General features: G+C 44.0%; 5 protein-coding genes across 9 annotated transcripts in view; 4 read left to right on the forward strand and 1 right to left on the reverse strand.

The window, feature by feature from the left end:
• Nucleotides 1–1,087: 1,087 nt before the first annotated feature.
• LOC306917578 (uncharacterized protein) lies at nucleotides 1,088–3,484 on the forward strand (the record flags this gene model as incomplete). The annotated part of the gene is made up of 1 exon (XM_079495874.1): nucleotides 1,088–3,484. One exon carries the CDS (start codon nucleotides 1,088–1,090, stop codon nucleotides 3,482–3,484), a length of 2,397 nt encoding a protein of 798 aa, XP_079352000.1.
• Nucleotides 3,485–6,808: 3,324 nt separating this feature from the next.
• LOC306917537 (rho-related GTP-binding protein RhoE-like) lies at nucleotides 6,809–21,366 on the forward strand (the record flags this gene model as incomplete). The annotated part of the gene is made up of 5 exons (XM_079495819.1): nucleotides 6,809–7,087; nucleotides 7,499–7,586; nucleotides 16,180–16,289; nucleotides 20,208–20,342; nucleotides 21,109–21,366. Exons 1-5 carry the CDS (start codon nucleotides 6,929–6,931, stop codon nucleotides 21,364–21,366), a joined length of 750 nt encoding a protein of 249 aa, XP_079351945.1. The 5' UTR covers nucleotides 6,809–6,928.
• A 36,358-nt stretch (nucleotides 21,367–57,724) lies between these two features.
• Nucleotides 57,725–93,036, forward strand: LOC306917094 (cobalamin trafficking protein CblD-like). 5 transcript variants are annotated; one of them, XM_079495219.1, is made up of 8 exons: nucleotides 57,725–57,928; nucleotides 80,591–80,638; nucleotides 81,894–82,038; nucleotides 83,297–83,520; nucleotides 84,817–84,922; nucleotides 87,486–87,601; nucleotides 89,538–89,624; nucleotides 91,798–93,036. In XM_079495219.1, exons 2-8 carry the CDS (start codon nucleotides 80,627–80,629, stop codon nucleotides 92,014–92,016), a joined length of 909 nt encoding a protein of 302 aa, XP_079351345.1. In that variant the 5' UTR covers nucleotides 57,725–57,928; nucleotides 80,591–80,626; the 3' UTR covers nucleotides 92,017–93,036. The 5 variants fall into 5 exon arrangements, with proteins under 5 accessions (XP_079351345.1, XP_079351343.1, XP_079351347.1 ...); XM_079495217.1 differs by lacking the exon at nucleotides 57,725–57,928 and adding an exon at nucleotides 79,151–79,315; XM_079495221.1 differs by lacking the exon at nucleotides 57,725–57,928 and adding an exon at nucleotides 79,156–79,315 and having other exon boundaries at nucleotides 83,300–83,520.
• Nucleotides 93,037–96,974: 3,938 nt separating this feature from the next.
• Nucleotides 96,975–102,933, reverse strand: LOC306917579 (ly6/PLAUR domain-containing protein 6-like; the record flags this gene model as incomplete). The annotated part of the gene is made up of 4 exons (XM_079495875.1): nucleotides 96,975–97,169; nucleotides 99,174–99,304; nucleotides 100,287–100,385; nucleotides 102,816–102,933. The coding sequence occupies 4 exons, from the start codon at nucleotides 102,931–102,933 to the stop codon at nucleotides 96,975–96,977; spliced, it is 543 nt and encodes a 180-aa protein (XP_079352001.1).
• A 23,980-nt stretch (nucleotides 102,934–126,913) lies between these two features.
• Nucleotides 126,914–144,179, forward strand: part of LOC306917324 (voltage-gated delayed rectifier potassium channel KCNH8-like) — a 92,711-nt gene continuing 75,445 nt past the window's right edge. Inside the window, exons 1-2 of the mRNA XM_079495498.1 lie at nucleotides 126,914–127,011; nucleotides 128,174–128,413. Coding sequence (XP_079351624.1) covers nucleotides 126,990–127,011; nucleotides 128,174–128,413 — 262 coding nt within the window. The 5' untranslated portion in view covers nucleotides 126,914–126,989. The remainder of the gene's footprint in view (nucleotides 127,012–128,173; nucleotides 128,414–144,179) is intronic.

The raw sequence follows: 144,179 nt of genomic DNA on the forward strand, positions 1-144,179 counted from the left end.
CTCCTACAACTGGCTTTTGTGTGCATAAAAAAATGACCATGGTTGCTATGTTCAAAATAATTTCTGACGTAATTAAATCACACCCGGGTGAACTGGATGACCGTAGCAACCGTGGTCATTTTCTCTGCGCAGAAAAAGCCAGTTGTGAAATCACATCCGGGTGTGATTTCATTACGTCAGATCAGAGCTGATCAGGCTACATAATACCTTACCTTATTTCATTACGTCAGACATTACGTCAGACCACAGCTGATCATGCTATATAAAACCTTACACCACTCAGTTCACACGGGTGTGATTTTTTAATTCTACGGACCCACTTTTAATGGCATTTCTATCTCTGGAACCCCCAATTTATATTGTAAAATCAATGTTAATTTAACCCTGAGAGTGTACCCTGACAGGTCCATTTGGTTCCATTTGTACACTCTCAGAGTTACAGACCCATAAGGGTCCATTTGGTTCCTAGCTATCATTTAGCTGGGGACCCCCTGGACCCCTGGGGGTCCCCAGACCGCACTTTGGGAACCACTGATCTACAGGACTGTATCCTGTAAATTAATAAACCTTTTTATTGGTTCTGCAAATATACTTGCCAGATTCATATTGTCTTGATTGTGTAACACTGCACTTAGGCCTAATTGATACTTTGTTCTACAGCCGTTGCTTTTCCGAAAATGAGTTGTTTTATTTTCGGCAAGCAAGGTGGTTTTACAACAAAATATCAATAAGGCTTCACTGGACAGGCCCAACCCTTATGGGAATAATATTGTTTTATTGTCACAATCCACACACTGTGAAAACATCACTGCCGGCAATGTACACAATGGATCTACTGTATAGGGAAAGGAAAGCTTCACAACATTCTCCTCTAAGATTTCTAAATGTAATGTCATATTAGGCCTACATCAGCTTCTCTGATTGCCCAACCCATCGGCTTCTTGGATTGACCAAGCTTTGTGTGATGTTTCTGTCACTGTGCCGATATAAATGGTGCGCACATGCTCTATAACTCATTATTTTAACATCCTACTGTTCCTACTGTTGTGCGATGATGCTTTTCAATGAATCTGAAAGTGAAACTCAAATGGTGCGATGGACAGTGCATCTGCAAGGGGGACCAAAGAGAGCCTATCATGCTGCTGTAGCAGTCGGCCACAAGGTTTATTCCTTTGGAGGGTACTGGGAGAGCAGGGTTCAGATCGGTGTGCACGTCTTTAACACGGTGTCTTTGAAGTGGATGAAGTTGCCCCCGGTGACCCCCGGAAGACGAAAAAGTCCTCTTGAGGTTCCCTCCAGGCGCTGGGGCCACACAGCCGTGCTTATTGCAGATTTCATATGCATCTGGGGGGGTGGTAATGACATAAGGGAATGCTGCAATGTGCTTTACACATTTGATGTCGACACCCACAGGTGGTTCAAGCCCAAGGTTTATGGGACTGTTCCTGAGGCGAGACGGAACCACTCCGCCTGTGTCTTGGGGAAGGTCATGTATATCTTTGGAGGATGGAATGGAACGACAGCTACATACAGCTCCAATGACATCTACAAGATGGACACCACTACAATGGTCTGGGTTTTAATTAACACACATGGCACACGGCCACATCCTTCATTATATCACTCCGCCACCATCATCGGGACAAAGATGTTCGTATTTGGGGGCCAGGGGGAGGAGCTTGAGGACCAGGATGAGGCCAAGGACCAGGATGACGGTGAAGACGAGAACTACTACAACATCCTCAGAGTGTTTGACACAGAGACCAACTGCTGGCTGAGCACGCCTTCTGCACAGCTTCTTCCAGAAAAACGCTGTCGACAGTCGGCCTTTGCCTACAATGGAGAACTGTACATATTTGGTGGCGAAAACTACAACAGGACCTTCAACGATCTTTGGAAATTCAATGCCGGGACCTTTTCCTGGAAAGAGGTTAAACCCAAGGGGAAAGGCCCGTGTCCAATGATTAGCATGGGCTGTTGCACGGTTGGAGATCGCATCTTCGTCTTTGGAGGATACAGAGTAGATGATTTTGAAGATCTTGAAGAGGAAGAATCTTCATGTGATGAAGTTGAAGTCTTGTGTTGTTCATCTTCATCAGAAGAATGTTCATCTTTTTCGGATGAGGAGTATTCATCTTCATCGGGTGAAGAATGTCCATCTTCATCAGATGGAGATTCCTCATCTGACGAAGATGAATATGAAGAGGTGTCTGATGACCTGTACATCCTAGACTTCAATACTAGTCTTAAAACGTTATGCAAGCTGGCAGTTATCCAATTCAGCCTGAAGCAGTCGGGACTCCCACATGACATAACGTGGGAGCTGAGAGCCATGACTACCAACAAATCTGAATCTCGATCTGGAATGGTGCGCTGGACACACCATCTGGAAGGAGGACCAAAGAGAGCCCATCACGCTGTTGTGAGAGTGGGCCACACAGTATACTCCTTTGGAGGGCTTCCTTATGGGCGGCCCTATGAAATAGGTCACAAGATTGATGTGCATGTCTTTGACACAGTGTCTTTGCACTGGATGAAGTTGCTCCTCGTGACTCCCGCAAGAGGGGAAAGTCTCCTTGAGGTTCCCGACATGTGCTGGAATCACACAGCTGTGCTGATAGGTCACATAACCTACATCTGGGGTGGTGATACCGACATAAGGGTGTGCTGCAACGTGCTTTATGCATATGATGTCAACACCCACAGATGGGTCAAGCCCACGGTTTCTGGGACCGTTCCAGAGGCAAGGAGCAAACATTCAGCCTGTGTCTTGGGGAAGGTCATGTATATCTTTGGAGGATGGAACTGCCTGACAGCTACATACAGCTCCAATGACGTATATAAGTTGGACACCCTCACAATGGTCTGGTCTTTGATTATCTCGAGTGGCACTCCGGCACCTGCTACATTATATCACTCTGCCACCATCATCGGGACAAAGATGTTTGTATTTGGGGGCGAAGAGGACGAGGATGAGGACGAGGACCACTACCACAACATCAGAGTGTTTGATACACAGACCAACTTCTGGCTGAGCACGCCTCCTGCCCAGCTTCCTCCAGAACATCGCTGCCGTCATTCAGCCTTTGCCTACAATGGAGAGCTGTACATATTTGGTGGTGACAACTACAACCGGACCTTCAATGATCTTTGGAAATTCAATCCAGAGAGCCTTTCCTGGACGGAGGTTGAGCCCAAGGGAAAAGGCCCGTCCCCAACTTATAGTATGCGCTGTTGCATGGTGGGAAATCGTGTGGTCCTTTTTGGAGGATGCAGAGTGGATGTTGAAGTTGCTGAAGACGAAGATGAAGTTGTGATCACCGATTACCTGTACATCTTAGACTTAAGTCCCAGTCTGAAGATGTTATGTAAGCTAGCGGTTATTCAGTATGGTCTGGAGCAGTCAAGACTTCCAAATGACATCAAGTTGGAACTAACAGCCATGACTACGTCAACAGAACAAAACAGCCCACGTAAAAAGTGAATGAATAGCGATCCCACAGAAAAGATATGACAATGAGTTTTCCCCTTTTGTTCAGCTGGTAGTGATCAACCCAATAAAGTGATCCTTTACCTTTAAGATGGTGTGCGGGCTGTACCTCCTTAAGGTTAGTAACCCTGTTGATGTGCATGTATGTATGGTGCTGTGTGATTGTGTGTATTTTTTTGTCCTGCCCTGCATAGTGCAGGATATTGTATATAGGGTGTACTTATACTGTCGGTTACTATGGTTCATTATTGATGGTGTTTTTTTGTGATCTTATTTACCTTACAGTATACTTATTACTTGCGCAAGCAGAGCGCGCAAGTAATAGTTTTCGTCCATGTCGCCGTTTGATGCGTATGCGCCGTGCCAGCGTATGATGTAATGACTACTTGTGCTTGATATGGCAGTGGTGTCAGATTACATACATGTATACATACATGTATACATAGGGGCATTACCTTTAATCCTCCCGACACTAAAACATATCGTCATTACGTCATCATCGAAAACCAATTACACCCTGGCATTGGGTCCTTTAATCCACATCTTTATTACGTCATCATTGAGAGCTAGTTATACCAGTTATACCCTGACGTCATATGCTGCTACGATACATACGCATCAAACGGGGCGCAAAGTAACCACAGTATACCGCTAATCAATTTACAAATTACATATACATAGAGGCATTTCCTTTCCACCTTTCACCTTTCCTTTAATCCACCCGACACTGATCGACATATACGTCACCATCGAAAGCCGATTAATCCACATCTTTATTACGTCATCATTGAGAGCTAGTTATACCAGTTATACCCGACGTCATATGCTGCTACGATACATACGCATCAAACGGGGCGCAAAGTAACCACAGTATAACGCTAATCAATTTACAAATTACATATACATAGATGCATTTCCTTTAATCCAGCCGACACTGATCGACATATACGTCACCATCGGAAGACGTCTCTTACCATACTTAAACAATACTACTTTTTTACCTCCAAAAACTAGGTACATAGCAAATAGCTAAACCTAATAATTCAACGTTCTTTCACAGAGAAGCTGAGATTTGACCGTTTGTAGCGGTCGACAGTACTTGCGCGCTCTGCTTGCGCACTAGTAGGCCATGTATGGCCTACTTGTGTGCAACAAGCAAGTAGGCACTCGACAGAGTGCAGTTCTAGTTTACTCTGTATCTGCCTTGTCTGTTGTGCTGCCTCTGGCGACTGAATTCTAGCCTGGGTACACCCCTCCCCCCTCGCCAGAATGAAAGGTTGTCCAGCAGGGGGAGTGGGTTTACCCAGGCTAACTGAATTCCCCCGGGCCCCATGGCATCAATAATAAAGGTCTAACTCAATCAAGAAAGTAAACCAAAGAATATGATTTTTGGGTAGGATCTCCTCGTTGGTCAGCAGGAATGTACTGAGGACACATAGCTCATCCAATGTCATCGACTACAAACCTCTCAAAACAAACGCTAGGGTTGGATGGCTCAGGTTAGAGGACAGAGTACAGCAACTTGCAATTGCCCGTATGCAGACTGCGGCCATCTTGCCAGCCCATTCATCCAAACGTAACGAAAAGTCCTATCTGATTGTATTAGACTAAATAATTTAGTCACAAATTTCACTGCATTCCAGGGTGTTATAAGCCACAATGGGTATGTGAATCTAGATCATTGTACTATACTAGTTATTGTATAGTACAAAGTAAAACATTAATTTGTTTTAATGCAGGTTCGGAGTGTGTAAATATAAGCTCATTGGGCAAAACTGACTTTATCTCCCAGTGACCCAGTCAGTGAAAAGATAATGAAAGACCTATCTCTGTTTTTTTTGTATTGGAAAATGTAGCCTATTTATTCATTAACAACACAAAATGTTCTGTCATTTTGATGTAAATGCTGTCATGTCACTCAGCTGTTTTATTAGGGGTCAAGCACGAAGGGCGTAGAGTCCTTATTGTTATCGTAAGAATTCTGCGGTTTTAAAGATGGAGTGCCACAATTTTTGTATTTTTCCAGTTTTTCATGTGTCTATGAGGTGACAGTACTTCATTAGACACACTGGAGTTGTTTTTATGTGCAATGGTGTATTAACTTTGTATTTAGGGTTTCTTCCTAGAGGCTGAACCCTTGACAGTCAAACGGGCCAATGAAATAAACAGTAATATAGTGACACCACACTATCAGCCCCTCCCCTAACCCCCCCCCCCCCTTTATCATACAACTACAGCTGTGGGTGTGGCTTCAGTTCAGGTCACCACCCATCAGGCAAACCAGGCATACTTAATGAACTGGTGGGCGTGCCCATATAAAAACAACATTTTAACAAATACTGTACACTTTTTTGAAAAAATTATACCTCCTTATATAACAATAAGACCTGATGATCATGTTTTAGGGTGGAAAAAAATCACGGCACTCCATCTTTAACAATTTGGGCAGTTAAACCGTTTTCACGAAATTCGGCAATAATCTGGTAGACAGGTAGAGGGTTGTGAGGATGCCTCAGGAACTGAAGCTCACGCTCATTCATCAAAAGACCTTTAGATCTCTAGATCAGGGGTTCTCAACCCGTGGGTCGCGACCCCTCGGGGGGTCGCCAAATTATTTTGGGGGGTCCCCAAATTATTTTCCAAAAAAACAAAAAGAAAAAAAAGATTTTTTTTAAAATTTTATTTTCACGATTTTTCAAAAATAGCAGACCTACAAGCTCGTAGCGCGCCACTCGGTGGCGCGCTATGAGCTTGTAGATCTGCTATTTGCTAAATTATAACAATGCTTAAAACACCAACACCAATATTTGCACACAAACACGAAGCGCCCCTCACTTCACACGGTGTGATTCTTTTTTATTTATTACTTGTCAAATCATTTTTCCATGTTTTTTTTTCCAGTTATCTCAGAAATTGTACATGTTGATATTTTTATACATCCCTTGTCATCAGTGTTTCTCTTCTGGCTTGACCCCACCTTATAGCTGCTTGCAGCTATACTTATTATTATTATTATTATTATTATTATTATTATTTTTCTATTTTAAATATTAATGTTAAAATATCCATACAAAAATTATGTGAGGGCCCATTTGCAATATCCTCGCGTCCCACCAGGGGGCCCTGGGCCGGCCCACATGTTGGACATCACTGATGTAAACTCGAGTCTCGACTCTCGACTGTGGAGTGAGGGGAGTAGGGGAGGGACCACCAGATGAGAGCAAAGCGACAGCCATTGGCTATTATGAATGCCATTGCAATTTACCGGCTCACTCGCAGCCCAGTACAGCTGAGGAGCGGAGCAGCGCACATCTACAGTACAGTCACTTAGTTAGGACGTAGGAGTAGGCTACTATATACTACTGCGCGAAGGAGACATAATATTTGCGTTTTACTTCTTCCTCCTGCGGAACAGTGACTTGATCAAAAGTTCTATCAATGAAGGAAAGACGCTCTTGCCAGAAGCTGTCTCTGAAATCCGGCATGGATCCTACGCTGCTGCAGCAGAGCATCAAGTGCAAAATAGTGGTGGTCGGCGACAGTCGATGTGGAAAGACTGCGTTGCTTCACGTGTTCGCAAAGGACTGCTTTCCGGAGGTGAGTTTTGTGAGCTGCCATGTGCATGTCTGTCACTGTCTCTGTCTGCAATATACATTTATTAAACAGCCAAACCAATGACTACATCTGTACATCGTCATCATTAGCATGATCATCATCGTCATCATCATTATTACGACCACAAAAGGACAAAAATAAGCTCTCAAGCTTTGTGTTTTATTTATCCTTTTAGCAGGTATGTTTTGCATATGAACGTGGCCAATATTGGCCTACACATAAAGTTATTATTATGCAATAACCGCTCATTAATTTGTTTTCTGACTAAATACAATTTCAGGTTTACACAGGATTCTTTACTGTATAGTCTATTATTCGTTCACTGAAATGAAAGCTTTTGGCTAGCTATTTTACGCATCTAAATTAATAATCTATTTGAACTGTTTTGTGCAGACGTACGTCCCGACGGTGTTTGAAAACTACACGGCCAGCTTCGAAATTGACACGCAGAGAATTGAGCTCAGTTTGTGGGACACGTCAGGTAAACATCTTTTATCACTTTTCTGTGTCATTGCTGTGTCTGTGGCATATCTATCTATTTCATCTCAAACCTTTTCATTTCAACGACTCGCAATTGAATGTATTTGTCCACGGACACCCATCCGAAAATATTTGTTGTGGTAGACTAGAGAGTATAGAGATCCCGATACAACAATTGTGTTGTCAGAAATGTTTCAAAAGATATTCAAGACATTTCTTGGAACTTTGAAGCCTAAGATACAGTATGGGGTTATGGTTCCGTTGAACTGATTTGAGGCTATCAAGACATATTAACTAATTTAGCTGGGGACCCCACTTGGGGGCCATTCCATATTTTCTATCCCTTCTGTGTTACTGTATGTAGCCTACTATATGTACACTAGGTATGTATCTATCTGTATAGCCTATTCTGTGAAACAGCAAGGATGGAAGTGTCAGCTTGAGCCTTCTGCTCGCACAGGTCTGCAGCTATCGATTAAAGGCTTTTTTGGATCAGTCTAAATGAGCACTGGCATGTCCTCTGGACGGTTGGACCCTTGCCCCAATCCCCCAGTGACCCCCTTCTGAACATGTACAGCTTTCTGCCGCAGATTGGCTTTGCGTGAAACCAGATTACCACTAATATTGAGTTAAAGTGTGTTTTATGTCTCGGCGTATCTTAATTGATTCGCACTGGCTGACTGACACTAATGCATTAAGCTAACCCCTTCACATTTTATTTTCAGCCTTGCAAAAAAAAGAAAAAACTGAATGATTCTGTTTCCATCAGTAGTTGATTTAGGTAAAACGTTTTTTTGGTCTCCAGATGAGACAGCTCTGGTAAGGAGGCAGTCAAAGTCAAACCATAATAAAAAGCTTTAGAAGAAATTAAATAGATAATTAGAATAGAATAAATAAATCTGAAAGACAGGTCACAGATAAGTGGGACAGAAACATGTGAAGACCCTTGTATTGGAGGATCATGCTGTGCATTGCTTGCTCCTTGAGGTTTTGAAATAGTTGCTGTGACCAGCACGTGTACAGGCTCTTAAACTGCTTAGTGCATAGATTGTTTGTGGAACAGAGGGCTTTATGTTCAACACCCAAACCAGCTGCCGTCCCTTGTGCCGCACGCGCGCGTGTGTGTGTACGTGTGTGTACGTGTGTGTGTGCGTGTGTGTGTGTGTGTGTGCGTGTGTGCACGCTCTCCCACTGGCCCATCCATCAATGCCCAGACATTGAATAGCACAGCAGTCAGGCGTGAGTTAGGCGTATGTCGTGTGTGTGTGTGTGTGTGTGTGTGTGTGTGTGTGTGTGTGTGTGTGTGTGTGTGTGTGTGTGTGTGTGTGTGTGTGTGTGTGTGTGTGTGTGTGTGTGTGTGTGTGTGTGTGTGTGTGTGTGTGTGTGTGTGTGCGTGCGTGTGCGTGTGCATGTGTGAAGGGAGGGGACAGGCTGACAGCCAGCTGTTGTGAGTCTTTGGGCTCCAGATTCCATTCTCGTATCATGAGTGATGTTTGAAAAGATGTTCTCACACACATCTCACTACTTGGCATGCAGACTTGGCTACTTTTCACGCTATCAAACACAAAGAGAGATGGGTACAGGAAGACACTTAACCAGTACCACTGCAATTAACAAGCTCATCCACTGTGCACCTCATTGAAAAGGCCATCAGCTGCCAGTGACACATTGATTTTCCATGACCCCTACAAACTGAACTGCTTTGTTATGTCCTTGCACACATAACACCCCATTGTAATGTTCGGAAAGGTGTCTCGAGTCTAAGTCTAGATATCCTTTTGCTTGCACAACAGTAGAAGAAGCTTAAAAACTCCCCAAGAGCAACACAATTTTGCGAGGTAGCACAAATGTGGCTTTACAGTGCGTACGTGCAACCAACCAACAGACAAGTGTCAAAGCCACAATACATGGATCACATTTCAGTTGAATTGATTGATTTGGGTTGATTTTGGTTCGTGCACAATAGCAACAATAGCAACATAAAATGATAAAAAAAGACACACACACACACACACACAGCATATTTTCCATCTCCTCCACATACACTCATGCAGGGAAGACCTTCATATATACCCAGGAGGACAGGCCTGCATGCGGGGAATATTCATGCAGAAATGAGGTGCAGAAACAAACAAACGTTTCTTGTTGTTCCATGGATGCAGTACTGGGAGGGGGGTCTCTCTCTCTCTCCGTGAACCTAAAACAACAGGGGAATGTGTGGTGCCTCTCTGAGCCTGAGATACAGACAGACCCACTGACCTCATCCAGATCCTCATCCCCCATGCAGTCTCCCCCTCCCCTCCCAGGTTGACTGATTGATAGCTTTTTGTCTTGACTGGTCCCCCCCGGCCCTTCCTCTTTGAACTGGCACCTTTATCAGACATGCTACTGCCAATCGATCCGCCTGGTCCCGTGGCTGTCCCTCTAATGAGGTGGAGGGAGGGGTGGAGTAGGGTTAGGGTAGAGGCTTTTCATTGGGGGGTGGTAATAGTGGTAATGGTGGTGGTGCTTTGGAGATCGGGTGGGTGTGCCACGGGGGGCAATAGACAGGGACCACACATACAAGAACAGACACAGAGATAATGTAATGACATGCAAACACCTACACGCACTCACACATTGTGGTGGTCATGTATTTTGAGTGTCCTTATGAGCTGGAGTCCGTGTGTGTGTGTGTGTGTGTGTGTGTATGCGTGTGCGTGTGTGTGTGTGTGTGTGTGTGTGTGTGCGCGCACACGTGCGTGCCGTGTTTGTTGAGAAAGGGAGGGTGGTCATTTATGGGGTAATTCAGTTCATTAAGGTAAATGTCTGTGTCTGGCAGTTATATTGCCTGCCATTTGTCCTCTTGCGCTCTCTCTCTGTGTGTGTCGATCTCTCTCTATCTGTCTCTCTCTCCCTCTGCTGATATTGCTTCCTGGCCTCAGGGGCTGGTGACTTTGCCTTTGAAGCAGCTCAGTGCTGTCTCAAGGAAGTGCTCGATTCTGTTCTGTCCATCCATTTCTGTCTGTCTTTGCCTTTGACTGTGTGTGTGTGTGTGTGTGTGTGTGTGTGTGTGTGTGTGTGTGTGTGTGTGTGTGTGTGCGTGTGCGTGTGCGTGTGTGCACGCATGTTGTTTGTTGCCTATCTGTCTTCTGCCTGCATGACTCTGTAAAGGTGTGTGTTACTGACAACATAATTCAATAATTAAAAGTTACTAAAAGTACTACATTATTATTTAGTAAATAAAATGGCAATAATAAAGTGTGAAAGGGTGGAGAGGCTGTTTTGGTGTTAGAAGATCAATGCCCCCCCCCCCCTCCCCCCTCCAGCCCACCCAGTATGTGTTGATGTTTCCCTGAGCAAGACACTTTATTTCCCATATATCCACTTAATATAACCCCCAACTGCTCCACTTCGTATGCCAAGAAGAACGCGGGGCCTCGTTCACTTCCTTGCTTTCCGAGGCGGCTTGTTGTGTTGCACTCTGTGGGGCCGACTTGGAATGCTTTCATCGTAAGCAAGGAAATAATTCGTTTTGTTGTCACTTTTGGGTCAATTTATTAATGAATGTATTAAGTAGCCGTGTAATCAGCGGGATAATGAATGAATGGCTAGCTGGTCATTTTTGCTAAGTTAATCACGTGATTAAAGGGCAGGGGCTCAAGCCCCCTTTGAGATCTATGTGTGCACGTGCCTGCCCCCACCTGACTACACACACACACACACACACACACACACACACACACACACACACACACACACACATACATACATACATACATACATACATACATACATACATACATACATACATACATACATACATACATACATACATACATACATACATACATACATACATACATACATACATACATACATGCCTCTGCCTTGCATAGTCCCCAGTGAATAGGCAGGTTGCCCTTCACTGGTAACCTTACTTTGGATTTTAAATATATGAAGGTATTGTAGGCTGGGATTTTACAAAAAAGCCCCCCTTTTAAATACATACATACAGACATACAGACATACATACTTATAAGGTATGCCATCTGGTGGCTAATGAACCAAACACATTATCAGAAGTTGAAGCAGTTTTAGAGGACCCACTTTTAGGCCAGTGCAACAGAGCATGCTTTTGCCTTTTTTTAAAACCTTACCCATTTTAACCAAATACATACATACATACATACAGTGGCGGGAGGGGTGGGGTGGGCACCGTTCTGCCAGCCCATCAGCAGCCATTGTGGTTAGGGATCATATCTGTGCTGAGCGATTGGAGCCGCATGTCTAACATTCCTCCAACTGAAGGTTGCTGCCTCCCCTCCACAAAGACCTCCATTGTACACACCATGGCAGACATAGCACTCCAAAGGAGAAGTACGCATTTCCACTTAAAATACCTCGTTAGGCCTCCGGAGGAAATCAAATCACGCTGGAATCCACTGTAAGGTCACGCGTGTCAATTGTTTTTTACTCTTGAGAGTCTATTTGAACCCTCTCAGAATTGAATTTACACTCGTGAATTTCTCTTGTGTGCAAAGTTAGAACCAGTGAATCCAGTGGTACTGTTATTGCTGGTGTGTTAATTAATACATTGCTCCAGGTAAGGGGCCACAAGAAAGGTCCCTGTGCGGGCCGCATTTGGCCCACGGGCCGCCAGTTGAACATCCCTCCACAGTTTCACATAGCCAACACAAAATGTATGCTTCCCAATAATGGATAAATATCGGCTACTGGCATCGGTGAATGTCAAGTTTATTCGCCAATACCGATATAGAGGGTATGCGCATGCTTAAAGTGAATGGCACATCGAGTGGCAAATCGAGTGGCAAAGCAACATGCAAAGTGAGTTTAACATTGTTTAACGTTGTTTAATGCAATCAGATATGACTTTTCTGTTTGGATGCATGGGTTGTCAAGGCCAGAAAGCAGTCTTTTGCCACTCAGTAGGCATTCCTGCATAACTTCCGGGTTTGATGATGATGTCACACGCATACCCTCTATTGAATGATAATAACATGTGCTATTTTCACTATTAAAACAAATAAATTGTCGTCATCAAGGCAAAAGTTTGAAATAATCGCGTTGAAGTAATACCGGTTTGAAGTAATACCGCCCAGCCCTACTAGCCTGTCAAATGCAGCTGGGACTACCTCGGTTGTGTGTGAGAAAGAGAGAAGGAACAGGGTGGGTGTCTTCCTTCCTTCCAGATTTAGAACCCCCGTGGGGGAACAATCATAGGAGCTAATTAGGTGACAGTCAGCAGCTCGCTCTGTGTGTGTGTGCGTGCATGCGTGCGTGCGTGCGTGCGTGCGTGCGTGCGTGCGTGCGTGCGTGCGTACGTGCTCGAGCGCATGCATGCTTGTGCGTGTGCATAGCTTGTGTGCACATCCTAGGATTTCCTCTCATCCGTCCGCTCGGCAGTCCGTAAAGGGAAATGACCTCAAAGCAGCGTTGACACAGTGGCATCATGGCCTCACCCCAGCCCTAATGCTGTTACTGTGTCTAGACTGGAATTTAAAATGTCAAGATGGCTATTTTCAGGTCCTCTGGTTTTACTTATTTCCTAACTGTATTAATATGCACGAGTTCCTGTTGGGTCGGGTAAAGTTTCATTTTGTGCACTTTGAAAAGATGCCTGAATTTCAACTGTAGAGAGAACGTAATGAAGGAAGTGCTTTCGCCAGATTCGCTCTATTTGGTCAAAATCGGCATAATGGTGACATTACCGCCACCATCAGGACTGGGTATAATATACTATAGGATTGCCGTGTTAAAATGAGATATAGTGTGTATATCACAGATTTTTCTATTGGCATTAAAATGACGAATTAAACATTATGAATAGTGCAGGCAGAAGGCACAATGCACTGTTAATTAGGCTGGCCATAAGCCAGTTAAGTCCATTTTTAAAAGAGTCGGTGGACTGTGGTGCTCTCAGGTGAATGGGGAGAGAGTTCCATAGACATGGGGCTGTGTGGCAGAAGGCCCGGTCGCCCATGGTGCGGAGGTTGGTGTGGGGGACGGGGAGAAGATGGGTGTTGGAGGAGCGGAGGCTTCGGGTGGTGGGTTTAGGGGCGATGAGTTCTTTGAGGTAGGGGGGGGCATTTCCATGGATGCACTGGTATGTAAGTATAGGGAGATATGCCAGGGACCCCCATGAGAGAAGATTGTTATGGCTCTCGCAGTGATTCTCAACCCGTTTCATTTCAAGGACCCCAGTTTGACACGCATTAGTCTACGGACCCTCCATTTAATGGCATTTCTATCTCTGGGACCCCAATTTCTATTGTAAAAAATCAATGTTAATCTGAGATGACACTCTGAGAGTGTACAACGGGTCCATTTGGTTCCATTTGTACACTCTCAGAGTTACAGATCCATAAGGGTCCATTTGGTTCTAAACTATCATTTAGCTGGGGACCCCCTGGAACTATCTCAAGGGCCCCTGGGGGTCCGCAGACCCCACTTTGGGAACCACTGCTGTAGAGAGAACGTAATGACCGTCAACGTGACTTGGAGAATGTGGTGCAGAGACACAGCCATAAGACTTGCAGGGTTCATGGCAGCTCCGTGTATGGAAACCTTACGCACGTGGTACAAACAGCAGGCCCCCATGTGTGCAGTGCAGGAACTTGTTAAAATTGCCAAAGGTTTCTGCAAACATGCATAAAATTCCTTTCTATCCAACGCCCTCACAAGCTCATACAGTATGTTTTTTTATGTTATTGTTCCCAGGAGTCGGAGGCTATGAAAACCTTAAAACTTTGGGATGCGGTTTTGTGAGTGACGCTGAGACACAGCCAGTGAAAATAGGACTTAAATTCTTGTGGCTGATCTCATCTCTGCACTGTACTTCCCCTTGCTATGTCACCGATAGCACTTAAAATCAGGGCCTTTGGTTTGGTCAGTGTCATGTGTCACGTGCCACGGCCTCCACGGCAAAGCTAAGTCAATAGAAAATGACAGGATCGAGTAGAACACTAATCCCACTGAACCACATTTTCATCTGATAGCCCAACATAATTTTAGCTACAGTATGTTGACATTACAGATTTACAGTGTCAGTTGTCTTCAGGGATCAGCAGAGGAAAATGTATAATGTCAAAGGTCATTAAGACAGTCTTGTTTTACAGTGTCATGGATTGTTGTTTGTTTGATTATCTGTAAGGACAATTAAATCACCCCCACCCCACCCCAAATGGCTTTTTGGATTAGGAACACCAGATCTGTGTGCGTGCAGCCGTGCATGGCAGTGAACTGTTGTATTTGTGCATGTGCATGATAGTAGCTTCCTGCCATTTCTCTAGAATCTGTTGTGAACAGGATCTCCCATGGATTCCTCCAGTTACAAAGAAATCACACCGTGTGAGTGGTGCAACTCCCCTCTCCCCTAACCCTCCGCCCCCCCCCCCCCCACCCCCCCCCCCTCTCTCTCTCTCATTAGCAGTCAACAGTGCAGCACTATCTCTCTCTCTCTCTGTTTCTGGCACAACAGCGCCACTTTTGCCCCTACTGGTACTCATAGTCACATAGGTTAACAACACGGACATTGCTTCTCATCCATTGCCTTCTTCATCCATTGCCATGGATTGGTTGCACCACTCAAAAAGCTACATTCCCAAGATTCCTGGTGTGGGGTCAGAGTGCCGAATCCCCCGGCACCTGGCCAGAGTGGCCAAAATGGCCTTGACTCACCTTGACACTACGCCACACTCCCTTGTTCGAGAGCTCTCTCAGAGAGAGAGAGAGAGAGAGAGCAGTGTCCCTCACACATGGTCTCAATCCGTGGTGGAAGCCACTTCCTAGCTCCATTTTCCATGGAAGATTTTCCATGTTCTGGGTTCAGTTCAAACAAGGATTCTCGCCGTAGTCTGCAACATTTTTTCCACTGACTGTGTGGATCTACACTACGTAGTCTGATCTTCAGTGGGAGCTTACAGTATTGTCTGGTTTTTAGTCAACTTCAATTTACATTTCTGCAGTTCCTTGTATCAGTGCTGCTATGTTGATCATATTCACTCTTCAGCCATTTTGCTCTGTCATCATACTCGGGGTGGGGGTTGAGGGGGTGTAGGTGTGAGTCCTGTCCATCCATGTATTTTTACGGCTAATCCTGTGATGCTTGAGTACCGGTAGATTTGATGCTTTAGGCCTCCCAAGAGTTCAAGTCTGATTACTTTCCGGCCTCAAATTGAATCCTGACACAGCCTTGCACCTGTGTCTCCTTAACGCTGTCTGCACTGTGGTAATAAACCTTTCTAACGTAACAGCTTCAAAGGCCTCTGTAGTGCGTATAATATATGCCTCTGTAGTGTGGAATATATCCTTCAGTGGCTTAATGTTATTTCAGCTCACACGGTTTAGCTAAATCTAAATAATTGTATTTGGTCTGACTTTCTCATGGGAAGTGGAAATGCTGTTGTCATACTATGTAACTGCACTTGTCAGCCAGCTTTCACCTCGCTGATTTGAAACTCGAGTCTCTCCACCCTCTCTCTCTCTCTCTCTCTCTCTCTCTCTCTCTCTCTCTCTCTCTCTCTCTCTCTCTCTCTCTCTCTCTCGTCTGTATGTCTCTCCACTGGTTAAACGACTGTCTCGTGTCCCTTCAGGTTCTCCGTACTACGACAATGTGAGGCCTCTCTCCTACCCGGACTCCGACGCCGTCCTCATCTGTTTCGACATCAGCCGGCCGGAAACCCTCGATAGTGTCGTGAAAAAGGTTTGTTGTTGCCCGCCATTTGTTTGTTTGTTTATTCTCTCTCTATCTATCTCTCTCTCTCTCTCTGTCTGTCTGTCTCTCTGTCTTATTCAAATGAAATCTCATGTACCGGTAAATGAAGTGCATGTCTTTCAAAGCACCTTCCTGTTATCTGCTCCGGAAGGGTTAAAACAAAGTCCCAGTTGAAGTCCACTCCAGAGACTTTATAGCTGTGAGGTGCACTTGGGTGGTCAGCAGCATCTTGTGATATACAGTATGCGAAAAATGCATAGAAAACTGCATTTTGGCACAGTTATACCTAACCTATATCACACAATAACAACCTATAACAATACAAAAACAACAAACAGGTTTTGATCAGGAAGCCACCAAGGACCTGTCCTGGGCCCACGAGGAAAAGGCTGTGCCGTTGAGCAAGGAACAGTTGCCACAGAGGCACTGCAACCTTAACCTGACTCCGCCAGATGGGGCAGCAGAGAGTACACTGGGTTCCCCCCTCCTGCTCCCATCTGGGAACTCTCAGGCAGACTTGATGCTCCGGCCACCAAACGGCCTGGCCAATCAGCGGCAGCTAGAGGCGGGATCAAGGCATACACAGTGCTGCCTTGAGAGTTCCCAGATGGGAGCAGGAGGGGGGAACCCAGTGTACTCTCTGCTGCCCCATCTGGCGGAGTCAGGTTACTGCAACCTGTGGTTGTACAGAATGACTCTCAGGTGTGCATGTGTTGCATGATGCGTTGTGTGTGCAACGCAAAGCAGGAGTCTATGTATGTTGCTATACGGAAAGGAAAAAACTGTGAGCTTTTCCAGTTTAAAGACAGATTAAAAGGAAAACGCTGTCTGCAACAGAACAGGAAGGATCAATCGTGTAAGAGTCTTGCTCAAAACAATCGCTTCAATTATTGGACAGATTTCAGTCGTGGGAATGTCTAGACAATTAGACTTAAATGGTCTAGGCTTTCGTGTGTGTGTGTGTGTGTGTGTGTGTGTGTGTGTGTGTGTGTGTGTGTGTGTGTGTGTGTGTGTGTGTGTGTGTGTGTGTGTGGTTGTGCGCGCGTGCTACCAACCATGCAAGGTTTAGTAGTGGGTTTTTTATCGAGGTCCAACATCCAAAAAAGTGAACTCTATCCCCAACTGACCAGCCAGCCTGCCCACGGCCACATTAACCCCAGAGGATTTTCTCCCCAGTGAAATGCCATTGATCACAGAACACCTATTGTTTTCCGGGAGGGAGGAAGCCATGGGGATTACGTGCGTTTTTTCTTTCCAGGGCTCAAAGTGGCAGCGGCCCATGTGAGAGGGAGCAGGAAGTGGCTACTTTAACCTTGGTACTTAAAGGGCGGCCGAGGGGGAGCGGATAAAGATCTCTGCCTCACAAAGTGCTGCTTGTGGCGATGGAGGGATCTCGTATCGGTTGCGTCTTGACTCGTCCTGATTTACTACCCCATTGGCCTTCCTCAGGCTGGCACTGGATGGATCATCACTATGCATTCTTGCAAGCAGATCCTCGTGGGCGTTAGGTTACACTGCATGCTTCCACTACTACACTCCTCGCTGTCAGGGCGGCTGTGGCTCAGGAGGTAGAGCAGGTCGTCCAATGATCCATGGGTCGGCGGTTCGAATCCCGGCTCCTCCTGTCTACACACAGTCCTGTGTGTCGACACTGAACCCCAAATTGCTCCCGATGTGCTGGTTGGTACCTTGCATGGCTTCCGCCGCAATCGGTGTATGAATGAGTGTGTGAATGGGTGAATGTAATGCACAATCTATGTAAAGCGCCTTGGATAAAGGCGCTATATAAATGCACCATTTACCATTTACTCGCTAGAAAGGTTCTAGTTTCAATATGGAGCCATCTGGTTCAATAAAATACCTGGATCCTTTGTGAACAACAATATGAATTGGTCACATCATGTAGTTTTTTAGCCCTGCTAGTGGTGTCTGTCCGTCCATCAACCTACAGTAACTCTGTGGTTTTCAACCAGTGGTCCGGGGACCACCAGTGGTCCTTGACGGGGTTCCAGGTGGTCCACAGTTAAATGATGTTGATAACCAAATAGACCCTTATTAGATCTTTAACTCTTGAGAGCGTAAAATGAAAGCGAATGGACCCGTCAGGGTTAAACACCTGCATTAGACTACTTAATTTACAAGAAGTCTGCACAATTAGAGCATGTAAAATAATTCTTATTTTGATCAACGTTTGCCTGTTATCTCTCCTAATTGTGGACAAAATCTTATCCAACGACAACAAAATATTCCTTCGTTTTGGGTCTGCAATCAAATGGTGGTCCGTGGCTTAAATGCAGAATAAATAATGGGCCTTGATATGAAAAAGGTTGAAAAACACTGACTTAACTCTTTGGTCGCCAACAGTACAATCTCAAAATCTACTGGCTGTATAGAAATGGAATTACATGTTTACATTCATGCTCTGCAGACGATGACCCTTACTGATTTCGGTGACCCCATGGCCTTTCCTCTAGTGCCACCCTTAGGCGGCACTTCCACTTGCACACAAGATATCTCAAAATCTAATGGGAAGATTGATTGACTGACTGACCCTACTGACCCCACGGCCTTTCTTCTAATCAAGCGCAACCCCTTGTTTTCTGCTTTAAAGACACTTTGTAGGTTTTTGTACATGTATTTTTATTCACCTTAAAGCTTTTGCTGTTATTGTAAATGTGTTAATTAATTGTTAATTAATTAATTTGTTAATTATATATTCACTATATGAATGTATAATAATAATGCCCACCTACACACGCACAAACACAAATTTGAACACTAACAATACATTTTTTTTTATCATTTAGCCCCACAGTTTGTTGTGTCACTTGTACAAGTGAGGCTCTACACACCCTCCACCAACCTGGGGAGAGCAACGGACTTGAACTCATGCTTCCTTCATGCATGAGTGTCCAAGTTGCTCCTTTACACCTGACAGGGGGGAGTTTCCCTGGTTGGACGTAGCACGTGGAAGCCGTGGAAGGAACACGTTATTCCGACCAGTTCCTTTCCCCTCCATCAGGCGCCCCGGCTGGCCAGGGGGAGGCACTTTACTCTTTAAGCGATGCTGAACCTTGGGGTTGTATGGCATAGCTACTGTACAGTGACAAAATCCCACTTACTTGCCAGTTCAGGCAAGCAGAAAGTAAACTCACACAAACTCACAACTATTTTTGTTTTACTTGCCCCGGGCAATCGGGCAGCCATTAGTGTCAACCCCTGCGAGGTATGAGTGACACCCTCATAAATAAGCAAGTTGTGGTCCAGTGAGAGCTCTGCTGCACAGAGAGAATCAAAGCCAGCAGCTGCTCCCGGCTGGGGAGCTTGCAGGCAGGGAGGAGAAGGACAAACACTCAATGCTCATCTCTAGCACCTTGTCTGTAAACCAGTGGTTCCCAAACGTTTTCATGTCAAGGACCCCCAAATGGGCACTAATTAGCCCCATTCTCAACCATTTTAATTTCAAGTACCCTCAGTTTGACATGTATTAGTCTACGGACCCCCATTCAATAACATTTCTATCTTTGAGACCCCAATTTATATTGTAAAATCAATGTTAATTTAACATGTTAACATGTTAAAGTGAAATATAACTTTGAGATGGATTTGGGACTCAGCCTGATTGGGTTCATTTGGGATCTGCAGAGGTAGAGGAAAAGGAGCTCACAGCCTAGGGCTTCGGTACATTTCCCAGGTTTTGTGTCTGCGGTGTTTCCTCTGTAGCTGCAGAGGTGTTGGTCATAATATTTTCATAAATTGTGTACTTGTGTGGTGTGTGTGTGTGTGTGTAGCTACGTTAAAGTGCCTTTGAGCAAGGCACAGAGCTCATAAGCACATGCATTCTTAGCATGAATACTGTGCATTTCAGTGATTGAACTGACAGCGTATATGTTCTCTTCTCCTCAGTGGAAAGGAGAGATCCAGGAGTTCTGCCCCAACACCAAGATGCTGCTGGTGGGCTGTAAGTCGGACCTGCGAACTGACCTGAGTACACTGGTGGAGCTGTCCAACCACAGGCAGTCACCTGTCTCCTACGATCAGGTACACTGCTCTACAAGTAGCAGGCTATTTGTTTTACTTTCAGCTATTAACCCATTTAGGCCTGACCTCAACATTTAAAAAAAAATCTTCTAAATCCTCCAGTTTTCTGAAATAAATATTTTCACGATTTTTCAAAAATAGCAGACCTACAAGCTCGTAGCGCGCCACTCGGTGGTGCGCTACGAGCTTGTAGATCTGCTATTTTTCAATAGCTAAAGCATGACATAATGCTAACACCAAAAGGGGTTCCCGCCCAAAATGGGGTAATAATAATAATAATAATAACTCAATATTGTATGTCTTTGACCGAATAGATTATTTGTATTAATGTATGTATTCTTGTCTGATTCTGAAGTCAGCTGAACAGTCTCAAATGGGTTTTTTTAACCCATTATGGGATACATTGTTGTATGTCGGAACTAAAGCCTGTATACCCACCTTTAAAACCCAGCCTGTATACCCACCTTTTGAGAAAAGGTTTTTGGAAGGCGTTTTTAAACTCGGCCTCGTGACCAAAATGGGTTAAGTGGAGGATTTATAATGTTGCAATGCCGCCAATACAGTCATTACAGCATATCACTCATGAATGAGTTGACATTGTGTTCTAGTTTACGTCACCCTTGATTGATCCCTTAAGGAAGGGAAATCCCTACACCATGGTGACACAATTCAATCCCTCTCTTGCCCAAAACACTTGGCATTTACCGTTCAATGGTGACTAAATTTGACCCCTCCCCCTCTCTCTCTCTCTCTCTCCTTCCCCCAGGGCTCCAGCATGGCTAAGCAGATTTCGGCGCCCTACATCGAGTGCTCCGCCCAGCAGTCGGAGAACAGCGTCAGGGACATTTTCCACGTGGCCACGTTGGCCTGCGTCAACAAGAGCGGCAAGAACGTCAAGCGCGGCGGCAACAAGGCCGCCCGCTCCGCCAAGCGGATCTCTCACATGCCCGTGAGGCCCGACCTGGCGGCGGCCGTCACCTCCGACCTCCGCAAGGACAAAGCCAAAAGCTGCTCGGTCATGTGATCGGGGCGGACTCAGACCTGAGGTGGGGGGAGTGGGGGGTGGGGTATATACCAAGGAAGACAGAGCACAGGATGGTAGCTGGCAGGTGAATGCCCCTTCCTTCATCCTGAAGTGTTTTTTTTTATTTAATACGCTCCATCCCATGCTGGTGGAAAACACTGTGCCAATGAAAATGAGAACTCTTCAGTCTCTTTTCGACTACAAGAACTGTGTCGTGTAACGTTTTTTTCCCCAGGTTCTGGATTTGATTCCATACGCTTCTTGGAAGTTCTGTGAACCCAGAACTTATTTATACTTTTTCTTTTTTGTTTGGTTTTTATTTAATGGTGAAAATAACTGATCTACAAGCTCACAATGAGTCATGTATAGCTTGTATTATCGCTTTTTATGAGGTTTCTTTTGTGTGTTAAGGGTGTACCTCCCAATTCACGGGTGGCTATGGTTACAACGGAAAAAAGAAGAAAAAAAACATCACAGAATGTCACAGGTTCTGGAAAGTTTCAGGTTCTGGGTTACCTTTTGTAGCGGAAAAAGAGTTTCTATTTCATTTTACACGTAGTTACCTTCCCAGCGTCTCCACAAACCTCCCACACCAGAAGAGGAAGCTATCCGTCGACACGCTGCGCTCCAGGAAGTGACACGCTTCCACTGAGGCGGATGAAGAGAGGAAGCAGTCATGTCCTTTCCACAGGAATAGGAAATGGGTGGGGGGGGGGGGGGGGGTCACTAGTAGGGCTTCTCTTCATGTAAAAGTAAGGTTATGACAACATGTTTTGGACTAGAGCCAAAGCTGCTTACATTGGTCAGCTGACAGGCGAGTTTGCGAGTCGGACCACCTGGGACACATGAATGGGCCTCGTTTGCACTGGATTAAAAGGCTCCAAAGTTCAGTGAAGCTTTGAACTCGTTCAATCTCACACCACCTCCTGTAACTGTAAAATAGTCTACCAATTACAAACGAATCCGATTTTGTCCGAATTTTGGACAAAAATGTAACGTTCATTAAATGTTATTGTCCCCACCTCCCATATCTCTTGACGGTGTAATGCAAAACCATCCATGTTTGTTTTGCATTATCTGGACAGGTTTCAACCAAATATAAAAGGCATGCTGTTGTGTTGGGAGCTGAAAAGCTCTATTGATCAGGGTAGTACAGAAGCTATAGAATTATAATTCTTTGCCAGCCAGTCACCCATTGTATGTCCATTCATCTGAGCTCAGCGTCGCTGGCTGTTCAATGACATTCCACTGTTAACATACAGCAGATTGTGTACATGCTGATATGAATGGAGTCCTTTCTGCTAGAGGTGCTCCGGTCAGCTTTTTGGGGACCAATCCCGATCTCACAATCGGCCGATACCGATCTTGTGCGAATGGGGAACATTTAAATATTTCCAAAACAGACGTCAAAACTGTTCCTGTGTGTTGGGAGGAAGGGGGGAATATTTATGCCTGTCACATAGATGCAAAATGATAGTATACTATATTATTGACTTTTACACCACTTAAATGATATAAAAGATCGGTTTCTCCAGATCGGGTGAATTGCCGATCACCGATCGAGTCATTTGGAGTGAAAGTCAGCCGATCACCGGTGGCCGATGGATCGGAGCACCTCTACTTTCTATTATATTGTACTGCTGAGCCATTAGGTACTAAAAGGTAGCTGCACACTACACCAGAACAACCAAAGTCAGTTCGGCTCCCCGAGCCGAAAGAAACGTCTTGACAGACTGATTGCATTTCTTACTGCCTCGAAACACAACTGTGTTCTGGAAGCCAGAACCCGCCCATGGCGTCCACCACGGCTTGGCGGTGGCAGGGTGTACAGTACACTACAGACAGCAGCACTGCTGGAACCCGGTAAAATAATACCTGGATATATCGGCATATCGCGACCGTGAATTTGTGATTTGTGACGTTTTGTCCTCTCCATCGATATGTTGTGTTTATGAATGGTCACTAAAGAGAGATTTCACAGAGGTGTCTGTGCCTCCTGGAAGTTGACTCGGGTCTCTTCCCAACTACCTCTGCTTGTCGCTGGCTTCACTGCTGACAGAATGAGCTTGAAGCTGGGCCGAATGAATGCAGAAACTGAACCAAAAACTGGTTCAGGTGGTCACAACATGTCGGAGGCACAGAACACCTGAATTTAGTTCAGATCCTTTCCACCCGAACCTCTGAATATTGTAGTTTCGGACCAGCCGAACCGAACAAATGTATTCTGGGGTATAATTTACTGGGCTTAAGTCGCCATCTAAGAAGAAATGTTTGTGGATTTTACTATTCGACTATATGGGTCGATTTGCACCATGACATATCCATACAATTTTCCAGGATTTTTTGAAATATACTCAAATATATACAAAACTTCATGAAGTAAAAAAATATTTCAGTTGACTAGCCCTAGAAACCAAACGGTCCACTAATTGAGTAAGCCAGGTGAGCTCGTACATTGATCACCCATTTCCGCTATGCAACAGTATGGACTTGCACTTGAACGATAGCGTCCCTATTTTGGGGTGAATCTTCGGTGAGAATAGCACATGCGTTGCGATGTGAGCTTGTAGATCGGCTATTTTCTGCGAAGAGAGATTTGGTGTAGAGGGGTACGAATGAGACGGCCTAGTGTAGAACCCTGGGCAACAAAGTATAGAGATCTGAAAAAAATCATTAACATGGTGAAACACATCTTGATGATGTCATCAATATGTGTTTCACCATGTTAATGATTTTTTTCATAATTACAGTTCTAGGAAACACAGAATGGGGGGACTTTTTTTATTATTTCCACACAACAGCTCTAAGGTATATTAATGACATAGTAAAATGTTGAAAATGGGTGGTTTCCCCCTTTAAACACTGAACCATCAGAAGTGGGACTTGGTCAACAGCTTGAAAACAAAGAGCTCTCAAAATGTATTCTGTAAAAATCATTTCTCTTGGCTTATGTTTCGGTTATCATCTTCTATCATTGGAGAGTATTCAAATTGGCTGAAAACCCCAAGTGATGCATTTATGGTTTAACCTGAGATCAGATTCTAAAAATGTCTTCTAAATCCTGACAGTTTTCTGAAAAAGCTATGTTTCTATGTCAGTCGTTCTTCGATTTTTCAAAAATAGCAGACCTACAAGCTCGTAGCGCGCCACTCGGTGGCGCGCTATGAGCTTGTAGATCTGCTATTTTTCAATAGCTAAAGCATAACATAATGCTAACACCAACAGGGGTTCCCGCCCAAAATGGTTAATGAAACCTCTCAAAAACACATTGCATAAATCCAAAATGACACGGGCTTTTAAGATTAAGGGGTTCTAATTTGCCAACGACAGTTCTGCAAGAGGGTAAATGAATAATAAAAGCTATTGATGCACTTTGTCATGAGGCCAAACATGCTTGGCTAAAAGGCTTGACTCCAACACTTGTTCGAACACTTTCAAATACACAAGATTATTAGTATATTGTATTTTATTCCTGATGTGGGATCTGAATTCTGGGATGTGTTGTGTTGTCCTCGTGTACATGACCTTTTTTATTTGTATTGTTTTTGATTGTTGATGCCACTTTTTAATGTCTTTCCCCAATGTTGTTGCCACGATATTTATTGACTTGTATATTCTCCCTTTTGAATAAATGCAAACTTGATTAAAGGAGCATTCAGTGATTTGGGTGATTTGGAAAACCACCCAGTCCGCCCCGGTAACAAAATGTGCACATGCACACGCTCTACAGTGGGGGGAAGTGCAACACCATGTGCACCAAGGCCCGCCCCCACACATGATTGGAGGAAGGCCCCTCTCATCCTGATTGGATGAAGGCTTTGCCACCCGCCACCAAAACTGAAACTAGGGTTTTTTGACCCCAGGGGATCACTGGGGACAGGGAGGAACTCCTTATATGGTAGGCACACTCTATAGTAGGGAGGATTATCCAAATAAAAATAAGTGATATTTGAATGAAGCGAAATCACTGAATATACCTTTAAGTAGAGGTGTATTTTGTGTTTATTGGTGGGCTGTAAGCTGTCCTTGTAAAAGTAACAATATGGTGCTTTAATAGCAGCTGTGGATTTACTTTCCTTTCTTCAATTTGCAATCCTATTGCTATAAAAGGTATTTTCTCTAACAACCCAGATTCTAACCCAGGTTTCCAATAGGTTCCAAAGGTTCAAATTTCAGGAATGGGAATGATACGGGAGGGCGATGTAGATAAGTAATGCTGTAGCCAAGGTGACCTTGACAAAAAACACTTAAAAACACTCAACCACTTTCACTATTTTGCACGTCATAATAGAAAAATGTTTTTTTCTAAACTTGTCCGATCTTGTAAATAGGTTATTTTCTTTAGATTAAGTATGAAGTATTGTATACTATATGATTAATAATAATAATAATAATAATATCATTATAACGGTGTTGCTTTGGAATAGCTTAATAATGCTCTGCTTAATAATTTGCTCCAAAGCGCTAGTTTGAATCTGCGCCTCTAGTCCTTGGAAAGGGCTCATGCTTTAAGGCTAGTCAGTGACGGAATGGAAAAACAGTTTTCTCTATTTATCACACAATGACTTGGCCATACTGTAAACATGAGAGCTGAACGTCTAATGTATTTCTGATGGTAATGTGTCAGGTGTGCCATGGGTGAATATCACGTACACCTGTCCTACATACAGCCAGAAGTCAGCAATGCTAATGCTATTTGGAAGGAAACTGGTCATCATCCCATGTGGTAATTTAGCTTTTATACACATACATACACAGCTTACTGCAGTCCATTGAAATGTTCCATTCACTGACCCTGTCAAAGAGAGCTATATAGATCGTTTTAATATTACACAGTAAATGTTAATTTAATTCTAAAGGTGTAAATTCCAAATGGTAGGGTCCATTTGGTTCCATTTTTACACTTTCAAGTTGAATTGACATTGAGAATTTGATTGAAGACCCATTTAGGTCAAGACGTGTAATGAAATCTAGGCTGACCCAGAAAATGTAATAAGTAAGGAATCTCGTTAAAGCGTTCCAAATGTTAACTGAACACCACCCTGATGTTCTCCCAGCCACCCACACTTCCCATGGGTGAAGGCCTGTTAGTCCACCCATAGCCGTGTCATATGATGTCCAACATTACGCAGCCATGTTAAACCGTTATGTAAGTTCAGGGGGTGAAGTGAGCTAATCGATTGATTGCAGATGTGCTGGCAGTGATTTCCATCAGGGTCCTCCCAAGGCTGGGTGGTTTTAATTTTAAATGGTTTGCAGCTGCTGTGTTCATTGGTTAACCCTGGTGTCCCAATTTTGGGCATATTATTATCATGATGACAATGATCGCACAGCTCAAGGCTAACCGATTTCATATGAAAAAAAAAGTCTAACATAACAAGCGTCCTTTCCTGTTCATGCACATACAAAGCCCGGCTTCACTTTTGCAGCTTTTGTCCTCACAGGCACAGAAGAAAGAAATCAATCGCAGAAAATGAGATTGGTGAGTCTTGTCGACATATGTGCCAACAGGAAAGATAAATGCTTGCACATATGTCTGCCTTCGAGCCCATTAAAACGATGGTTGATGGCCCCAGGCTGTACGCCTATTAAAAGTTAATATAGCCAGGAGGATATACCCATTCCTAATTGGACAGATGTGCTAGTTTTACAAATAACCCATTTACCTATCGCATGAATAACCCATTACATAAAATATACAGAGACAAACACCTTGAATCCAACATTTTAATAGTCAACCTTCTTCCTCCATTTTGAATAACCATGTTGTGATATTGTCTCTCGGATAAGACCATTTCTGATTAATTGTTTTAATACCAAGGCTGGATATCATCTGTAAATTCTAGTAGAGGATACCTGGATTTACAAATAAGTTTACATTTCAGGCCTTAGAGAAAGCAGCAACCTACCCTTAAAGCTGCTATAAGCAATAATATGTCAAAATCAGGTTGATTTGCCTGTCTACTTCCTGATTGGTTAGTCATTTCGACCGGGTTTTTTTCCACCAAGGACAAAGCTTCTAGGAACATCTTTGAATGCAGATTGTGGCCCCTAGATGTGTCACAGAGACTAACATTTTTTCGGGAGCGTTTTACTCATTGCTGGCTGTCTGAATACCAAAAAATAAATGGAAAACAAAGTCATTAAAATGTTGACATATTATTGCTTATAGCAGCTTTAATTGGCCACAACTGTCTTTTCAATCTTGGTTACTAAACAAAACCACTTCATGAACAGTTACGTCATAAGCAACTAGCACTCGATAATGGAAAGATTATGCCTCACCCACAGACTTTTTTTACAAAATAGTGAAAATAGCACATATAAAAGCTCACAACGTATCAGAAAGGGACGTGTTGTGAAGATCACCATTTCCATTTGGCGAAGGAGTTGCAGCCCATCAGCACAATACTAGGACATGCACTGCACACCACATTGTGTAACTTCATTCACAAACTGCATGGACTGGGGTTGCAAATTAGCCTTGGCTACAAACCCATATACATTACAACGGTTTCATGTTTTCACAACTTGATACATTGTTTTTTGTATTGTCCCTGAGCGTATAAATAAAAAATAAATAGTACTGTCTAGCAATAGCACTCACAGATAATTTCTTTCTTTCTTTCTTTTATATTTTGTTCATACATTAATTTCAGTGATTTAAGCACACACGCACGCACGTGCACGCGCACACGCACACACACACACACACACACACACACACACACACACACACACACACACACACACACACACCCCAGTCTCCTCCGTAGCCAGCTGGGACGGAGGCAGGCCGTGAGCATGGAGATCAATAGGTCTCAACTGGTGGGGCATTGTTCCCCCAAATCCCCTCGCCTTTACATAATCAGTCATGCACAGCTGTAAAATAGAGACAGGCTGAATCTGAAACAATGGCTGTTTTTACAGGAAAAAAAAACTCATGTTGTTGTGGTGCTACTGCTGCTTGGCATGAAAATCTTGAGAAGAAAAAAAAGTGTGAGAAAAATGACGTTCCCTGCTGTTTTGAGACAGACACACAAGCTGCTGGGTGTAAGGAATGAAAGCAATCTGGACTGTGACAAAAGTAACTGATGCTATGTGAATGAAGTAGATTAATTTCAGCAGCTGAAACAATCAAGACAATCAAGGAGCATGAATGAAGAAATCTGGCTACAGTTGAGATATTGAGATATTTTTGACCAATCCTAAGAACTGCCATTTCAATAAATTATTTAAATATATTTCACCAAATCTCCTCACTGAATATGTACAGTACATGCTCACAAAGTGTGCGCGTGTGTGCGTGCGTTATGGTGACATTCAGATCAGATTTACACAAGTGCTTGGTAGTGTTTCTCAACCAGTGGTTTGGGACCCACAAGTGGCCCATGTGTGTCTCCCTCATCCACATACATATATTACTACAGAATGTTAAGTTACAGTTAACAGTGTCCTCCCAGAGATTGGGAGGTCGGGATTCAATTCCCTGGATTGGATGGGTAATAAATACCAAAGTCTATAAAAATGGGACCCAAAACCCAGTGCCTCCCTGCTTGACATTCAGCATCAACTCAGTTGGACTGGGGTGAGTCCATATGACATGTACTTGCTTCATGGCTTGGGGATGTACAGATTACAACCACACACAGAGATTTTGAAAACATGACCAATGACAAAAAACTCCCATATCTGCTGGGCGAAGTACAACAATGTGCAAACACAGCAGCAAGATTTGTGAGTTGCTGTGATAGGAGAAGGATATCAAACGGAACACAACCACCCTAAAGACTAATCATTGTGTATATTCCTGCACTATACCTGCATCCAGTGATCTTGGTACAGAAATTGATCTATTGAAGATTCTGACGTTCAAATGTACATATGTTTTGTTTTGATTGTATTGCTGTATTGTTGTATTGTGCTTTCTGCTTTGGCAATGTAAACGTATGTTTTCTCATGCCAATAAAGCCATTTGAATTGAATTGAATTGAATTGAACTTTTTTCCTTCTGGGCCCAGTCAGAGTTCATCAAACTTAACACTAGTCGTACTCAGAGGCGTCAAAGACACCTATGATGAAAACAAAGGTAATGTAACCCCCGCTATGCATGACGGCATACAGTAGGTGTCTGTAGTACTCTCTCTGAATGAGAGAGATACTTAACTTGACTGCAGTTCTATAAGCTGTAGAACTGTATTCACTGTAATTAACCCAATACATCATTGTCTCCACCAGGCCGAAGGCATGGGGAGAGAGTATGTTTTGCACTCCGTCCGTGTGTGTGTGTCCGTCCGTCCGTCCTTCCTTCCGTCCGTCTGTGTACAGCTAATCTCCGGCACCGTTAACCCGGTCGATGCCAAACTTTGCACACACACTCCCTGGATGGCAACGATAAACCTCTGCCCCGCATTTTCCAGAACGGCCTGTTATAGCGCCACCATGAGGCAGCTTTTCAAATTTTTACCTAAAACTGCACCGATCTGCGTGAAATGTTGCATGCACACTCCCTAGTGGCCAAGGACAAACCTTTGACCTGCATTTTCCGCATCTGCCTTTTATAGCGCCACCAGGAGGCCGACTTTTGTAAAACACATTTTTTGATATTACTCCTCCAGATTCTGTCCAAAAATCTCACAAATCGTTACACAGTATCTCTATGGTCATGTGCTCAAGTCGGATCTGTCCGATATTTCATATTCCATCCTAATTGGCTATAATTGGCTTTCACAGTTTGCAAGATTGCCCCGTTTTGAACAAAAGCCTCAAATCATGAACGCAGCATGCAATTTACGTGAAATCTTTCACACATTTTCTTACTAGGCTGAGGAATATATCCCACCCTTTTCACATTGGCCTGTTATAGCGCCACCAACAGGTTGATTTTTGCAAAACACATTTTTGGAACAAAATGCCTCAAATCATCCAATTGCCATCAAAGGCAAACATGTTTATATTACTCCTAAACATTTTGCCAAACATCTCACACAGTCCTATCCTCCTGGTGGAGACCTGTGCCCAGAAGGGCACTTCTTCTAGTTTTGCTATGATTCCATGCTTTCATAGAAAGAAAAAAAAACACAATGACAGTCATTCTAATAGGCTAGAGTGACATACATTAGGATATTTGCTATTGTGATATGGCATAAGTGTCAAATCAAATGATCGGAATCGGATCGGGAGCAAAAAAAACGTGATCGGGACATCCCTAGTTGTACGTTTTGCAAGTTGGATGATGATGGTCTGATTATGTCTGAAAGAGCAAGACAGAGAGAGAGAGAGAGAGAGAGAGAGAGAGAGAGAGAGAGAGAGAGAGAGAGAGAGAGAGAGAGAGAGAGAGACCACAGCATGGTGTGTGGAAGTCAGGCGAGGTTTCAACCCCCACCGTTGTTCACACTCTGTGGCTCAGCTACTTGGCTGTGAGCATGTTCACACTCTGTTAACTGTGGCCCAACTCCTCTCCTCTCCTCTCCTCTCCTCTCCTCTCCTCTCCTCTCCTCTCCTCTCCTCTCCTCTCCTCTCCTCTCCTCTCCTCTCCTCTCCTCTCCTCTCCTCTCCTCTCCTCTCCTCTCCCCTCCCCTCCCCTCCCCTCCCCTCCCCTCTCCTCTCCTCTCCCCTCCTCTCCTCTCCTCTCCTCTCCTCTCCTGGTCTGCCATATGTCTGGCCCTCAGTGTGGGCTGCATGGCGCAGACCGCTGACCTTCCAGGCCGCTGCTCTCTGTGCCATCTGGCTGCTGGCATGGCCTTGTTGGCCAGAGGCCAAATGGTGATTGACTCAGTACATGTCTGAGCATGTTGTCAAGGGACAGTCCTGCTCACCAGATGTAGCCCACACTTCACTGCTTTTCCCCCGTGACATTCCCCGACTGAGCCCACCGCCGCTTAAACCCAGCTGGAGTTGAATCCTGGTGCAGGCGCAGTGTTTCCAGCTTTTGTCTCAGTAATACAGACCCACCACAGCTGAGTCCACGTCCTGGCTTTGACCCAGCCTGCATCAACCAAATGTTTTGTCCTGTTGAGTTGTCTCTTCGATCTGTTCTCCAGTTCAGATCTCCTCTCTGCTCTCCCACGTACTCCTCTGTTTTCTGTTTGCAGGCATGACATTAGTACATATCATTCACTTATAGTAGGGGCGGCAGTGGCTCAGGTATAGAGTGACCGGATGGGAACCTCAAGGTTGAACCCGGGCTCCCCCAGAGTTAGTGTCGAAGTAGCCTGGGGTCCACCTATGCGTTCTATCATGGCATAGGCAGCTCCCGGCAGGATCCGCCGGGAGAATCTAGACGCAGCTGCGCGACATGAGACTAATTAATTAGAGCGACAGAGAGAGAGAGAGGAGTGTGTGTGTGTGTGTGTGTACGGGTGTGCGTGTGTGCGTCAATTTAACAAAGGTGCAGACGATCAGAAATCAGCAGAGAGTGATGGACGTTTGCGCTACTCTATGCCGAATTGAAGTGGACTCGGCCCCAGACTTTGTAAATGTCTGCTAAGGTGCTATGTAAATGTAACCTGACTCCGCCAGATGGGGCAGCAGAGAGTACACTGGGTTCCCCCCTCCTGCTCCCATCTGGGAACTCTCAGACAGACTTGATGCCCGGCCACAAAACGGCCTGGCCAATCAGCAACCAGCTAGAAGCTAGAAGCTGCTGCTAGAAGCTGCTAGAAGCTGCTGCTGGTCCACACTCCACAAATCTGGATCTCAGATAATCTCTGTGTGTGTGTGTGTGTGTGTGTGTGTGTGTGTGTGTGTGTGTGTGTGTGTGTGTGTGTGTGTGTGTGTGTGTGTGTGTGTGTGTGTGTGTGTGCGTGCGTGCGTGCGTGCGTGCGTGCGTGCGTGCGTGCGTGCGTGCGTGCGTGCGTGCGTGCGTGCGTGCGTGGTGATTCAGACCAGAGCTGGGATCAAACCGCCGTCTCCCACACCTACTGTGCCAAGAGAGCTGAGCCCGATTAGCAGAGTTGTTGTGGCCGCGGGTCTTGTCTGGGGCACTACATCATGTGCGTGCATGTTTTGTTTGCTTTGTGTCATTTGCACACGCGCATGCATGTACATCGACTTAGTTAATTTAATGGAAAATGAGGTGAACAAAGGAGAGAGAGAGAGAGAGAGAGAGAGAGAGAGAGAGAGAGACAGAGAGAGAGAGAGAGAGAGAGAGAGAGAGAGAGAGAGAGAGGAGAGAGAGAGAGAGATGTCATCAGCAGCCAGCATCGATCCCTCTCTCATTCTCTGCTACAATAACCTTGCCCTTATTGTCCAAGCAGTAATGAACGGGTATTATTTGTGTAAAAATGGACTTGTCGATGTTGTCATGCATGTGTGACTCTTTCTGAAATGGAAGCGAATGTCTTGGAAATTTGCTGAATGAAACCTTGTTAGTATTGCAAATTGTGCCAGATGAAGAATACATTGTCTTTGCTACACACTATGGATGCAGAGAGTGAGTAGGCTGTGTACACCATGTTCAATATGGCACATTATCATCGGCTGCTGAAGGCCATTTTCTGGATTCTGGACACTTACACGGTACACATAATAAAAGGCTTTATAACACAACAAAAAATAAAAGAAAATCGATGTTTTAAAATGATCAAGCAAGTTTTGTATTAAAACAAATCTATATGTTTGGCTCAAGGACACTTTGCCATAACTGTTGGGGGTTGAATTTGGCATGCTCTCTGTGTTATGAACCACCATGTCACCCCCCCCTCCCCCCCGGCCGCCCCCCAGAGGGGGGTCAAAGCTCAAGGGTGTCTCCTAGGGATCCTTCAGTTGGTGATGGAGCATCAGGGTGCAGGAGGTGTCATTAACATAATTGTTCATCAGTTCAATTATCCCGTTTCCAGAGAGCGGAGTGAGTATGTAGAGTGTAGACTCACCACCAGTCAGGTTACATTGTAGTTGTAACCACTTGTGTTAAAAAGATGTAAAGAGCAACATGGTTCCACATGGAATCGTTTAGACAATTTGACATCAGAAGATTAATTTCCAAATACAGTACACTTGTTATGGGTTAGTCCTGTCTGCACTCTATCACAAAAGAACAACGATAATAGTCTCTTTGATCCTCTAATCAAAGATGGAGTGCCGTGGATTTTATGGGTAACACTTTCTGTACACTTTTTTGAAAAAAAATCTTTCCTCTACTATAATCATTGTACCTGATAATCATGTTTTAGGGGGGGGGGGGGGGGGAGTCACGACACTACCTCTTTAAAGGATTATACTGATCATGACAATAGATTGTGACAATGGACAATTGCTTTTAATCATACCTCCTGTTGTTGTCGATCGTTTCGGGGGTGTTTTGGCTACATCTAGCTACTTCAGCTACGTCCGGGATAGCGCCTAGTGCGTCGCTAAATGTGCTCCGTTGCTGCAAATCGCTCTGATTTAATGGTACTAAATACCCCCGGGCGTTAAACGTGTTAAACAGGCCAGAGCACTGTTATGGACGTTTAACCACTTCAACCCCAGCATCTGTATCAAGCTCATAACACATTGCAGCGCTACTCTATGTGAGCTTGTCGATCAGCGGGTTTTTTGCCCGTGAAATGTTTCGCCACAATAACAGAAAACACACACTAATACAGAACCCTGAGGGATTCCGGTCAACCATATAGGGTTTAAAAGTGTTTAAATTGGGATAAGATCATTTCAGCTTGGTCAAAGCCAAAGAACTGTCAAGGTCAGGCGATATACTGTAGGACACAGCCAGTCAAACACACACGCGTGCACACGCACACGCGCACACACACACACACACACACACACACACACACACACACACACACACACACACACACACACACACACACACACACACACACACACACACACACACACACACACACACACACACACACACACAGTGGGAATAAAAGCGTGTTGAGATTAGAAGTGAGTCTGTGAGCCTTTACTGTGCTTATCAGCGGTGTGCAGCTTACTGCATCCTCACCTATCAGTCATCTCTTAGCAAAGGCAAGGGTTGTGGGAGAAATCATCTATATAGGTGACACAGACCATGCTATCACATGAGAAGAAAGGAAAGAGTGTATCTCCAAGGTGCTTTCCCGTCCAGGCAGATGACAGACAATTATTAGTATATATTAAAGTATACAAAAGGTCTGGTTGCCTTGAAAGACAACTGGAATCTGACACGGATCTAGAAGTTGGCGAAGCTTAATAAATAGGCCTAGAGATTTCTACAAGAATGCACATTGTTATGATGTTTCTTAGGACACGCTGACAATATAATACAAGAATGGATGCATCATATCTCCTGCTCACATACATGTCCTAAACTCACAACACAATCTACCTACCAGGATTCAAATAGAATCCAACAGACGTTTCTTGGCTAAGCAGTTCTCTCATTCTTACTTAACACATTGAGAGCCCACGCAAAACTGCCCAAAGATCACTTTCACCTAGAAAATCCATTCACATTTTTTATAATTCAGCTGACTGTGGAGACACATGCTGGAACTTTTTACTTTGAAATGTTTTATAGTTTCTGAGTTATTTAATTTAAACGCCAAATGCATTCTCAATGGCGAAAACACAAACTTTGGCACCACGTATAAAATTTAAAAAAAATCATTGTTTTGATTTTTTTTTATTAAAAAAACAATATATATATATATATATATATATATATATATATATATTATTTTTTTTCTGCCCGTGCGGTAATACCAAAACAAAATGTGTTTAATATTCTGGTGACATCTTATCTTGCTTTACTAGGATACTCCACTCAGACATCTCATAACAATGTGAGCTACTCAGAACAGAACAGAGTCATAAAAATTAACGATGAATTGATAAAGAATTTATAATGAAACAGGGAATATGAATTGCATAATATTTCCATTACAGGGTTCAAGCTGTGGGGTGTATATGCGCTATATTCGTGCCAAAGTTTTTGGGGAAAAAAGCATATACCGTATTGTGCCGAATATAATACGACTCTGATTATAAGACAACCTCCATTTTTCTAGACTAATTTGTGGAAAAAGAATGTCAAATAGTCTAGTCCCCGATCATAATACGACCCCATTTAGGATATTTCCATTGGAGAAAAAAAACATAGTCTTACAGTATATTCAGCAAAATAGGGTACCTGTTAATCATTTCATCCATTGACCACGCGCGAGTGTATAGCCTATGAGTGTGTGCATGTCGCGCAGGGAATATTTATGGTATACCGTCTGAAAAAACCCCAGTAAGCCCCCAGTAAGGCTATCCAACGTTGAAGATGCCACTACCTACTGGCGAAATGTGGAATTGCAGCACTTTAATGGAAGTGGACAGATGTTCATGAAGTCACGTGCGTAAGCCCGGACCTCAAAATGGAGGTCCGGGGCTAGGCTAGGCTAAACTTCCGCTCGCTCGAGCCATTGAGTTATAATTATACTTCCGGAAGTCTTCCGGGTGCTTCAAAACGCCACTGAGCAACATCCACTGAAATTAATAGTTCGGTCTCTATCCTTCTTTATACTCTATGGGTTCAAGTGGTTCAACCTGAAAGAATGGACCATGATGTTGGTGTTTGGAATAAAAATAACTCAGTATGCTCTCAGTCAAAAGAAAAGAAGAAGCAAAAACCGGTCATATTACTGTAATAGATCATTGAGATTATGAGTGTTAAGTAACCCATTCATATTTTATGATACTCATCATCCAGTCATGATGAGGAGAACGAGACGCTGTAGAAAAATGAGATCAACCAACCCCCACGTGTGCGCACACACACACACACACACACACACACACACACACACACACACACACACGCACACGCACACGCACACACGCACACGCGCACACGCACACACACAGATCAATGGAAATGCTTCCCCCCACCACATCCTGTCACTCGATCAGGTGACCTCAGGGTTTGACCATATCCTCTCTAGATTCATTTTTTATTCAGTGGACTCATATCACAGATAAATCCTCTCCCCCCCCCCCCCCCCCCCCCCCACACACACACACACACAATGTCTAAAAAAAATACATTGTGTCATTTCCTCACAAGAATGCTGTTATTAGTTTGGTGAACGTAAACCTCAATCATACAGGGATAATCATGAGAAACTTGAAAAAGTGCCCCTCAGGGCACAGGTCTCCACTCTCCACCTGGATAGGAGCGAGTGGCATTTCTTTCTCAGCTTAGTGGGAATATGCGTCCACAGTTTCCCCGCAATCGGACGCTGCATTGATGATTTGCGGCATTTTGTACAAAACGGGCCACTCTTGAAAACTTTGGAAGCCAATCTTAGCCAATCAGGATGGAATATGAGAAATCAAACAGACGGGTGATCGTGAAATTTGGATAAAATCTGAAGTAGTAATATAATATTTTTTTACATATGGCGGCCTCCTGGTGGCGCTATAAAGAGCAGATGTGAACTAGAAAAAGTGCCCTTCTGGGCACAGGTCTCCACCAGGAGGAAAGGACTGTGTGAGATGTTTGGCAAAATGTTTAGGAGTAATATAAACATGTTTGCCTTTGATGGCAATTGGATGACTTGAGGCATTTTGTTCCAAAAATGTGTTTTGCAAAAATCAACCTGTTGGTGGCGCTATAACAGGCCAATGTGAAAATGGTGGGATATATTCCTCAGCCTAGTAAGAAAATGTGTGAAAGATTTCACGTAAATTGCATGCTGCGTTCATGATTTGAGGCTTTTGTTCAAAACGGGGCAATCTTGCAAACTGTGAAAGCCAATTATAGCCAATTAGGATGGAATATGAAATATCGGACAGATCCGACTTGAGCACATGACCATAGAGATACTGTGTAACGATTTGTGAAAGACAAAAATACAGGGCAAAGGTTTTTCCTTGGCCTCTAGAGAGTTTTACACATATCGGTGCAGTTATAGGTAAAATCACGAATAGGCCAGTTATAGCACCACCATGAGGCTAATTTGAGAAGTTTCAAGTGGCATTTGTTCCACGGCCTAGTGAGAATGGGCATGCAAAATTTCACGGAAATCACACAATGTGTTCATGATTTGCGGCATTTTGTTCAAAAGACCAGTTTCATTTAATGGCTATAGAGAGACTGTGTACCAATTTGCATGATGTTTGGACAAAATCTGTAGATGTAATGTCAAAAATGGTGTTTTGCAAATATCGGCTTCCTGGCGCTATAACAGGCCCATGTGAAAAATGTGGGGCAGAGCCTCTCTGGTATCCAGGAAGTGTATGTGCAGAGTTTGGCTGCGATCAAGCCAACGGTGCCGGAGATTAGCTGTCCACAGACGGACACACGGACAGATGGACGGAGTGCAAAACATACTCTCCCCATGCCTTCGGCTGGTGGAGACAATAAGTTACATCTGAGGCTTGTTATTTTGTAACAATTATTGGTTGTTTGTGTCCGGGTAGCTCAGTCTGTAGAGCTCTCACTTTGGCTGATGGTAGGTGTGGCGCTCCACCTCAGCAATCCATCTCCCAGGGGTCTATTGCATTGTAACAGGGACAGACTCCCGCGTGTTACCGGTTGATACCGACAATAAGCCACTCCCGACCTACTACTTGTGATTGTTTGTTGGTAAAGTTTCTCTGAGAAGAGGCTGAGAGACCTCTGTGAGAACTGAGCTTTAGTCAAACCCAAACCCCTCTATGTCTCTCATCCTTACAGCAGGAGGTTTGGAGGGAAGGGTCCCCACTGCACTCACCCACCCTTCCTTCCTTCCTTCCTTCCTTCCTCATCATCTGTCTCTTCTCTTCCTTTTCTTTCCTTCCCGTCAGCTGGGATTGGATCTTGTTGTGAAGTACAAGGGATACGGAGAGAGAGAGAGAGAGCTCTCACGAGAGAGAATTTGAACACATTGGAATTATTTAATGGGCAGTCTTCAATGGACAAAACAATACCACCGCCTCTGAGAACCAGAGAGAGAGAGAGAAAGAGAGAGAGAGAGAGAGGCGTTTGTGTGTGATGAAGAAGAGAGAGACGCAGAGATGAGAGTGTCTCTGCTGGAAACCAGCGTTGACTAAATTTGACTGAGGGACTGCCATTGGATTTTTTAGAATTTTCGTTTTTTCATATCATATGAAAGCAGGGAATCATAGCTTCAAATTGACATATTGGTTGTTCAGTTTGACCCACCAGTTTTGGAGATATGGCTTACAGAGTAATGTCTTGCAGAAAACAGCGAGTTGAGAAAACAGGCTTGAAAGGTTCACTTCTGTGGTCTCTAACATTACACCTAGCTACATGTTTAAGCATTTATTTCATATTTACATGTCGATATCAGCTCTGACACTTATTTCAGACATGCTCTAGTATGTGAAGAGTCTGCCTGTGCTATTAACTCATTTTTGAAAAAGAAAAAAAAAAACTTTTTCTCCTCTGGTGAAAAGCTGGAATGTGCGCGATGGCAGTCTCTCAGTCAAATCTGGTCACATACTGTCAGTCTCTCAGACTGACGGCAGAATCGTATATCAGATGCCCTACACAGTATGTCAACCTGCCAATGTTGATTGCTCCAAACTTTGCATGCAGATCGCTGGAAAAGTAATAAAATTGCATGATTCATGTAGGTTGACAGAGTTTTCCAGTGCGTTTGAGATGAAGCTCTCGAGACACAGAACACTAGAATGATAGGATTCAGATACAAAAATGTGGGAAGTTGCCATTTAATATCTCTGTGGGCTATGAGGATATGCCTCCAATTCATTCGTCTCTTGTCATTCTGAGAAATGCAAATGGTTTAATATAGTAGGCCTATTCAGTGGGAAACATTTTTCATTTCCACTGTGTATGCCTTGTGACTCTCATTTTTGAAAACAGCTGCTCATGCAGGACCATAAAGTATTATTTTGCCAAAGGCCCAAAGAGAGTTGCACTATAAGTTTGTTGTGTAAAAAAAAATATTTGACTAGGTTCAAGGGGAAATTATGTGACTTTGTTGCAGTCAAAATCCAAATCTATTGTGTCATTCCTTTTATTTCCTATTTCTCTCACGCTGCCTGTGTATAACCAAACGGGAGTTTGTCAGCAAACATCAAGCAACGCGGAACTCTCTCGGCAGAATTGTCTCTTTTAAAAGGCATTTCAGCGTGGCACTAATTAAAAAAGCACTGGAGGTGCATTGCTGCTTTCTTATGGAATACAGAATGGGTCTCCAGGCAGTCGGCGAGAACAAAGCAAAATGCTTTTAATTGCTTTTACTGATCACCAAACTGTACTGTAGTACTTCAGTTGATGTGAGACCATATCTCTACAAATTGCTGCAAGTGGCAGTGCTGGGCAATGCCCATAGCCACAGTGCGGGGCGATGCCCATATAGCCACAGTGCTGGGTGATGCCCATAGCCACAGTGCTGGGCGATGCCCATAGCCACAGTGCTGGGCGATGCCCATAGCCACAGTGCTGGGCGATGCCCATAGCCACAGTGCGGGGCGATGCCCATAGCCACAGTGCTGGGCGATGCCCATAGCCACAGTGCGGGGCGATGCCCATAGCCACAGTGCGGGGCGATGCCCATATAGCCACAGTGCTGGGTGATGCCCATAGCCACAGTGCTGGGCGATGCCCATAGCCACAGTGCGGGGCGATGCCCATAGCCACAGTGCGGGGCGATGCCCATAGCCACAGTGCTGGGCGATGCCCATAGCCACAGTGCGGGGCGATGCCCATAGCCACAGTGCGGGGCGATGCCCATAGCCACAGTGCTGGGCAATGCCCATAGCCACAGTGCTGGGCGATGCCCATAGCCACAGTGCGGGGCGATGCCCATAGCCACAGTGCTGGGCGATGCCCATAGCCACAGTGCTGGGCGATGCCCATAGCCACAGTGCCGGGCGATGCCCATAGCCACAGTGCCGGGTGATGCCCATAGCCACAGTGCTGGGCAATGCCCATAGCCACAGTGCTGGGGGGCGATGCCCATAGCCACAGTGCTGGGGGGCGATGCCCATAGCCACAGTGCTGGGCGATGCCCATAGCCACAGTGCTGGGCGATGCCCATAGCCACAGTGCTGGGTGATGCCCATAGCCACAGTGCTGGGCAATGCCCATAGCCACAGTGCTGGGGGGCGATGCCCATAGCCACAGTGCTGGGGGGCGATGCCCATAGCCACAGTGCTGGGCGATGCCCATAACCACAGTGCTGGGCGATGCCCATAGCCACAGTGCTGGGCGATGCCCATAGCCACAGTGCTGGGCGACGCCCATAGCCACAGTGCTGGGCGACGCCCATAGCCACAGTGCTGGGCGACGCCCATAGCCACAGTGCTGGGGGGAGATGCCCATAGCCACAGTGCTGGGGGGAGATGCCCATAGCCATGCACAGTGCTGGGCGACGCCCATAGCCACAGTGCCGGGCGATGCCCATAGCCACAGTGCTGGGGGAGATGCCCATTGCCACAGTGCTGGGCGATGCCCATAGCCACAGTGCTGGGGGGCGATGCCCATAGCCACAGTGCTGGGCGATGCCCATAGCCACAGTGCTGGGGGGCGATGCCCATAGCCACAGTGCTGGGGGGCGATGCCCATAGCCACAGTGCTGGGCGATGCCCATAGCCACAGTGCTGGGCGACGCCCATAGCCACAGTGCTGGGCGACGCCCATAGCCACAGTGCTGGGCGACGCCCATAGCCACAGTGCTGGGGGGCGATGCCCATAGCCATGCACAGTGCTGGGCGACGCCCATAGCCACAGTGCCGGGCGATGCCCATAGCCACAGTGCTGGGGGGAGATGCCCATTGCCACAGTGCTGGGCGATGCCCATAGCCACAGTGCTGGGGGGCGATGCCCATAGCCACAGTGCTGGGCGATGCCCATAGCCACAGTGCTGGGCGACGCCCATAGCCACAGTGCCGGGCGATGCCCATAGCCACAGTGCTGGGGGGAGATGCCCATTGCCACAGTGCTGGGCGATGCCCATAGCCACAGTGCTGGGGGGCGATGCCCATAGCCACAGTGCTGGGCGATGCCCATAGCCACAGTGCTGGGGGGCGATGCCCATAGCCACAGTGCTGGGGGGCGATGCCCATAGCCACAGTGCTGGGGGGCGATGCCCATAGCCACAGTGCTGGGCGATGCCCATAGCCACAGTGCTGGGCGATGCCCATAGCCACGGTGCTGGGTGATGCCCATAGCCACAGTGCTGGGCGATGCCCATAGCCACAGTGCTGGGCGATGCCCATAGCCACGGTGCTGGGTGATGCCCATAGCCACAGTGCCACAGTGCTGGGTGATGCCCATAGCCACAGTGCCACAGTGCCGGGCGATGCCCATAGCCACAGTGCCACAGTGCTGGGCGATGCCCATAGCCACAGTGCCACAGTGCCGGGCGATGCCCATAGCCACAGTGCCACAGTGCCGGGCGATGCCCATAGCCACAGTGCCGGGCGATGCCCATAGCCACAGTGCCGGGCGATGCCCATAGCCACAGTGCCGGGCGATGCCCATAGCCACAGTGCCACAGTGCCGGGCGATGCCCATAGCCACAGTGCCACAGTGCTGGGTCATGCCCATAGCCACAGTGCTGGGCGATGCCCATAGCCACAGTGCCACAGTGCTGGGTGATGCCCATAGCCACAGTGCCACAGTGCCGGGTGATGCCCATAGCCACAGTGCCACAGTGCTGGGTGATGCCCATAGCCACAGTGCCACAGTGCCGGGTGATGCCCATAGCCACAGTGCCACAGTGCCGGGCGATGCCCATAGCCACAGTGCCACAGTGCCGGGCGATGCCCATAGCCACAGTGCCGGGCGATGCCCATAGCCACAGTGCCGGGCGATGCCCATAGCCACAGTGCCGGGCGATGCCCATAGCCACAGTGCCACAGTGCCACAGTGCCGGGCGATGCCCATAGCCACAGTGCCACAGTGCCGGGCGATGCCCATAGCCACAGTGCTGGGTGATGCCCATAGCCACAGTGCCGGGCGTTGCCCATAGCCACAGTGCCGGGCGATGCCCATAGCCACAGTGCCGGGCGTTGCCCATAGCCACAGTGCCACAGTGCTGGGTGATGCCCATAGCCACAGTGCTGGGCGATGCCCATAGCCACAGTGCTGGGGGGCGATGCCCATAGCCACAGTGCTGGGCGATGCCCATAGCCACAGTGCTGGGCGATGCCCATAGCCACAGTGCTGGGCGATGCCCATAGCCACAGTGCTGGGCGATGCCCATAGCCACAGTGCTGGGCGATGCCCATAGCCACAGTGCCACAGTGCTGGGTGATGCCCATAGCCACAGTGCCACAGTGCTGGGTGATGCCCATAGCCACAGTGCCACAGTGCCGGGTGATGCCCATAGCCACAGTGCCACAGTGCCGGGCGATGCCCATAGCCACAGTGCCACAGTGCCGGGCGATGCCCATAGCCACAGTGCCGGGCGATGCCCATAGCCACAGTGCCGGGCGATGCCCATAGCCACAGTGCCGGGCGATGCCCATAGCCACAGTGCCGGGCGATGCCCATAGCCACAGTGCCGGGCGATGCCCATAGCCACAGTGCCACAGTGCTGGGTGATGCCCATAGCCACAGTGCCGGGCGATGCCCATAGCCACAGTGCCGGGCGTTGCCCATAGCCACAGTGCCGGGCGATGCCCATAGCCACAGTGCCGGGCGTTGCCCATAGCCACAGTGCCGGGCGATGCCCATAGCCACAGTGCCGGGCGATGCCCATAGCCACAGTGCCGGGCGATGCCCATAGCCACAGTGCCGGGCGATGCCCATAGCCACAGTGCCGGGCGATGCCCATAGCCACAGTGCCGGGCGATGCCCATAGCCACAGTGCCGGGCGATGCCCATAGCCACAGTGCCACAGTGCTGGGTGATGCCCATAGCCACAGTGCCGGGCGATGCCCATAGCCACAGTGCCGGGCGTTGCCCATAGCCACAGTGCCGGGCGATGCCCATAGCCACAGTGCCGGGCGTTGCCCATAGCCACAGTGCCACAGTGCTGGGTGATGCCCATAGCCACAGTGCTGGGCGATGCCCATAGCCACAGTACTGGGCGATGCCCATAGCCACAGTGCCGGGCGATGCCCATAGCCACAGTGCCACAGTGCTGGGTGATGCCCATAGCCACAGTGCCACAGTGCTGGGCGATGCCCATAGCCACAGTGCCGGGCGATGCCCATAGCCACAGTGCCACAGTGCCGGGCGATGCCCATAGCCACAGTGCCACAGTGCCGGGCGATGCCCATAGCCACAGTGCTGGGTGATGATGCCCATAGCCACAGTGCTGGGTGATGATGCCCATAGCCACAGTGCTGGGCGATGATGCCCATAGCCACAGTGCTGGGCGATGCCCATAGCCACAGTGCTGGGCGATGCCCATAGCCACAGTGCTGGGCGATGCCCATATAGCCACAGTGCTGGGCTATGCCCATAGCCACAGTGCTGGGCGATGCCCATAGCCACAGTGCTGGGCGATGCCCATATAGCCACAGTGCTGGGCGATGCCCATAGCCACAGTGCTGGGCGATGCCCATATAGCCACAGTGCTGGGCGATGCCCATAGCCACAGTGTTGGGCGATGCCCATAGCCACAGTGAAGGGCGATTCCCATAGCCACAGTGCTGGGCGATGCCCATAGCCACAGTGCTGGGCGATGCCCATAGCCACAGAGGCCATGTCCTCTGTTTTGCTGCTTGGGATTTGGGGGTTTTAGTGACCAGGGGGCAGGGGTGCACTGCAGTTCCTCTATATGACTTTAATTCCCATTAATCCCTAATCGTTGTTTTGCATGATGTTTCAATATTTGGGGAGAAATGTGAGCGAGACCTAAGCTATACTGGAACTAGAGAGATTAGAAAAGACCGCAGGCTGAGCTGCAGATGTTTGAATGTGCCACTACAACATATACAGCTTGCATTAAGTGCACATCTTAACAGCTCTTTTCCTGTAATGGTAGCAGTTGCTAGTGAGAGACACACACTCACTGTCTCCTGCGCGCACGCACACGCACACGCGCACACGCACACGCACACGCACACGCACACACACACACACACGCACACACACACACACACACACACACACACACACATATACACACACACACACGATGCATGCTTACGGTCCTCTTCAAAATGTTCTCATGGGTGGGGGAGACGCTAAAATCCCTGGCAATGGGCGATTTCTTACACTGAAAAAGAGTTATGTACTGTACTCCATTCTTCATTGTGTTACAGAAGATTGCAAAAATGCACTGTAGGCTACGGGAGAGGAGGGAATACACTTTGTGAGGAAAAAATTTGGGCCAGTTTTCGAACATTTAGAAACATACAGTAAATGATGACTGACTAACTATCTGTCTATCTAGTCTCATATCTAACCCTATATACTTAGTTAACTCGAGTCCCAGCATGCAGGGCTCTATACTATAGGTCAGCACATTTGTTTTTACTCTACACCAAATTTCTTTAAAAAATAGCCGACCTACAAGCTCACAACGTGTCGCTATGAGATAGAACTGTTGTGATGTAGCTTAGAAAAAATAAAATTATCTCTCAGAGGAACCGTCGAAGGCTTCACTAAGGCATGGAGACCCTTTATAGAATACTTCAATAATCGTACCTCCCTGGATTAGACTGCTCGGTGTGACCCGAATATAGCGGACTGTGGATTTCAGAATTAACAGACAGTGCCTCTCTTACAAGTGTACAATACTCTTGACTGTGACCCATGATGTGACCTGTGTTTTTACTTTTATTTTTATTTTATTTTGTCCTGTTTGTCCTTGTTTCGTTGGGGGGGTGTACATTGTCTGTTGATGTTTGTGATGATTTAAAAAAAGAAAACAATGGGTGACTACGTGCAAAGATTTTCCTGTCAGATATACTGCTTGACTCTCCCCAATAAAAAACTATAAAAAAAATAAAACAAAATAACTCTTCTTATCTTTTCGTTGCATGTCCAGCATAGGGTTGGTGTGGTAAGAAGGAAGAAGAAGAAAGGCAGTAATAATGATACTTCACTGGTCAGTTGTTTTTTCTATACACTTCTGTGCATCATGTGGGAGCAGAGGCCATGCATCTTTTACGAGGCGGTGGAGTTCAGTGTGAGGTGAACTGAGACGGAGCCAGGAGGAGGAGGCTTCAGAAGTGATGCCCCATCAGCAGATATATATATACGACCCAGGCTTTTTGACGACCCTGCTGTCCCGCAGAAGACTGTGTGTGTTATCACAAAATAGCTTCTGAGAATATTTTGGGTGAAAAATAGGCCATGTGGCAGTTGCTCAACATCGAATGCTTTCATTTTTACATTTCACACCGGGAGCAGAAATAAGTTGTCGACTCTGTGTATAGTCTCTGTTTACTGTCGAGTCGCTGGTTTCTGTGGATTTGAAATGCTGTAGATCAGGGTCATGACCGAAAGAATAAGGTCGCGGATACAAGCGGCAGAAATGAGTTTTCTTCGACGGGTGGCTGGCATCTCCCTTACGGCCGGGCTCCACCGGGCGCGTCAGCGTCGCGTCTCCGTCACCGTCAGGGAATGTTCCCTTTTTAATCAATGAAGGGTGGCTCCACTGCCCGCGTTGACGGAGACGCGTGCATTAAAATTGAACCGGTGCGTTTTTTGACGCGACGCGACGGAGACGCAACGCGTCCGGTGGAGCCCTGGCGTTAGAGATAGGGTGAGAAGTTCAGTCACACGAGAGAGACTCGGAGTAGAACCGCTGCTCCTTCGCCTGGAAAGGAGCCAGCTGAGGTGGTTCGGGCATCTGGTTAGGATGCCTCTCGGGCGCCTCCCTAGGGAGGTCCTCGACGCACGTCTCACTGGGAGGAGACCCCGGGACAGATCAAGGCGCAGTTGGAGGAAACACATCGACTCACTGGCCTTAGAACGTCTCGGAATCCCCCAGGAGGAAGTCACTAATGTTGCTCTGGAGAGGGAAGTCTGGAGCACTCTGGTGGAGCTGTTGCCCCCGCGACCCGACTACGGATAAGCGGTTGAAGATGGATGGATGGATGGATGCAGATCAGGGGGTTCCAAAACTGTTTCATGACAATTAAGGACCCCCAAATAGCCATAATCTCTGGCTGCGACCTCACATCCTGAAATTACTTTATTTTTTTTCTCTCCAGAAAATAGCAAAAGTTAAAATGTTCTCTATTCTTTGTACTACAAAGTATACAGGTCTTAAGTGGTTAATATTGCTATTTTCGGTCAGGGTAGTGAAACCGCCTGGCCCTTAATGAATCTGCCGCAGCTCTGAACAGTGAACATTTCCTCGAGAACAAGAGCTAATGCGACAGCCAGGTGTGGTGCACTCACCACCAACTTCCTTAAGAAGGTTCCTTGTCTGCCAATATGTGCTTTGATCTCTCTCCAGGTCTGAAACTAAGTATTACCATCTCTCTCTGTATTCCACTGGCTTCCTACATGCTGTCTGGAAGCTAATGCCCGATTTATTTTCTGCCGATTAACGCTCTGTGAGCTTGTACAGCGGGTGTTTTCAGCATTGGCACTGTCTATGACCAAGTATAAATCGGGCTTAGCCTAGGCTTAATGTACATCAATAAAAGTTATGTAGAGGGCAGAGAGAGAGAGTCTGGCACTGAGGCTTACAGCCAGACTTGTCTTTAAAGTTACTGAACTAGAACATCATTTAAAGATGAAACGTTATGTACTTACATTGTTGAAGAAGAAAAAATTGATTGAGGAAAAGAGGTTTAGGAGAAAATGTTGAAAACAACAGTAGCCAATGTTTAACTGTTGTTACACATCGGTATCGGCCCAGAATTTACAAGCACATCTCAGCACTACTTATGGAGACCTCTCCACACACCGTTCATCATGTCCAAACTAAGGATGTAAACATGAGTGTGGGGTAGCCAAAATGCTTAGCCTGTACAGCTTTTGTAAACCATTCTGCATACAAATCTGGGTCTCTAGCAGCTTAGACATGGTCTGTAGCAGTAATAGCAAAACACCCACTTTCGGGTGCCAGACAGTGGAAAGTGCTTTTATATTTGGACTAATTCAGACAGTTTATGACCATATTATTTTAAGACCGAGCTAGGAAATAATTTTATGTAAGGGTTTTGCACTCCCAGATGGTAATTCGCTTTCAGAGTGTAATATTCAAATGTGGGTTGAAATGTATGTGCTGTATGTTTGATGTGTTGGTATTTAATTGCTGCGAGAACCAGATGGACTGTGTCACGGTTTCATCGGTTCAGATGTCAGTCACAGGCAGGAACACCAAGATCATGCCTTTGCAATCAAATAAAAATCAAACCAGAACTCAGATTATTTGTGTGACAAACAACAACAAACACGCTTTGAAGTATGAAAAATTATTTTTGTTAATCTAACTCAGGCCATAACTACTTAAAGGGCAGCTGGCTCAGGATTAAAAACGTGTGGTCCTGGTGACAAATACGACCTCCGTGACTTTAGCACGTCAGTAAAGAGTCTGCAGGCCTGCAGGACACACACACACACACACACACACACACACACACACACACACACACACACACACACACACACACACACACACACACACACACACACACACACACACACACACACACACACACACACACACACACACACACACAGTATAGTACACTCTGTTTTCTTATGTGAGTGACAGCCAGATGTCCTGTGACAATGGTGTGTATACAGTACTAGATCCTGTTTAGTGCGTACCGTGCGCGTGCGTGCGTGCGACGGCGTCGTGCGTGTGTGTGTGTGTGTGTGTGTGAGAGAGAGAGAGAGAGAGAGAGAGAGAGTGAGTGGGTGAGTGCACTGTGCCAATGTCCCATGGGGCTTTTGTGTCTATGATGCTGATGGTCTACAGTCTATATAATATATTAATAACCCAGAATTCAATGACCCATGCATCTCTCCCTCTCTCTCTCTCTCTCACTCTCTCTCATGATTAATTCTACACTGTGTTTGAGCCTGACTATTATACTCTCTCATTGTAAAAGAACAGCTATACACTCCAACAATGTTCTCTATAGTATGGTATGTATTGTAGTTGTTATGTAACACACAATATACAATATGCATCTACCTGTGTGTGAACCCTAGTCTCCCGCATGGAAAATGTTCTGGACATTTTCCAGGAAAAAATATCAGGCTTAAGGGCTTCAGCATGTTATGTCACTATCATGATTTAATAAGAGACATAACTTTTCCATGTTTGTTTCCATTTCTTTAATATATAGTCGACTCATATAAGTCCACGTGATAGAACAGTTTTCTCTTCCCCTGTGTTGCTTTGATCTTTGCGCTCATACTTACCGGTGATTTGTTTCACATTAGGGAGTTAAGCATAGTCTACTGTTGCACTTCACGTAAGGTTGGGTTTTGGATCATAACACCTGCTTAATGCCTCAGAGGGTCCGCCAGAAGAGTATACCATGTTCTCTTTTATTTACACATGTGGGCAGAGTGAGCTGTGCTAATGAGCATCCACGCCTACGAGTCTTTTTTGGATCAAGGTGTTCCAGAGAATAAGACATTGTCATGGGTTTGGTCTGATTCATGTAAGACCTGAGGCCGATTCTCCAAATGCTGTCCGTTTTTCAGTTTTCTGGAAGAAGACTATGTTACTATATATCGTTGTTGTCGGGCTCAGGCAGAAACCTAACCTCAACCTATTAAAGGAGCATTCAGTGATTTGGGTGATTTGGAAAACCACCCAGTCTGCCCCGGTAACAAAATGTGCACATGCACGCTCTACAGTGGGGGGAAGTGCACCAAGGCCCGTCCCCACTCGATCATGATTGGAGGAAGGCCCCACTCATCCTGATTGGATGAAGGTTTTGCCACCCGCCACCAAAAACTGAAACTAGGGTTTTTTGACCCCAGGGGCTCACTGGGGACAGGGAGGAACTCCTTATATGGTCAGCACACTCTATAGTAGGGAGGATTATCCAGAAAAAAAGAAAAAATAAGTGATATTTGAATTAAGTCAAATCACTGAATATACCTTTAAACTCATCATCTATCTATATTATCTATAATGCACCATGACGTCGTCATGGTGTACGTACGACGTGTACATACGACTGTAATGCACGTAACTCGAGAACCGTTCGCAGCGTTCAGAATTCAGTGTTATGCAAGACCCATACGTCATACGCTGAGGTGGCAATCAGCCTACCAATTGGGCGGGGTATTTAAGCTCACCTAAAGTTTGCTCACCTAATCACCTTGTCATGCACTGTTTGCTCCCACCGCCACCCCAGCACCACTATTATTAGTATGCTATCAGTTCTGTTCCCCATGGTGGGGTTGTTATTGTATATCTATCTCCCTGCTCTTTTAATGTTTAATGATTAATTGTACCGAGCAGGGAAAATAATTTAGCAGAGCCGAACGCCAAGATGAATTATTATATCCACACAAATCTGACTGAAATGACAATAATGGATTTTGTTTTAGACAACTGGATTTCAAGATCTATTGACACTCAAACAAAGTGGTACCAAGCAGTCACCCATCACCAACACACAGTAACAGACAAAAATTGGGTATCTTTCTAGTGCAGTTTTGTTATCTGTCCTTCATGGAAGAACAGGTTACGTAGAATCTCTTGTGTAACTCACTGCATCTGAAACCAATCATGGGAGTTCAACCCCCAGCCTCTCCATCCAAACAGGATAACGGTGGTGGGCTTTTGTTGCTTTCGGCAGTAAGAGGGTGAATTCTTGTGATTCAGACGAGAGAAGCGGTTTCATGAAAGAGAGCTGCATGCCTATCTCTTGCATGCCGACCGGCCAAGAGTCACGAGAGCTGTTCGTTTTCTGTCTCTCTTGCCGCAGGCCAGGGCAAAGAAATCCAGACTACGTAAGTCAGAGTGAGGGCCCCTGGGCGTATAGAAGCTTATACCTTTGTTTCTGCCAAAAATTCATAGGGCCCCATGCTCCTCAAACCCATACATACAGTCTAGAGGGGGTCCATTTTTGAGGATTTACCTTGTTTTGAAACTTCTTTGTGCGAGTGTGTGTGTGTGTGTGTGTGTGTGTGTGTGTGTGTGAAATGAAATGATTACTATATTTACCCAGGGTATCTGGGCTAAGCTCAAGAACTTGTTTCCAGCCAGGCCCTGCTCATAGAAAATTTCATCATAGTGGTTCAATGCCTTGTTCAAGGGCACTTCAGCAGTGGTAATTTGAACGTGTCGGACCGCTGATTCGAACTGGCGACCTTCCGGTATCAAGACCGCTCCGCAATCCGTTGGGCCACCGCTGCCACTATGTGTGTGACTGTGTGTGTGTCTGTGTGTGTGTGTGTGTGTGTGTGTGTGTGCACGCCTGCATGCGTGCATGCGTGCGTGTGGAGGTGCGGAGGTGTGTGTGTGTGCACTTCTGTGCAGAGTGCCTCGCGTGCGTGTGCATGCATGTGTGTGAATTGGGGTCCTATCTGAAAATATAATATTTTCTGTTAAAGAAAGATTTGGAGAGACAGGGAGACCCAAACATGTTTATATAGTTAAGCATTTTGTTTAGGTTTGGTCAATGTTAGGGTAAAGGATCTGATCTGTGATCTGTTCTTTCTACGGTGGCTTATATCTTCAGTAGTCATGACCCAGCGATATCCATTGTGACAATGGTTGTGGAATACTTATGGAATAATTATACTTGTGGAATCAATATGAAACACAATACTGTCTGGCCATTTTCCTTTACAAACAGATGGAAATGCTTAGTAATAATTAATACTTAATGCTACCTGGATGTGAGATGACAGTGACACTATACAGTACATATACAAGTAAGACGTGTAAACGCGGGAAGCGAACAAAGCTGTTGTGGCAGTCTGACACACACACACACACAATCTCTGTATCGTTCCAAATTGTATTGTTCCAATTTCTTCTCTGTATCGTTCCAATTGCAGTTGCCCTCTGGTGGTGGGCGGGTGGTGTTACAGCGTGACACACACACACACACACACACACACACACACACACACACACACACACACACACACACACACACACACACACACACACACACACACACACACACACACACACACACACACACACACACACACACACACACACACACACACACACACACACACACACACACACACACACACAGACAGACAGACAGTTTTGGCCAGCTTCTATAGTTAGTGCTCACTTCGTTTGCAAAAATGTTCTCAGACAGACAGACAGACAGACAGACAGACAGACAGACAGACAGACAGACAGACAGACAGACAGACAGACGGGGGTGAAATCATTACCTCGTTGTTGGATGTAATTAAATAAATGCGCTTGGGGTGCAAACCCTGCCAGCACCATCATCTCTTGGTCCACATATCTCTTGTTTGCAACCTTGACCCCTTTTCGACCCAAAACACAATCATTCCTTTGGGGCAGTCTGCCCATCATTCACTCCAAGTTTCACAAAGATCCACCCATCCATCCTCAAGTTATCTTGCTAACAAGCAAACACACAAAGAGACAATCACAATACCGTGCCACGCGCTGCTGCGGGCACTGGTACCGTTCCATCCTCAACGTGTCACACACCCAATTCCCTGGCCTAAATTGAGTATTTCATTTCCTGACTCATCTGTTCTGGCTACAGATGCTACAGCAATCCACAATGGATCAGAGGAAGTGCTTTGTCTCCTTGTCCCATAAGTGATAAGCTAAGCTGTGCCTGCCAGCACACGAACAGAGATCAGGGCTTTTTATCACAAAATCATTATTGGGCCAGTGGGTCCCACAGGAAAGAACAGTCACGGGGGGAAAAAAACTAAATTCGAGGTGGAAATTCACTGAGATAAGATTATGGAACGCTATGAATTCAAGCACAAGGATACACCTACAGCCTGCAGGTCAATGCAATTTGTTTCTGCTCAGATGGTCTTTTTTTTATTATACAAAAAGGGCTCCATTTTCGTCACCGCTAAACCCCTTATCCCTAAACTTCTTTGCCTTTTTTTACTATTTTACAAAACATTTTTGAATAGTTAAAATGGCCAGTCTACAAGCTCACAGCGTGTCAATGTAGATCGGCTAGTTGAACTATTCAAAAATGTTTTTCAAAATAGTAAAAAAAGGCAAAGAAGTTTAGGGATAAGGGGTTTAGCGGTGACGAAAATGGAGCCCAAAGTGTTTTTGTCCTGACTTGACTTTGTGTGTCTGCCGCCGTGCACGGAAGCCAGCTAGCCCACTGGGCTGGGATCCAGGAATGGGCCAGGGAGTGTTTAGACGGGGTCGGGTCACAGAAAGGACAGTTCTATCAATGAGTTGAGGACCAGTAACATCACAACGGCATCAAACGCACTGAAGTTCATTTTGACAAAATGTTGCCTCTACTGTACTGTTTGTTCGTCCAGATCGTCACATATTAATAAAACATGTTACATTTGTGCCAATGAGAGTATATGATTAATTACATTTGAAGCGTATACAAAACTGAAGCTTTGTTGAATATCATTAGAATTTTAAATTATTATTATATATTTGTTTGTAAATTATTCAGAGTAGGGTGGGAATCATACCACAATGACTGTATTCTACAAGCCGGAGGGGATTTGGCAGACATCTTTGTGTGTGTGTGTGTGTGTGTGTGTGTGTGTGTGTGTGTGTGTGCGTGCGTGCGTGCGTGTGTGTGTATGTGTGTGTGTCAAACTCATGGGGATGAATCAGCTAAATATGTGTTGTCATCTTGTCGCACTCAGAGACTCAGTTCATTTGAGAGAGTAATTGTTATTCAGTGTTTGCTTCCTCTGTGGCTCCTTCAATGTGTGTTGTTGATGTTGTTGATTTCTCCTGAGCTGAATCCGTTTACATCTCAACTTCTCTCACTGGAGATGAAAGCAGTCTTTACTTTACTGTGCGTGTGCGTGTGTGTGTGCGTGTGTGTGTGTGTGTGTGTGTGTGTGTGTGTGTGTGTGTGGACACAGATGGGTAGATTTTTATGAAACTTGGTGAGAGAATGATCAAGGCCGATCATTCTCAGCCTACTGAGAGCCACCACACGCGCACACACACACACACACACACACACACACACACACACACACACACACACACACACACACACACACACACACACACACACACACACATACCTATACGCATAAACTACGTATAACTCAGACTTTAGAATCTTCACCGTGCGACCCATTTCAGGAGCGCCTGTGTGGCTTCAGACTCCAGATGTGGTGCCAGATTTGTTTTATATCTCCCTCCCAACGCACCCAGCCATATATACCGCCCTGCCTGCACCCCCCACAGAGGAGCGCGATCCAGGGCCGCTGTGTGCTGTGTACGCGTCGGGACACATGCAGTGTCACTGCACATTGGCCATGCATGCAGCACAGCCCGGCCGGCTGTCACAACAGCAGTGTTTTCACAGGGAGTCGCTTGTATCCCAAAGAGAATGGGATGCCTTTGAAAGTTCCCATATCGATGCACAAAGCACAAATTGATTAATCGATCAATCACAAATGATTCATCACAAATTGATTAATCGATGCACAAACACATAAGCAGATATACAAGCTCACAACGGGGTGCATACTTAGTTTAGACTAGTCATTGGTTAGACATGGGTTAAGGTTAGGTTTAGGTGTGCTGCCCCGTGGGAGGTTAGGTTTAGGGTGAGGGTTTGAGATAGGTTGTAGTTGTAGGACTAATGACTCGTCTAACCAATGACTAGTCTAAACCAAAAACTGTCTAAACTAAGTACTGCACCCGCTCACAACGCGTCGCATCGTCTGCTTGTGTATCCGAAAGAAAATGGGATGCCTTTGAATTATGTTTTTATGGCATGCACTCCCACAGTCAACCAACATCCCCCCCCCCCCCACCCCCACACACACACACACACACATGCACCGATACCTACTGTATACTGTATATCCACAATCAATATAGATTTTTTTGGTGCTAATGCCATAAGTGATAATTAAATATAAGAGTAAAAATCATCAATGCACAAAGGGATACTTTCATAGGGAATTTTTAAATAAAATGTAAACATTTTTTTACACATATTATGGTCAGGGAAAAAATCCTATAGTGTGTGAGAACATGTACGTCACCAAGAGGGGGGCGGCGTCTGAAAAGCTTGGGACGGCCCTCTCGTGGGCATTAAATTCTAGCCCACATCACTCAGAATAGAGTGACGGTGGTATGTATTTCTAAATATTAAGCTCGTTCTTGACGACAACATAGTGAACCAACACCAGGGTGGATAGAAAGAACGTCGGGCCCAAATACATTACAACGACAAGGACAATGTTGTGAACAAACACGGCTGTGCTTAGATACTTTGTTGAACATTATGTCTCTGCGCCAGTGCGCCGATCCAAGCCATTCTACGTCTTTTTGTAAACTCGTCAATCTGGGTTCCTTGATGCTGTCTCCATGCTGGAAAGCTGAACATCTAATTCCGTTTTCTAGCTCATTTCCTCGACGTGACCTGCTGTGGCACTTATTTACTGAGCAAGTCTGCACCATTGTGAGGTCAGTTTAAAAAAAGAACGTATACAAGCACACGGATAGTCGCTCAATGTAAACAAACCAGACAAGCCAGCAAGTATGGCGGCCGCCACCACGTGACACATATGTTGACGCCCCCTCCAGGAGATTTTGGTACACCCTATAGGTACATTTCAGCCAACATACTGTATGCATACAGTAGGCTGAATCTGATACTGATACTGTATGTTGTTAGGCTATTTAATAGCCACTATTATTAGCCAATAATATCAGCTGACTGAATATATTTTACTGTTATTTTTACCGTCAATGACGCAGACACGCACGCACGCACACGCGCGCGCGCACACACACACACACACACACACACACACACACACACACACACACACACACACACACACACACACACACACACACACACACACACAGTCACACACACACACACACACACACACACACACACACACACACACACACACACACACACACACACACACACCCAGCAGAGATGCTGAAGGCAGAACTCACAGTTGCTCTGACACTATACATTTTCAGTCCATCTCTAGTTCCATGTCGGTGGATAAGGAAATGGAAAAGTCTTGCTCAGTATTGATTGTCTCCTTGACATCACCCGATTGACTGAAATCTGAGTTGTGTTTTCCTTTCTCTCTCCTTTGTTTGGAGAATGTCACACAGAGGGAGCCATTGAAGGAACGCTATAGCATTATTCCCCCAGGAGGCTGAGAAATTGTGAAAATGATATCTATGCAAGCTAACACCCGCCAGTAGGCTATCTGTGAAACATTGATAAGAGGACATTTTGGGGAAGTTATATGTTTCCCCCATTTAGAGTGAGTTGTGGTGGTATCAATTGACTATTATCTTTTCTTTTTTACTGTAGCTGTTACGCAGCGACTAATAATACAAATAATAATATTATTATAATATGCGTAGCGCTGCAGCGCACCCCATTGTATTTGTTAGTTTTATTATTATTCCACTGCCGCCACTTCTGGCATAAGCGTGTAGTCATGCAAAACGAAAATATATTAATCTCACAACCATAAAAGGGTAGCATTCAATTGAACATGATAGCTTTGAGACTCTAAAGACATGAAACTTCATTAGACATTATGCACTTTCTTCTAGGCAAATTAACTAATACCGTCACCCTGTCACAACTCACAACCTTCAACACAACAGACACATGTAGGTCCACAACAGTCTTCATTGAAGGCTGCTGTGGCATAGCCCAAAGCCTCCAACTTGGACTCCTCCAATAAGTGACATGTACTGTACAGACTGTACACAACTCACTACTACAGTACCTTCAACAACAGACTATAGAATCACATCAGTCTTCATTTAAGAGCCAGAAACAGTCGCTGAACATGATACATTGCCACCCAGTCACCATGTGGCCTACAGTAAGTAATATGACAGCACAGCAAGCAATGAAGCAATAGAGCAACAGCCTGAAATCCCATTAGTACACAACATATAATATAACACAATATGACAACAACAGAGCGCAACAGGGACCGCATGTAATTCAGACAGGGCATTAGTCCGGACGCAGCGTCTGCTCCCGTGCTTGCGGTTATGGTTAGGTTAGGAGATGAGGTGGGTTGTCATTTGTCGGACCAATGACTAGTCTGAACAACGTACTGCACCCCAGAGCAACAGCTTCAACTACATTAACAAAATACAAAATGACAATATAGCAACAGATTGAATCACATTTATATACACAGCCTAAAACACAAGAAAGAAAGAAAGAAAGAAAGAAAGAAAGAAAGAAAGAAAGAAAGAAAGAAAGAAAGAAAGAAAGAAAGAAAGAAAGAAAGAAAGAAAGAAAGAAAATATGTTATGTATGTAGCCTAAATATGTTATGCCCAAAACCTCTTTTGAACAAGAGACATGCAGTATTCAATAAGTTCACAACTCATCACTTTCAACAGCAGAAACAGCACAACATACACACTGTAGAATGTAGAATTGACATCAATTCCAGAGCCACAGTCAGTGAGACACTGAACTGCCACCCATACCAGTCATTGGGACCCGAATAACAGCTTGAATCATACAACAAGCAGCAGCAGCAGCAAAGAAAAGGAAAGGTTTAAGGATCCTACTTTGAGCCGCTCTCTCTCTCTAGTTCGTCCTCAGACAAGGCCTCCTGTGGCGTCTCCAGTCAGCTCCTGGTGGTGTCAACAGCATTCTCAGGATGCCATCTCCTCACTCGCTCACCCATGGCATGGTGGCCACCCATCCCATACAGTTCTTGTTCGCCTCCACTGATAGCCTGAATACATGCAGTACTATAATGAAGAGGAAGGGGGTGAGGCGGGTGCCCTTCTGCAACACCTTGGCTCCTGTACCCATGTATCTGAAAGACAGAAAGAAAGACAGACAGACAGACAGACAGACAGACAGACAGACAGACAGACAGACAGACAGACAGACAGACAGACAGACAGACAGACAGACAGACAGAAGGAAAGACATTTCAACTTCAGAGCAACACAAGTATTAATAATTAATACGTTTCCACCCAACAGCGACATATGACCATTGCCTTCAATGGTCATGTGACTGTCACTGACAAGGGTTGTACAATCATGTTTGTCTTCCAAGTTCCAACTGAGAAACATTGCTATAATCCTTCTTTTGGTCATTTGCAGACCTTGATACCATCATATAGGATACATATAGGAGGCTACATAGCCTTGCATACATACGGTATAGCTATATAGAGTTATTTAACAGGCATGACCAAATATGGAGTAGTAAGTTTCATAAGTCCAAGTTCATAATTAAGAACATCATAGTTAAGTCACATAAATGTTAAAACATGATTTCATATCTTTTTGTGAAGTGATATGCTTTTATTTTGAAGGGTCTTGGTTTCACCCAGGACTTTTGCATTATCAATCAACAAACAGCAACCATATTCTGCAGGAGGCAGGACTGGAGCTCTGTTTCATGTTGGTCACACAAACTATCTAAAGTTTATAAGAAAGGGTCAAGGGATATAAGGACCTGAAGACTGAATAGAATTAACCTTTTTGTGTAGAATTATGCAGCCAACAGGCTATTGGATTTGGATGATTTGAAGACAACAAGCCTTCAAATAAATCATAGAGGTCAGTAAACCACTTGTACATCATATCTTTCTGTGCTTGGAGGGAATTACACTGTCCTTGACTCCTTTTAATTTAATTTATTAATATTTTTTAACAACACAGCCTATCTATCTGCACACATCAGATTTATTTTAGGCCATAGCGCACGCACGCACACACACACGCACGCACGCACACACACGCACCCGCATGCAGCACGCACACAGGAGCATACTAAATTAATTATAGGCTAATTATGAATAGGCCTGCATGTTGCATTAGCATCACAAATGACACAGACCATATCAACAAACACCGAGAGAGACGGAGCTGTCCTATAGGCTATACATCTCCTTACAGGGTGTTTTACCAGATTTAGCTGTTTGTGTATGTCTTCTAAATATGCGGATAATATTTCAGCGCTAAAACCATTTCGGGAATATTCACCACCAGCTAAATTACCCCATAAAACCGCCATTAATTTATTACCCTTTCCATGTCACTCTCACCGTTTGGGAAATGGGAAGCCCCGAGGCTGAGGCTATTTAGTGCAGCTCATACAAAAATGTTTTTTTTTCCTGAATAGTTTGTTTTATCAAGTAGGCCTACAATATTAATAAAAGTGAAATTACACACAACTCAGCTCAATTTTATTTAAACATTAATGCTAAGCAGCTAGGATATAGGTAGCTAAACTCACCTGCTCCAATCAGTTCTCAGAATTCCCAAAGCTGTTTGTCATTACACAATTTACTTCTCTTTCAAATGTCTGTCATGATTTCTTTGAGTAGTTTCAACTCTCTGACAATAGCCTACTATTTGAGCAACTCTACTCAACTTCCATGTGGTGAAATGTTACATTTTACAAGGTGTTTAAATCATTTTCTTTTACTTACCAATATATACCGTAGGCCTAAATGGAGCTGTCAAACGCCTGTCTGTCGTGCAGGAACTCGGGGAGGCGGTAGGAGAAGAAAGAGCCCGCGAAAACATGCTTCTCTGCTCTAGCGACAACTCCGTTCACTTCATGGGGCCAGGCTCTTCTACATAGACATAGATATAAATACTTTGGAGTCTATGGGCTCGCTCGAGTACATGAACCACGTGACCAGGCTGTTTTCTGCCCCCTCAATGTCTTACAATCACTGGTCTTACTCTATGGCTCTTGGAGTGCATTCCTGGCTTCATTCAGTGTCTACCTTTTAGGGAGTGTCTGACAATAATGTACCAAATATAAGGTCAATATTTGTTTATTATATATATATATATATATATATATATATATATATATATATATATATATATATATATATATATATAGTCAAGGCCTAAATTAAATTTAAACTTTTTATTTAATTCTCGGAAAACACCCTGAGGCTCCTTTCCAGTGGTCCCGACTCCGAGTGAGTAAAAAGACAAATTAAGCTGTAGAATGATTGGAACAGTAGGTCTGGGATATTAACATACTGTGTTAAAGCTATAGGGGTAGGGAGTCCTCAGAGTTACCATAGGGGGGCTGCCTGCCAAATCTTTGTGTGATAGGATCTTATTTTTTGAGCGGCGCAAGCCCCTCCCTATATGCCCATGGCTTCTTCTTTTTTTGTCACTTAGATTTTTATTAATTTTTTGAACAAAAATACAATAAAAACAATGGCAAAAGACAAACACAGTAAAAAAAATCACACCCGTGTGAACTGAGTGGTGCAAGGTCTTATATAGCCTGATCAGCTGTGGTCTGACGTAATGTCAGTGACCATAGTAACCATGCTCATTCTTTTGGGTCCCACGTACAGGTACACACACGTACAGGTACACACATACATAGACACAAAGATACAGACAAAGCTGGTTGTTGGAGTGGTTTGCACCACTCAAAAATAAATAAAAATAAATAAAGTATGCCCATGGCTTTTAGTGTGCATGTGACTGTCCACCAACTTTGTCCTGCGCAAACATTAAATTCCCGTTGACAATGAATGGACAATTTTACGTCATCGTGTAAACACAAACATGACGAAGGTGAGGGCGCAAATTGTGATTGGCCGGAATGAGATTGAATGATGATGTATGATGATAAGAGCGCCCCTCACTTCACACGGGTGTGATTATTCTTTTCTTGCTTTACATTTTGCATCCCTATTCCGAGGAGAACAATTGAAGACCACTGGCCTACATATCATTGTAATTTGGTTGCTCGCAGGACTTAATTCACGCAGTGAGACAGCTTTGCTTTAACACTAACAATGTGATTCAGTCTTATCATCAATCATTGTACGATGTGTGTGTGGAATTGTGTGTGTGAGGTGGGATAGGAAAGGGGGAGGGCTTGCAAACATAATGAGGTGCCCCGGTTGTTAATCCTGTGGTTTTTAATGATGCATTTTGTCTAGTCTGTGTGGATGTCTTCACTCCTTCGTCTACTGTAGGAGTGGCCAATGAAATGTGCACGTAGCCTATGTGGTATTTATTTTCTTCTTAATTTGCTTATTTGACAGGAACAAGGAAGGCACACATGTAGGCTACTGTAATGCAGCAGATATATCTACCAAACAAACCCATTTTCATATGTGGTTCGTGGACACGGTATGGTATAATAAAACATATGTATATAACATACATTTACATTATAAACACGATTCAGAGCAGTACACTGTCTACCGACGACATGTGACATTGACCTTTGACCTCCTACTTCTAAGCAGTTTGTTCCTGAGATATTGAGTTCACAAGATAGATAGACGCATAGCACATATAGTACATATATATATATATATCCAAACAAGCCCAATTGACTGACTTCTTTTTTGTTGTTGGCTTTTTGTCATGAATGGGACTCGGAACACGTAACGCGCTGACAGGCCAGAGCCTATAATGTGGCATGCGCCTGGACCACGGGGCCAGCGGGCGCACCAATTGACTGACTTCTATGCAAACCAATATACATTAGCCTCCTCTAAATAGCCAGCACCCCCCATAGCACCCCCAGTCACAATTTTCTGGAGCCATCGCTGGTTGGTAGACAGCCACATGCCCAGCCTGGGCCATTATGTTCCGTTCCATTTATTGCCATAGCTGCTAGACTCTAGAGCAGGGGTTCTCAACCCGTGGGTCGCGACCCCTCGGGGGGTCGCCAAATTAGTTTGGGGGGTCCCCAAATAAAAAAATGTTTTAAAGTTTTTTTTTCACGATTTTTTAAAAATAGCAGACCTACAAGCTCGTAGCGCGCCACTCGGTGGCGCGCTATGAGCTTGTAGATCTGCTATTTTTAAATAGCTAAATTATAACAATGCTTAAAACACCAAAAGGGGTTCCCGCCCAAAATGGTTTAAGGTTATTGTAGCAGTCAATTTATATTGGGGGTCGGGAGGGGGCGGGGCGGGGGTCCCGAGACGTTGCCAAAGCATTTCCAGGGGTCCCCGGCCAAAAACGTTGAGAACCCCTGCTCTAGAGTAATGAGAAATGAAAACATGTTCTCTTAACAAGACTCAATGCAAGCAAAACAGTGCAGTGTGTGAGTGTGAAAGCATGCACTGCATGGGATGGTATTTCCCCTTATGGGTAAGAGGCACAGATCTGCTGACGGGGCTTTTGATAGAGATGGTGGGGACACTGGGGAGGGCATCTCTGTTGATGCCATCAGTCCCTTGTCAAAACCAATCCTGCTCCTGCCTCTGATAGCCGCCTTTGAATTACTCTTTCATCAGAATCTCTCTCACTCCTCCATGGCTGTCTCTCTCTCTGTGTTTGTGCATGTGTGCGTGCGTGCGTGCGTGCATGCGTGGGTTTGTGTGTGTGTGTGCGTCCGTGCATGCGTGCGTCCGTGTGCAGTGTACACAACGTGTCCTGCTTTTTGGTGTACTGAGTTTCCCCTAAACAGGGTCTTTCATGTGGTTGGTGCAGAGCTCCCGTGCAGCAAATTAAACTTTTGGTGCACAGAGAAACACTTTCTATGGAAGCAATTAGCCATACAATGTTCCAAGGCTCCTTCTGAGATCCAGAGAATAAGTGGGTTCCTGCAGACTGGTGGAAAAAGTCTAAGAATTTTTCTCTTAAGAGATTTCTGCTCTGCCAAGGGCGCTTTATTGTCTATTGATTTATATAACCAACATATGGACTTTACAGCACAGTGTAGTCATATAGAAACATACACAGAAGAAGGGATTCTGCTATATAATATCAATTAGTTTGTTATGTCATACTGTATAAGCGATAATGAACAACGAGGCAGTCATTGAGAAATAAAACGCAACAGATTGAATCAATGTATTATTATTACACATGCGATAATGACCACATTGCATTCCATAGAGCACCGAAGTCTGACGTCACTTTCAGTAGAGGGCGCCTATACACAGGTTCATGTATTTTTTTATTTGCAGTGAAATCTCCATAGGGCGATTTTTAGGTCGCTTCATATAAGAACTGTGTTTAGTGGCTGTGCGTCGTTAATGATGTCCATTCATATTTGATACAGCCAGTTTCTGGAGAAAATGGAATTAATGTGGCCGCAAAAGCCTTGAAACTACATATGAAGGCAATGTCGCTGCTAATATACGTCATGCCCAGCTGTCAGCACATTGCGTTCCTGAGATTCCTCGTTGACGTAAGCTCAACTGGTGGTGACTCGACTCGTACTAACCACGAAACATTAAATATTAATAAAATTAAAATAAACGTAATTAACATTCGGTTTCTGTTGTGCGACGGGCGATATTTGTACAGTTCCACCTTCAGTCGATGCTTCATATCCATATGAGTGAAAAGGCCGGGGTGATCGGTTTATTTTTCAAACACAGTTCTTATATGAGGTGATCTAAAATCCCCCTATGGAGATTACAATGCAAATAAAAAGTACACGAACCTGGGGACTGACGCCCTCTACTGACAGTGACGTCAGGACTTCGGTGCTCTATTGCATGGCTACTTAACACAGACATCAATAATGTGATACAAAGCAATACAACATAAACAATGTTATTAATTTGAAAATGATTTCATTAAAGAAAATTAATAGTGTAGTTTCTACAGTTGCCAAACGTGTTGCGAATGAGCTGAGCACGTTTGTTATTGAAACATTCAGAAAGAAGAATGCTGTAATTGATCAGAATCAGAATCGAGCATTCTACCATGCTGTGTGTGTGAAATAATATAATACATATATAACAATTACATCATACTGTATATATTGTATACGGTATATTTATCACATACTCAGTCTTTATTTGCAATTGGTGCGGGTGATGAACATGCTGATTGGTCAGCTGCTGTATCTTTGAGGGGGGCATGTGTTGATGTGTGTACACAATATGACAGCTTATGTAGGCTCGGGGATCGTTTGGTTTTGCCTGAAGGCTGTCGTGCGATGATGACGCAGGGTTGTGGAGCGTCAGCTACACTACTACTCTTACACAAAAAGTGCTGGCATGAAAAGGAAACGTGTGTGACTTTGTATGGTGAGGCCATTGGTGTTCCTGAAACATGCAAAGCATGGAACATACTGTAATAGTTTTTGTTCATCGATACTGAACATATTGTCCTATGTTGAACCATCTCTCTGTGGCCCATTTTCCACCGGTTGGTTCCCGATGGGAACCGGTTCAGTTCTTTTTGGTTCTTAGTCCATGAGCCAGAGCTCCAAAATTGGAACGTTAATTATGAATTGAGTGGACAAATCCATACCTAATATTAGATTGTTATCACCATGACACCTCCCCAATTGATTACTTACACGAAGACAATGATTTATTGTATTACAAATTTTACATTTTTAAATATGCAAATGAGGCATTATGTAGGAAAATATGCAAAATAATAGAAAAGATGAAAAAGCTACTACTGTGGAAGGGTTATCATGTATTAATTTACTTGTATTGATCCTATAAACAATTTAAAATACCAATTTTGGAGCTCTGGCTCATGGACTAAGAACCAAAAAGAACTGAACCGGTGGAAAGGGGGTCTGTGTGTTCTGTGCCCTTCAGTTTCCTTCCAGAACGCAGCACACTGGCAGACAGCAGTCCGTCGCCACTTCAGCCGAGAGGCTCCGTAATGCGCTGTCTAAATCTATTTACATCCCTCATCTGGCCTCACCCCGTGCGCTGTGGCCCCAATCTGACAGGGGCCATGCTTCATGGAGAAGGGGAGGGGAGGGCGTTACGAAAAACAGGAGGAAAGATGGAGGAGGACCATGCAATGCCATTGTCATAGCCAGTTTGTATTCCAGAATGAATCATGTTTTTCAATACGGTACACATGGGACATTTGCTGAACACTACATGAGGTTGTTTTCCGAAACCAGCGTGCTTTTCTCAAGCTACACACAATACCAATATTGTGGTTGAACGACAACCAGCTCCACTGGAGCGTTTGGTGGAGCTTAAAGTGTCTCACACGGACACCTCAATGATGCTGGTACGTGTCATCACTGGTGGAGGCAGGGGACACAAACAGAACTATAGTAAGGCACTGGGGTAAGGTAACTGTGACAGCTTTTCAAATAACATAGCTACTTTGGCCCCGTAATTCTTACATTTGAAGCATTTACGCTCTTATGCAGACATGCAGAGAAACTTGGTTGAGCACCATGAACCCACTCAGGTACGTGGTTGAGAAATTAGAGTGCTAAGACAAGTATGCCCTACAAAGTAACTACAAGATAACATGTAGAGATCAAACCTAGCATGTGTCTAAATTTCAAAGTACTGTTAACTGGTAAACACATACCTAACGCTAACATGTAACATCTGGCTAAAATGGCAATCACAAAGAAATAAGAGACGTGTTTCTTCTTGCTGCCTTTTTGATCTCTCAAAGTCAGAAACCCCCTCGTCACCTTGATCACAATCATTTCCCATTACAGAGGTAAATTCCAGTAAATTGAAAAATAATTAAATTCATATATACTGTATTCCAATAGTAATATGTGGTTGTCACAACATTCCAAGGCATACCTGTATAGAGGGTATGCGCATGCTTAAAGTGAATGGCACATCGAATGGCAAATCGAGTGGCAAAGCAACATGCAAAGTGAGTATAACATTTTTTAACGTTGTTTAATGCAATCAGATAGGACTTTTCTGTTTGGATGTATGGGCTGTCAATGCCAGAAAGTCGTTTTTTGCCACTCAGTAGGCATTCCTGCATAACTTCCGGGTTTGGTGATGATGTCACGCGCATACCCTCTATTGTCTCACGGCACACCAGTGTGCCGTGAGACAATAGAGGGTATGTGGAGCTGGTTGCCTCTGTACATCATTTGGGAACCACTGACTTTTGTTTTTTTCAAACCCTTTGTGTCTGGTTTAGGCCTGGCCCTGGTTCTCTGCTTTTAGTGTTGATGTATTCCACCTTGTTGCCCTCCCGGGGCGTTATCGATGGTAAGACTGAGGGGGGGTTACATGCTGCACTAGCTGTGGCTGTGGGGGATACTAAAGCTAGTATTGACAGGCAGATAGACCACGGGAAGGTGGCCAAAATTGATTGGCCCAACAGCCGATTTTTGACCCCAAAGTGCCCTGGGCAGATCAATGATCTTAATCCAGTGGGAGAAGTGGATCGAATGAGAGAAGTACATGGACCCAATGAGAGAAGTGGCAGCTAAGGATTCATGATTATTTAACCACATGAACGCTATAGCGTGCCTATTCTGGGGGCGAACATTCAGCAAAAATAGCTGATCTACAAGCTCATAACGTGTAGGTCGGCTATATTCGTCGAACAGGGTATTGGCTTTAATGGTCCATTGATCCAATTTCAATGCAATACTTCTATTGGAAATCTGTGGTGGGAACTCATGATTGCAGTAGCTTCCAGGATGGCCTACAAAGAGACCTCATCCCAGAGAGGATTTGACCCCCACATTCTGGGGTCACAGGCATGCAGCCTATATAGGCAAATGATTCTCATAACACATTCTGACATGTTGTGAGCTTGCAGATTGGCTATTGTTGCAGTTCGTCAAACAACAAAGTGTACGGCAGGGGTGGTAGTGGCTTAGGGGTAGAGTGGCCCCTTGGGAACCAGTTTCGATCCCGGGATCCACCAGAGTTAGTGTTGAATCCCTAAGATTCCCTTTGAATGTGTGTGTGAATGGGTGGATGTAATTCACAATCATCATAAAGCGCCTTGGATATAGTCCCTATATAAATGCACAATTTACCTATACAGTACCAGACCAGTTCCCAGCTGTAGAGCACCGAGTCAGTAATGATGGAAGTTAGAGATCCATGCCCCACCCGGCTATGCAATACCCTTTGTACCCGACCCGTGTCAGAGTACCCATTCCACCCATCTGTCCCTTTTATGCCCATATATGGCGATTTCTGTATCTGTCTCTTTGTGTTCCTTTATTACTTTATATATGGAGTTCTGTGTCAGGCATGACCAAATATGGAGTGTTGTGATGTCAGAACAGGCCAGCTCCATATATGGACCCTGGGCAGGGGCCCTGTCCCTGGCCTTTTGTGGCGGCTCTGGACAACCGTGGGTCCGACAGACTTGACACCGGGCACTGCGCTCCCTGTGGGGGTGTGGAACACGTGTGTCGAATTTGAAGTCATGGGGCGAACAGTTCTTAACCCATTTTGGGCGGGATTATGTTATATAGCTAAAGCATTATGTTATGCTTTAGCTATTGAAAAATAGCAGATCTACAAGCTCATAGCGCGCCACCGAGTGGCGCGCTACGAGCTTGTAGGTCTGCTATTTTTGAAAAATCGACTGACATAGAAACATAGCTTTTTCAGAAAACTGTCAGGATGTAGAAGACATTTTTAGAATCTGATCTCAGGTCAAAATGGGTTAAGTTATGTGCATTACAGCCGTACACACGTACTGTACATACAGTGACACATGGTGCATTTATAGATAGATAGATAGATAGATAGATAGATAGATAGATAGATAGATAGGGCCATGCAGTGTGTTATCAGCACTTTAGCTGTGAATTATTACTGATGCATTAGATATTTCTGAACTACTCGATTCAAGGTAAACAAATTCCACTGGGACTGACATCCAAGTTGGACGCTCAATGTCTCCTTTGAATGTTGTTTATGAGGTCAAATGTATTCAGGGTGAGTGCTGTTCAGCATACCGTAGATTATTTGGACAGTTTGACGTCTTTGGTCAATCAATAATGCAGCCTTTACAACACACGCACGCACAAGCGCACGCACGCACGCACACACGCACACACACTTTTAAATCTGACAACCTTTCCGACATAGTGATATAGAGATGCTATAGAGACTCTACTTGAAAACACATTTACCACATTTAGACTGGCGTCCTTATTTTGGACATGTCATTATAGGTGAAAAGGCATTACAATCTGGCCAACGGCCATGTGTTTGTGTTTTGAACCGTCTTGTCATTCTCATGTCTTATTATATGTTTTGTTTTGTATTGTATTTTTATAATTCACAATACAATATAGAACACTAAACGCTTCATGTGATCTCATGTATTTTTCTTGCAAGTCATAACTGAATTGTGGAGCACCTTGCAGGGTCATCAAGTTGACAATCGACTCGACTGTAAAATCATACGGCAGCATCTACAGTATGCTTGATCTCTTGATTTCGTTTATTTATTGCACAATTTCTTTATTTACAAAAAAAGCATTCATCTTTTTTATCATGATACGTCAGAATAGAAACACTTGGATGGAAAAGCATAGCAAAAATAATGATGTCCCTTCAGCAACTGGTCCAATAATAGTCCAATAGTAGTGCCTGTGCCACCATGATGTAAGCCTATACCGCTGTGTGTGGGGAATTTACCACAGAGACCAGGTTGGCTGACGGTAACAGGATCGGATCAGGGATAGCCTCCAAATAAGGTCAGCGCTCGACACATCATTTGCCCCTGTCTCATCGGGGGAGGTCTGCCCTCGCACCTTGTCTGGCTCGCTATACGGAACCCCTCCGTGCTGCACACACATGGCATATTATACCCGGGAATCCCTGCAAAGACCGAGCAACGCGTGACGCGTTCACGGGTCGGCGCTCGCCACTATATCTGTACACAGTCAAATCCGGAGGGTCCATTTTTACACGGTTAAACCACCACGGTTAACATTACTTACGGGGGTCCCCAGGGCTCTCTACTGGGTCTGCTAGTATTTACCTCTACAACAAATCTCTGACGAAAATAGCTACATACAGTAAACTAACAACGAGTCGCAAGCTTGTTGTTTTCACAGAATGTTCGCTCATACTAGGGAGGCGAAGGGTTGATGTGGTTAAATGATCCCTACAGGTTTTCCTGTCATAGCTATGCCATTGCTTTGTCATCATATACTGTAGCTAATAGAACATCCCAAATTCCTGACTACAGTTGGGTGTCACGTAAAGCACAAACCACACCAAAGGGTCGGGTTGGGACAAAACAGTTTATAAGGTATATAGACTACACCAGTGGTTCCCAAACTGTGGTGCGTGCACCCCCTGTGGTGCGCGAGCACCTTGTAGGGGGTGCGCGACATGAAAAGGCTAATGGTGGTACTATGGTTTTATTTTAAATTAACATATTGCCAATATATGGCAAGTATATGCAGAATCTAGCCTATGCTGCATATATATGTCATATTCAGGTTTATATATGTGCATATATGTGGATAAATAGGAAATATATGTCTCTATATAGCTTATGCAATTCATATTTCCATGTGGGGGGGTGCGTCAGCTAGGTCGGGAGGTACCTGTAACAGGGGGTGCATGGCCAAAAAGGTTTGGGAACCGCTGGACTACACCAATGCAACTCATTGTAACTCAATGAGTTGCATTGCTGTGGTTCACCTTAAAAACCGTTTTGTCCCAACCTGACCCTTTGGTGTGGTTTGGGCTTAAGAGATTCACACAGCCTGGGATGTGGAAGAGGAGGAGGTGAAAGTGGAAAAATGGAATTACAAACACATTTTGACTTATATATTCAAATGTATTAAAGTAAACCGCCCCTACTAAGTGGTGAATATTCGGTAAAATGTGCAGATCTACAAGCTCATAATAGAGCAATACTAGCATACCCAGATCCCTGGGGGACCCCAGTAAACTAAGTATATAGACTCTGTGTTTGTTTGCATGCATGCTGCTGTGGAAGATGTTGTCCGCTTTTTGAACGCAATAGATTTAGTACATTGACCAGAGAGAGGTTTTTCGTGATTCCGTCCGTGTTCCGTGTGTAATGGTATATGATTGTCCTATATAGGCTTTTGTGTGTAAATAAATGTCTGCCCCCTCAGACAGACAGTATATTACTGTATGTCCATGGGAGTGTATAGAGTGTGTGTGTGCGTGCGTGTGTGTGTGTGTGTGTGTGTGCGTGCGTGTGTGTGCATGTGTATGTGTGCCTGGGTGTGTGTAGTCTCGGAAACCCAGGCGTTTTTGTGTGTGTGACACAGAATCCCTCAGGTTCCCTCTCAGGGCTGGGGGGACTGGGGGATATCCTCCTGTCCAGCTGACCTCACATGCCAGCTTCCGTTGTCTGGGTTCCATGTTTGACAGTGTTAGACATTCATCATTCTGGAGGCTATGCAGCGGCCCTTACACCTGTAATGGTTCTCAACACCCCCGCAGGACACGTGTGTGTGTGTGTGTGTGTGTGTGTGTGTGTGTGTGTGTGTGTGTGTGTGTGTGTGTGTGTGTGTGTGTGTGTGTGTGTGTGTGTGTGTGTGTGTGTGTGTGTGTGTGTGTGTGTGTGTGTGTGTGTGTGTGTGTGTGTGTGTGTGTGTGTGTGTGTGTGTGTGTGTGTGTGTGTGTGTGTGTGTGCGTGCGCGTGCGCGCCTGTCTTTCAAAATGGCACGATGACATTGACAATTCAAGATATTGTCAGGTAAGTCGTCATCACGGAAAAGGGGCATTCAATAGAACTTAAAAATAAATTCTGCCTCTCCTTGCAGGTTTGAAAGGAACCATTTAACAGCCAGCAGCCAGTAATATTTCACCTTGTAGGACTGTATAGTGTATAGTACTGAAGAGCCGACTGCTACATCCTGCCTTCCATCCATTCTTCCTACTCCATCCGTCCTCTTCGTTTACAATTGTTTGAAAGCTACGTGGGGTGTGTGTGCGTGCGTGCGTGCGTGCGTGCGTGCGTGCGTGCGTGCGTGCGTGTTGGTTATGTGCACACACAGGGGGGGGGGGGCTTCTGGTGCAGGATGTGCTGAACTTCAGAGCCAAGGAGGAGACAGCGGACATGATTCATGATTGAACACATCAATGCTCGTCAGAGATCAGCACACGCACTTGTTGAGCCAATACTGGACTTGGTTGACTGCATACATGTAGCAAAATCCCCTCACTCACTCACTCACAGAGAGATTTCTGGACTATAGGCTAGTCTGACAGTATAGCTGTAGCATTGTTTTAATAGCATATAAATGTTTTAAATATTATTGTGGACATTGCCTCTCTAATGTGAAGCCCTAACCACACCAAAGGGTCACCATGCAACTCCTTTGAAAGGAGTTAACGCTAAAACCGTCTCAACCCTTTGGTGTGGTTTGGGCCATTGAATTCCATGCGTTGAATCACTAGGGTCGACATGGGTCAACGTGCAACAAGACATATCACACCGCAGGGACAACGCTAAAACCACCTTGACCCTTTGGTGTGGTTAGGGCTTTAAGGATGACTTCACCAACTTTCAACCTATGTTCATATTATTGGTCCTCCCTAATAATAAACTGTTTCTATTGTTTTTCTCGAATCCGTCTGTGTCATGGCTGTGGACACTTCAGAAACCCACCTATACAATCACTTCATCGCAGGCGCGATTGCTTTTTAAACAAGATTTCAGATGTTGTACTTCAATCCAGGAATCCATGGGAATAGAAAGCCTGCAGTTTCTATTAGCTTGGATTCCTCATCGATGATGTCACTGGTAGGCCGGTTTCTGAACTGTCCACAGCCCTCCTTAACACCCAGGACGAAGTACTTTGTCCTTTCTATTAGTAACGCCCGACGCCCAGGACGAAGTATTGTCCAAAAGACGAAGATTATTGATACGAGAACGGATCGCATGGCTCTATAGCCCAGGCGTGCCTCCTGGGCAATCATCGGTGACGCTCAAGAGTGAGACGTCATCGATAAACTCCCTCCTCTGTTTAGCTGATGAAAACGAAAATCTTAAAACGTTCATAACTCGCGATCTAAATCATCCCGTGGGCTCTGCGGTCCAGTCGCTAGTCTCGATAGATTTATTCTTGTCTCCCGTTGTTGTCGATCGACTCTAGAGTGGTGTGGCTATTGTTAGCTGCTACACACACAGCAACAACTTCCGCCGGTCTGTCCGGAAAAGGGGTCCGTGTTTATAAATCGAATGGGCGCATTAATGTAATGGATTAAATAACCCCGGGCAATTAAAGTGTTAAGATAGATTGGTGAAGTTGTCCTTTAACAAACACAGTTTGGGAAAACCCAGATTTAAAATAGTGTAAAAATTAACAATCAAATAAAAATGTTACAAGCAGAATATTGAAAATGAAAGCTGAAAAAGGCATATGTTTTCTCCCCCCCCCCTCTCATTCTGGCATCGTATTTGACAGATTATTGTGTTTGTTTAATCTCTCCTGTGGGTTGACAAACAGAATCATTATCCAATGACATTAGCCTTTACATTACCTTTGGGCACTGAGCGTGAAACCTCCATTCGCCCCTATCAAATTGTATTAAGAGTTATGGGACCGATGCAACTATACCACAGGAACATCACCCTCCTAGACATGACACACACACACACACACACACACACACGCACGCACGCACGCACGCACGCATGCGCGCACGCACGCTATGATCCTCCATTGTTCTGGAAGGGAAGTGAAATTGTGAATAGTAATACATGTGTTTGTTTGGGGGAGGGGGGGTCTGTGGTGTAGAGGAGCCTCTTTGTGCCTCTTGCATTGATTGATTGATTGATTGATTGATTTGATTGAATAGTTTGAACAGCAACAGAGTACAGTCAAACACTCAGTCCAAAAGGGATAGCACAAAAAAGTCCTTGCGGTATTGTTTCCATTTAGGCCCTATGCAATGAATTCATATATCATCCACCATGGTGTCATTGTAATGGTCTACACTACATGTATGTTGTCAGATTGTTGGCTATTTCTGGCGTACAAATAAATTCGGCTTGGTATGTATGTATAGTACTGCTGGTAGTACTGCCTTGGTATGTATAGTACTACTGCTGGTAGTACTGTCATCCAGATAGATTGTCTTATGTGCATGCCATCATATCTTGATGCGCGTGTCTTTAGTTCACGTATCTCGAGAACCGTCCAAATACAAATCCCCATGTCATAAATATGATCTGAAGAAAGTTCTGGGAGAAGACCCATGAGTTCTGAATAACGTAATTTTGTAGTTAATGCCTGTCCGAACATTGGATGGAGTATGTACCATGCTTTTAGAGAGAATTACTTCTGGCATTTACTGGTTAAACAAATTTCCTCAACAGTGTCAGCCCGCGCGGCTGGCATAGCCGTCTGGGCACCTTGGCTGGTAATCCAGTCTGGCAGTGTGCCGCAGGTTTGACTCGATCCCGGCGGCCTTTACTGTGTGTCACCCCCCCATCTCTCTGCCCATTTCCTGTCAGCCTAGCCTACTGTACACCTATCCCTCTATCAAATAAAAATGTTGAAAGAAAAAAAATATATGAAAAAAAAAAAACATTCCCCTTTGAGCCGACAAATATATTTTGACCATCCACCATCAGCGAATTTGCCTCTTTATGCGGTTGTCAGACAGGGCCAGTATTTAAAGTATTTACTGCAGATCTCAATCTCCTGTGTTTGTGTGGCTGAATAGTTGGATCTAAATCAGTTAAGGACTGACCTCCAACGTGTCCAGTCTCTGTTTGTCCGCCACAGAGCCTGATAGATGGCTTCCCGTCCCACCCGGGTCACACTTTTTAATGGAAACTCTTTCAAACACCAAAAGCACTCAGGAACCTGTACAGCAAAGCAATTTCCCACCCAGTAGTTGACTGTTTACATCCTGTTGCTTCTGCTTTGCCACTGGCTAAATAGAACGGAGAAAAAGACACAGTGATGGACTTTCTAGTTTCCTGCATGTGGATAAAATAAAACAGATTTTCTGTTTCTACTATACATTACTGTCATTATATTAACCACTTAAACCGTATATATACACTTGACTGACCAGTGTTCTGTAATACTCCTTTATCTCTATACCAATCTCTGTAGGCCATACAAGCTCACAAAAGGTTGCAATTTTCCCCATAATGTATAGAGGGTATGCACGTGACATCATCATCAAACCAGGAAGTTATGCGGGAACGCCTACTGAGTGCCAAAAAAAAACTGGGTCCCCACTCCCCAGCCAAACGATTGCTAGTTAGGAACCAAATGGACCATTATTAGTCTGTATAACTCTCAGATTTATGGGGGTCCGTGAATGACTTGAAATTTAAAAAAAAGTTTTAAGAAGCACTGCCCCAAAGGTTAGTAATGCCCCCGAGATATCTGCGTGCTTTGTTTGTTATCTCATACTCCATGCATTTGACAAAATTGACATGACATAACTTCGGAAGTTGTATATTTTTGTGAACACACTTGGGAGAGCAAAACCCTCCTGTGACGAACGGATGCATCTCTGCTGTAATCCAAACAGACAGTGTGTCGTCGTCTTCCTCTCTCGCCTTGGGTTGCTGTAAACTGCATTGATGTGTGCACGCACAAAGACATACAAACACACATGCATGCACACAAATGTGAACACACACACACACACACACACACACACACACACACAAACCTATTTGCAGGCACCTTGCAGCAGAGGGCCTTGTTCAAGGTCGATGGCCGATTGGCCGTGGTTATGCTTATACGCACGCACGCACGCACACACACGCACGCCAGGGGGTCTGGTAGAATAGCATCACAGACCCTGACCCCAGTGACCCATATGGGACAGAGTATATAGGGGTCATCGAGGAGACATTTTAGCCCAACAATGAGGTGATCTCGCAGGAGGTGGAGGTACCTGGGGACTCGGGGAGAAGAGAGACATCATATTCAGCCTCTCTGTCAATTTTTCATCTCTCACCAGGATGGTCAGAAATAGATGTGCAAACATATATTTTTTATTCAAAGTGAGCTCTTTCTATCTAACGGCGAAAGGAGAACGAAGCCCATTTGGGAATATTATCGTTTGAAGCCAAACACCGTTTGAGAACTCTTGGGCAACTCGCATGCCTTTATGACAATATGCAGAGGACAGAACTTCAAAATGAGTCAATGCATCACACTGGGGAATGATGCATATTCAGTAGCAAATAGCTCAGAGGTTGCCGAGTGCACATGAACTGTTGCTATAGCTCACAAACGAGCGTAAAGTAAAATGTCAGCATTTTCACTCTGTCGGCTTTTTAAACGTCTGTGTCTTTAAAGTCTGACGGTGCTGAGGGGCTGCTGGGAATGAAATGTGCTGAACTAAAAGCTCCCATTGGCTTGTGGGTAAGAAAATCACCCAAACTCACACTGACAGCACTTTTTATGAGAGAATAACCCCATGCACTGTAAAAAGAAAAAGAAATAACTAAAAAATAAACCCTAGAAATAAATACATAAACTTAACTAAACAAAAAAACACTAAACTGACTTTGATATTATGGCCTGGTTATTATGTTATTCACTGGACCAATACCTTTCAACATGAATATCAAGACAATTCCTCTTGACGAGAATGGTTCCCTTTACAGTGTTGTGTCTTTCTTTCATCAAAGACCGTAACCGACATGTTTTGTCTCTATCATGCCATCATCTGGGACAAATATACATGTGTTGAGTGTTTTATTTGAACAAATACTAAATAAATGAGTCGGATTGAATAAAAAAATAACAAAATCAATCAACAAAAAAAGATGAGACGACCGCAAAATCGCAAAACAGCAAAGAATCTCGCAGAGGGCTACAATACTGGAAACAAAGCACAATGCTGCATTTGTAACCGACAAAAGCCTATTCTATTTAAAACAAGGAATGGGCCAGCTGAGAAAACAAGGAACGAAACCTTCACAGGCTGACTGGGGGACAGATGGTGACACGTCCTCTTGTCCTCTTGTCCTCTTGTCTTGTCTGAGTCCAAGTAAAGTAGTAGTGCATGGCATGGTATCATGAACGCAAGGTCCAATCAACCCCAAATTTGAATCACACGTTGAGTGGCCTCTAAAAGCACTTTCACTTCTTTCTGCCCGTAGTGGACAGACACCAATACAGGCAGGTACACGTTACCCAGTCAGTGTGTTGAACGCTGCCGTCTCCTCCTCCCTGGCGAGGGACCTCAGTCTGGGTGTGCTCCGATGTTGTTTATTTGGGCGTCTTCATATTATCCTGAGTTCTTGAAGAGATGCATAGCTCTCAGATCATTTGACTTGTTGGTGGACACCTTTTTTCCGCTTCTCAATATACCGTACCATAACACCATACAGAGGCACTTTGTTCTCAGCAGAGCTCATTGACACACTATCAGATTGTCTTTCTGAGACTGAATAAAGAGCCAAGCAGACTATTGCAATCACGTGAGCTATCAAAACAGCTCAAGTGATCTCATAGCTCCGCCTTCCCTTTTAAAAGCTCTTTGCTATCTAGAGGTCCCCACCTCTATATAGCTTGCTCAGTTTCAGCGTCACTCTGGGTAGCGGTGTGACTCTGCCTTTGCTCTGTGAATCTGCACTTTGGCACACAGTAAGTGAAAACATACACTAGACTCTGACTCACGGCTGGAATCTCGACCTTTATCGAACAAATCACACAGGCTAAAAAAACACTCTTATCAAAACTTGACTATTGTAACTCCCTCAGTACTGGCCTACCGGCCTGTGCACTTAAGCCTCTCCAACTGATCCAAAATGCCGCAGCTCGCCTGGTCTTCAACCAGACAAAATTCTCACACGTCTCCCCCCTTCTCCGCTCCCTCCATTGGCTCCCGGTCGCTGCCCGCACAGAATACAAACCTCTGATGCTGGTATTCAAAGCAACCAATAGTTAAGCCAATGGCTCACCCATATCTTGCAAATATGATCGAACCCTACAAACCCAGCTCCCGCGCAGCCAACGCAGGGAAGCTGGAAGTACCTTCACTAAAAACACACGTCCCAAACTCTTCTCCCTTCTGGCTCCAAAACTTTGGAATGCACTTCCCATTACAATCAGAACTGCAGCCTCACTCCCTATCGTCCGCCATAGTCTGAAAACCCACCTTTTCAGACTCCATCATGGCCCGTAGCACTTGCCCTAGCCTAGCCCCTTAGATAGCATTTTATACAGACTTATAGCATGTTACGTAGACAGCACTAGAATTGCTTGGAGGATGTATAGTTTATACATATAGTTTCATTATATAGATATATTCCACTGTTATGTTCTTAGTTTACGCATGTTTCATGATAACTACTTTTTATGTATATGATGTATTGTCATGCTTTTTGTTCTTGCTTAATGTAAGTCGCTCTGGATTAAGAGCGTCTGCTAAATGCCTAAATTGTAAATTGCAACTGTAAATTGCTATTGAAAAGTGCTGATTCCAACACCTTGACAGCACAGACAGCAATAAAAGGAGACCGTGGCTGACTCATTGCTTCGTCTGGGTCCTGGGAGGCTCAAGGCCACCTCTCCACTCGGGAAAAGCTCTCTGCTGTCGTTTGTGGCCCTTGGCCAAACAAATCAATGTCACTGCCCAGAGAAAACCTTTCAGCTATGTGCCGTTTGTTATGAATAAATACACAGTTATGGAATATTTGCCCATCGATCATGCCGTTTGAGCTGAACCCTGAAGTCTCACTCGCCGCATGCTATAGGTGTTTATATTGTGCCATCTCAAACACTCTTGGTGACGTTTATTGTCTTGTTGGGGGGGGGGCTCTGCAAATAATGGTTGCGTAGACAGCTTAGACAGCAAGAACTCAAGAACTGAGTGGTGCTTTCAAATAGTTTATGCGTGCATGTGTGTGTGTGTGTGCGTGTGTCATGTGTGTGCCCGCCCCAGTGGGGCTCCATCCAGAGTGCCTGCAGTGATACTGGTGTACTCTACAGTGGCAGCTAGTGCTGCTGCTGTTACTGGTCCCACTGGGAGATTCACTGACATCCACTCCACATACTACACACACACACACACACACACACACACACACACACACACACACGGTGCCGTATTGCAGCTGTTCACATTAAGTCAGCGATCGAACCACGTTGTTCCTCCAGCAGAGAAACCCAGGGAAGTTAAATTAGCTCTCCCTCCTCCATCACATCCACTCAGCTCAACCTTGACGTCTGTCAGACAGTCACAGTCAGCCATCGTACACCTGTGATGGAGTTGCGTTTTAGGCATGGCTGGATGTTAGCTGTCTTTGTGTGACTTCCAACAGCTAAATGACACGTCGTATTATTGTCAGATCAACCCCTCTCCGTGCAGTTCCTTTGATTTATACTTTGTCATACTGATAATACAAGCTTTAAAGGTCTGCTATTTCTGGCGTGCAACACCATCTTACGATGGAGGAATAATGACGCATTATTATTTATTCACCACAGGGGGGTTTTTCTTTTTTATTTATTTGGTTTGCCTGCACTCCTTCTTTCAGCACCCTTATCCTTCGTCCTTCCTGCACTGGGTGATTCTTCCCAGTTAAAGGAGAATCCCATACATGGGCGACTGTGGCTCAGGAGGTAGAGCAGGTCGTCCAATGATCCATGGGTCGGCGGTTCGAATCCCGGCTCCTCCTGTCTACATGTCGAAGTGTCCTTGGGCAAGACACTGAACCCCAAATTGCTCCCGATGTGCTGGTTGGTGCCTTGCATGGCTTCCGCCACAATCGGTGTATGAATGGGTGAATGTAATGCACAATCTATGTAAAGCGCCTTGGATAAAGGCGCTATATAAATGCACCATTTACCATTTATACTAGAAGGCTTTCTTACCTTTATTTGTAGTTGTTACGTCCCCACCAAAGAGGTCCAGGTGTTATTTTGTGCAAAACTCCATTATTGGCTATTTCCACTACCAAGCCCTCAATGGGGGTTGGGTTTTTGTGCTAATTTGCTTATTTCCATCGAAATAAGTAGTAAAGTGTGCCGCTTGGGATACTATTTACATTATGAAGAGAGGATATATACCAAAAAAAAGATTTTTGAGCGATGGAAATAAGCGAATTACACCCCATAGCCCCATTCAATTCAATGCAATTCATTGAGGGCTTATGGTAGGGGAAATAGCCAATAATGCGCTGTTGCACAAAATAACACCTGGACCTCTTTGGTGGGGACGTAACGACTACAAATAAAGGTAAGAAAGCCTTCTAGTATGGAATTCTCCTTTAAAGTCCCTGTCTTTTACACCGTGTTCCAGTGTTTCCACATCTGGGGGGTTGATCGAAGGCCCTATACCCATTACCCAAAGGGAGTCCACACGTAATGTCTGGAACCCTGTTTAGTGAAATGGAGAAGGGCTTGGATATAAATTAGGATAGTAGTTCAAGTAGCCTATAGTAGCTGAACATATCCGCCCCAATCCAAGTCCATTAGCAGTGTACCATACTCCACCTAAGGAGGTGTTACACTTGCAGTTGCAGTGGTTCCCAAACTGTGGTGCGTGGGCTCCTTCTAGAGGCGCGCGACATGAAAAGGCTATGGTGTATGGTGGTGCTATGGTTTTATTTTAAATATTTTAACATTATGCCAATATATGGCAAGTATATGCAGAATATAGCCTGATATATATATGCCATATTCAGGTTACAATATGTGCATATATGTGGATAAATAGGAAATGTATGTCTATATATTTAGCTTTGTGGGGGGTGTGTCAGCTATAGGTCAGGAGGTAATGGGTGCATGCAGGCCAAAAAGGTTTGGGAACCGCTGTGTTACAGGAATAGGTGGGTGGGTCAAGTAGTAATTCAAAACAGTTCGCAATCACAATGCAGTATATGGAACACGATCAAATAATTTGCCCATTAAATCATGCATTTGCTCAACTACCCTTTCATTTATTAATTGCAAGGAGTAGACTTGCCTCAACCTTTCATAGCATAGCTGTGCTGCCACCTCGTGGTGACATATATTAATTACAGCATTATTTTGTCAAAACAGTACCTACACCTACCATAGCGCAGTACAGTATAGTCAGTACACTACACACTACCGATTGCAGTGGTCCTCGTTCATTTAAGGGTTGAATGCGTTATTTAACAAGTATACTCTAATTTGAAGCTCACTAGCACAACAGGTTGTTGGTAACAGTAGTGAAGTCATTTTAATACGGTTGGACGGTTCAAAGACTACGTGCAAAAAGGAACGTGGTCGAGTTAATTTTGTCCCTCGCAGCTTGCCGTGAGTGTTTTGCTTACTACAGCTGTGAAAGAAGAAGTACAGCGAACTGATCTCTGGTAAGGACATTATGTTCCTTTCACTATAATCCACAATCAAACAGAGTAATACTAGACTTTTTAATAACGCCTACAAACGGAAGATCCAGCTCCGCGTTGTCGGTAACTTCGTAAGTAAGAAATGTTAGTTGATTATATCTGAGAGGAGGAAGTGTCAAAACAAACAAGCTCAGCCAGGGATCAGCTGATGATCACAGCCAGCTAGCTAACTAAAACTAGCAGCATAATGCTATTCTCTGTCCACTTTACGTCGGATTAGACATTAAGATCACACTTTAAAAGACAAATGCGCCAAACTGCTGAAGCTTTTAAGATGACCTCTAACTGTTCCCCCCCACCTAGTTATGTTATGTAATATTGGAGTGTGATTGCATCACGTTGCTTGTTGTGTTTTAAAGCTTAAAATAACTATAGCTTATCTATTGCTGTATAATAATAATAATAATGTACTTTTGTTATAATTAATAAACATTCCTTACACCCACAAAACTTCTGCAGGGTAAAAACAACAACCGGGATCATTGTTATGGTTATGTAAACATTACAATAATAGCACCCTCAATAATACAGTACAATAAAGTAAAGGCAATAAAACATACAGCAATGATAAGCATAATACAGTACTGTTGCTGTGGTAACGTTTAGATCAAAGGCATGCTAGCTAGACTAGTTTAAGGTGTGTTGGGCTATATCACTTAAAAAAACCTCCTCAGGTACTTTTAACATACCGTATTGTATCTTTAGATCAGACACGCCCCCTCCTACTGTAAATACGTCCACTGAACTTCCAACGGAATGTTAAAACGTTACAAACGTTTTAAAACACGTGCCTGGTGATTGATTACTGATATTGTCCTTTTTGTTTGTTTTTTCTTAATGAAAAAAGAAAAGGGAAGAGTAATCGTATTATTGTAATTTACTGTAGTAAGAGTACTGTAGAACCAGCAGGGACATGCTTTTTACATTGTTAAAATGTTCAATGTAAATGTTCCATATGCTGTACATTTACAGTATATGAGAGATTGGGAATGTATCTATTGAACCAAGAAACGTACAAACTTAGGAACAATCCAAAAGTTATCGTCTATAAAGATGTTTTCTTTTGTCTGTTCTGTCTTGTAAAGTGACTGAGTACCAAGATAAGTGCTATATACATTTGATGTGTTGTTGTTGTTATTATTATTATATAAAACAGTTAAAGGAAGAGAAGCCGGCCTACATCTGAGACATCTCCTCTGGAAACCTGTTCTAATGCTGTCTGTTGATGTTCTTCAGTCCCACAGATACGGGTTCGTGGGGAAAGGCCTGAAGATGGCGAGTAGTGTAAGTGACTTAACTGTTGACCTAACACTAACAGTAGCAAGGATCTTTGGCATTTCAATTGGCACGAGAGAAAACTGTGTGCCATATCATGACATAGATTCTACGTAAAGTCGAGTAGAAACCTCATATCGTTTCACCAAGTGTCAATTATCTAATGTAATCCTGGGCGCTACACTTCCTCTGCCAACCTGGGGGGGGGGGGGGGGGGGGGGGCAGGCAGCTGTTGTAGATTAAATAATCTTCCAAAGATGAAGGAATGACGAAGTTCTTCAGGGTGAAGTATTGAGACTTTATTAAGAAGATTCAACAGAGTAACAACATACAGAGAGTGAGGAACAGGCCTCCTCGCCTGTCCCAGCAGCCCCTCCGGGCGCAAGCCTCCTCAACCCCATTCTCAGACAGTCCTTATAGTCTTGTCTTAACAGAGATTCCAATACTAACTGTCCATATACGGATCTGCGCTAAACATAAGGGCGACACACAAATAAGTATACTTTTGCTGACAGCGTGGAGGAGTCAAGTCAGCTGTTTGATTGACAGCTGCATGAATTAGACTGAGCACATTGGTGAGCAAAGAGACTTAAAGGGCCATTCCACTCATTTTCAACATTTTACCATGTCATTAACATACCTTAGAGCTTTTGTGTGGAAATAATAAAAAAGTCCCCCCATTATGTGTTTCCTAGTATGAAAAGTATGAAAAGAATCAGTCATCAAGATGTGTTTCACCATGTTAATGATTTTTTTCAGACCTCCAGTTCTAAAAGTTCTGGAAGGAAGATAAATACACAATCACTGTAGTTGGCATTCTAAAATTCCCATTACACAGCGGACTGACCTCATGCTTCCTAGAAACCTCATATCTCCACATTTCAACTTTTAATGGCTTTTTTTTTGTCGTCTCCCCGCGCACAATCGTAGCACTAAAGGTTTTCAAAGAGATATACCTGCCAGACGAGTGGGATACAAAGGCTGAAAGGCATGCATTTACATTCCAATGGGTGATTGAGGGTCGCGCTCTACCGCAACGGCCAATCAGCTGTCCATTTTAATAGTTCTCAGGTCTTGTTTTTGTCTTTTTTTTCTCATTGTATGGATTTTGGCCAGGCCAGAAATGGATTTGGACAGGCGGACGCCTGCCCTCGCCTTATTGTAGACACGCCTCTGATAGACACTAAGATAATTTGCCTCGTACTGAGCATTTTGCGGTTCCACCATCATGTTGTCAGTCTTTGGCGTGTTGTGTTTGGTGCAGGTGTTGTGTGGTCGCGCCAGGCTGCTTTTGCCTCAGTTGACCGCTGGCCTCCAGGCTCTTGCTGCTCTACGGGTCGGGCGGACCAGAACCTTCTCGTCTGCCACCTCAGATGAGCCTTATGTCGCCGTCTCACATACAGACTCAGGTTGGTGCAACAGTTACTTGGAACTACTTTGTTTAATCCATTTAAGCCTGACGTCAAAATAAATAAAAAAAGTCTTCTGAAAGAATATATATTCAAAGATTTGTGCCACATTTTCATGATTTTTCAAAAATAGCAGACCTACAAGCTCGTAGCGCGCCACTCGGTGGCGCGCTATGAGCTTGTAGATCTGCTATTTTTCAATAGCTAAAGTATAACATAATGCTTAGTTAAAACACCAAAACGGGTTCCCGTCCAGAATGGGTTAATCCATTATAAACATAAATGATTTTAAATCGATTGAGGAACATAAATGGTCCGTGAAGTCCCAAGTGCCTGTTATCTCTCCTATATGGTATCACATCAATACAGCATGGAATTGTGGACAACATCTTGTTCAACGACAATCAAATATTCTAAGACGAGTTTAGGATCTGAGAGGCTAAAAGTCATCAAATGGTGGTCTGTATTTATTAACAGTTTGCAGAATGGGTACATTTTAAATGAAAGCACAACTCGATACACAAAACTGTTACTGTGGACGACACACTGGAAAAGCATTACACTTGTTTACAACAGGGTCCACCATTTTCAATTCATTCATCAGAACATCATCATCACCTTTTATTTATTCTCGGAAATACAGTTGAGGGCAAGCCCTCATTTTCAATGTAGCCGAGGTTACAATTCACAAATTCAGTCAAAACAACACAACATTATAGATTGTCGCAGTCCTGCCCCCTCGAGAGACCCGGAAAAGAAATCCCCGTTAATTTTCCTCATAGACTTTTCAGAAAGTATTTATTTAAAGACGTTTACGCCGCGGACAAGACATGACAACTCTTGTCATGACAAATCATTTTCGGGCTGAACAAATAATTAGAAAGAAGAAAAAAACGGCAGGTTACAACACTTTTTTTGTTGTTTTTCTTCTTTGTAATTATTTGTTTGGTCCAAAATATTGTGTTTGTTGTCATGATTTGTCACGACAAGAGTTGGCTTTGTACGACGCTTATAAGGTCTTTAAATAAATACGTTTTGAAATGTCTATGGGAAAAATGCATTGGGAACTATTTCCTGGGCCTGGCGTCGTCATGAAAGGGGGCGGGACTGCGACGCTCTATAAATCAGGATACAATTACAAAGGAACTTAAATGCAGAACAACCAGTAAAATAAATCAATTGAAGCAGGAGCAATCACGGTGAACATGGTTGACAGGGGTTGAAAGCCACCGTTCTAAAGCGTTTCCGGGTTCCTCAGCAGGGCCCAGAACCGTGTGGCCCGATGAGAACATGGGCCCATTCGGACCTCAGGACCAGCGCTTCCAGTTGCCGGGCAACGCGGGCTTCGACTGTCACCTGGAGGGGACGGCGGACCAGATAAAGAAGGCTCCGGTGCACAGAACGGTCCCCGACATACTGACGTCCCCGAGCAGCTCCGAGAGACACGAGTTTGTACTGGCCCAGTTCATCAGTGAGTTCCAGGTAACGGAACGTTTTGCCATTATGTATTCATTTGTGTTTCTGTAATCAATGTTGTCCAAAAATTAAACACCCTTTTTCAAGGTTAATTTCCAACACAGTTCTTATGGCATATTAGTCTCTTACGGCCAAGCTACACCAGGCTTTTCTCGCGCGTTTACCCTAAACGCGCGCGTGCTTTTTTAAAAATAGGACTGGACCTAAATTCAACGTGTTTAGGGTAAACGCACACGTTTTGTGCGCGAAAAGCCTGGTGTAGCCCGGCCGTTAACCCATTCAGGCCTGACGTCGAAATTAAAAAAAAAAAGTTTTCTAAATCATGACAATTTTCGGAAAGATTTGAGGCACATTTTAACGATTTTTCAAAAATAGCAGACCTACAAGTTCATAGCGCGCCACTCGGTGGCGCGCTATGAGCTTGTAGATCTGCTATTTTTCAATAGCTAAATTATAACATAATGTTTAAAACACCAAAAGGGGTTCCCGCCCAGAATGGGTTAATGGTTAATGTGGTTAAACGCTAACGTGACATGGATGCGTTCCAGGTCTCAATGGATTAACCCATTTAGGACCACCACAATGTATTCAAAGATTTGCGCCACATTTTCGCGGTTTTTCGAAAATAGCAGATCTACAAGCTCGTAGCGTGGCACTCGGTGCCGCGCTACGAGCTTGTAGATCTTTTAAACCTAGATTCCCGTCCTGAATGGGTTAAGCCCTGTTTTCTACAAAACTATGCAAACTATGCTTTTAGATTGCTTATTTTCATTATTTCTGAACAATCCCCCAATTAATGGTTAACACATTGAGAGCCCACGCAAAACTGCCCAAAATCACTTTCACCTAGAAAATCCATTCACATTTTTTATAATTCAGCTGACTGTGGAGACACATGCTGGAACTTTTTACTTTGAAATGTTTTATAGTTTCTGAGTTATTTAATTTAAACGCCAAATGCATTCTCAATGGCGAAAACACAAACTTTGGCACCACGTGTTAAAAAAAAGGAAAAAAAAGTGTTTTGATTTTTCAGATTTTTTTTTAATAAAATAAAAAATAAAATAAATAAACAAAATAAATATATATATATTTTTTTTTTCAAAGACGTCCACAGACGTCTTGGGCTATGCACGTGCGGTAATACCCAAGACGTCCACAGACGTTTTGGGCACAAAATGTGTTCATGTGTGAATTTGTCTTACAAAACATTTGTAGGTAACTAGTAATTATTGTTAAGAACCTAACCCTGAAGAATTGTAGATATGTATATTTAGGGACACACGTATCTTTGTTTTTCAGGGCAAGGAAGGTCCAACATACACAAGAGTGTGCAGAGCTGAGCAATACTTTAATCCAATGGATGCTGACTGCTCAATAAAGTCCTGTCCTGAACTGCTAAGGAAAGGTATGTCTAGTTTCTTCATGTGTTAGTTTTTGAGGAGGCCATCTCTCTTTCTTTGTCACTCTTCACCAGTGGTGTCATGCTCGTAGAACGCAGTACCACGCCGTGGTACCAGTGCATTTTTTGACGTGCACGCACAGGGACGGAACGGAACGGTGCACGTGCGTGTACGCTAGAACACCCCCCCCTAGATTCAAGAGAAGTCACCACCAAGACGCACCAAGTACCCAGTGGTCTAGGTTTACTGGCGCCCACCTCCCCCTATTTTCACACCGTGTCAAGTACCGTGCCGAGTACCGTACCGTACCGTACCGTGCCGAATTCAAATGGCTGCAACTTTGCATAACAACAGCTTTAACTGTTTATACCTGAGCGGTGACTGTGAGCGCACGTACCCGGTGAGCATGTACACTTATAGCAGTGTGGACTGCTATGGCTTCAGTAGCCTAGGCTACTGCTGCTGTGAGGTGAGGTGTTCTCCTCCATCAAAGGACAGTTACAGATTCATTCGTCCAAAGCAAACTTTTTAGTTTCGCTAGTGTGCAGTAAAGATGTTTGTCTGACCATTTTAAGTCTACTTTTGTGTTTTGTTTGTGTCTACACTATTTAACAATAGGCCTATGCTATGCAGCTGTTCTGTGTGCATGCCACGATGCGATACGCACATGCACGCGTGTGCATGCACGTGACGTTCCGTGGTACCAGTAAAAAAATCACCATGACACCACTGCTCTTCACATTCATACAGATACATTCACACACCTGGGAGCTGCTCAGTGCACTGTTGCCAATATACTAAATATCCACTAGAGGGAGGCAATGGTATTGTGAAAAGTAGCTGTGCTTCCCACAGCAGAGCTCAAGCTCCTGTCTTATATTGGGACACTACATTTCAGTCATTTTAGGGTTAGGTTTAAAAGATAACTAATTCTGTCAATGAATGCATCTATCCATCTTCATGTTTACAATACTAACCAATTGCGCGCGCCCCTCTATCTCCATCTGTCTCTATTATTTACACTTACAATTTAGGCATTTAGCAGATGTTCTTTCTTATCCATGAACCCTGACATGAACCCTACCCTAGTCCCCAAACTACAGGGTTAATAGTAGTCCAGTAATAATGTAATTTGACCTCTAACTAATTGCAAAAACTCAACTGATTTTGCATCTTCAATATATCCTGAATAACAGAAAAAAAGTTGCCTGGAATTGTCTGAGGGGAAAGTGTTGATAATGGCCTGTACAGTATGGCCACCATTGACATCCTATTATAAGGCAATATTTTCTAAATTTCCTTATGCTTTAAGTAGTGCAGTTTTGCATAAAAACACTCATTGGGCTAAATTTGGCCATAGCAACTTGCCAAAATGTGATGCTGACATCATCACATTTTGGCAAGTTGCTATGGCCAAATTTAGCCCAATGAGTGTTTTTATGCAAAACTAATGCTTGGAATGGATGCAGCATCATGAAAACCCCCTAGTTTGATATGTCACATGGTTCTCATGCAAAGAGAACAATGTAGTGCTCCAAAGAAACTAGGATACCAGGCAAACAGTAAACCCATCATATCTGACACACTCTGTCTGTCTCTCCCTCGGTCTGTCTCCCTCGGTCTGTCTGTCTCCCTCTGTCTGTCTCCCTCGGTCTGTCTGTCTCCCTCTGTCTGTCTCTCCCTCTGTCTGTCTCCCTCGGTCTGTCTGTCTCTCCCTCTGTCTGTCTCCCTCGGTCTGTCTGTCTCCCTCGGTCTGTCTGTCTCCCTCTGTCTGTCTCTCCCTCTATCTCCCTCTCCCTCTATCTGTCTCTCCCTCTGTCTGTCTCTCTCTCTGTCTGTCTCCCTCTGTCTGTCTGTCTCCCTCGGTCTGTCTCTCCCTATGTCTGTCTCTCCCTATGTCTGTCTCTCCCTATGTCTGTCTCTCCCTCTGTCTGTCTCTCCCTCTGTCTGTCTCCCTCTGTCTGTCTCCCTCTGTCTGTCTGTCTCCCTCGGTCTGTCTGTCTGTCTCCCTCTGTCTGTCTCTCTCCCTCTGTCTGTCTCTCCCTCTGTCTGTCTCTCCCTCTGTCTGTCTCCCTCTGTCTGTCTGTCTCCCTCTGTCTGTCTGTCTCCCTCTGTCTGTCTGTCTCCCTCTGTCTGTCTCTCTGTCTGTCTCCCTCTGTCTGTCTCTCTCCCTCTGTCTGTCTCTCCCTCTGTCTGTCTCTCCCTCTGTCTGTCTCTCCCTCTGTCTGTCTGTTTGTCTCCCTCTGTCTGTCTCTCCCTATGTATGTCTCTCCCTCTGTCTGTCTCTCCCTCTCTGTCTCTCCCTATGTATGTCTCTCCCTCTGTCTGTCTCCCTCTGTCTGTCTCTCCCTCTGTCTGTCTCTCCCTCTGTCTGTCTCTCCCTCTGTCTGTCTCCCTCTGTCTGTCTGTCTCCCTCTGTCTGTCTCTCCCTCTGTCTGTCTCCCTCTGTCTGTCTCCCTCTGTCTGTCTCTGTCTCCCTCTGTCTGTCTGTCTCTGTCTGTCTCTCTGTCTGTCTCTCCCTCTGCCTGTCTCCCTCTGTCTGTCTCCCTCTCTCCCCCCTCTCGACAGATCTTGAAGTGTTCTTTCCGACGGCGCCTGCCAGTGCCATCACAGTTGTCACGGTAACGCAGAAAGGCAGCAGATGTGAAGAAGTGGAGCCTAACACGGAGCAGCAGCTTCATAGAGTGAGTCTGAGCTCACCACGTCCATGTCACCAAAAGTTCTCTGTGTGCAACGTGACATCGCACCACTTAACCCTGATTCAGGACGGGAACCCCTCTTGGTGTTATGCATTATGTTATACTTTAGCTATTGGAAAATAGCAGATCTATAAGCTCATAGCGGCACAGTGCCGCGCTACGAGCTTGTAGATCTGCTATTTTTTGAAAAATCATGAAAATGTGGCGCAAATCTAGTATATATTCGAGTATATATTCTTTCAGAGCGAACGTTTTTAAGTCAAATCTTTGCTTCTGGGGGGTGTCCCTGGAACTACATATTTTCAGTTAATTCCGGGGCTCCTTGACATGGAAAAAGTTGAGAATAACTGATATAGAAGCATAGATTTTTCAGAAATCTGGATTTCGAAGCCTTTAAAAAAAAAAAAATGGGCCTCAGGTCTAAATGGGTTATCACAGTGTCCATTATGGGCAGTGGTGGTAGTAGTATTCAGAAGTACAAATTACAAAGTAAATTTTCTGTGTTATACAGTATCAGTCCATTGCTGCATTGACATTTTAAACCTTTCCAAAAGTATGTTTAACCCATTTAGGCCTGACGTCGAAATAAATAAAAAGTCTTCTGAAAGAATATATATTCAAAGATTTCTGTCACATTTTTCAAAAATAGCAGACCTACAAGCTCGTAGCGCCCCACTCGGTGGCGCGCTATGAGCTTGTAGATCTGCTATTTTTCAATAGCTAAATGCTTAGTTAAAACACCAAAACGGGTTCCTGTCCAGAATGGGTTAAATAAATACACACATTTTAAAATATAGTGAAAATAGAACATTACAACACAACTCACACAACACGCAACACTATGAGTTTGTAGGTCGGCTATGTTCGCTATATATTTGTAACAGGGTTATAACTAAGTGGTTCATTCATAATATATTTGGGTCCCAACAGTCCCTCCCTGGGAAGTGGAAGTCACAAGCTTTCAAAAGATTAACCAAAAAGGTGCAGTACTCAAGTAAATGTACTTAGTTACTGTTCGCTACTGATTATGGGCACAGTGTCCGTTTGTGGCAGCTCGATACGTTTTCTACTCTACTCCTTTAAACTCCACACTATGAGTCTGATACACAGTCAGGACACCCATAAACCCATGAAGAAAGACATTTCTGTTTGGAGAATCATTCCGTTTTGTCGTGAATTACTTTTCAATAGACTGTTTAAACTAGGACTAGTAGCATGCCAAAGTTTGCTATTGACCTTGAGAATGCATACTTAATGTATTTAAGTTAAATACGGGGGGACATATTTTGACAGCAGAAACTGCCTGTCATAACTTCTCCCCCTCCCTATTCCAAGGTACAGGTACATTATATATTTAAACTATTTTCAGCAATGGTACACTTATTTTTTCAGTGGGTAGATCTTGTTGAGCTGGTCATTTTGAAAGTAGATCTCACGTCATAAATGTGTGGGCACCCCTGGTTTAAAGCAATGGCAAATATCTTTGTTAAAGGGGAAAACCACCCATTTTCAATTAATATACCTTAGAGCTGTTGTGTGGAAATAATAAAAAAGTCCCCCCATTCTGTGTTTCCCAGAACTGTAATTATGGAAAAAAAAAAATTCAGACCTCTAGTTCTAGGAAACAGAATGGGGAGGACTTTTTATTATTTCCACACAACAGCTCTAAGGTATATTAATGACATAGTAAAATGTTGAAAATGAGTGGAATGCCCCTTTAAGCACGTTTTTCCCTGGAAATCTATGGCTATTTTCACCATGCATCACCGTTGTTCTATGACGAAGCACAGGATTGGGCTTTAGTGGTTAATGTTTAAATTATTTGAATACATCATTTTTTAGATCATAAAGCATGAAAAGAAAATTGTACAAGCAGCTTCAGTTCCAGACAGTGTACCAATGTTCTTTCCTCTTACCCTAGTTTGTGAGCGGTGCCAAGGAGATGTGCTTCGCTCTGTGGACGGCAGGCTACTGGGCAGACTTCATCGACCCCGCCACAGGAGTAGCTGTAAGTTTCAGTTCTTCCATTCCCTGTTAACTTCAGTTTGTACTGATAAAAGTAAAAGATGTAAAATGCAGCGAGCGGAAGACAATGCTCTTTCTTGGCCCATGTGGGATGACTTCCTATAATCAATCATTTATACAACATATAAATGTACGTATAAATGTTCCCCTTTTAATAAATAAATAGATAAAAACATGATATTGCAGTTAGCGATGAAAAGAGGGCAAACACAATATTAATAGTAGTGGGGAAATGTGGTTGTGTGTGTCAGTAACTACAGTACAGTAGATCTGTCATTTTTAAAGTCGATTGAAAATCTCTCACTCCAAACAACTCCAACTCAAAAATCCCACATATGTTCATTGAGGAAAAATTAATTAATTCATAAAATGACCGCATATCCTGCCTTATATACGCTTAGTTGACTGCGGTCTCCCAGGGCTCTACACCAAATCTCTTTGCTGAAAATAGCCGGATCCATAAGCAGTGGCGTCAGTTCAGCCAAAGCTAACCTATGGCAAGGTGACGGCACGTGCACGATTTATACCCGACAGTTTCGGGTATAACCCGGTTATTTGCGTCTTTTTATGCCCTATTTTCCTCGGGAATGTATGTGCGGGTATTTGCCGGTCTTTGGGGGCATATTTTATTTTCCTCCATTTCCCTCTATATTCCTAGAAATGTTAAGTCGCGTGTCTTTGAGACTGACTCCTGCCGATTCGCCATGAAGCTTACAATGTCAGAAATGTTAAATAACAACATGGGGCATACACTGTCTGTTTCAAATCAAATTAGGCAGCTTTAAGCTTCACTGCTAGCAGCATTAGCAGGAGCGTTTGTTTACCTGTACGCTGGTGGTGGTGTTATCATCCAGGGGCTCAAAAGGTAGATCACGATCTACCAGTAGATCACAAGGGCTGGTGCAGGTAGATCACATGACATGCCCCTAAAAAGTATAAAAAAAACTATTTTTGGCATCTGCCACTTGAATTAAGGAGACTTGATTGATTGACATCAAAAAGGGCCTGTCAGCTCAAACCCACTATTTTGTTTTCAAGAGCGTTGCTGTGCACAAATGTCAGTAGCATTACAGATGAAATACAAAAAACCCTAGCTATTACATTTATCCCCCTCTTATTTCCAATTCCAAGTGTATTTGTCTTATATGTAACGCCAGCTCTGCTATTCCATATTTAAACTATTTTCAGCAATGGTATAATATTCTTTTTTTGGCGGGTCGATCTTGTTGAGCTTGTCATTTTGAAAGTAGCTCTCAAGTCAAAAAAGTGTGGGCACCCCTGAGAGGCTATCCAGGAGCTCAATGAATAAACCAAGTCGGACTCTAGACACTCAATAAAAAAGGAGGGACGTCTGGATTTTTGTGACAGTGAGTTGCTGACTCACTGTCACAGTCTTCTGCTGCTGCTGCTGCTGGGCAGTCGCAGTCTTTCCCCCAAAAAAGGATGATGTGGTCCTTTTCATTTGAGGTTTTAGCCTTCTGACAGCAGCACTGCCAGCACAGTGTAAACACAATCGCAATCTCTCTGCCCGACAGTCTCTTGAAATTGCGCGCCTGCTGCTCTCCCCCGGAATATACCATTTGTCGAGATAGGGGAAATACATGTTGTAGGCAATATAATAATACCTTGTGAAAACGATCATTTTGTTCAAATTTGCATTTGTAGCTATTTTACTGTAATTTAATAACAGAATAATCAACACGGATAGACAAAGACATTCATGGATTTATTTTTTCAAAGTCACATTTATTCTTCCCCTGGAGCCAACGTATGGCAGCTGCCATAGCCTGCCATATCCAAATGACGCCCCTGTCTATAAGCTCACAATGTGTCACAAACAGTCACATTGACATGTGAATGTGTTGCATTGTGACTCATTATGAGCTTGTAGATCGTCTATTTTCACGGAATGTTCGCTCCAGAATGCAAGGGTGGTTAACTCAATGGTCGCCAAGGACTTAATTTTCATGATGTCCTGGAGCGCCAAGGACGTGTTTTTCGTGTTTTATAACATGGTTTTTTTTTTGACTTTTTTTTTTTTTGAAAAAAATAAAAATATATAAAATAAAATAAAAGATATGTTGGCGGTCTGGGACTTTTGGCGCCCCCTGGTGGCGGTGAATGAGTTTAACTTTGGCTCTTGTTTCTCTAAACAGTTCTTTGGCTCTCCGTCAAATCGAAGCTTGCTGAGAGCGGACGACGAGCTGAGGCATCTGGGTTTTCACATCGAAGCGTCAGGCTCGTGCACGGTTATCCGCCACGTCCTAAGAGGCACGCCTTTGTTCGTAGGGACTGTTTTCACCAATGCACCTACCTACAGTACCGCCATAGCAAGACTACAAGGACTTACAAATGGACTCGAAGAGGAGGAATAGGCTTTGTTTCCTTTGTCTTTCGTTCTTTTTTTATTTTTATGAAACATGACCTGATGTCAGTACCACCACGCCAGGTTTTATCAATACTGCTTCGGAGAAGCTTCGGAGAAGCAGTATTGGAGAGGGAATGAGGAGCCGATGCAGTTTGCAACAGCTTATTTGGATGTTTTACCAAGTTACCGAAAGTTTGATCTAACGGAGAAACATTGTCCAAATTATTTTTATTTGTACAATCAAAGTAGGGCTGGGCAATGTCGCAAACAATATTGTAATATGAGACTAGAAAACTGGGGTTTTGGATATCATGATAAAGGCATACGTCTTTTTCTGGTTTTAATACCATAAGACCTATTTTATACTTTCAAAATATTATGAAAATTTGAAAGAAAAAAGTATGGTGGAGAAAAAAAAATAGCCCAGCCTTCATGATACCGAACAGGATTATGTATATGTACTTGACATGGAAACATTTTGTGTGGTTTTCATTTTGCTGACACTAGTACACAACCTAAAAGTGCAGTATGGTATGTCCTCAAGGCCTACTGAAAGACAACACTCATCGTAATGACAATAACTTGACAATAACCTTTACTATTTTATTGTGGAAAATGTGAAACCTATTTTCACAAACCGGTCGCTGTTATAAAAGGTACACTTGATTTTTATTTATGGAAATATTTATCCCTTTCCATGATTCCAGAATGGCAACTGTTTTTAGATATTGAATGAACATCACGCGTCATTTCCAAAATAGACAGCATTTTAAAGTGAATATCTACATTTTTGTGAAAATACACAAATACCAGCTACCTACCTATTTAAAAATACAGCACTTGGGTCAACACTTTCATACTAATCACAGTGTCTAGTACAGGTTCTTGATTAATTGTGTGGTTGAGTCATCGTGTGTAGGCCCCAGGAACATGGCCTGTATTTTTCTTGAAGCTTGAAGCGCGGTGCACTTGCACTAAGTGCTGAATAAATGAATGAACTGCTGAATAAATGAACCCTGGAAAAGCGTGTGAGGTTTGAGAGCTTATCATCATCAGCACTGCACTTGTGAATGTGTTCCTCTTCCAAACATAATGCGCCACAAATCACTGTCTATATGTTCCATTTGCAGTCCGAGATAAGTGAGCAATGTGCTTGTCAGTGGAAGGCAATTAACCCATTTTGGGCGGGAACCCCTTTAGCTATTGAAAAATAGCAGATCTACAAGCTCATAGCGCGCCATGAACTTGTAGGTCTGCTATTTTTGAAAAATCGTTAAAATGTGCCTCAAATCTTTCCGATTTTTTTTTTATTTCGACGTAGGGCCTGAATGGGTTAAGCCACAGATGTAGCATTCAGCAGTGTTTTTTATTAACAAGTGGGCCCCCAAATAATTGGCAAAACTCTGAGGGATTTTTTGTTTTTAAACCTTTAAAAAAATAGTTTTTGTTGTGATGCCAATAAATATGAACTTAAAGTTTGCTATGTTAGTTCTATTGATCCAAGCCAGAAATCAATCGATTGATTGATTGATAATTGAAAAACATGCTCAGAAAATGCAAGAGGCCCACCCATCTGACCAAATACCTACAGTATAAAGAAATGTGTGATTCTATTGATATACAGTACATACAACAAATATTCAAAGGAAAAAAAGCATACCCATAACTCGGTAGCATGATTTTACATGTATTTTTAATTTGACAAACATTAAAGATTGAATCAAAACATCCAGGTTCATTGGAATCTCCTGCCCTAATCCAGCATAATGCCTCATTAAAAATGCAAGTAAACATGCCATATAAAAAAATAATAAATACTTTGTATATACATAATTACTGTATGTCACGCACAATGTGGCACCTTTAAAAAACAAATCCATTAAAAACTAATTGACAGGGAGGGATAAGCTGTGTGCGGTGATCAAAGAAATATTGTCTTGGTACTGTACAAATTTTGATTAACAAAATGGTTTATCTGACAGGAATAATGTATCATAAGGAAATATTAAACCATTTTTGGCGGGAACCCCTTTTGGTGTTTGCATTATGTTATGCTTTAGCTAAGACAGTGGCCTTGTGGTTAGAGTGTCTGCCCTGAAACTGGGAGGTCATACCAAAGACTGTAAAAATGGGACCCAATGCCTCCCTGCTTGGCACTCGGCATCAATGGGTTGGATTGCGCACGCTGCGGCTCACCGCTCCAAGAGATGGGTCAAATGCGGAGAACAAATTTCACTGCGGTAACGTCTGTGACTAATCGTACGACTTTGACTTTTGAAAAATAGCAGATCTACAAGCTCATAGCGCGCCACCGAGTGGCGCGCTACGAGCTTGTAGGTCTGCTATTTTTGAAAAATCAAAGAACCACTGACATAGAAAACTCAGAAAACTGTCAGGATGTAGAAGACATTTTTAGAATCTGATCTCAGGTCAAAATGGGTTAAGCAACTAATATATGCATTGAAGAATTATGCCCGTTTCGCCTAACGGGATTCTGGGAACGCATCGGACCAAAAAAAGGGGGGGATTTATTTCTAAGTAGCAAAAGAGGCTGAACAAACACGGCGAAAGACACGCACATCAAATTGCCTATATATGTAGGCTGGGTGCGGATCAAAGACAGTCCTAGCCCATTTTAACCTGACTCCGCCAGATGGGGCAGCAGAGAGTACACTGGGTTCCCCCCTCCTGCTCGGGGGAACCCAGTGTACTCTCTGCTGCCCCATCTGGCGGAGTCAGGTTAAGCCCATTTAGGCCTGACGTCGAAATAAAAAAAACGTTTGCTCTGAAAGAATATATATTAAAAGATTTGTGCCGCATTTTTTTCAAAAATAGCAGACCTACAAGCTCTTAGCGCGCCACTCGGTGGCGCGCTATGAGCTTGTAGATCTGCTATTTTTCAATAGCTAAAGTATAACATAATGCTTAGTTAAAACACCAAAAGGCGTTCCCGTCCAGAATGGGCTAGAGTAAGAATCAAAAAGTCTGCACACCAATTTCAGCTCCCAATAATTCATTACTGAAAAGGTGGTAACGTTTCGGGCCAAAGCCCTTCCTCAGACCTTCACCAGGATTTATTTCTCCCTTTGAATTTGAATTAGCAAGAATCTGTTTTTAGAGAGTAGCCTCAGAGGGAATCTTGAAAAAATAAGAAAGTGGCCGCACACGCCAATAGCCAGAGTGCCAATATTTTATTAGGACGCAGCAGGTTAAGACAAATTAATCCAACGTTTCGGTGGTTAAGCCTTCATCAGGGAATGATGAGATTAGCCTAACGGCACCTGATAACCTGTTCAGGTTGCACTACATTATGGGAAGGCTCAGGAATGCACAACCTTATTGGGAAGTATCCTTCGAAAGTGTACTTAAAGGGGCATTCCACTCATTTTCAACATTGTACTATGTCATTAATATACCTTAGAGCTGTTGTGTGGAAATAATAAAAAAGTCCGCAAAAAAGTCCCCCCCATTCTGTGTTTCCTAGAACTGTAGGTCTGAAAGAAATCCGCAAATTATTTTTCATAATTGCAGTTCTAGGAAACACAGAATGGGGGGACTTTTTTAGCTCTAAGGTATATTAATGACATAGTAAAATGTTGAAAATGAGTGGAATGCCCCTTATGGACATAACTTAAGCCATGGGGGCATGTTTTAATGTAGGCAACTTGTTTTGTTTTTTAACTTTTAATTCTAATACCGGTATATTCAAAAGATAGCCTATCATTTTAGTACACTGAACAGCAGACAGTCCACAGCCCTGGTCTGCGATAATTGCCAGATGGTTGGCAGGACAATATAATGAGTGCCAGAACACACAATTTGACAACGAAAACACATTTGGGACTCCACTTAGTGTTGTGCGTTAAATACCACGACAAACATCATCGCTTCTTCTTCAGTTCCCAACTTCCAGCTCCACATTTACTAACGATCTCTAATAAGCAACAGATTCTTTCAGCCCTAGTCCAAACATCGGGGCCGCTTTATCATTTCTGATTGGGTGGGCAGCATTTAGAAATTTAGACCCACCTGACCACCTTTTGCCATCTGTGCTGTTAACTGACACAGTGCTGGATGGAAATTGGCTGTTGGTCAAAGAAGGGGAAGATGGATAGATTAAACTGATATGATGATAGAATAGTTCTCTATGCATTCCGGGGGTCTTCAGGGATTTGATAACCTGACTCCGCCAGATGGGGCAGCAGAGAGTACACTGGGTTCCCCCCCTCCTGCTCCCATCTGGGAACTCTCAGGCAGACTTGATGCTCCGGCCACCAAACGGCCTGGCCAATCAGCGGCAGCTAGAGGCGGGATCAAGGCATACACAGTGCTGCCTTGATCCCGCCTCTAGCTGCCGCTGATTGGCCAGGCCGTTGACCCCCCCTCCCCCCCAAAAAAGATTCCGCACGCGCATGCAGGGTCGCCCCCTATTCGTCCTGCCCACCCTAGTGGAAAGCAGGCTATAACTGGCCCTGCATCTTGCCCATGGAAGATGTCCTCAGTGTAGTTCCAATATTGACCACAGCAGCCAGTTTGCCCTCATGTATTGTCTGTTTATGCACTATGCAGTCTGTCCTTAACTGCAGTGGTTCCCAAAGTGGGGTCCGGGGACCCCCAGGGGTCCTTGAGGGAGTTCCAGGGGGTCCCCAGCTAAATGAACCAAATGGTCCCTTATGGGTCTGTAATTCTGAGAGTGTACAAAAATGTGTACACTCTCAGGGTTAAATTTACATTGATTTAAATTTGGGTCCCAGAGATAGAAATGCCATGGGGGTCCGTAGCCTAATTCATGTCAAACTTGGGGTCCTTGAAATTAAACGGGTTGAGAATACCTGGTAGAGCCGTAAAAATCTTCTCTTACGGGGGTCCCTGGCACATCTTTTCAAATGGGGGTCCGCGGGGCTAATGGCGGTGTCAATTTGGGGGTCCTTGACATGAAAAGGTGTGGGAACCCCTGCTTTACTGTCACGCGTGCCTCGCCGCGATGACACCAATGATGACGTAGCAGAGGGTTTCAGGAAATAGCCGTGTGGTGGCGGTGGAGCGCCAGGAGGAGGAGCTGACCACCAGAGGAGAGCTGGTGGAGAACACGGCACTGCTCTGGTTCCGCGGCGCCCGCAGGTTACAGATGTTGCCTTCACAACAGGACGTGCAGAAGACCTGAGTTAAAAAAACTTTTTTTTAAAACCCATTTTGACCTGAGATCAGATTCTAAAAATGTCTTCTACATCCTGACAGTTTTCTGAAAAAGCTATGTTTCTACCGGTATGTCAGTCGTTCTTCGATTTTTCAAAAATAGCAGATCTACAAGCTCGTAGTGCGCCACTCGGTGGCGCGCTATGAGCTTGTAGATCTGCTATTTTTAAATAGCTAAAGCATAACATAATGCTAACACCAAAACACCCAAATGGGTTAACATCAAAGGTTTCATGACATTCATTTTAATTTATTTTTATTCTTTGTTTTTCTTTTAGGTTTTTTGACCTCAATTCCACCCAAACAACCTGAACTTTGAACATTCAGTGGGTTTTCGCTGTCTGGTGTTTTCTCTGTGTGTTCTGAAGCCTTTAGAGCTGCCAATGAAAACGGGCAAACAGGCTTCAACAGTGACGTCTGCTGGCAAATTGTTGATGTCATATACAGCAGTGGTTCCCAAAGTGGGGTCCGGGGACCCCCAGGGGTACTTGAGGGAGTTCCAGGGGGGACCCATGCTAAATGATAATTTGGAACCAAACGGGTCCATTTGGTTCCATTTGTATGCTCTCATAGTTAAATTAGCATTGATTTTACAATATAAATTGGGGGTCCCAGAGATAGAAATGTCATTAAATGGGGGTCTGTAGACTAATGCAGGTCATACTGAGGGGTCCTTGAAATTAAACGGGTTGAAAATCACTGCTAGAGCCGTAAAAATCTTCTCTTCTGGGGGTCCCTGGCATATCTTTTCAAATGGGGGTCCACGGGGCTAATTAGTGTCAATTCAGGGGTCCTTGACATGAAAACATTTGGGGACCACTGATATACAGCTATGGGATTTGTGGACTCTTACATCACAGTCCACAGGAAGATCAGAGCACTTGTTTGAGCAAGAAAACCCCAGACCACAAAAAAATCTACTGAATGTTAAAAGTTCAGGGTTTTTTGGGTGCAATTGAGCTCAGAAAACTTAAAAAGAAAAATTACCAAAACCTTTTTTTATGTCACAAATGTTAAAGTTGAAGGGGCTTCGGAGTGAGGATGTTGGCAGGAATAGGATATGTGAATATGTGATGCGGACGATCAGTGGCGTGTTATGACTGACTTTGTTAGTCAAATAGTCCATTGTGTCTCATCGTAAAGCAGCGCTAAAGTGTACTGTGGTCCATTTCTGTAGATCGCTCCTCAAAGGCAAGGACATGGTAGTCATACCCATGTGGAATAGGAAACTTGTGGTGAAATCAGTACTCGCTTGATGTATAGTTGGTTGCGTATTGAGTCTCGCACTGAAAATAGTAGATCTACAAGCTCACAACACGCCACACTGCTACGGTGCGTTCTGAGCTTGTACAGTGGGTCGCCTTTTCACTGTACGAATCAGGCTTTATACAACGGGTATAATCATTTTTGATTGGTTCCATCTGTGCTCAAATCACAAAATACGCCTACAGTGCTGTACAGATTAATCTCTCCGCCAAACGGAAATATCAACACATTTCCATGGTAAATGGAGAGACGCTAAACTATTGGAATCTCAGGGGTATAAGGAACTAGCACTGCATATTCATGACTTGTCAATTATATTTATGTTTTATTATCATTAATCCATTGAGACCTGGAACGCATCCATGTCACGTTAGCGTTTAACCACATTAACCATTAACCCATTTTGGGGCGGGAACCCGTTTTGGTGTTTTAAACATTGTTATAATTTAGCTATTGAAAAATAGCAGATCTACAAGCTCATAGCGCGCCACCGAGTGGCGCGCTATGAACTTGTAGGTCTGCTATTTTTGAAAAATCGTTAAAATGTGCCTCAAATCTTTCCGAAAATTGTCATGATTTAGAAAAAAATAAAAATTAATTTCGACGTCAGGCCTGAATGGGTTAAGGAGCAATGAAAAACGTACAGAGATTTGCTTTGAATAACAGTTTTTGAACCAATCCCAAATGGCATGGATATAGTACCTGGTAGCCGTGTTCAGTGGTGTTGGTACATCCAGTTAGCAGACACTCCTCCAGGGCAACGCAGCGCTTAGTCACAGACACGCTGTCCCCAACTATATCCATCACATGCAAGGTGTAGCAGTAACTGGTCCCTGCAAGAGAAAGTGGGTGAAATACATTTTTTTGTGCATAGTTCCCATCGTGTTATTTTGCCAAGAAACAAAGAGAGGGAAGAATAGAAGGTGGTGGTGGGGGGGACGGTAGGTAGGAGATTAATTGAAAATGGTGAACCCTCTTGTAAACAAGTGTAATGCTTCATGGTGTCGTCCACTCACAGTTAACCGTTTTTGTATTGAGTTGTGCTCGAAATGTACTGTAATTCTGCAAACTGGTAATAAATACTTCAATCAATCAATCATGAAGGCAAGAATATGAATAAGAAAAAAAGAAAACACTCACAGCACACTCGTAGGGTCTCTTTTAGCTAAATTACAAATAAGGGTCTCTTTTCCACAAGAACAAAAATACATTTATAGTACCTGAGACTCAGTCTCGGGTATCAAATTCACATAGTTGTACACTGTTACACTCTCAAATAATGATGTTCTTCTACAGTATGTGCAACTCTGCTGTAGTCTCTGTTTCAGAAAATGGCCCCTGTATATTCTTTGTGGAACCATGTTATGTTCTTTATTGTCTCTTAAATCACGGGAACAGGCAGCATTGATAGTGTGTAGCGGTTAAGAAGACCCCAAACGAGGTGCAACCACTGTCTTATACTGAATAAATCTAGGAAAAAGACACCTGCCACTGATAGAAAATATTCATAGAAAATATTGTGTTGGCTTGAAGTTGAAGTTGAGTCATTAAAGAAGTTGAAGTTGAGTCATTAAAGAAGTTGAAGTTGAGTCATTAAAGAAGTTGAAGTTGAGTCATTAAAATTGCAAAGTTGAGTCATTCAATGGCAGATATATGTAGCCTGGCTAATAAGCCAGACTCAAATCACACTGTCGTGTGGTATGGCAGGCAATTTCTTTTTGCCAACGGCTGATTCAGTCTGGCTTATTAGCCAGGCTAAGATATATGGAGTATAGATGAATGTGAGAAATATTAAGTCTGTAAGTAAGTCAGTACCTTTTGGGCAGTATGTGTCCGGTGCCCAGCGATTACACTCATAGTTGTCTGCAGCATCTTGACATGTGAAGCATTTAAACCCACCGGGATGAGGTGTGGCTGTGGAGCACAGACAGAGACACTCTGGGACAACCGTAATGCAGAATACTGCTGTATGGTACGTGTCTCTGGGACAACCGTACTACAGAATACTGCTGTATGGTGCGTGTCTCTGGGACAACCGTACTACTGAATACTGCTGTATGGTGCGTGTCTCTGGGACAACCGTACTACAGAATACTGCTGTATGGTACGTGTCTCTGGGACAACCGTACTACAGAATACTGCTGTATGGTACGTGTCTCTGGGACAACCGTACTACAGAATACTGCTGTATGGTGCGTGTCTCTGGGACAACCGTACTACAGAATACTGCTGTATGGTACGTGTCTCTGGGACAACCGTACTACAGAATACTGCTGTATGGTGCGTGTCTCTGGGACAACCGTACTACAGAATACTGCTGTATGGTGCGTGTCTCTGGGACAACCGTACTACAGAATACTGCTGTATGGTACGTGTCTCTGGGACAACCGTACTACAGAATACTGCTGTATGGTACGTGTCTCTGGGACAACCGTACTACAGAATACTGCTGTATGGTGCGTGTCTCTGGGACAACCGTACTACAGAATACTGCTGTATGGTGCGTGTCTCTGGGACAACCGTACTACAGAATACTGCTGTATGGTACGTGTCTCTGGGACAACCGTACTACAGAATACTGCTGTATGGTGCGTGTCTCTGGGACAACCGTACTACAGAATACTGCTGTATGGTACGTGTCTCTGGGACAACCGTACTACAGAATACTGCTGTATGGTGCGTGTCTCTGGGACAACCGTACTACAGAATACTGCTGTATGGTGCGTGTCTCTGGGACAACCGTACTACAGAATACTGCTGTATGGTACGTGTCTCTGGGACAACCGTACTACAGAATACTGCTCTATGGTACGTGTCTCTGGGACAACCGTACTACAGAATACTGCTCTATGGTACGTGTCTCTGGGACAACCGTACTACAGAATACTGCTCTATGGTACGTGTCTCTGGGACAACCGTACTACAGAATACTGCTGTATGGTGCGTGTCTCTGGGACAACCGTACTACAGAATACTGCTGTATGGTACGTGTCTCTGGGACAACCGTACTACAGAATACTGCTCTATGGTACGTGTCTCTGGGACAACCGTACTACAGAATACTGCTGTATGGTACTTTTTGAGGGCAATTTTGTGTAAAGGCAATATTGCTATAAAATCTGTGCTAGCACATAATTTAATTTAGCCCTTTATAGTTTATTGTCCTTATTTCTTTTTTTCCTGAAATGAGGAGAAAAGACATTCCTGGGCCGGTATCCCGTATAGAATAAATCCCAGGCAACGACCACAACATTTGGTCTATATGGCAATATTTTATTTGGTTCTTTATGATTCCATATGTGCCGCCAACCCCTCCCCGACCTACCATGTTTGGTAACAAACATCGTCAAAAGGCCTTTTCAGTTCCACCCGCAGTGCACAGACAAAACGGGACGCAAATTGAACAATTAACATCCAAATATGTCTGCATTATTTACCAAAGTGACGACCTCGATTGACCAAGTTCTCACACAATGATAATATGCTAATGTTCTCCAAAGGGAACACACACAACGTCGAGGGCACCAACAGACCATCTGCGGTCATCGAATGTACGTGGAGTTGTTTATCTTTCCCATCGGCAAGGATGTATTTAGTGGGAATCAGACTGGCCGTCAGCCGAGACAGCTACAGGTCCCAGGGTCAGACTGACACACTTCACATATTATTACACAAAGCCTGTTAGTCATGGTAGGAACTGTCGGGCACACAGAGGACAACTCCAGTTCACGTCAAACACCCCCACCCACGTCACGTGTGTTTATATGCATGTGCACGGCACGCACTTGTCTCGATCGCCCATCTTACATAACTATACACGTGTGTGTGTGTGAGTGCGTGCGTGCGTGCGTGCGTGCATTTACAATTTACTGCCATGCTACACCAGGCTTTTCTTGCGCGTTTTCTCCCGCGCGTGCGTTTAATTTAGGTCCAGTCCTATTTTAAAAAACGCACGCGCGGGCCGCGCGTTTAGGGTAAACACGCGAGAAAAGCCTTGTGTAGCTTGGCCGTTAGGCATTTAGCAGACGCTCTTAATCCAGAGCGATTTACATTAGGCATTTGCATATGCAATGAGTATACTTTTGGGTGCGTGTAATCTGTATATAGCGATGGACCCCAAAACGGTGTCCAAGTGTGTGTGTGTGTGTGTGTACAGTATGTGGGTAATACAATTCACACATTTCTCCAAACTGAACGCGCAAACGTTGCTATCTGAAAGTGCCATGGGAGGAGTCACCAACATTAGAAGGGTTCCTCCTACAGTTAGATTTTGCGTTATCTTGTGTGCAGTGTTGACATTTTGGCCTTGAAAATACTATGTGAACTTTCTAAACGACTACTTACTTGATGGATGCAGGGCGACAATGTCCTTTATAGTGAAGTCCCGTGTTTGGGCCATTTTCAGCCAATCAGCCATGCTGGTCAGCAGTAGGACCCAGGCCACTATTGGCCAGGGCTCCATCGTTCTCCCAGAACCTCCACATGCAGGTACCTGATTGGTCAGTGGGACACTGTGCAGGCAGAAGGTATATATACAGGTTCAGCTGTGGGATTTTTCTGGAATCTATTTGCAACCCAATAGAGAGTATATGCACATGATTTTCCCATCAGGACACGCCCCCCTCATCTAGACTCAGAGACGAAATGTTTTTATAATCGTCATGGGGGCGCCCCTCCTCCCCCCGCCCCTCCTCCCCCCACCTGATCTGCATGTGTACAAGGGGACAGGCAACGCGGCCCACCCGCCCCCGGACAAAAGAGGTGTTAAGGTGCGTTCAGACTTGGATGGTTAGAGCTGCGCGATTACATACAAAGTCACTGCAAAGACGAGAATTGCGCGAACGGGCGCGGCGCGACACAAACGGGACGAACTGACTAGGCGAATATACTGTACATATTCAGGTCTAATTCATCATGGGGGCTCGAGCCCCGCCACCCCCACGGAGTCTACGTCACTGTCTAGACTGAGTGGCAAAACATTGAGCAGCATGGAGTGTTGGAGAGTTTGGAAGCGCTCGTTGGAAATCACTCAACCGTCCTGCGTACCACCTGTTTCTAAATGTCACATAATGCAGGAGGCAGCAAAATGTGTTATTGAAAACAAGCACTTCCAAACTCTGAAACATAATTAAATGCAGGGCATTTCTTGACAGAAAGTAGCTCATAACGTTTCTATGGTGGATTTTTATGAAACAAAAACTTTGCAGATAGAAAGATTCAAGCTTTTCGTACAGCTGCAATGTTGGTGAGTTTAACATTGTTGGCATTGAGAATGCATTGGGCGTTTAAGTTAAATAACTCCGAAACTACAAATCATTTCAAAGTAAAAAGTTACAGCATGTGTCTCCACAGTAAGCTGAATTATAAAAAGTGTGAATGGAGTTTCTAGGTGAAAGTGTTTTTTTGACGTGCCAATATCTGCCATTGAGCCCCATTGTGAATTTCTCAAATTTGAAAGCACTATATTTCTAAAACTATGAAACATTTCAAAGATTTATTTTCAGGCAAACCGTAAGATGAACCTAAATAGGTTTGAATGGGGTTTCTAGGTGTAAGTATGTAGGACTAGTAGCATGCCAAAGTTTGTGCTATTGCCATTGAGAATGCATTGGGCGTTTAAGTTAAATACTTAATAATATGTCATATTTTGACAGCAGAAACTGCCTGTCATAATTTCTCCCCCCTCGCTATTCCAAAGCCCCCCCACGTACATTATATATTTAAACTATTTTCAGCAATGGTACACTTATTTTTTCAGTGGGTAGATCTTGTTGAGCTGGTCATTTTGAAAGTAGATCTCACGTCATAAATGTGTGGGCACCCCTGAAACTTTAATGCAATCAGACAGGACTTTTCTGTTTGGATGAATGGGCTGTCAAGGCCGGAAAGTAGTTTTTTGCCACTCAGTGGGCGTTCCCGCATAACTTCCAGGTACGATGATGTCACGCGCATACCCTCTAGAATGGATCCAATGCAGTTCCTTTTTAGTCACAAGCTCTATTTAATACTTTTCATAGGTTCAATATTTATAAAACCCACAGACACACTTAACCACTTAAGAACATTTGTGTACACATAATATTCTTATGTGTACAGTTTATATCCTGATGCACTGTACATATGTTAATTCATATAGACTGTACATAATATAATCAATTAATATATTAATTGTCGATAAACTGTATATACATACTTTCTGTATTTATTGGTGATACTGTAGATATGTATAAAATACTATAGAATCATAAAACACGGGACGTGATGTTAAGACTGTCCATTAAGTGCCAATAGATGGTGTGGGCTCACATGAGATTTCCTTGATGTTAAGAGTGGCATTGGGAGGTGTATTTCTTAACTAGGGTATGATGTCAATTTTGGGACACATCCTCAGTAGTGTGCCTTTGAATCAGCGGGTGTTTCGGCCTTCAAACACTATACACCCTCATCAAAGGTGGCCAGCTAAAGGGTGATCAAGCCTTAGCTTGTGCCCCATGCCCAATCGTTAAGATTTGCCTCCCACGGGACTATGCAAGGCAGGGGCGTCCTCTTCCCTTAAGTAAATCTAAGTCACTATTTTATCATATTTTATTCTTATTTATCTTGTAAGATTGTATCTCGTGTGCTGTTTCTGCTATGACACCTGAATCTCCCTCTGCGGATCATTTAAGGTTATCTCACTGCAGCTTCTGTGCCCTTGCCAGGCTGTCGTTATAAAATAAGAATAACAAAAAAAAAACATTTTAAACATGGAATGTAATGAAATAAGAATATATAAAATATTTTTGTATAATAAAAGGTGGAGATCCATTTTTCCACTAGAGTCTGTAGCTAGCGGCCAACTGGTGAGCCAGAACAACGCTGCGAGCACACAGGGAGGTATAAACCCATGTAAAGGTGATCCGCTGTGTGCGCTATAGTCATGCTGTGAGCTCACTTCCTCGTCTAAAGGTCACGAGGAAACTCATAGGCTGTAATTAATAATGAATACAAACACTTAGTATTGATACATGAAGAATAACCGTCAATAAAAAGTGGCAAAACTGTAAAAATATAAATATATATTCTACTTCTACTCTAAAAGAAAGGTTCGTACACAGGTGTGTTTTGAGAAACACTGATTTGGTTCAACTGAGCTCTTAATTGGCAGGCCGATGCAGAGTGTTGGGAGCTCTGCTAACCATGAAGCCCCTCGTCAACAGAACACAGTCAGTTTCTAATCCTCAGGATTAAAGCCATATTTACCCATTGCCAAATCGCAAAGCTTGTAGATATGCTATTTAAAAAATGTTTTATAATAAATTAATATTCTCTGGCTTCAACTCTTTTATTCAAACATGACAAGCAGGCATTTTGTGCCTGAACTGAACATAAAGCAATAGTTTTCCGTAGAAGCCTCCTTGCCCTGGGGGTATAGGTCAACTTGTTTTCACTCTATTCTTTCTCACAACATATACTTAATTCATGTGGAAAGTAAACTCACATAACAGTATCGGCTGATGCCACAGTTCTTCTGACCCCATCAACCTTCAGGGGACAATGTCAGTTCTGTAAGAGCCACTTTGCTTGCACGCTGGTGCTTCATTTATGGTATATGGTATATGTATGGCTATATAGAGCATAAATGTGACCCCCAGAGCTGGGTGCAGTACTTAGTTTAGACAGTTTTTGGTTTAGACTAGTCATTGGTTAGACCAGTCATTAGTCCTACAACTACAACCTATCTCAAACCCTCCCCCTAAAACGGGGCAGCACACCTAAACCTAACCCTTAACCCATGTCTAACCAATGACTAGTCTAAACTAAGTACAGTATGCACCAAGGGGCCAGTGAGGCTATTCAACGTTGAAGCTCTCCTCCCTAGTGGTAGGAGGAGGGACTACAGGCGGACCCGTGGATTCATGACCGGGAAACCCCGTGCAGCTGGGCTTAACATTGAGCGCTTGGTTGCACTTCCGCATTTGACCACCAAAATTTGGTGGTCAAATGCGGAAGTAGACGTTCTGAGACGGTACTTCCGGCAGTCTTCCGGGTGCTTCAAAACGCCACTGAGCAACTTCCACTGACATGAATAGCTGGGGGGGCGGAGCTTCGCGCCAGTTCAGTCTCTATCCTTTATATACTCTATGGTATGCACCCAGAGCTGGAGCATGGGAGCAGTGGAGAGGGCATCTATTGCCCATGACCCTGGAATCACAGTCTCAGCTGTTTTCACTATATAGGCATTTATCCGGGCCTATTGTTTCCCATGCTACTGTCAAGCAGAAGAAAACGTGAATCGTTCTGCAGAGAGAACGAAATGGTGAAGAGATTAGTATGCCTACTGTTGTGAAAGCAATGATATATGGTTAAAGGGGCATTCCACTCATTTTCAACATTTTACTATGTCATTAATACACATTAGAGCTGTTGTGTGGAAATAATAAAAAAGTCCCCCCATTCTGTGTTTCCTAGAAATGTAATTATGAAAAAAAGCATTAACATGGTGAAACGCATCTTGATGACATCATCAAGATGTGTTTCACCATGTTAATGATTTTTTTCAGACCTCTAGTTCTAGGAAACACAGAATCGGGGGGACTTTTTATTATTTCCACACAACAGCTCTAAGGTACATTAATGACATAGTAAAATGTTGAAAATGAGTGGAATGCTCCTTTAATAAGAATCTTATGCAAAAGTCGCCTCCAGTGTTATGTGTCATATTTTGCTTTGCAGTCGCTACTGTGCATACGTACATGTGCAACTATCACCAGATTGTAAGGGAAGAGAGATGGCTCACTCCTCTTTAGCTTAGTTATGTAAGTTACATTTAACACTGGAAAAAACTATGGTTAGGTGGAAAAACACCCACAATTAATTTAAAAAAAAACCCTCCAGATTAATACATTTGTTTGCAACAATTGAATAATTGATTTGATTACGATGAATCGTTGCAGCCTTATACTATCTTTGTGATATGAGCATGACCTAAAGCTACGGCATACAGTACTGTACATAGTAGAGGAATAACTGAGAGGTTTCTGGTTAAAGCATTAGTGTTATGACAACCGTATATATATACGCAGTACAGAACTTTATAGGAGGATTTCTGCTGTCCAAAACAGACATGAGCTCAGTTTCGAGAGCACAATTAAACAATACCCGCCAATACCCGCCGTCAATGATGCAACTGCATCTGGCCCGTATGGAATTAGCCTTATTAGATTCTATACAATCCCCCACAGGATTCTTTGCCCCATGATCAAAATATTCCCTTTGAATCGTTAGTCTCCTCTCTTCTCCTCTCCATTAGTGCAGGGTATTTTGATTAATCCCACTTTAACCATCCATTAATCTATGGTTTGAATGAAAGTCCTTTAATTTAATTTCCTACTTTGCATCTGGTCTGGCAAATGAAATAAGGGATCCTCTGGGATTATTAAGCTTAGTTTAACCTACCTAATTCTATTTTAATTGGATTGTATTCCACACGCCCCGAGGCCCATGTGCAAGCTGTAAGCATCAAAATGCATGTTTTCTTTGCATTACGCACGCTCCAATTAAAAAAGCAACCACACCAGCCTGGTATGTGCTGCACAGTGCACTTACAGGTCAAAGGCACAGCAGTAGGCTCTTTGAATCATATCCTGTAAAGAATAGCACTCTAACAAAGCTATAAACATGTCTTTTGCCTCGCCCAGCTGACTGTCTTAACCACTTTAGTCCTATAGTATAATGTTTTAGCTGACCGAGGTCCCCAAGGGCTCTATACTTGGTCCGGCCCTTTTCCCCCCTCTTTGCGGAAAATAGCCTATCTACAAGCTCACAATATGTTGCAATGGGCTACGTTGGGAGCATCTATCCGTTCACTGTCAAGGACCACACCACCAAATGAGGACGTTTAACAGATTTTATTAACGAAAGATGCACGAGACGATGAATGAAACGAATAATGAACAGAACGAAAAACAGACCCACGACGGGTCATCTGGCCATCCAGCTGGACGTCGGGTGATTTAAGCCGAGGTGGGGAGGCTTCGGGGATCCGCCGTGCTCCCGGGCACAACCAACCCCCCTTAGGGACCTGTTAAAGGAGAGAGGGAGTAGGATGAGAATTAGGGAGGGAGAACCGATGGTTGGATTGGAGGTGACCCGATTGGAGGTGACTTGATAGGAGGTGGAGGTATAGCTGCGTTGGAGGTGTGGTCCTGCTCCTGAACTTCAGCTATGCGCTCCATATATTTTCTCTGAATGTTTGCCCCAGACTATGGATTCTAGAGTTCATGTTAACCTATACTGAAAAGCATACATATAAAAGTATAGGTTTAGTCTAGGTTATAAGTGCCCTACTTCCTCCTCACCAGGGACAAATTAGCCATTGGGCCAGTGGGGCCGTGGCCCAGGGGCCCTTGGCATTCAGGGGCCCCTCGGGGAAATTGGACCGTGAGGTACTAGGTTTGACGCCCTGAAAAGGGCTCCTTGGACCCTCCATTGGCTGTTGATTTTGTTAAATTTAGGTTAAAAAGATGATAAAAACACATAAAAACACAAAAATGTTGCGTGCACGCGCGCTATGGGGGCCTTGCAAATATTAGCGGCCCAGGGGCCCTCGTGGGAATTAATCCGTCCCTGCTCCTCACAACGCCCTACTTTGCTGGGGTGCGTGATGAGGCTTATTGCTATGGCTACGGAACAGGATGATGTGATCTGCATCGAACAAACACCCCATGGACTTATTATTTCCTTTGCACATGAGACTCAGAAGAAGCATAGCATTGCGATGGAAATGTCTATTCCATAGTTAATTATATTTCCATGCTTATTGCTTATACAGTAGTAGGCTAGCGTACTGTAAGTGTGTCATGAGAAAATCTAGACCGCATCATGATGGTAAATATTTTACTTGCATTAGGCAGATTGCCCACAGTTGCTCACTGTAACATCTACCTACTGCTTCATGCCCTTCCAAGCTTGGTACCACATGCCATCACCGCCTTTCTACCGCTTTAAGATGTTGTGGCTCTATAATTAAACCAGAATAATATTTTGTTGCGCACCTAACATAGCCAATCTATACCAGGACACAATGCGATCGGCTATTTGAGTGAGTGTAAAAGATGGGAAATGGTGCAGATCCGTGTTGATCACACGACTGTGGAGATAGTGTATACCGAATTGTGTGATGTATGGATAAAATGTGTACGAGTAATCTACAGAAATGTGTTTTGCCTAAATCGGCCTCATGGCCGTTGAAGAATATTCGGGGCAGAGGTTCATCGTTGGCATCCAGGGAGTGTGTGTGCAAAGTTTGGCATGGATCGGGCCAACGGTGGCGGAGATTAGCTGGTAATGGACGGACGGAAGGAAGGAAGGAAGGAAGGAAGGAAGGAAGGACGGACGGACAGACACACGCACACACACACACACACACACACACACACAGACGGAGTGCAAAATATACTCTCTCCCCATGCCTTCGGCCAGGTGGAGACAATTAAGCATTACTATCCAAAATATCCCATGGAGAAAAGTTTCTATTCCGTCATTAACAAAATTATCGACGATGGTGCATTTGCATAACTGCAGCACTTTCCCTGTAACAATTGCCAGTATGTTCTTTCATTGCAGCTGGCTGCAATTTGCGGTATGTAATTTGGATAGTGAACCAAGTCCAAGCATTAGTCCTTTGCTATGTATCAGCTGGAAACACCATACTATAATTGACTGGAATTACAAATGCAAAGAAAGTCCAATTATTGTTTACTTAGCTAAAAAAAAGAACATAATGAATTGGTGTTTAATTTGACTCAAGCACGTCGCATTCTCCTGTCCCATGAACCAAAACACAGGTTGTAATTATAATAAAGAATATTGGCCATTATGAGATGGCTTTGAGTGGAACCGTGGGCATTTTTACATAGATTTTTTCCACTCAACAATAAACCCAAAACTACCTTGATAATTGCATTCCTTATAAACTGGGTCTGCAGGGTTTCTTTGAATATTAAGGCCAAAAGTAGTAGTAACTATGATTTGTGAGGTTGATCTTTTTCTTTTGATCTTGTATGGGAGGAAATTACAGGTGGGCTAATTATTGGATACTAAACTGGTGCCCGGCTGTGGAGCACCGAGTCGGTAATTATGGAAGTTGGAGATCCATGCCCCACCCGGCTATGCAATACCCGTTGTACCCGTGTCAGAGTACCCATTCCACCCATCTGTCTGTGTCCCCTTTATGCCCATATATGGAGATGTATGTATCTATCTCTCTGTGTCCCTTTATTCCTATATATGGAGTTCTGTGTCAGGCATGCCCAAATATGGAGTTTTGTGATGTCAGAACTGGCCAGCTCCATATATGGAGCCTGGGCAGAGGCCCTGTCCAGAGCCCGGGCAGAGGCCTTTTGTGGCGGTTCTGGACAACCGTGGGTCTGACCGACTTGACCCGGGCACTGCACTCCCTGTGGGGGGGGGGGGGGGGGGGGGGGGGGGGTGGAACGCGTGTTTGAAGTCGGCGGGGGGAACAGACATCCGTACGTACAGAGACTTGATGCATAGATCTAACTGTCAACACGAGCAAACCAAACTATAAGAAATACCCAGTGTACATTTACATCAAGCACTGTGCACACAACTACACTGCATAGATGGCTATACGTATGTCGCCTTGACTGATGTTGATACATACAAATATAAGTAGCCTGTTAAAAGGTAAAGTACTGCTTTGTGTGGAAGGAAAGAAAGAAAGAAAGAAAGAAAAGATCCATCTCACTGTAACAGAACTGCTATAGGCGGGAGACGAGGGCTTTAAGTCAACTGTAATAACTTGGGCTTCACATGCCTGTATGTAATCTGATCAGGGATGGAGGAGATTAAATGTGGAACTGATTGTGCACATCTTTGTGTGAGAGTCTTACAGTAGCCAGATGATTAGATACATTACATCTGGGACACAAATGATTGAATAGTGGTTAAGGACCGCCCCTCTGAGAAAGAAAAGTGACAGATATATGATATATAATCTATGAAGTGTGACTGTCCAAACACAGGCAGCCGCATCCTTACCAACCACAGACTTCCATTATTACCGCCCAGCCAATCATCAGTGGCTTATCTGTACTTTTTATCTGGCAAAACCTGGATATGCTGTCTTGTGATTCAGACCATCCATCACTCACTAGAATTGAGTATCCACGTGAGACTAGGCAAGTGTTAGCCATCATGCCTTTTGGGAACACAGACCCGAAATGCAATTTGCCACAAAATCTAATGTGGTCTCATTTTAATACGATAATGCATTTGAAGGAAAACAAACGGCAGAGGGCGCTGTTTTTTCCTTTTTTGCAGATGGGTTCCCAGATTGTTCAGCCACAGAGTGATAACTCACCCAATATAGGAAGTATTCCTCCAGTCCTTGTTGATGAGCAACGGCAAAAGTCCTACTCACAGTTCTTTGTCGGATCTGTTGAACAGTTCGTGAGATGGTGAGATGTGATGAAGCCGAGCAGACTGCAGGAACGTCGAATCCTCGCCAGGAACACACTCCAAAACACAGTCTCTTAGAATGAGCCAAAGTCTCCTCTTGTTGAGAAACTACACGCTTTCTTCACTCAGTCCAAACACATGTTACTTTACCACTCACTTAAGACTTCTTATAACTCACTCAAACAAAACTGACTCATGCACAGAATCATGCACTGTGCATCAAACTATCAGAAAACTTCCACTTCACTTCTGTGTCATGTTGACATTCACTCTGGTGAATCTGTTCAGTAATTTTCCACTCACTCAATATTCTCTCTCCTCCCCACTTCACCTAATTGAGAAACCCCCAATCAGAACACATCACTTGATCACACACCAACATCGTTATTGGTTTTTTTGCAGTCTCTCCTATGCATTTTACCCATTAACTGCTATGAACGGCATGCAACGATTTTAAACATAAGTCCTGTACTAAAGCCTATTTATTTAGAGATCTATTTATAACAGACAACCTTTTATTAAAGGCATACATTTTTAACTTAGTCAACTGTTTTAGAATGACGTATGTATTAAAATATAAGAATAGGGCTAAGGGCATGAAATAACCACTGAAATAACCATATCAGGCATAGCGTGCTACGAGCTTGTAGGTCTGCTATTTTTTTTTAATCGTGAAAATGTGACACAAATTTGGAATATGTATTTTTTCAGAACGAACGTTTTTAACTCAAATCTTTGCCTCTGGGGGGGTCCCTGGAACAACATATTTTCAGATGGGGGCCGGAGGCATATTACATATAATTTTTGGGGTCCTAGACATGAAATATTGAGCACAACGGCTATAGAAACATGAGGTTTTTCAGAAAAAAAATACATGTTTTCGACGTCAAGATGCTGATTCTTGACTATGTCTATGGTTCAATTTGCTGCGGGCTGAGAAGGGGTGGCGTGGCATAGGGATTACTGATGGCACCATGCCTCCCTGTTGCAGCTGGAGAGGTTTTTATTCCACACAGTGGTGGAAGACGTACTCACATTTTGTACTTGAGTAAAAGTATCAATACTGCAACATATAGAAATACTCTGTTGCAAGTAAAGGTCCGGAATTCAAAATGTACTTGAGTGAAAGTACAAAAGTATAGTGATAAATTTGATAAATGCACTTAAAAGTGCCAAAAGTATAGAGTGCACATTATGCAGAATTTCGAAATTTCAAATGCATAAAAACATCTTTTGAAAATAGCAGATCTACAACGCATCGCGACGCATTGTGTGATATTTGCCTCTGAGATGTAGTGGAGTAGAAGTAAACAAAATACTCGAGTAAAGTAAAAGTACCTCAAAATTGTACTTAAGTAAATGTAATTAGTTACTTTCCCCCACTGATCCCACACAGTGTTCAGTCAATAGTAAGCGGTCCAGGAGTCCCAGTGTAAAGGCCACGCAGCAGGCCCAGTAGCATCTGAAGGACAGAGGGTTTCCTCCTGTCACTTCTGCTCTACTCATTTGTATGATGCTGTATTGATCAATATGTTTTGATTATAGGCTTGTATTTGTGTCTATTGATATGTGAAATAGTGGCAATTACGTTGTGTTTTGTTTTGCCTTTAAACGGGGACATGTATGTTTAGATGGTAGGAGGGACATGTGAGTTGTTTGATACTGTTTTTTCTTGTGGGATACTATATTTCTTTGCTCAAATGTGCAGCTTAACCAAACTATTTATTTTCAGCACCTAACCATTGGACCTTATCAGCCAATTAACATAACGAACCAATTAACAAACCAAACAACCAACGGAATTAATGCAGGTACAAACACCGCTATGAGCAGGGAAATAGAAAACACAATTTCTACACTGGATTAATTAGGAAGGAGGGTATCAGCATGTAGTGGCCTTGAAGGTTATTGAAATATAAGTTTTATTGCTAAGGGGTAGAGCATGGAATGTGTTTATTGTAGCAAACTTCATTAATCTAGCTCTGAAGCAACTCATTTTCCAAAATATTTTTATTTGCTACCCTAAATCCCTTCTTAAATGTCCTGTAGCAATAGTTCCAAGTAACCTTTTCATGCATTATTCATTCACTCATATTCACCAACTGTAGCACATAGCCTATTTACAGTACACATCTCAACCTAAAGTTACACAATGTTATAATTTACTTACCTAGACTGCGTATGCCTTTAATACACCATGCAGCAAGAAATAAAAGTATTCCACGTCTGTTGTCTGGAGCTGTATATAGGCCTACGGAGGCAAACTTCTCCTGTGCAGACCCTGTAATTGTTAGTGCTGCTGGAGCGTTCTGCCCACCCCCACCCCTGAGCATGCATACATGTGCATGGAGCCTACCCACCCGTAATGAGCACCGCCCATTCGATAGGCCAGTGTCCAAACAATTCAGTCCACTCACCCGCGACTGACTGTAGCCTACAACATGATTACCGTATATATACACCATTGAAAGGATATTTGATGTTCATTTAGAAATAGCTTGAAATGAGATTTTTCCTGTTACGCGTAGGTAGTCTTGTAGAAGGCTTAGCCCTATAAATTAGATGAATTAATCCACACAGGCACCCACACCACCCACCCACCCATCCATCCATCCATCCATCCATCCATCCATCCATCCATCCATCCACCCACCCATCCATCCATCCATCCATCCATCTCAGGCCTAGGTTACATGCTTGTGTGTGTGTGTGTGTGTGTGTGTGTGTGTGTGTGTGTGTGTGTGTGTGTGTGTGTGTGTGTGTGTGTGTGTGTGTGTGTGTGTGTGTGTGTGTGTGTGTGTGTGTGTGTGTGTGTGTGTGTGTATGTGTGTGTGTGTGTGTGTGTGTGTGTGTGTGTGTGTGTGTGTGCACGCGTGTGCGTGTGCGTGCGCGTGTGCACGCGTGTGCGTGTGTGTGCATGCATGTGCGTGTGTGCGTGCCGTGCTTGGGTACGTGTTATGCAACACCAACCATATGTAGGTTGTGTGTTTTGTATGTAATTTCAGAACCCTCATAGAAGTCACGTCTTGCAACAGTCTGACAACTGTGCCACTACAAATCTATATGTGATGAAATGACCCGTGCTAATACAGTTTACAATGTGAGCCCTTCAAGATGTGATTGAAAGAGGCAAAAAGCGATCCTCTGGAATGTTTGCTATGTGAGTGGATCTATACTGTAAAGTTCATTCAAGTGTTTCACCCATAGAGGGATCTGGCTGGAAATGCTATGGTCAACGATGTGATGTGTTGCAGAGACAACATTTCAAGCAAAAGTCAAGCATTAGCAGACAGTAGCTACTGATCCATATGAATCATGTTTCTGAAACATCATGTGATATGAGGCCAAGGCAAGTTTATTTCTTTTTTTTCTATAATTTTTATCCCACGATTTTGTAACCCATTTTTCACCCCTGTGTCAATTATCTAATGTGATCCTGGGCTCTACACACCCTCCACCAACCTAGTCCCCATATATGGGGGACATGGGGAGAGCAACGGACTTGAACTCATGCTTCCTTCATGCCTGAGTGTCCAAGTTGCTCCTTTACACCTGACAGGGGGGAGTTTCCCTGGTTGGACGTAGCGAGTGGAAGGACGTTATTCCAACCAGTTCCTTTCCCCTCCATCAGGCGCCCCGGCTGGCCAGGGGGAGGCAGTTTAGAGACCAGGATTACTGCATGTTTTTTGTGAGGGTACCTACCCTAGGTTTTCTAGGTTTTCTATAGCACATTTCAACAGTTCAAAGTCCATTACACAAAACATTAAACAATATTATGACGAATTATTAAATGCCAAATGGACATGCATTTAAAAGTAGGCTATTATTGCGAGGGCACGGTACATTTAAATAACGTGGAACCAATTAAGCGGAGGCGAACTGCGGAGCTCCAAATTAAGTCACAGTTCCCCAACATAATCCTGAAGTTGTACAGTACGTTAATTAACAGTGTCTTATGCAAACTAAACGTTGTGCTGCATAAAGTGAAATAATAAGAACTGGACTCCAATATTCACCTAAATGTTATGACATCTTAAAGGACAGTGACTTCAGTTTTCAGATCATGACAAAACATGTAGCTGCAGATAGCTGGTGTAATCATTTTTTTTTTAATGATTTGTACTTTATTCATTTTCTTTTGTATATGAAACATTGACAGACATAGACAAAACACAACCAAAAAAATGCATAACAAAACAAACACATAACAAAACAAAACAAAACAAAACAATATAACAGAGATGCACAGAAATATCCCGCAGTCCACCCCAGCCCCAATTCCAGACATATTCCTTCAGTGTATTTTTCTAAAGTTGCAGCCCGTTCAGAGCTCACTCAGAGCCAGAAACTAATCAGAGTCCTGATACGTGCATATGGTAAAAGCCCCATTTTAAGTCATAGTCGTCCATCCTATTGAGTATGACAGTCGCTCGTAAGCGGCCAATAGTCCCATCGAGGCATCCCAGAGGGATGGAGCAGGTGCAGATGGAGCCTTCCAGTCCTTGACCAACAGCCTCCTACCTGACATAATGGCCGTTTGTATCCATTCAGCTAAAGGAGGAGCAACATGCCTCAATGTGGCAGGATCCCCCAGAATGAACAGACTGGGTGAAAAAGGAATGTGTATGCCTGTTATTCTCTCCAGTCTTTCATGTATAGCTGGTGTAATCATGTTGTGCCGGCACCATCCTTGAATGTGGCACTTGGAGGACATTCAGTTGAATATTAAAAAGACACACATACTCCAATAGATAGAACAAGAGCTCATCCTCTATCTTCACTAAGAAACCTTCAAGCGAGATATTATCATATTTGGAGCATTTTCATTTGGACTTTTATCACCCCACTTAATCTATTGCTTTTGTCAAGCTGAGTTTCAGAAAATATCATGTCAAATACTTTAGCAGCTTAATCGGGGCGGTGGTGGCTCAGGGGTAGAGTTTCCGGATGGTAACCGCAAGGTCGCCAGTTCGAACCCGGGCTCCCCCAGAGTTAGTGTCGAAGTGTCCTTGAGCAAGACACTGAACCCCTAATTGCTCCTGATGTGCTGGTTGGTACCTTGCATGGTTTCTTCCGCCATCAGTGTATGAATGGGTGAATGTAATGCACAATCTATGTAAAGCGCCTTGGATAAAGGCGCTATATAAATGCACCATTTAATCTTAGGGTTTTCTAAATCTTACCTGCACAAACCACTATTACGCTGTTGCTTAATTTGTTGTTTTTTTTTTTTAAATGTGCAGATAAAAAATACAAATAAAATACAATGGAATCAGCAATGGAACATACTTCTATTTGCTTGAGGGCATTCTGAACTTTACATAATACACTTGTATCGAGTCCTCAGATAGCCTGGCATCAGCGAACAAGCAATATCTGTCAGAAGTGGAATCAAAGTGCACACCAAATTGCTTTTTCTCTTCCGCGGTGCAGTGAATATGAAACAAATATATATCCAAACGTCTAAGTTGAAAGGAATTCAGCGGGTTAGCCCGCACGGCACACACTGGTTTCCTCTGCATTGAAATATATAAATATATTAAGAAAACAAGAAGTTTTCTTAATATAGTTCAATGCAGCCAGTGTGTGCAATAATTAATTTCTTCTTTGAAGGCGATGTTTTTTTTCACCCCCATCACCAATCTGTACTTAAATTCTTTCTCAGCTTTCAAACGAACCCGCCCTATGGCCTCAAAATGTCTGCTATAAGCAACTAACTCCACCACCTCTCCTCCTCTCATGGAAGTAATTGACAATATATAAAGTTACAACACCACCTTTGATGAGGCAGTATTGCTTTGTTTTAAAAAATATATAAGGTTTTCTTAATTTCCTGAAAAATTTATATTTTTCATTTCCTGAAAAATGAACATTTTGGAGTTATGAGGTTTCCTCCCGACAGCAGAGATATTCTGTAAGACCATTCATCGGATATTCTCTCCTTCTGTATGCTAATCCTGTACGTTTCATACTGCTGTGCATTGTGTCTAATTTGTTTTAACCCATTTAGGCCTGACGTCGAAATTTAAAAAAAAAAAGTTTTCTAAATCATGACAAATTTTTATTTGAGGTACATTTTAACGATTTTTCAAAAATAGCAGACCTTGGCGCGCTATGAGCTTGTAGATCTGCTATTTTTCAATAGCTAAATTATAACATAATGTATGTAACCACCAAAAGGGGTTCCCGCTCAAAATAGGTTAACATGACTGTTGCGTTACTTGACTTCAAGCACTCGGTATCGTATTGCTCTGAAATGTGATTTATGAAATATAAATAAGTGCTTACTTTCTTGTCTTATTAAAGACTAGTCGACGGCCCTCAAGACTCTGTTCTCTGCTGGAAGCCATAACAACATTCTGACTAATTAGAACACCATCCTCTGCTCAGCTATGCTATGTTCTCTGCTATGTTCAGCTAATTCCTTGGTATAATTTCCACTGGGATATATCTTTTTTCTTTTTTTACACTGATTTCTTGCGATTTTTGGATTGATTTCCTCGTTGCGTTCTCTCTCTTCTCTCATCTAGTGAAACATCAATATCAGTCGGTGACTCGTGAGATTTGGCCAGCGAGGCTATCTAGGCCAGTCAAGATTTGGCCCAAATGAAATTGCAATAGTAATTGCAACTATAATTAGTTACAGGTTTTTTCATAAAAGACGGCCATAGCCGTCATCACAAATGGGCAAATAGTGTTTTTTTTTCGTGCAAAACTAATGCTTGCAATGGATTCAGAATCATGAATAACCCCTAGTTTGACACGTCACATGGGACTTAAAGCATAATTAAAAGTAGACATTTTTAGCCTTATAGGTTATTAATGGTACCCCAACTTTCAACCCCTGAATTTACCATGATCCATTTTAAAAAAAAAATCAAGGATCATAAAAAACCTTGAACGATTACTATTGCAATTTATTTTGGGTCACGCCCCTTTTTAGCTGGCCTAATAGATGACCATGGCAGGAGGCTATAGGTAGAGATGAAGAATGCCAGCACTCATTGTATGTCCTTTTGCATGATTTTATTTACCTCTGACTGAGACTGACAAACGGACGCGTTTCGGCCTGTATGGCCTTCCTCAGCGTTTCACAAACGCTGAGGAAGGCCATACAGGCCGAAACAATGAGTGCTGGCATTCTTCATCTCTACTTATATCCTCGAGCCTTGCACCTATAAGGATTTTGTTTGAACCTGGAGTGCTGCGGGTTGTCTGCTACAGGCAGTACTATTCTCTCAGGAGGCTATAGGTGACCATGGCAAGAGGCTATAGGTGACCATGGCAAGAGGCTATAGGTGACCATGGCAAGAGGCTATAGGTGACCATGGCAAGAGGCTATAGGTGACCATGGCATGCGGCTAGTTCACCATGGCATGCGGCTAGTTGACCATGGCATGCGGCTAGTTCACCATGGCATGCGGCTAGTTGACCATGGCATGCGGCTAGTTGACCGCGACGTGAGGCTAGTTGACCGCGACGTGAGGCTAGTTGACCGCGACGTGAGGCTAGTTGACCGTGACGTGAGGCTAGTTGACCGTGACGTGAGGCTAGTTGACCGTGACCTGAGGCTAGTTGACCATGACGTGAGGCTAGTTGACCATGGTGTGGCGTGATGCACAGCACACAGTACGCACATATCACTCACAATCTGAGCATCAACGGTCATATCCCTTACAGCAGATCCCATGTATTCCAGGCCGTAATACAAAAAACATGTATGCCAAATGTTGCATGCTTTAAAAGCATTGAGATTCCCTTGGTGGAACACTTTGACATATACAGTGCTGCCATGTGGATATATTTGCTTGCTCTGTGACCGCCATTGACAAGCTGTTAGACCCACCCTCCACCAAACTAAAAACTAAAGGTGACAAATCATTTCAGACCGTAGCAGCCAAACTTTGGAATGCTCTCCCACTAGCGCTGAGATTTTCCTCCTCTGTGGGCATTTTTAAAAATAGCCTCAAAACATTTCTTTTTAAACAAGCATTTGTGGATGGTTCAACCTGAACTTAATATACCTTTTGTTTTACGATGTATTTATGATGATCATATTGTGTCTTGTTTGAGCTGAATTGTACAGCACATGTTTTATCTGCATTGTTTGCTTGTTTACTTTGTTCTGTATTTTTATTGTATGTAAAGCACTTTGTGAGTCCTCTCTGTGAAAGGTGCTATATAAATAAAATGTACTTACTTACTTACTAAGCCCTCTCAGTTCTCAACATGTCTACTGGATGTAAGCCATGAGACACACACACACGGGATGATGGCGGCTCATGCGGATTCTTGACAAACACTGGCATTCCGACAGCATACCGTCCAGCCTGGAATCCTCGTAGGACACGCACAGGGGATGGACCATGAGCCACAACAGCTGGACATGTGGCCGGCCTGTCGTGACAGCAACTTTCAGCAGTACCTTGGAAAAGACCGAGACACGCTGCATGCAGGAATGAGAACGCTGACAGGAAACGCCACATGTATGTGACATGGTCCTCATTCCAAACATTTTGTCGCTTTATTGATTTGGTGTCTGTGATGAGCCACAGGCTGTGGACACCCCCTCCCCTCCTCCTCAATGAAACAAAATCTCAACAATTTATTTTTCGAGGGGTCTCTGACTGTCAAGTGTCAACCTCAGGGTGTACATTTTTGGCTTGTAGTGCAATCCGTCCAGTAGACATTCTAATGTCCTCATGGTGCCTTCATGTCACGTCAAATGAATCTGAATTATGAGTTAAGGCACACAGTGGTATTTATGACTTGTGTGTGAGTGTGTTTGCCTGGTGCGTGTGTTTGCCTGTGCGTGTGTGTTTGTGTTTGTGTGTGTGTGTGTGTGTGTGTGTGTGTGTGTGTGTGTGTGTGTGCGTGTGCGTGCGTGTGTGTGTGTGTTGCGTGCGTGTGTGTGTGTATGCGTGCGTGCGTGCGTGTGTGTGAGTTAAGGCACACATGGATGACATTGGTATTTATACACACTCACTGTGTGTGAGTGTGTTTGCCTGTACGTGTGCGTGTGTGCATGCGTGTGCGTGCGTGCGTGCGTGCGTGCGTGCGTGCGTGCGTGCGTGGGTGGACTTGGGAGTTTATGACACCCGATTTGTGAACTTTACGGGTGAGTCAAATGAAAGATGACAGTGGCACTGGCAACAGCTGACAGTGAGGTAGGCTTTTTTAAATATTTTATACATGGCTTAGTTGCATTCTCAATAATGTAATATTCAATGACGGTAATTGTCTGTGTTATTTCCCCGACAGCAGAGTGCTTCAAAAGCTGTCCGCTGCTCTGCCACTGTTGACAGCCTTCCTATGGGAGCAGAAGCTTCTAAGCTAATAAAGTAAGCTTTGAATCAATATTTCATGAGAAATTATTGATTTTGTTTCGTAAGTAGCGTGATAATAAGCACGATAATGTATAATGAGGCAGCCATTATTGGAAAAATAAACCCCAACAGGGTGATGCAGGAACGATTGGTGTTTGGCAGTTGACATTTGTTTTAGCATTAGAGGTTAAGCAGCTTAGCCTATCTCCTCATCCCACACACAATTAGATGTTTTTAAATCTATCTATCTATCTATCTATCTATCTATCTATCTATCTATCTATCTATCTATCTATCTATCTATCTATCTATCTATCTATCTATCTATCTATCTATCTATCTATCTATGGGCGGCTGTGGCTCAGGAGGTAGATCCCTGGGTCGGCGGTTCGAATCCCGGCTCCTCCTGTCCAAATGTCGAAGTGTCCTTGGGCAAGACACTGAACCCTACATTGCCTCCAATGAGTCGGTCGGTGTAAGCTTGCCACCATTGGTGTGTGAATGTGGGAAGTGAGGACGCTGGCGTCGACTGTTCGCCGCTTCACCTCCCAATGTATGAATGAATGAACCATTGTAAAGCGCTTTGAGCACTTGGAAAAGCGCTATAAAAATGCAATTCATTATTATCTATCTATCTATCTATCTATCTATCTATCTATCTATCTATCTATCTATCTATCTATCTATCTATCTATCTATCTATCTATCTATCTATCTATCTATCTATCTATCTATCTATCTATCTTCTGCATCTCCATCAAGTTACAATAATTGAATAGAGTACTGGGTGTACACACTACACAGATGATAATAGGCTGCCTTTATAAATTCCCCAAGCGTATTAGTCCCATAAACTAGGCTGGCCTCTGGTGTTAACGAAGGAAACTACACCATTAGTAATAGGATCTGTGTATACTGTATGCACTGCACTGACCAGACAGAATCAAAGTACATCTCAGTAGTTTGTGCAGTTATTCATGGTTTATTTTCCATGTCCATTGAGGCCAACTGTGCTAAATGTGTATGTATGCACGCACAGTGATGTAGCCGTTATGACATTTGGTGGATACAATTCACTCACTGTTGGGATGATATTGCAAGTTTACCCTCTGGCCAATTATTATTTTCTAAGGCATTGGATAACAGGCCAGAACTCAAACTGGAACACACACACACACACACACACACACACACACACACACACACACACACACACACACACACACACACACACACACACACACACACACACACACACACACACACACACACACACACACACACACACACACACACACAGTCACACACACACCACACGATACAGTATATTGCTACAAATTAAGATGCGTGGGTTTGTAATAGGAATGCATGTGTGATGAAATGTTACAGCTGCAGATAGATTGTGTGTTCATTTTGTGCCGGCTCCAGCCTTGAATGATGTGGCACTTGGAGGATATTAATTTCAATATTAAAAAGACACACAGTCACACTCCAATAGACAGAACAAGAGCTCTGTGATGCTTCAAGTTCTTAAAATGGAATTGTTTAAGTCATGTGAAACGGTTTTATTTTGAAATGTGAAATCTAAAAAGTAGAGAACTGCATTCATCCTACCAAGTTTCATCAATACAAAGAACGGAGGGTTACACGGTTCTCTGAGTGGAGATACTGGCTCTCCACTACATATTATTCAATATGTAGGGGAACTGACCCCGCGGGGTCAGTTCCCGTATATATTGAATAATATGTAGTGGAGAGCCAGTCTCGAACACGATAGAGAACTGTCCGCATCTTACCTATGTGAGAAATGATTTACAAAATATAGCAACATAGTTCATAACTTCATATCGAAATATTCCTCTAATTCTTTAAATATCACCAGACCCACATATTGTGCATATTTTATATTATTATTTTTTACAACGAAATCTGCCTCAACATTAACCTTGATCGTTTCAGATAATATTACCATATCCCAATATTCTGATGTTGATCATTTTGTTAATGGTTTAGTTAAATTTAATCAACTCTGCATTTCCACATTTCCACTAATTATCAGGTTCACAACCAACTACTGAAGGTCTTAGTGGCCTCTTATAATAAGTTTATTAAGAATGCAAGAGCAAGACAAATGTAATGCAATATATGCAAATCTTCTTCACAGCTTCGCCCTTTGCCCTCGGATAGAAAGATATTGGATTAAGATATTTGAGACGCTCTCTGATATTTTGAGTATTCATATTGACCCCGATCCTGTACTAATTATTCTGGGTTTGTCAGACTCCATGCCTATGTTGACGAGAGTACAGAAACAACTCTTCTCATATGGTCTGATTACAGCAAAAAAACTAATTTTGACGCACTGGAAAAAGGAGGAGGCTCCAGCATTCAAGCACTGGCTAAATTAAATGACTAGTACACTTCATCTTGAGAGAATAAGGTTCTTCCTGAGAAACAGGGAGAGACAGTTTGATAAGGTTTGGCTGCCCCTTGTCCATTACCTGAGTAGAAACAATGAATAGACAGGATACCATTGATATGGTTGACTGTACGCCATTTTCTTTTCAGATGTTTTCCATGAGCTTTCTATCATCTTATTCTATAGTATGCGGTGTCACTGAGCAGTATGGGTGGGAGGGTTGAGGGATTTCTTTCTCTTTTTTGTCTTTGTATTTTTTTTTCTTTCATTTTTTGTTTTCTATAAAAGAAAAATGTATTTCATATCATAATGTTTGTGTAATCATTTATAATTTGTTCAATAAAAACCTATTTGACAAAAAAAAAAGAATGCAAGAGCAATGTATTTTATACACAATTGCATCGTCCAGTAACCACCACCACCAACAATTTCAACAACAACAACAACCCTGCAAAGAACTGCATAGCAGATCAAATGTGACCTGCCATCGTGCAACCTCCAGCTTTTCACCAGAGCTGGAAAAACTAAATCTATTTATTTATTTTGATCCAAAATGAGTTAATAGCACAGGCAGACTCTTCACATACTAGAGCATGTCTGAAATAAATGTCAGAGCTGATGTAAATATGAAATGAATGCATAAACATGCAGCTATAGGTGTATAAAATGTTAGAGTCCACAGAAGTGAACCTTTCAAGCCTGTTGTGGGACAGGCATAGATAGATCCAGCACTATGTGCAGGAGCCGTTGGCAGACCTGTGAATGTGCAGGTGCCATGCAGGACAAACGCCTCCTCATCTTGAACATTGGTCAGAGTAGACCAGTGGTCCTCAATAGGCGGACCGCGGTCCACGAGCCCTGCTCTCTGCTGGCCGCTGCGTGGCCCGCGCCGCGCTCATGGGACCGGACCTTAGTCTTTTTCAAAAATGATTAGTGGACCTTCAGCATTTCTAGTTGAGGACCCCTGGAGTAGACCATTGAGATGGTTGTGTTTTTTTTTACACATGGCCACAGATGGCCCATACAACCCCCTTCTGAGCAGTACCTCTGCGTGCACATATCACTGTGAGGACTTATCAATCATGGACTGTAAGGGTCTGTACTGTAACTCTGAGAGTGTACAAATGGAACCAAATGGACCTGTTTGGGTCCATTTGTACACTCTCAAGAGTTAAATGGACATTGATTTTACAATACAAATTGGGGGTCCCAGAGATAGAGATGCCATTAAACAGGGGTCCGTATAGACTAATTTGGGGGTCCTCGACATAAAAAAAACGTTTGGGAACCAGTGCACTACAGAGAGACACTGTGACGAAGAGGGCTTTGGCCGCCCGCACCTGTACCACCTCCGATAGAGGGCTTGGCCGCCCGCACCTGTACCACCTCCAATAGAGGGCTTGGCCGCCCGCACCTGTACCACCTCCGATAGAGGGCTTGGCCGCCCGCACCTGTACCACCTCCGATAGAGGGCTTGGCCCGCCCGTACCTGTACCACCTCCGATAGAGGGCTTGGCCGCCCGCACCTGTACCACCTCCGATAGAGGGCTTGGCCGCCCGCACCTGTACCACCTCCGATAGAGGGCTTGTCGCCCGCACCTGTACCACCTCCGATAGAGGGCTTGGCCGCCCGCACCTGTACCACCTCCGATAGAGGGCTTGTCGCCCGCACCTGTACCACCTCCGATAGAGGGCTTGGCCGCCCGCACCTGTACCACCTCCGATAGAGGGCTTGGCCGCCCGCACCTGTACCACCTCCGATAGAGGGCTTGGCCCGCCCGCACCTGTACCACCTCCGATAGAGGGCATGGCCGCCAGCACCTGTACCACCTCCGATAGAGGGCTTGGCCCGCCCGCACCTGTACCACCTCCGATAGCGGAGGAAATAGAAAGTCACCCAGAAGATCCTGCAAATCCTGCCACTGTGCTGCTGCCATGTTACACAAAGCATTCTGACACCAGCTACGGGGATTTGGTTCCCCTCCCTGCAGGAGTCCAGAAGGTGCTTGAGGCAGAAGAAGGATTATGAAGGACACAATCACACCAGCAACAGAGGAAATTGACTGTTTGTGCTGCTGCTGCAGTCAGACAAACAAATGCTACCACCAAGCCACCACAGAGACGCTCAAAAAGATCCTTTTGGTGCATGCACTGAATATTCTACCTTGCTCGGCAAGGCTTACTTCGTTCTGTGTTAATAATCTTCACCAATGTCTGTGTATACTACACTGATGCATTTCCCCCACACATTATTTAGATTTTATACACAGTTCACACTTTATATCTTGTATTACTTTAACACAATGCAACTTTATTGTCACATCATCACACATATAGATGTGTTGAGTTTTGCCTTATTTTTATTTTTATTTATGTCCAGCTTTGAGGGTGTGTGTTAACACAAACATTGCGTAAACACAAACATTGAAGACGAAGCTGAGGACGCAAATTCTGATTGGCCGGAATGAGATGATGTATGATGATGTACGATGATAAGAGCGCCCCTCACTTCACACAGATGTGATTTTTGAGGGGCACTAGCCCCTCCCCTCCTATGTCCAGCTTTTGGTGCATGTGCCAACACAAACTTTGTCCTACGCAAACATCAAATGCCATTGACAATGAATGGACAATTTGTTCGAAGGTGAGGACGCAAATTCTGATTGGCCGGCATGAGATGAGGATGATGTATGGATAAGATCGCCTCTCACTTCACATGGGTGTGATTTTTTAAAATTCTATATAGACCTATGTTGGACATGTTTTGCTCAGTCTGGTGGCAACTGCCGGCTACAACATTTCACATTTCATGTGATGAATAAAACCTTGAATCTTGAGAATCTTTGTCAGGGATCCTCTCAGCTCCGGAATGACCTCCCCATATGGAGCTCAGATTTATAATCTGTCTTCATTTAAAATTTAAAAAAGTACTTTTATTGAAAGGCTTTTTAATCATTTTAATTCTCTGAATCTTTCATTTCTCATTGGACTTTTTCTTTTTTTTTTCTTTGCTGAATTATTTTCTTTGTTTTGTGCTTTTTAGGATTATTATTCGGATTCCCTGAAGATGGCGTCCAAGAGTTAAGGACTGCTGCAGTGCTGTAGTAGACTAGCCCCCTTTCTGAAACCAGCTCCTCGCCACTCGCTCTACATACTTGCCCTCGATATGCGCGTTCACGCGAGGCTGCGCCATATTAAGTGTCGTCCGAAACCAAGCAGCCTTGAGTGGAAGTGGCTTATAAAGCCCTCAAGAGCGAGTCTGTGCCGATCTAGACTCGATTGCCTTGTGCAGCCCTGTTCTCTGTCCGCATGGAAACCGCAACCTACAAATGTAAGTACCACCACAAATAAATGATAAATAAACTCCTCCTAAACAATCTTCATCTGATGCAGAATAGACAACACTCCAACTGATGTTCACAAGGGCTCTTTATTTACCCCACCGTGAAAAAAACTATAAATGAAAGTTATGAAACCACACAAACAAAACAACTTTTAACACAATGATTTATAAACACCATGGATGTATATGACATGTCATTTTTGACAGTCACGCTGTATTTCCTTTTTCCATATTAATGAAATCCACATGTCACAAACATACACGATACAATGCAATATAACTGTACAAACAAAATAACAGGTAACACAATTGCGTGATGGTAACCATGGCAACGGATGGTGTCTGTTTCCTGTTTCTGCACAAGGAGGGCGAGTGTATTTCCAAACAGTTTTTTATACCCAGCACCCTAATCAAGGGAACTTGATTCAGCTGGAGGGGCACTTTCTGACGAGGGAACCTCCCGAGAGCACTTCAAGTCAAGGGACTGGTTTCAGAAAGGGCCTAGTAGTAGTTATAGAAAACACACGGACCGCTTTCAGTTTCCACTGGTCCAGTCGTGGTGGGATTGGGAACCATGATGGGAATGGGGCTCATTCACTTCCATCCCAATTTAGATCAATGGAGACAGTCAAAACAACGATGTATGCTAGATGGCTGCGTTCATTTATAATTTAGATTGTGAACCATATACTGTGCTGGCAGAAGGATCATGCAAGTGCATATTATGTAGGTTACGTCTTACGTGTCATACATTCATGATTCATGCAAACATCAACGAATAGAACAAATCGTGTGCGCGCGCGCACGTGTGGTTTGTGTGTGTGTGTGAGAGAGAGAGAGAGAGAGAGAGAGAGAGGGGGCTAGAGTAGAGTAGGGAGAAAGATAGATTGAGACAGGAGGAGAAAGCCGAGACACGAGAGAGGGATCAGAGAGAGGTGGAGCTGCGGTTTGGATTTGGAAACAGAACGCCCAGGACGCAATCAGCGCGCTGCGCGCATCGCAGCCGCGAGAAAATGTGAAGGATTTTCGCCTTTTTTCCCCCCCCGTCTTTTTTTTTAATGTCAAAACTTAAGTTCAATAACTTCCATCGGATTGTATTTCCTTCCTTCCTATAATAATCCTGTCATGATGATGATGATGGCCACCTGAGTTGGTCATCCCAACCGGTCTGGAAAAGTGGAGCCCCGCGGGTCTCGGATCAGCGCCCTCCTGCAGGGCTTGGGAGGCGCGCCAGGGACCTCCAGGTTCCTGCCCGGGTTCGTGGACAACAATGTGCCGGAGCGAAGAGAGAGGCGAGGCTCCACCAGGTCTCGGATGCAGGGGGTGAGGGGTCTGATAGCTCCTCAGAACACCTTCCTGGATACAATTGCCACTCGTTTTGATGGGACTCGTAAGTAAACATACATCCAATCGTCAATAGCTATACGAGCGCAGATTCTTTCTAGGTAGCGCGCATTGGATGTGCGCCACAACAAGGCAAGTTAACTAAAGTAGTAATGCGTGCAAATTATAAAGGCTGACAATCATTTATAATTTGTTATATGAATACAACGAGGCAGTTCCTGAGTGAGGCAATCAATCATTCTCAATTTGAGATGTTAATTTATGCATTACATTCGTGTTTCCACCATAGGAAGGTATATAGATCAATAACACTACATGTAAACATGAATTCCTGTACTGGGTGGGAGGAGTGGGATTCATAACTGGGCCAGTTATTAAATCAAACAATGCCTTGCAGCCCTGGCAGCTCCCAGCCATAATATTGACTGGATACTTAATAGGCATACACGTACTTTACTGCCTGGGGCAGCATAGGTAGCTCTTGGCCGGGAGGAATAGTTGCAAAAGAATATATATTAACATTATTTGCAGAGAGGAAATGCGCCCTTAAGTTGTGTTATGTGTTCTGCTGCTGACAGCTACTGCTGACACACACACACACACACACACACACACACACACACACACACACACACACACACACACACACACACACACACACACACACACACTACTGCAACTGAGGACGGGAAAGGGAATACAAAAATCTGCTGTTGGTTAGTATACTTATATAATGGATGATGTGTTGTTAAAGCATTGAATGCTGAAGGGTCAAGAAAGTCCAAATTTGGGACTCTGACCTCTGGGTGTCTCCATGCAGTCCACACAGCAGACATTTGGCTTGTGGCGGCGTGGAGGACTGGAGGTGCGCTCAGCAGGCGCTCAGCAGAACACTGTGCCTGCAATTTGTTCAGTGTCGCTGCTGCTGCCCACAGTGACACGCTGTGATAATTCCCTTATCAGTGAATAAGCATCTGAAACAGATGTAATACAAATCTGTGTGACATAAAACAGCCGCCCACGCACCCAGCCCCCCCACAGAGGCCCGGTGTTAAATTCTTGACAGTGGAGATTCCATCTTTTCTTGGAACTACACAATGAACACAATAATTGACAGTTTCTTGTCAGTGACGCTGCGGCGGGGCATTGTCCTTGTAAATTATTTGTAGCAAGATTTAACCTCACCTGGACGGAGCAGGTGGTGAAGAAAGCACTCAGAAAAACTGAAGAAAGCTGGCATGGGTCCAAAAGTTCTAAGAGCTCTCTACAGAGGCACCACGGAGAGCATGCTGACTGGTTGCTTTACGGCGTGGTATGTGCAACTGCACCGACCTAAACTTGCAAAGAATTGCAGAGGGTTGTGCGGACAGCCGAATGCCCCCCCCCCCCCCCCCCCCCCATCCAAGCCCTGTACGATGAACACTGTGTCAGAAAAGCTCAAGGAATCATGAAGGATTCAAGCCACAACCGCAGACTGTTTGAGATGCTAGCTGTAGCCGACGCATTACGGTTTCGCAGTCTCAAAGCCACCGGAAATAGAATAAAAAGCTTCTTTCCCCGAACAATCGGATGCATGAATGAACTGAACAGCATCATTTAGATAGATACATGGAATTCAGCCGTGGCGTGAAGGACAGTGTACAGAAGGAATTAAGAAAAAGATGAATGGTTTCCTCAATGGTAAGGATTGTCAGGATGCCTGAGGAAGGTCCCTAGTGACCGAAACGTTGCTTCATTAAATAAGACAATACTCTTGTGCCGAGCAGATACACAGTGTGCGGGTGTACCTTATTGCTTTCTTTGATGTCCACTGGCCTACGCACCTGTGCATACGCCTGATTGCTAGGATAATTGTAATGCCTTGGTAGAGGGAGATATAAACTATTTTGCCCTCTCGCATCAGCAAAAACTATAGCATTCAACTTTTAGGTGGAGTTGACAAGCCTGTCAGTGTCAGCTATAGCACTGACATCCCCTTTTGGTCTAAGCGTGGGGCTTGTCTTTGTGATGGATTCATACTTGGTTACGCATCATGAGCTTGTAGATTGGCTATTTTCGATGCACGGCACGGCGGCGGCATGCCATCGGCATGTAACTTTAGTATGAATTGAGCTTGATAAGTGAAATGAGGCCAGCACTAAGCAGAACAGCCCACAGACCTAATTCAATCATTTGCGCTTATACTTATATAATTCTTCGATGAGTGTTTTGATCCAGGTACTGTAGATCGTGCAGTATGTCAGGTCAGATCGTTGCTCAGTGAGCCCTGTGCCTTCCAACCTGGGGGGAATGAGGGAATGTCTTTCATGGACGTGGGTTGCACAGATACTACTGAAAATAGTGAGGGTTGAGGCTATAGAGCGTCGCAGTCCCGCCCCCTGTCATGACGACGCCAGGCCCAGGAAATGAATCCCAATGCATTTTTCCCATAGACATTTAAAAAAGTATTTATGTAAAGACGGTTATGCCGCGGACAAAGCCAACTCCAGTCGTGACAAATCATGACAATAAACACAATATTTTGGACCAAACAAACAATTACAAAGAAGAAAAACAACAAAAAAGTGTTGTAACCTGCCGTTTTTTTCTACTTTCTAATTCTTTGTTTGGCCCAAAACATTGTGTTTATTGTCATGATTTGTCACGACAAGAGTTGGCTTTGTCCACGGCGTAACCGTCTTTAAATAAATACTTTATGAAATGTCTATGAGGAAAATGAATGGAGAATCATTTCCTGGGCCCTGGTAGGGGGCGGGACTGCGACGCTCTGTAGGGCAGCTCGGGCATTGGATTTGTAGTGAATGTAATGTTTTTTGCTCCACCAACAGCATGGCTGTCGTCCACCACTTTGATCCCAAACAAGATATCTTGAAATCTACTGGCTAGACTGGCATGAAATCACATTCACGTTTCCAGGCGGATGACCCCTAATGATTTTGGTGACCACGTGACCTTTCCCTCTTGCAACAACCCCTGAGGCCAAACTTTCCATTTGCACTCAAGATATCTCATCATGGAACGATCAATGAAACATGCTGAGTGTAGTGTGTCACCTTAAGGCCTGTTCATACTCCAGGTTTAGGTGATAAGATGACCACCGAAACCTTAGTAAAACAGAGCGATGTGTTCGGGTGATCGGGGATTTGCTTATCCCCATGGCGTGGTGTCGGTCAGTATTAGTAGTAGTAGTAGTTTTCAGTGGTCACCTTATAATAATATCTCAAACTTATATAGCGCTTTTCGGAGTACCCAAAGACGCTTTACACGGGGGGGCTTTACAGAGGTAACAACAAAATAAAACAACTTTATTAGAAAAAGAAAAAACACTAAAAGCTAAAAAACATTTAAAAGAAAGACAGTGAGAAGGGTTAGCTAGGGAAGGCAATATTGAAGAGGTGGGTCTTGAGGGTGGTTTTGAAAGTTTGGAGGGTGGGGGCATCTCTGAGTGCCTTAGGGAGGGCATTCCACAGGGTTGGGGCAGCAAAGGCAAAAGCTCTGTCACCCCACGTACGGAGTTTGGTTTTGGGGACGTCGAGGAGGTTTGCATCACCAGACCTGAGGGAGCGAGAGGGGACATGACAGGGGACATGACGTTTGAGGAGGTCACCTATATATCACCTATAACCATAGTTTGAATAGACTGTTGCCACCCTCAGGCCATAATTACAATTTTGCACACAAGATATCGCATAATCTTGTCAGATTATAGGACAAACCTCAGTATCCTATTGATTATGCCGACTGTAGTGCCACCCTTTGGAGAAATTTCATTCATCTTTTTTTAAAGGAACATTGTAAGCTTTGTAATTATCTCCGATGGGCAATATCGGATATGGATCGCTGCAAGGTGAAAGCATTGAAGTTGAATGAAGTGTACTCACGTGCGAAATAATCAAGGCCAATGTAAATCATGGCCAGTGGGAACAGTTTGAAGCAGACGGTGTGAATGTGAATCTGCCCTTTAGACGTTCTTTTGTTCCTCAGATGTTCACGTTAGATATACTGTATCTAATCGGCTGGCTACTGTGAACACTGGCCTCTAGGCTTTTAACACGTTATTACGTTTAGACTATAGTGCCGCACAATTCTTGCTCCAATGTGAATTTCGATTTTCCTTACATTACTACAATTGAAAATTGTAGTAATGTCAGCTGGAGCCAGTCAGCTGGAGCCAACTAAATGTGGCATTATCAAAGTATCATAATGCATAAGTTCACCTGCCAGTCACGGAGAGTCCTTGAGTAGGAGTCGGAGAGCATCAGTAGACCAATGAGACTGGTTATAATATCACATACAGCTAATAGGCTTAACTCTCCCTGCCTCGAAGTATCTAGTTGGAAATCCTGTCCCTCGCCATGTTGGACCCCAGCACGGGAATCAATCCCTGTGTAATTTATGCCATAGCATAGCCTAACTGTCCCTGAAGTGCGTAGTGGATTTATGTGATGAATAACAATCTCCCTTGCCTTGCGTGGCTAGACATGGATCTGCTGGTGCAAAAAGTGATATACCCTGGCCACGCCAGGCTACATTTTCCCAAAAGTACACCACCGACTAAACTCATACAGTTGGGTGCCACCGATATTGTCCCTTATCATTTGACCCATTTAGGCCTGACCTCAAAACTTTTAAAAATCCTTCTAAATCCTGAGAAAATCCTTCTAAATTTTCACGATTTTTCAAAAATAGCAGACCTACAAGCTCGTAGCGCGCCACTCGGTGGCGCGCTATGAGCTTGTAGATCTGCTATTTTTCAATAGCTAAATTATAACATAATGTTTAAAACACCAAAAGGGGTTCCCGCCCAAAATGGGTTAACTGTCCTTTTGCGCAGATCACGCAAACCTCAGCAAAAAGAAAAGGACATTCATGGGCAATCCTAGTAGCCGTCGTATAGCCCAAAACTCAATTCAGGCCTATACCACTAAATAAAAGGTACTGCAGAAGTTTACATGAATCTCCAAAACTTCTTAAATTAATAATGGCCCTTGAGGCCACCGTGGTGTGATTAATTACGGTTGCAGACCCACCAGAGCAAATCATTCTGTCTCAGTTTATTATGGTGGCTGATCACTCTGGAGATACAAGTTACAATAGACACTCTCCGTGCTTGATGGGAGAGAGACAGGCAGGCAGGCAGACAGGCAGACAGGCAGGTAGACAGGCAGGCACACAGACAGACAGACAGAGAGACAGAGAGAAAGAGAGACAGAAAACAAAATGGGAACAGGGGAAAGTGAAGCCTGAATGGATATTTTTGTGTCACTGTAGTGTTGTGCCTTTGGGCTGAAGTTTTGAAGCTGATCTTTTGTGAAAGTCTGTTCTCGGTAAAGTGTTCACGGAACAGAGAGCTGGTTTTCAAATACAGAGCAGAGAGCACTTCACTTGTGTCTGTCTGTCTTTGTGCCTGCATGCCTGCCACCGTTCTGCTTTGAGCAAGCTATAACATGATGATGATGATTGATTCTTTATTTAAGTGTCATGCTTCCGAAGAAGCCCAGCCCATATGGACTTACAGGACACTTTTTACAGTTTACATGAACAATTACAATAAACCGACATGACGGTTTGCAAACAATGATCAATTGAATACCAAACTGACACTCCAGATCCTTACGAGCAGATTACATAATATATAACATAAAATAAAATCCACCATTAGGCCTGTGACAGGAGACACATGTACCTACTTGAAGAGCTGGGATTGTCTTCTACTCAATGCACAAAGAATGATGCCTATGTACATCCTGACTACCTGACGTGCCGACTAGCGATGTCCCGATCACGTTTTCTTTGCTCCCGATCCGATTCCGATCGTTTATTTTGAGCATCTGCCGATACCGATTTTTCCCTATCCGATATTTATATTTTATAGAACACGTTTATGCCATATCACAATAGTACAATATCCCAAATCACAGACAATATCCAGTCTAATATCATGATGGATATAATATTGATACTAGGGTTGTTCCGATCACTGTTTCTGGCTCCCGATCCAATTCCGATCATTTGAAAATGATGCGATTGGCCCCCGATTTCCGATCACCCGATCCGACCGGGACAATCCTAATGCCGACCCACACATATCAGTATTCCTAACAGTGCACGTAATTAAGTAAATTAAGTAAATTGCATAGTGCTGCCCGGACCAGGTGTTGTAATTGCACATCTAGAATAAGTATAACCGAGGAGCGTGGGAGTTGTTAATGTCCTGGCTCAGCCAAATGACGGCTCTGGGGTGGAAACTCAATTATAAACCACATCAAAATTTCCAACTGATTTAGACTGTGTTTGACTGTTTTCTGAAATATGTTCATATAAGAGCAATAAACCACCTATCTCTGCAGACAGATTTGAGGAAACTTAATTTAGTTAATATTTGTATTTTAAACCAAAAAGCATCTCTCTCACACGTTTGCCAGAGTGCCAGTGATAACCTAACCTGACTCCGCCAGATGGGGCAGCAGAGAGTACACTGGGTTCCCCCCTCCTGCTCCCATCTGGGAACTCTCAGGCAGACTTGATGCTCCGGCCACCAAACGGCCTGGCCAATCAGCGGCACCTAGAGGCGGGATCAAGGCATACACAGTGCTGCCTTGATCCCGCCTCTACCTGCCGCTGATTGGCCAAGCCGTTTGGTGGCCGGAGCATCAAGTCTGCCTGAGAGTTCCCAGATCACTAACCCTCCCCTGTGCCAATGTTGGCACCCGTGCCTAAGGTTGCCTACCCCTGCTCTAGACCATTGGTTCCCAACATTTTTGAGGGCCCCTCCTAAAAAAAAACAGGTTTAATGTTTGTCGTTAGTTCAAAATTTGTTTTAGTAAACGCATTGACAATAAAGGGAAAATGTACGTCATAATGTGTCGTTTACGTCATATTGTCTCTTTATTGTTAATGGCGTTTAATGTTTGTGTTGGCACCGTTTGTTTTACATCACCATTACATCACCTAATCAACATGAGTTAGACTTTAATATATTAGCGCCCCTCACTTCACACGGGTGTGATTTGTTTTATACTGAAGTACCACCTCAGAAAATATTTGGCTCTCCAAGTACCACCATAATATCTGATGTTAAAATACAGGATCGTAGACCTGCCTTTTTTGTTCCATTCCTAAGCCAATAATGCTGCTGCTCTGACAAAACTGTCACTAATCAGCACAACTGATGATCTTTCTAATGTGATTAATCCGTTCTCAAATTAACGGCTAGGTGTGCTGTCATGCTCATTTCAGCACGGCTGGATAGCCTATTTCAACCAATTGCTTGGTCAGAAGAACTACTAAATATTTAATTCCATTTTTGTTTTTGTTTTTCGAGGCGAGATATCAACTATTTTGCCATCTTACATCAGCTACAGAGGCAATCTCAGACATTTCGGTGCAGAACATTTGACTTATAAACGAAAGAAAATAGATGAAAATAAACTGTGCTGCTCTGGTAGGTAGACAATGATCCTGTGTGTGCCGTTGATTGCCGAGCTTTGTTATCGGTGTGGGAGCATCTAGTGTAGAGATGCAGTATTTATGAGGATGCTTTCTGTGTTGAGTGTTGGTGATGTCCAATGATGAGTGATGTGTGTGTGTGTGTGGATGTCCAATTAAGAACATCAAACTGGCCACTCTCCCCCACCGCGTCTCCATTGATTTGCACAGAAGTCTGATAATCACCTTTGTATGTTCCTCCTTAAATCGATGTTGACCTCTTGGTGTCTTATTGGTGTTGACAGTAAGACTGTTCACCTCTCATTTGGGGTGAGTGAGCAATTCTCTTGTGAGCAATTCTCTTTTATCTCACCCACATCCCATTACTCCGACTATGTGAATGACACGGCACCCGCAAGAGGAAGTACATATGTGAAATAATCATTGACATATGGCTACACAAGTTGACACTCAATTGTACACAAAACTGTCATAGAGGATTAGATGAATAGCTATATGCACTTCTACTTCAAATCGCAGCATTGGTGATGCAAACATAATTGTAACAGTAATAATAAAGGACTTAACAATTATACTTTGCACATTGCAGAGAAAATTTTAATGACTGAGATCTTGGGAGACAGGTGGAGGTAAACTGAATATGTATGAGAGAGAGAGAGAGAGACAGACTGTAGGTGTTTTATTTGCGCATTGCGCAAAAACTCCTGTATGGAAACACTCACATTCAAAATGCGAATAAGTCTCCATTTTTCGTAAAAGCACTTTTCGGCTTGCAGCGCGTGGATTTTGGCCTATATCGAAAAATGGGAAATGCACAAACAGGGTATGGAAACACTTGTGGAAAAGGTTTTTAATTAGAAAGCATTGAACTCGCATTATACCGCTTTTGAACAGTTGGAAAATAAAATAAAAAAGCGATAGAGGCAGTGGAGTGAACGGTGGGAGGGTGGGTAGGGAGGGAGTGATGTTGTGGATACATATAAGGTCCCAGTTTATTACTACCCGTCCGATAAATAATTGTGTAGTGTGTTCAAAGATCCCATCTGAAGTCTGAATCCTCCCGAGTTGATCGGGGCACTCTGATTTGATATCTGGATCGCTACTGTATGGATGCAAGGGACGATCACACACACACACACACACACACACACACACACACACACACACACACACACACACACACACACACACACACACACACACACTTGGACTACACGTTGAGAATCTATCCCCGCCAATAAAGGATGTTTAAACTTTTATGGGCTATAACCTAGCTGCCTGGTCGCTGCAGGCTAGTCGATCCATGCATGCTTCATCTATTCTTATATTCATTGCATAAGATACCGGTAAGCAACCTAAACGTGTAGGCTAGGCTATAGCCGATGAAACACAAGTTATTCACAACTGTTTGCAGCTGCAATCAATCAATTTACAGTATAAACGACCATTATGCTCCAATCGAGTCCCGCGACATATAGGCTACATGCACCCCGAATATACTGTATTAAGACAAGCATTACACAACAAATCATAATTCTTTGTATGCTGACTGTAGGTGTGAATACTGTGAAAGCAGCAGATGCCTGCCGAGCTGCTGTAGACTGGCTGACGGTCAGCCGCTAACCAGGGATCAGATTACAACGCAATATATGGGCTTATGGGGTCCCGTCCGTTAAACTGAGAGCACGCACAAAGCGCATCCTACTATAAATGCGCCACGTCTGTGTGCGTGCGTACGTACGTGTGTGTACGGTTGTAATGCACGTAACTCGAGAACCGTTTGACCCACCGACTTCACATTCGACACACGCGTTCCAATTTACAATTTAGGCATTTAGCAGACGCTCTTAATCCAGAGCGATTTACATTGAGCAATAACAAAAAGCATGGCATACATCACATGTATAAAAAGTAGTTATCATGAATCATGCGTAAACTAAGAACGTAACAGTGGAGTATCTATGTAAACTATACATACTATACTATATAATATATTATACATGTGTACTATAAAGTGCTATGACTACATAAAGTGCAATTCTAGAGCTGTCTACATAACAAGCTATAAGTCTGTTTAAAATACTATCTAAGTCTACATAATGTGCTATCTAAGGGGCTAGGCTAGGGCAAGTGCTACGGGCCATGGTGGAGTCTGAAGAGGTGGGTTTTCAGACTACGGCGGAAGATTGGGAGTGAGGCTGCAGTTCTGACTGCAATGGGAAGTGCATTCCATAGTTTTGGAGCCAGAAGGGAGAAGAGTTTGGGACGTGTGGAGCGTTGTCCCAGCGTTTTTAGTGAAGGTACCTCCAGCTTCCCTGCGTTGGCTGATCTGAGTGAGCGGGAGGGTTTGTAGGGTACGATCATACTTGTGAGATATGGGGGGGCCATGCCTTTGGTTGCTTTGAATGCCAGCATCAGAGTTTTGTATTCTGTGCGGGCAGCGACCGGGTGCCAATGGAGCGAGCGGAGAAGGGGGGAGACGTGTGAGAATTTTGGCTGGTTGAAGACCAAGTGTGCTGCGGCATTTTGGATCAGTTGGAGGGGCTTAAGTGCACATGCCGGTAGGCCAGTAAGGAGGGAGTTGCAATAGTCAAGTTTTGACAAGACTGTTGTCTGGATTAGGAGCTGGGCTGACTCCTGGGTGAGGAACGGTCTAATTCGTTGTATGTTGTAGAGTGTAAACCTACAGGATCTAGTGACAGCTGTGATGTGTGTTTTGAACGAGAGCTGACTGTCCAGGACAACACCAAGGTTCCTGGCTGTCGGGACAGACTTTACCAGGGCGTTGTCTACGGAGATAGTTAGCTCCCGCATAGGGCAGGACTTAGCTGGGAAGAACAGAAGCTCAGTCTTGTCTGGGTTCAGCTTGAGGTGGTTGGAAGACATCCACTGTGAGATGTCAGCCAGGCATGCACCCCCACAGGGAGTGCAGTTCCAGGTATCGAGTCGGTAGGACCCACGGTTCTCCAGAACCACCACAAAAGGCTCTGGTCAGGCTCTACCAGTGGGCCTAATGAGGCCAACTCCTTTCAGGCTCTGCCAGTGGGCCCAATTGATTGCCAAGTACACTTTTCAGTTTGCAGTCTTCACACACACACACACACAGGCACACAGGGACATACACAGATCTCCATGTGGGACACCGGCTGACAGTTAAAACGGGTGCTATGACAATATCATTAGGTTCCCAAGTTGCATCGTTCCCAAGTAGGCCGGTGGCCGACTGCGACGGGCACGTACAGGTCTAGTCAAATGAAATCAATGGTGTGAACATGGATTAGGCGGCGGCCTACATTACATGCGCCTCACTTTACTGGCAAAACAGTGCCACCTACTGCATATTTCATGAACTTATTTCATATGCGCATTTTATCAGTGAATTAAGCCTTTTTGCAAAGGCTTAATGGAATCATACCTAGAGAGAGACAGAGAGAGGGGAGAGTCAGAGATGATGTACTGCTGAACTTCTCACATGCTGCCCTACCGTTTCATGGCTCTAGTTAGAAACTTGCTATTATAATTATTATTATAAGGGATTATCATCGAATCAGACTTCAGGCTTGCCCGCACCAACTAATCTCAATTCCCTTTTTTTTTTACTGTTTTAGTTGCTCTTTTTTCTTTTCTTTTAATGAAGTAGTCTCTCCTTTCTTTTCTTTTTAATGAAGTAGTTTTTATAATGCGGTATATAAATCTGATGTAGTATTGCTCTTGAAATAATAAATAGCTTACAGTGTTTCATTTTCAGTCTGCCCTTTACAAGCAAGCACTGCTGTGGCTTTCAAACAGCAGTGAATGTGAGAGGTTAGATTACCTTGAAATCAGGCAGTGGTTCCCAAAGTGGGGTCCGGGGACCCCCAGGGGTCCTTGAGGGAGTTCCAGGGGGTCCCCAGCTAAATGATAGTTAGGAACCAAATGGACCCTTATGGGTCTGTAACTCTGAGAGTGTACAAATGGAACCATTTGTACACTCTCAGAGTTAAATTAACAGTGATTTTACAAAATATATTGGGGTTGCAAAAATAAAAATGCCATTAAAAGGGGATCCGTAGCCTTAAGGCATACACTGGTGGTCCTTGAAGTTAAAATGGTTGAGAATTACAGCTAGAGTCATAAAAACCTTCTCTTATGGGGGTCCCTGGCATATCTTTTCAAATGGGGGTCCGCGGGCTAATTAGTGTCAATTTGGGGGTCCTTGACATGAAAAATATTGGTGACCACTGCTATAAGGTCCAAGAGTAACACAGGTTCTCTGTGTACTCACCAAATAATTTATTTTGACCTGCACCCGACACCAAGGTAATACAATTACTTAGCTGCTAGCACAGAAAACAAGCACTTTCCTGGGCTCTGAGCACCAGTGAATGAAAGCCATTTCTTTAATTCACACCCAAGAGTGCATGCTGGGTATTATGTCTCAACCCACCCTGAGCCCAATTCGGTGTTGCCTGTCATAACAATGTGCGTTTACTTTATTATAATCTTTACTGTGTGCGTCATGTGCACGACGTGTTGTGAGCTTGTAGGGCGGCTGCCTTCAGTGCGCGATACCATCATACAATAAACCATAAATTAGGCACACACACACACACACACACACACACACACACACACACGTGTAGTCCCAAATGTGTTCTGGAGGGCTGTTTGCTATCGCTCCCAAGGGACTTTGTGAGCTGTCCAGAGACTGTGTCTAAATGGTCTGGTACATCAATGTGGATGTCATTACCCTAACTACTAGTGTGTATCTGACAGTCGTGAGTCGCTTCTCCTCAGGCAGTGTGTTGCCGTGTCAGAGGGGGCAAAGAAAGTGCCACTGGTGCTCAGCGGGAAACTGCTTTTCCTTGGAGATGGACTCGGCGCCCCCCAGCAAAAACATAATAATTCCTGGGACACTGTGGCACATGGATGTGGCACATGGATCCACTTTAAAATGCGGATACTTGTGGGGATGACTAGATACATCTTTATAGCAGTTGGTTTTAAAAGGTCTAAATGATTATAAATGTCTGTACTTCATCCATTTCTTATGCAGTGGTCTCTCATTTCTCTCTCTCTCTCTCTCTCTCTCTCTCTCTCTCTCAACTTAGTTTCTCTTTCCGTCTGTACACATACTGTACTAGTACTTGTACACCCACCCCCAGACTCTCAATTTGTCGTTTACTTGCTTTTGCAATTCCCTTCTGTTATTAGTCACAATCTGGACTCTCCAATTTAATTTAAAATGTGGACTTTAATTATCTCCGTGGAAGGAATGGCTCGGCTGTGCAAGCCATACATAAATGAGTTATGTGATGAAATATTCAAGATTGCACATAAACATGAGTCAGCCGGTTGGTCAGAAGTGTCAGAAAGGGGTCCTTACTAGCCAGAGAGTGAGCTTAGATATTCATGAATCTACTCAAGATTGCACATAACATAAGTCAGCATGTTGGTCAGAAGTGTCAGAAAGGGGTCCATATACAGCCAGAGAGTGAGCTTAGATATTCATGAATCTACATGAGTGTCTTTTCACGCATCACTGGGTTAAATATGCTATCCATAACATATCCATATCATGTGTACTGTATACTTTTTTTCCTTTCTGAAATGCACAGAGCGACGTGGTTTTGACAATTAGACTAGGCTGAATGTAAAGATGAAAACATTTAGCAAACAATATTCTACACTAGAGGATTACAATACTTTTCATCTTCACAGAGCCCTCTGTGCATGGATGAAATGCCAATAAAACATTTTTAATGGGAGAATTTGTGCAGACTCAAATCTTTCCGTTTTATTTTTCCCCTTCCAGCACTCAAAGGCATCTTTTGTTGTGGATGCAAGCGGATGAAAATAATACAGCGATCCCTTAACCCATTGATGCCTGGTGCAACCTATACGTTGTTCTACCCTTGATGCCGGCGCTCTCTCTGTGTCTCATCAGCTATTGTTATTATTTAGCTATTGAAAAATAGCAGATCTACAAGCTCATAGCGCGCCACCGAGTGGCGCGCTATGAACTTGTAGGTCTGCTATTTTTGAAAAAACATAACTATTTAAAAAAATAATGAATCAAAATTTGAACGTTTTCAGAAACCTTAGGTCAGGCCCTAGAAGGCGTTCCCAGATTCAGCCTCAGGTATCAATGGGTTAACACTTAACCACCGTGGCATTTGCTTTCTTTAGTCAGAGGAGCGGCTGCAGTGTTGCATGGAATATTCCAAGGTCTCATATTAATGCTGCACACAAAACATCATTAAAATTGTATCTGCGACTCTCGCTCTGAAACCTCCTTTGTTTTCACAGGCGTCTCTTCCCATTCCCATTGCAATCTAGCAGAACAAGGACTTCTCCTCACTTTTTGAAGGGCTTTCTTTCTGGGCAAATTTGTCATGCCTTCTTCCTTTTTAAATGAACCCTATAGCTTCGTCATGTCTGTTGTTGTCCCATCGTAGACGACTGTGGCTCAAGAGGTAGAGCAGGTCGTCCAATGATCCATGGGTCGGCGGTTCGAATCCCGGCTCCTCCTGTCTACATGTCGAAGTGTCCTTGGGCAAGACACTGACTGAACCCCAAATTGCTCCCGATGTGCTGGTTGGTACCTTGCATCGCTTACGCCGCAATCGGTGTATGAATGTGTGTGTGAATGGGTGAATGTGATGCACAATCTATGTAAAGCGCCTTGGATAAAGGCGCTATATAAATGCACCATTTACCATTTACCATCAGAGGCGTATCTACAATAAGGTGAGGGCAGGCGGCCGCCTGTCCAAATCCATTTCTTGCCTGGCCAAAATCCATACAATGAGAAAAAAAATCACACCCGTGTGAACTGAGTGGTGTAAGGTTTTATATAGCATGATCAGCTGTGGTCTGACGTAATGTCTGACGTAATGAAATCACACCCGGATGTGATTTCACAACTGGCTTTTTTTGTGCAGAAAAAATGAGCATGGTTGCTACGGTCATCCAGTTCACCCGGGTGTGATTTAATTACGTCAGAAATTATTTTGAACATAGCAACCATGCTCATTTTTTTCTGCACACAAAAGCCAGTTGTAGGAGTGGTTTACACCACTCAAAAAGAGGACAAAAACAAGACATGAGAACTATTAAAATGGACAGCTGATTGGCCGTTGCGGTAGAGTGCGACCCTCAATCACCCATTGGAATGTAAATGCATGCCTTTCAGCCTTTGTATCCCACTCGTCTGGCAGGTATATCTCTTTGAAAACCTACGATTGTGCGTGGGGAGACGACAATTAACATATCTTGCCTGGCCAAAACGTAATTCCTGGATACGCCACTGTTTACCATCGTCTTACTTTCTCCCGTAAGCCTGATTTATACTTTGCTACAGTGCATTGTGAGCTTGTACATCTGCTTTTTTCGGTAAGCAACACTGTCCAATAAGACAAAGTATAAATTAATAATGACTCTCTACTGGCCTTAACCCTTCCCTTCCCTGTCACGCCCTTTCTACCCAGTACTGTCTCTACTCTACTCCTGAATTCACATTCACCAAAAGCATCTTTATTCTACCGCTGTTCCTGGAACTAACTGTCCCTAGTGCGTTTGGGACTATTCTTAGTGATTCACCGTGGTATAGACTAGAGGCACGCCAATGTGTTTGATACTTTATTTTTGTCTTGTGTTCCCCCCTTCTCCCTGTTCCCCCTCCTTTTATTTCCTCTCTGTATTCTGAAAACAACAAAAATGATGGAGCTTGCATGAAAAACAGTTACACCTGTAAACCTGTGATGTGACAATGAAGTAAATGGTAAATGGTGCATTTATTTAGCGCCTTTATCCAAGGCGCTTTACAGAGATTGTGCATTACATTCACCCATTCACACACACATTCATACACCGATGGCAACGGAAACCATGCAAGGCACCAACTAGCATAGTTCAGTGTCTTGCTCAAGGACACTTCGACAGTAACTCTGGGGGAGCCCGGGTTTGAACTGGCAACCTTGCGGTTACCATCCAGGCACTCTACCCCTGAACCACCGCCGCCCCAGGGGAAATGTCAGTGTGGTGATAAAGTTCCTGCCAACCACTGCAGAGAGTGGGGATCAATTCCTCTTTGGTGCCTCCGGCGCGTTATTTATCCCACCGCAGTTCTAGGAAAGCCCTGCTGTGATTGGCCAGTAGTCGTTGTGATTGACAGTTCTCGTTTTTGCGACCAGTCATTAGTCCTACAACTACAACCTATCTCAAACCCTCACCCTAAACCTAACCCCCCACGGGGCAGCACACCTAAACCTAACCTTAACCCATGTCTAACCAATGACTAGTCTAAACTAAGTATGCACCCCCCTAAACATAACCGGAACGGCCTAACCTCAGTAAAACGATGCCTTCCCGGGAGCCGGGTC

The sequence above is a fragment of the Electrona antarctica genome, assembly GCF_951216825.1.
Source record: "Electrona antarctica genome assembly, chromosome: 24".
In the NCBI taxonomy this organism is placed as follows: Eukaryota; Metazoa; Chordata; class Actinopteri; order Myctophiformes; family Myctophidae; genus Electrona; species Electrona antarctica.

Coding starts and splice junctions, on each gene's coding strand:
- LOC306917094 (XM_079495219.1), top strand. Junction 83,521..84,816: donor AGTTCATCAGTGAGTTCCAG/GTAACGGAACGT, acceptor TTTGTTTTTCAG/GGCAAGGAAGGTCCAACATA. Junction 87,602..89,537: donor CGGAGCAGCAGCTTCATAGA/GTGAGTCTGAGC, acceptor CTCTTACCCTAG/TTTGTGAGCGGTGCCAAGGA.